The following is a 133,038-nucleotide window of genomic DNA, read 5'->3' as shown; positions in this document are numbered from 1 at the left end:
CTCTATTGCATCTGATGTGGATTTTGGGCAGCTTGTAGGGTACTATTAATTAATCCTGTTATGAGCGAGGGTGAGTGGAACATCCAATACATGATTTGTTGTGGGTTGTTGAAATATTATATACATGGTCAGATGAACAAACCTTTGAATGAGTTTCATGCCATCTGCATTAATCTCTTTATTTTCTACCAGCAGTAGCCACTCATCAATATATATATATATGCGCCTCATGTGGCGGAAGGTGTGTACATAGGTATGAAGGATGTGTGTATATATGTAGAGAGAGAGAGAGAGGATTATCTCTAGTCTTCCCTGGCCAAACGGTACTTAATTAATGAAAATCGAATAGATATGCACGTAACGCATGTAGAGGCTCATTATGATCTTAGTCTTCCATGACAACAACTAATGAGCATTTAGTGTGTGGACAATAATTGCTATAATAAGTGTTAAGTGTTGCTCTTTGGAGTCCCACATCGGTAGTGAGTAAGGAAGAGGCAAGACTCATGAGTTATAAATAAAAGGCTTAGCCTCTTAGTTTAAGTGTACCAGTAAAATACTTAGTTAGTAACTTTTGACTCTAATTAAATTTCTCTGTTATCCATTTTTGTAAAATGGGAAGAGATGTGAGTTAAAGTTTTACTAATGGATAAAACTTTGTGAGTATGTTTGGGGTGAGGAGAAAAATTGTGTGATTGTAACAATTTTTCACATAGTGAATTTTCTTATCTGGGTTTGGTGGTTTTTTCTCCTGTTTTGGCTTTTTTGTCAAATCTTTCACCAATCAGTTTTGCAGATTTGGCAATGAATGTTGTTGATGCTAAAAATATTATTTAATTGGCTGTTTTTTTCTGTCTTGCTTAGGGTTTCTGGTTTAGGCGAAACAAATTGGAGTTTGACAATATTTGCTTAAGTCCCAGTCATGTAATATCTCATTCTTTGGGTCTATTCCAGAGCTATAAATCTGTTTCTCTTAAATCCCAGCCCCAAATTCAAAATCACTTCTGTTGGTAGCCTCCTTCTACTGGTGTTCTTAAGCTCAACATAGATGGTGCACTGTTTTCAAGTTTTCAAAAGGTTGGTATTGGGGTTATACTATGTGATTCAGCTGGAAAAGTTCTTATGGCTGCCTCTAAACTTGAATTAGCAGTGTCTGAACCGGAAGCTGTGGAATTGCTGGCTATTTTTAGAGGGATGCAATTGTGTTCTACTATGGGGATTTCACATCTTGAAATTGAGAGTGACTCTTTGCTATTAGTTCGAGTTTTACAACAAAATGACATGCTTAATTCTATGCTTGGTAACTTGTACTTAGAAGTGTAGAGACTGTCTAGTTGCTTTCAAAATGTTTCTTTTACTCATGTGTATAGAGAAGGAAATATGGCAGTACATAATCTTGCTAGAAATGTGTCACACGGCTAGACAAGTTGAGAGCAAAATGGAGGTCAGCGGCATGGGACAGGGCACACGAAGACAGATACAAACTTAGGGCACACGAAGACATGAAGACTTGAGTTAGTTGATGTCGTGGGCTACTGGTGGAGAGGCCTGCTGGTGGGCCGAATCAAATAATAAAGAAGTTGGGCCTTGTGGGCCATAAGCTGCAGAGAGTGATCCTTTAAGTAAACTGTAAGGGCCTTTAGCCCAGTTAGATTAAGGACTTTTTAGTAAAATGCATATTATGGTACATAAGGTCTCTGTAGGAGATTTAACCTATCATCTAGAATATTCTACTGTTCATCGCTACTGTGGAGGTCCTTTCCCTCAAAGAAAGTGTTGCTACTGCCGTGAGGCTTTTATCAATATTACAGTCCCTTTATACATTTTATTATATTCACTACTACTATTATAGTCTATTACAAGTGGTATCCAAGAGCCCAGATCCTGCTATCCTGAAACTCCAATGGCCGAAAGCACTAGATTAAAGGACCTGCATGAAGGGTTTTCATCATTCAAGAAATCAACTGAAGCATACATAAAAAATTCTGAATCACAATTTACCAACATCAGTATTGAGCTGCAAGCAGTCTAAATGCAAATGGAAACCATGATGCACCAGTTTCAAGCGTTCGCTTCTGAGATGCAAAAATCACATGCAAAAAGTAGTAACCATGGAGAAAACAGTGGACAACACATGCTACCTCAAGCGGGTGACATACAACCCAGATCCGTACGGATTGACTTTCCAACATTTGATGGGGATGATCCACAAGGCTGGTTGTACAAGGTAAAACAGTTCTTTGCATTTCACAATACTTTACCTCACCACCGTTTACGTTTGGTATCATTTCACATGGTGGGAAAGGCTTTGGTTTGGTTTCAAGGGCTTGATGAGTCTGGTTTGTTAACTGAATGGGATGATTTTGTGAATGCTTTACTGATCTGTTTTGGCCCTAGTAGCTATGATGATCCGGTTGAACAAATTATTAGACTAAGGCAGATGGGTTCGGTTGAGGAGTATAAGACTGCCTTTGAGCTGATTGCCAATAGGCTAAGGCATTTGGATGAAAGTGACAAACTAAGTTGCTTTATCAGTGGATTAAAAGACGATATCTGTTTGACGGTTAAAATGTTTAACCCTCACACACTACTCACAGCCTATAGGCTGGATAGAATTCAAGAAGAAAAACTATCCCTCCATAAAAAGCCAAACCCACGACCAAACCTGCCCCAAAATGTTGAACCAGCCTCATTCAAATACCAACCACCACAGAATCCCAACCCTTCAGAAAATCACCAACCATATAACAAGGCAATAGTACCAGTGCAGAAAATCAGTCCAAATCAAATGAAAATAAGAAGAGAAAAAGACTTGTGTTACCATTGCGACTCAAAATGGCACCCAGGGCACCGATGCAATAGCCCAAAACTTTATTTAATTGAAGAAGTTGTAGAGGATGATGAGGAGACAGTGGAAGACACGGTCAGTGTTCTGTCCAGATTGACACAAAAGGTGAGTCTGAGGTCAAAAAGGACATGCAAAAGACTCCAGAGATTTCCTTACATGCTATTATTGGATCCTTGGGCCCAAAGACTATGCGGATGAAGGGGAAGATTGGCCCTAAGTGGGTCGTTATTCTCATTGATTCGGGAAGTACCCATAATTTCCTGGATCCAGCAATGCTCTCCCGAGTTTCCATACCCATAGTAGCGGAGGATAAGGTCAGGGTTAAGGTGGCTAATGGGGAGTTAGTAGACAGTGAAGGTAAGGTGAAAGGAGTACAAGTGGGGATTCAAGGAGTTGAGTTTTTACTTGATATGTATGTTTTAGTGTTGGCAGGTTGTGACATGGTTTTGGGCGTCCAATGGTTACAAGGATTAGGGCCAATCCTTTGGAATTTCAAGGAGTTAACTATGCAGTTTACTTACCAACAGGCTGTTGTGATTCTTAAAGAGCTCACGGGGCACAAATGGATTGAGGAAGGCTCCATCCAAAACTGTAACAGCATGGAAAAAAAAGGGGTCATGTTAAAACTCATTGACAACTCCAACCAAGTCACACCAACTCAAATCCCAAGCAATATACAAAACCTACTCAACCTATACACTGACATTTTTGCCACCCCAAAAGGCCTACCCCCCAACCATTCCCATGACCACTCCATAACTTTACAACCAAGTACAACACCCATTTCTGTCCGCCCATATCGCTACCCATATTTTCAGAAAGATGAGATTGAGAAGATTGTTAAGGAGTTGTTGAGCTCGGGTGTGATTCGTCCTAGTCAAAGTCTTTATTCATCTCCTGTTTTGTTGGTAAGGAAGGCTGATGGCACGTGGCGACTGTGTGTGGATTACAGAGCATTAAACAGTGCTACGGTTAAGGATAGATATCCAATTCCAGTGGTGGAGGAACTGTTCGATGAGTTACATGGAGCTAGAATTTTCTCTAAACTTGACTTAAGGTCAGGTTATCATCAAATTAGAGTTAAACCAGAAGATATCCCAAAGACTGCCTTCCGCACTCATGAGGGTCACTACGAATTCTTGGTCATGCCCTTCGGATTGACTAATGCCCCCTCAACTCTTTATGGGTTATTGTGGATAGATTTACAAAATATGCTCACTTTGTACCACTCTGTCACCCCTACACAGCTAAGGATGTAGCAAAGCTGTTTATGAAACATGTATTCAAGCTACATGGTATGCCAAGCTCGATTCTTTCCGACCGAGACTCCACTTTCACAAGTAGATTTTGGAAGGAATTATTTTCTTTGCAGGGAGTGCAGCTGGCTTTTAGCACAGCTTACCACCCTCAAACAAACGGGCAAACAGAAGCTGTTAACAAATGGGTTGAGAACTACCTAAGATCTTATGTCGGGGACAAACCTAAGGACTGGTCTCACTGGATTGAATTAGCCGAGTGGTGTTACAACTCAAGCATGCATGCATCTATCAAACTTACGCCATTTGAAGCATTGTATGGCTACAAACCTCCAAAACTAACATGCTATGTACCAGGAACCTCAAAGTTAGAAGAAATAGAGGTTACCTTGCATGATCGTGAGCAGCTGTGGGTCCTGTTAAGGCAAAATCTCATTAAGGCACAAGACAGAATGAGTAAATATGCTAATCTGAAAAGGAAGGAACAAACGTACCAAGTTGGAGATTGGGTATTTTTGAAGCTCCAACCGTATCGGCAATCGTTCCTCACTACTCGGTAGAATCTCAAACTCAATCCAAGGTTTTACGGACCGTACGAGGTAGAGCAACGAATCGGAGAGGTGGCATACCGTTTGAAGCTTCTGGCCACTGCACAAATCCATAACGTGTTTCATGTTTCCCAGCTGAAATCGAAGCTCAGTCAAGGGGCTTTGCCCATAGCAACCCTTCCTCCTGTAGACAAACAAGGAGCCATTAAAGTGGAACCGGTTGAAGCATTAAACCGGAGGTTGAAGAAGGTGAAAAACAAACCGGAAGTGGAGGTCTTGATCCGTTGGCATGGGCAAACTGCAGAGGAAGCTTCCTGGGAGATGTACCATCAGCTTTGCGAAAATTTTCCCCACCTTGTGGGCAAGGTTTTTTGAAGAAAGGGGGAGTTGTCACACGGCTAGGCAAGTTGAGAGCAGAATGGAGGTCGGCGGCATGGGACAGGGCACACGAAGACAGATAGAAACTTAGGGCACACGAAGACATGAAGACTTGAGTTAGTTGATGTTGTGAGCTGTCGATGGAGAGGCCTGCTGGTGGGCCGAATCAAATAATAAAGAAGTTGGGCCGTGTGGGCCATAAGCTGCAGAGAGTGATCCTTTAAGTAAACTGTAGGGGCCTTTAGCCCAGTTAGGTTAAGGACTTTTTAGTAAAATGTATATTATAGTACATAAGGTCTCTGTAGGAGATTTAACCTATCATCTGAAATATTCTACTGTTCATCGCTACTGTGGAGGTCCTTTCCCTCGAAGAAAATGTTGCTACTATCGTGAGGCTTTTATCAATATTACAGTCCCTTTATACATTCCATTATATTCACTACTATTATTATAGTCTATTACAAAATGCTAGCTTGGAGAGTAGAGGATATTGAGATGTGGTGAGATAGTATTCCAGATTTTCTTTCTCAAGCTTTATGGTGTGATAATTGTCTGTAATTATTTCTATTCAAAGAAATTGTTCTGTTTCTATAAAAAAAAATTATGATATTGATCTCTAATTTTCTTTTTTCTTTTTGGGAAACGGATCGATCTCTAATTATCTTTTAATTGGTCATCCTATCCAACATTAATTAATATTTTTATATTTTTCATATATTTGTTTTCATTAAAACTCAGTACGTAGTACTACATGATGCAGTACCCTTGTAATTATTATTATTATTTGAGTACGTATTCTTTTTTAATAAGAAATCATATATTTTATATAAATTTATTTTTTTAGTATTATAATTAGATTTTACACCATTAACGCACTGAAATAAAATCCTACCCCCACCACCATTTAATTTGTGACTTCATTGGATAAAAGTTACGTACGCGCGCACTTAAAAATTATATGGAATATATTTAGAAATGGATATCTCAAGTACTCGATCTTTAATTAGCGTTATATATATATTGTATGTATATAGAATTAAGCAGACGTACGGCGTACTTACTTTAATTTGCAAAAGACGTAGTCAAAATTCAAATCTTCTTTCTCTTTAACATGATGAAAGAAGTACTGATTATATGTATATTAAGGAAACAAATCAAGAAAGAATCTGGCCGATCGAGGGAATTAGGGAATTAATTAAATATATAGATATAGAATATAAAGGAGAGGTTTCAAATTTAGAGCCAATGAATTCATCAAATTTATTCGCTATTTAATCCATACAATATTGTATCGGTTCTAATCGGTCATGGCCTTCAATAGATTCTTTTCTCCTTTAATCCACTTCTAGCATGTGATGATGCATGCAGCTAATTAAATAATTAATAAGATTGCGAGTAGTAGTACTACTGCTTTTTATCGAAGACTGGATCGATATATACATGGAATTAAGTGATGATCATCCGAAATAATTAATTAATTTATTGGGTTAATAAGGCTGATCATCATTATCCGAAAGAAACCCTCCGGTTTCTGGTTATAACTACGGTTTGTATAAATGAGGTTATCAATAAAATTGAGGTATTGTCCTCTTTTTTTAAAAAAATATATATATAAAAATACACATATATATACTCATGAGGTAAAATTAATGTTTAAGCTCGAGCTAGAGAAATTACAAAACATTTTACAGCTAATTATCGGCAGTTCCTTAAAACATGACTATATATGGCCTGGGTTTGATAATCAAACATATTGATCGGGTGACACAAATTTATAATCGTAAAAAATAAGAGCACATACCGCATTATCGTTATGATCATGACTAGCTAGCTAGCTGGTACTCCACATGCAATTATAAATAAACCAATAAGCTGGGGCTCGATCGAGGCTAGCTAGTACCCAAAGTACTTGGCCAGTTTGATTTATGAAAAATGATAATCTTACAATTATTTTACAACTCTACAAGAAATTGAGGGTACGTGGGTGTTTTATTATTCATAATTTATATAATTTAGTCAAATATTTATTTTAAAAATTCATGTTTTTTGATCTTTTGCCTTTTCTTTTCTTTTTTTCCTTGTTTAGATTGGTCCCAACAGTATTAATTAAGTTCTTAGATTATTATGATTATAAAGGGGAAAAAACCATGTCATGGCGCGACGATACTTTCGTGTATATATACATACATACATATATATATATATATATATATATATATATATATATATATGTCATATAATTCATGTCCTTGGTAGTCAATGATTATGTCACAAAGTGAATAGATCAGCCTGAGGTATATATTCCAAATTAGTGGCTGTGCTGTCCTCTAAAACATACAAAAAAGAAGGATATATATCTGTTATCAAGAATCTCATCATCACAAAGTAGAAAGCTGGAGTTTTGTGGCGAACCTTGTGCATTGTGACTCGTGAGTGTGTGATCGATAGAACCAAAGCATATATAGTGAAAGAGATGGAAAGAAACAACCAATTAAGTTGGTTGTTGAACAATGACCTGGATTCCAACTTTATTATTTAATTAATTAATTGAATAACTATATAAAAGGATATATATATATATATATATAATCATCATGATAATTCAACTTATAATTATGCATTAATTTTGTTCTGATGCTCTTATATTAGGCTTTAATTTAGAGATCAGACTATGATATTCTTAATTCTTAGATATTCAATGTTACTCATGACCAGATTTCACTTAATTAACTATTATATGATAAAAGAATTATTATTCAAGAAAATTTATTTAAAAATTGTTATAGTTGATCTTTGACCACTCATGAACTTTATATTATATGATGTGCTTAATTAAAACTAATTATAAGTATGACCAGGAGACCGTCATGTTGATCTAGCCAAAGGCAACAACGTAACCCGCACGTATGCATGCTGCATTATCTCTTTTGTTTTCTTTTTTGAAGCAGAAAATCATGACCCTGATCAACACGGCCGGCCGGGCTTTGACCTTGGTTTTGGCAAAAGGTATGCAGTCCACCTACACATATGTTTATTTAATAGTAAATCAATCCATCCATTAATTCTTAGTGCGTGAAATTCAACACCATCATGCACCAAGCGCATGCAGTACTGTATACATGTTCGATTAATGTAGAAAGAAGAAATGTATACACTTCTTTCTACGTACATGATGTTCAATTATTTATCTGAATGAGTTGAAATCAGTGCAAATGCTCATTCGTATTCAACTCATCCAAATTAAGTCAAAAAAGGTTCATCATGACGGATTAGTACTACTGGATCGTGCAAGCTGTTTGATGAGTGAATTTGATGTTGCAATATTCGCTTTGCTTTCTTTTTGAGATACAAGAATAATTATTAGCTATTAGCTAGCTAGATATAGCTGCCTTGAAATATGAACGTACAACACGTTTTACTCCCATCATATCATAAGATATATATGATTATATATATCATCATTAAAACTTAATATTAATTAATGTAAACAAATTTAATCACATAACATTTGTGGAGACACATTTGAGCTCGCGCGATATACTGCTGATCGAGTTTTACGCGTCCCTTTTTCCACCAAGCGACCTAATTATTGGATAACGAAAGACTCCAAGGTCTTCTCTGTCTTCCTTTAATTTTCTGCTTATAAGTTTCAAGACTTCGATGGGTAGCGGGCAGATGACCATCAAGTCGATACTGATCTGATCAAAGTTGAGATAAAGCGCACTAAGGAATAAGCTACAGTTTATGCTAAATATTTAAGTACATCTCCCTCCCAAAATAAAGATGGTCATGTCAAATCTGCTAGCTACAACGCACAAGATACTAAAGTGCCATGCAGAACAAATAGGCCGGGTCGTGCGTTCTTAGATATTTACAGTGCATTTCTTAGAAACTTTAGATTTCAATAATTAAATAAAGGGCCGTGTAATGCTAGCTACTGATCATGATCACTAATGTATATCATGAAGATAAACTCAATTTCCAACGACTATGATTTTTCAAAATATGAACATGATTATGAAATTGATTTCTTTACACTAGTTTTGGACAATCTTTAATAAATTAGCTGCTAGATTTATAGAAATCCTAGGTACGTAGCTTTATCTGGCCAAGACAACGTAGCTAGCAAAAGTGCAAGATGACGGGTACGATGAGCATTATTGATGCGTTATGTTAGAGGAGTTACAAACGAAAAGGAAGTACTCTCTCTTTCCATGTGCCAAGAGCATACGGTACATATATATATATATATACAACCACACACATGATGATTAACACTAAAGAATATAATAACATTTCTCTGACCATTTCGATCGTCTGAAGTCCGTATAGAACCCTTTATTCGGCAGGCAATTAAGCACTTTCATTATGGGGAGCCCGTGGGTGGGTGTTTCTGTTTGAGTGGCGGTGTCTGACTTTAATGAAGCACATGTCGACAATATTACATTGAACTGACTGTGCATGAAGTTCTCGATCGATTGGCTGCATATGGCCGGGGTATTGATACATCTCATTTTAAGTGCCGGAATATTATATATGCAATATCTGACGATCTTATTACGTACTGATCAGCTAAACGTTGACACAAATAGCACAAGCAGCTTTTTTTCTGCTTTTTCTAGCTTGTAAGTGGTCTGCTATATATATATATGTGTGTGTGTGTCTGTGTCTGTGTGTACATGAGAGTTATGATCAACTTCATGATCATGACCTTGGGACTGCAGATCTGGAGTGACAGATTATCATTGGAAACTGATTATATTGCCGCCATGAATATATACCTGAATCCCATATATATGCATCAAAGAAAGTCATAAGTACAGTACTGCTGAAACCATATATGTAGTTGATGATCATGAGACCCTTCTTTGTTTTTTTTTTAACCTGAATCCAGAGAATGTTCTTCTAATTATTTACTATAAAAGCATATTAACAAAACTTCGATAATATATGCTCTCAAAACTTCCACTGGTACTCTCAAATATTTTCTATTCTCCTTTTTTCAACGCTATTGAGGAAAATTCATTTAATCCAAGAGAAGATTTGCTATAAAAAAAAACCAGGGAAGGCCATCCGGTTTGACCTGATGCTTATGCTTTCACATAACACCAAGATGAATCGATGATCTATTAATATATATCTAATTCAAATTGCTATGGAGACCAGTACACTAATTAAGGTCTATCTAAAATATATATTAATTAATTACCACCTCGAAGACGTCATTATTTTTCATTATCCGCTTGAAGAAGATCGTCCCTCCAGCACTTGGGAAAAGCAAAATGGAGCTATAGGCATGCACTGTAAGCCTAATTTGACCGGGTCAGAGTTATCGCAATTGACTAGTAACCAAGCCTATACCCCTCCCCCAAATGTATCAAAAAAACAAAAATCAAGCCTATATATATATTATATATATATATATAAAGGTACACTTTTGTTGGAAAAAGATTAACCTTTGACAAGTACTGCAACGGCCATTAAATCTTAACACCATCATATCGCATTCTGACTCCTTTACTTAAAGATAAGTTTTTTTTAAGCCCTCATTCAGGTTACCTATATTGAAACATGTCCTACATTTTCGTGGAATATGAGATTTTCTTGTACGTCCTTCCACATCCACAACATTCTTATTGTAGCTACAGATATAAAACGTAACCCACCCCAACTTAACAGATCAACCCAACTAATTAAATAAATATAATAGTACGTACAGCCTTACCGTCGGGTAAGAGCAGTACTTATTTCTTCTTGATCTTGTTTTCCCCTTAGCATATTCTTTTAACTACGTACGCATGAAGCGAAGAGATCAAACGTATATGTATGCCATAGGTTCCAAAGTTTTGCCTGGTAATCCCAGGAAGGTGGCGTACGTACGCAGTAAAATAAAAAACCAAGAAGAGTGCTTTTCGTCTGAACGTATCTTTGTTATATCTGGTTTTACATTTTTTTTTTTTTTCTGTTTCGAAATATTGCAGTAGTGATCATGATTACCGCGCGCGCCTTCGTGGAACGCCCACAGTTCAACTTCCACCAATAAGATCATCATGTAGACTCGTCTTTTTTCTCTCTTAAAACTGCTTTTATCTTTTGACCTTAATTTCCCCGACGTTCCAACTAACTCCAACGAGCCACTAATCAATTAACTGATCTCGCAGAAAGAATGGACTGACCTAATTTTTTTCCTCCCCGGGCCTGCTTTTGTTTTTCTGAGTTTACGGGGGTGGGAGAACTGAATGGCGATAATCATGACCTAAAGAAAATCAAAACAGTGCATAACAGTCAAAAGGAGAAAAAGAAAGTTCAATGGAGGAAAAGTGGGGGGTGATCAAGAGTGGTCTTCTTTTTTTATTGTTATTATGGGCGATTATAAGAGTGGGCGGCCTCGTCGATGAATTAATGCTTCTCGACTTTTGAGTTGTTTTCATTTCTAAGAAAAATGTCGCTTTTGACAGGGAATCATGTCATGACCGATCTGCACGTTATAAGTACGTATATATATAGACTGATGATATACGTGCGGTTCCCAAACTGGTCTTGGATCGAACTATATATCATGTACAGCAGTAAGCGGTACCTAACAAGCGTTAATGTTAATGCTGATATATATAACATCAATTAGTAAATTTTATTGCTGCGGCAGACCATGAGGTACTGCATTGATTTTGAATAGGCATGCAGGAGTAATCAATAAGCTACTGCATTGATTTTGAATAGGCATGCAGGAGTAATCAATAAGCTGCAGATCGATTATCTTGACCACTTCATTTTTTTAATGCAAAAATAGATTTAAAATTCCTTTTACTTAATTACATGATGTTAAGTCTTTAAGCCACCAGTGCTTCCCTTTATCAACAAGGCTTATTAATCCTGAATTGATAAGAGTAACTAAGTTTAATATTTATTTAAATTATATATATTAATATTCTAAGATTGCATGCCTATAGTATATATAGGATAAATTAAGTCTTCTTATTAATTATACCAGGCCTGGAATATCTAAGGAGTCTGAATATATAAAATCAGCCTTGACATATGCCGATCGAGATCAAGTCATTAATTACTAAGGTATATATGAAGGTTGAGTACAGTAAAACAGCTAATTAGAGGTGGGTAGGTGTGGTGGAGGTAGTTGGGAAGAAAAAGGAAAATGATAAGATCAGTATAGATCCGTATGTAAGAGGATCGGAGATATGGAAAGAGTCCACACACACACATATAATATTTGATCATGCACAAGCTGCAACATTAAATAATATTTGATCGGGGCGTGGGATTAGGCACTACAATAAATTTTATTTTTAAAGACGAAATTTGTTATTTCATCCCTAAAAATACTTTTAGAGATAAAATTTAAAGTTTGTTTCAAAACATGAAAAACTTTATAAATCCGTTCAAATGGATATATATTCATTCGAACCGAATATTCTGGAACAAATTAGATCACCTTTAAAAGTCTAAACTATTCGAACTAATAAAATTTTGTTCGAACAGATCATTAATCCTGTTCGAATCCAATATAATATGTTCAAACGGAACATAAATATTCGAACGGTGATTACCTTGTTCAATCATGATTATTTAATTGTAATAATATATTGTTAAACAGATCCAAAATATTAAAATAATATATATTTTTTCTATTAATTTTTTTATCATTTTCAAAATAAATAAAAATGTGTATATATTATATATTATGATTTACAATGAATTAAAATATTTATGAATTCATAAATTAATTTAAAAATATTTTAGTTAAATAAATGTTACTTTAAAGATAGTGTCATTTTTTCTATTATCGTGAACGTTAAGTATAATGAAAAGAAAATTTAATTAACAATAAAGAGGCTAGCAAATACTAAAAATAAAAACTATACATTAATTACATCCCAAAATGAGTTAGTTCTATACAACATAAAAAAGGTAAAATAATAACTAACAATATATATTTGTTAAGTAAATCAAAATCCTCCTGTAAGGTATATAAGCGTCCATCCAGATCCTTAAGCTTCTCCATAATGGGCTCAATAAACTCCTGCTTCATAATTTGGAGGTGTTCAGCCAATAGAGCTCGTACCCATCCAAAGTAGCCACAGCAGGCTGTCTCTCAACATTGGCGGCAGTAGCAGTAGAAGCTAAATCAATAAGCAAAGGCAAATCCTGTACTGCATAAGTTTTTGGCAAGTGACCCTTGCTCTTGCTGAATGTGATCTTGTTAATGGCCCCCATCTGTGGAGACATCCACTCACTCGAAGTCACTGTAACCCCTGATTGGAGTAAGAGGTTAGATATCAGCAGTGCAAATGATAGACTAACTCCACCTAAATAGTGTGATTCTGCTTGAATGCGGATGAAGAAATACAACGACAGATCAATCAGCTCCCTTTGTGCTATCCATAACAAAAATTCGGCTCACTCGACCCCAAAATCAATATTTTGTTTTTTCGAATAAATGTTATACCCAACAATTAGATTAAGAATTTTGAAAAATGCTATACAATCGGCCTGTCAAATCACTTTACTGCCATCATATGAAGGAGTCAAAGGGTCTAGCACTAACTCACGAACCTGATTATCTATGAGACTATCATCAAGTACCTCATCGCCGCTCTCACTATCATCAGAGCCAGCATCCAGCTCACCAGTCTCTACACTAGGCGCTGGCAATGAGGATACGACTGGCGTGTCTGCATCAGATGGTGCAATCGTTGCTCTCAGTGTAGCCGCTGCCGTTACAAGATATGCATTGGGCTCCAGCCGCAGATCAAGAAACTCAGCAATAATGTAAGGAGAGAAGATAATACTTATTCCCTGGACTGATAAGTTGTAGCACAAAGCCTCACCAGACTACTCTCCCATGGCATGGTAAAACTCACCGACCATCTCAGGATATGATGTGCCCCTCTGTGGACAGATCAATGTCCATCAACAATCCGTGATGATGTCGTGTATGCTTCATCCCTCCTAAGTAAGATCGCAGAAGTCATCTAGAATGATATCCCGCTCAACTAGTATAGGTCTCACGGCCTAATGAGAAGGAGCTGCTCAGCTACTTTGGCATGTCTGGAGTCATGAACGTTTTCTTCCACTGCTACTTGTCATTAGTATACTGTTGATCCACAAAATAATTATGTAATTATATTATTGAAGAAATTTGAAATATTGAAATGCATTGAAATAATTCGTTCGAACAGAACATATTCTGTTCGAATGGAAATAATGTTGTTTGGTAGGGGTGTCAAATCATGTTAACGGGTCGTGTTCATGCATGTCAAAGCATATATATTATACTATACATGTCAATCTTAACCCGACCCGTTAAGCTTATCGTGTCAAAATCTCAAACCCTAACATGACCCATTAATATAACAGGTCATGTCGTGTTGACTCATTAGTGAATATTACAAAATAGATTAACACAACACAATACAATCTGTTTCAAAATATTTATGTAAATGGGTTGAATAAGGCTGAAATTAACCTGTTTGACCTGATTAAATTTAGCATAATTTTATCTAAATGTTAAAATTACAATATTTATAAAACAAACTACAAGTTTAAATTTACAATCCAAACAATAAAAATAATAATTTTAATTTTAAGTATAAGGGTATAATTTTAATTTTAATTTTCTTAACGTGTCATAACGAGTTGATCTGTTATCAACCCATTAAGCAATCATGTCTTAACGGGTCAACTCATTAAGTAATCGTGTCTTAACAGGTCAACCCGTTTTGATCCGAACCCATTAAGACTAAACTCTAACATGCTATTATCGTATCACGCTCATGTTGAGTTAACGGGTTGTGTAATATATTATCATCCCTACTTTTTAGCAACTGCTTATTCGACGTTGGCAAATAGCATCTTTAATTTGAATGACCTTAAACTCCATTCGAACGAGATACAAAACGTTCGAACGAAATTGCGCCAAACAGCTATGGCTGAGTCGACTTAGTCCCGAATTTAAAAACCAAGGATTCTTGATAATCCTTGGTTTTAATCGGTAGAAATGATTTAGGAGTGAAGTCTCATCATTTCTACCGATTACTTTTGCATCATTTGGCCCCAAAACAACAAAATTGAGTCGAATTGATTCAAAATCCGACCCCTTCAAAATCTAACTTTATTTTTAAAAAAATAATAATATATTCAAACAAGATGAGGGACCATATCTCTTGTTCTTGGAGATTTGAGGACTTGGTCGGAGTTGGTGGTGGCGTTGGTGGCTGGAACAGTGGAGGAGACGCGAGATGTTCGAATGAGGAGCATGAAATGACCAAAAAAAAAATTATATCGCGACTTATATAATGTCATTTTGTTCGAACGAAAAGGGTATTAGTTCAAATTAAAAGAGTATTCGTTCGAATGAAATATATAATAATACGAAAATACATATATAAGTAAAACAGGTAAAAAATATGTTAATACTAGTATATAATACTAATATTAGTATTCATAAAAAATTTCTTAACTAGTATATATAATATATATTAGAGAACTATATATAGTAAATAGTATAGAGTATTATATATATATATATATATATATATATCCTATATATATTATAAGTAACTAGTATATATATAATATGGTATATATATTATGCATTAGATGAGTATATATAGTATATAGTTAAATACACTTAACTAGTATATGTATAATATACTTATAAGTGTATTCTATAGTGATACTTAGTATACTTATATTGTATATTAGTAATATACTAAGTACTTAGAATATATTATAAAGTATTATAGTATTATTAGTTTTCATATATTTATGTTATTTGTAATATTATGGTACCTAGTATTATACTATTAGTGATACTTAGTATTATACTTATAATAGTATTATACTTATAGTAATACTATAAGTATAACACTATTAGCGATACTAAAGAAAATTTTATACTATTAGTGATACTTAATATTATAAATTTATAAGTAACTTAATATTATATTATTAGTGACACTTAGTATTACATAGTGTATATAGTTTTAATATATACTAATAATAATATTTTAAGTATTATGTATACTTATATATTGCTATAATTTATCTGTTCAAACTAACTTCAAATCCGTTCGAACATAGATAAAGTCTGTTTGAACTGATTTTTTTTGTTTGGAGGGAAATTTAACGCCAAATAATCGGTATATACTGGGAAATATTTCATTTTTTGGTTCAAACGCAAAATATTATCCGTTTGAAGGGAAAAATTTTGTGAAAAAATTTCACAATTTTAATTTTCGAGTTCGTACTACTAAAAAATCCGTTCGAACGGAACTTCACATATTATTAAGCCTGTCCCTTCATTTCATTTATACTCGAATTGAAGTTTGAGAGAGAGAATGTTCCAGACGAGTTTGAGCTAGTGTTGTGGAGAGAGAGAGAGAGAGAGAGAGAGAGAGAGCAACATTGCAAGTGAGAGAAAAAAATTCTTGAGAGAGAAGAGAGGTGCATCAAGAGATAATGTGTCTTTATTTGTTATTTTTCATTCCAATTTTCAAGTAAACATTTATTGATATTTATTGCATTTACTCTTGAGAGAGAAGAGAGGTTTAATGTGTTTTATGCATATATATATATATAGGTATTGTAAATTCATATTTTTATTGGATTGCAAAAATTTGAGGTAAGTTTTTATAGTTTTAAGTTTTATTTAATAATCATATTTAGCTATAAGTGTGTTTATGTAATCTCATATGCAATGTATTGTATTGAAATATGTCATCATGTATGTGAAAATTGAGTTTTGTGGTTCAGTTTTTTGCTCTATTTCGTGACTAGTTTCTGGGTTAGTCCCCGTTCGAATACCATAAATTTAGTTTGAATTGAACCAACCCAGTTCGAATAATATCTCACTTGAATGAAATTATGTTCGAACATTTGGCTAATTTGTTCAAGCAAATCAAACCCTCCACTCTAATTAAAATTATTAATACTTAAATAATAATAAACATAACAATTATTATTACTTAAAATATATTAGTAAAATATTTAACTAAAAAACTATAATGTAAAATTAAAAAATATTTTTTCACTCTAATTAAAATTATTAATACTTATAAAATATTTAATTAAAAAACTATAATGTCTAATTAAAACACTTTACACACTCTAATTAAAATTATTAATACTTCAAATATCGTTATAAAATATTTAATTAAAAAACTATAATGCATAATTAAAACTCTTTGTGCACTCTAATTAAAGTTATTAATACTTAAAATATACTTATAAAATTGTAGATCTTATAAGTGATTTGTAATGTATTTGTGATTTGGAATGTGATTATAACAATTGTTATATTTACTACTGAACTGTTGGATTTTAGAATTATTTTTACGTGCAATTAAACCTTAAACCCGTTCGAGAGTTATGGCCAAATATTCTCTTAAAGAATATTTGGGTACAACTCTTGAATTGTCCAAAGTGGACAGTTTGGAATTCTATCATCTATATAGTATATATATTCAGTTAAAACTCCTATCTTAGTCAATTAAAATTTTAGTTTAGTATTTTCTTACATTTTTCAAGTATATGGTTCGTAAGTTTCTCGGCCCATGAATAGAATCGAAAATTTATCGTGACTAGCATACTTGGAGAATTGTAAGGAAATGTTATCGAAATTTTTACTAACGTACGAGTTTTGGACTGAATATATACGTAATATAGATGATAGTCTCTCGAATGGGATAGAACCAACTACCTTAAAAATAGTTTCTTGATAGTGTTTATCCCATGAATTGGATTTTTTATAGATGGATAAGAATTGGATGTTGTTGGGAGATAGACTTGGTCGAGACTATAAGGAGTGTACACAAGAGGTAAAGTTTTTCTTAAAATTTGATTGTGGGAGTGTTGACAATCGAGGATTTATAAGATACTCGTGCAAGAAATGCAAAAATCTTGGTTCATATAATATGATCGTAGTCAAGGATCATTTATTCGTAAATGGAATTGACCCTAAAAACTCACATTGGGTCTTACACGGCAAACCATTTCCTAAAAGAGTTAGATTTGATAGTCAATTCAATCAGATGGAGGAATGTAACGACATCGACACGGACGACATAAATGTTGATGTTTCTAATGATAGTTATGAGAATTGAGAGGATATGACTAAGATGTTAGAGGATCTTGGTGCAGGTATATTTGGTGCCAAGGATAGAGAATGAATATCTACATAATCATTTGAGGGAAATGAAAATTTTGGAAGACTATGAGAGGATGCACAACGAGAACTGTACAAAGGGTGCACCCATCATAGCAAGTTATCATTCACTGTCATGCTGCTCCATATTAAGTCTATTTATCGTATTTCTGCGAAAGCCTTAAATATGCTGCTAGAATTATTTAAAAAGTCTCTCACACAGGATAACATAGTATCTCTTAATTTTTATGAAGCGAAGAAATTAAAGCAACGTTTAGGATTTGATTATAATATCATCTACACATGTAAGAATGATTGTGTTCTCTTTTGAAAGCAATATGAAGAATTTGATTCATGTCCAGTGTATCATGAGTTAAGATGGATATTAGATAAGTGTAATGTGCACCATAAAGTGTTAAGACATTTTCCGTTGATTCCTCGACTTCAGAGATTGTTTAGTTCTTGGATGACTGCGACAGATATGACTTGGCATCACGCAGAATAAGTCCAAAATGATCAATTCCTCTTGCATCCTATAGATTTTTTACAATGGAAGAAATTTGATGACGAGTACCCATGGAACTTAGCTTGTTATATTAATGTCTTATAATTTGCCACCATGGAAGTGTATAAAGGATCCTTATTTTATGATAACTCTATTGATCCCAGGGTCAAAGTCACTAGAAAATGAAATAGACGTATATTTGCAGCCAATGATAGTAGAGTTGAAAGAGTTGTGGGAACAGGATGTCAGTCCATATGATGCGGCTTTGTCACGTAAATTCAAAATGCATGTTGTAGTACTTTAAATAATAAATGATTTTCTAGCATATGGAAACTTGTCTGGGTGGAGCACAAAAGGTAAAATGGCTTGTCCTATCTGTAACAAAAATACACAGTCTCAATAGTTAACAAATGGCTGGAAATTATGTTTCATAGGACACCGTTGATATCTATCTCATGATTATAGATGGCGTTCAAATAGAGCAATATTTGATGGAAGGGTTGAGCGCAGGTCATTACCACTAGAATATTCTGGTGGTGATATTCTCATGCAATTAAAAGATGTTCCAGACAACAGATTTGGGAAGGATACAAGATGTCAAAAAAGGAAAAAAACAAGCAGTAGAATTGAATTGGACAAAAAAAGATACTTTCTTTGAGTTGCCATACTGGTCTACCTTGACACTGCATCACAATCGAGACGTTATGTACATTGAAAAAAAATATATGTGAGAATATTTTGGAAACCATGATGTTAATAAACGATACTACTAACTCTCATAAAAATTTGAAGAAGTTGGAGATAAGATCAGAGTTGCATTTGCAAGATATTGAATCGTCAACATATATGTCCCTTGGATTGTATACACTTTCAAGTGATGAGAAAAAAAAAATCTGTCAACCTCATGCTTCTGATTTATATGAACATACCACATGATGACTCAGAGCAAGAACTAGAAGCAGGAGCTAGCTTATAAGGCAAATACATATACCTAAAAAACACATAATGAAACATATTCTCCATCTATAAATATATAGAAAATTACTAAAGACACAAAGGGAATTATATCCCATGAAGGGATCACAGAAACTGATCATGTGATACTATGCATGCCACGTTAGTTAAACTTTTATTTTCCTTTGTTTTTTACCTCACATCCCCCAGTCGTCCCCCTCCCACCACCTTTTCCTTTCCCGGATATCTCTTTCTCAAAAGGAAAACATTTTAGACAGAAAATGATCTCACAAAGAGATCTCACACACTTACGTGGCACACCGGGAGTGTGTCATGTTTCCCCTATTTGTTTTCCTCTTCCTTTCTCTCTCCCCCCAATTTTTTTCTCCCCCTCACCCCCCCTGCATGCCTTCTCTCCCACTCCGGCCATGAAGAGCATGGATGGCTTCAACGGTGGCTGGAAGAGGGTTGATTGTTGGAGGAAGGGGAGCTTGGTGGTGGTGGTCTGGTGGCGTGGGGACAACGTAAGGCAATGCTACGGTGGAGAAACCGTGGAGACCCATTCGGGTTGTGGGGAGAAGGGAGCTACCGCCGGGGGCGGGGGGTTTGACGGTGGCTGGATGAGCATGGGGTGGTCGCCGAAGGAAGGAGAACTTGGTGATGGTGTTCTAGTGGCATGGGGACGGTATACGACGGCACTACGATGGAGAAATTGTGGATACCCATTCGGGAGAGGGTCTTGCTGAGAGAATGGGTTGCTGCCGAGAGCAGGTTGGGAGGGGCTTCAACGATGGCTGGGAGAGCATGGTGTGGTCACCAGAGGAATGGGAACTCGATGGTGGTGGTCTGATGGCTTGGGGACGGCGCACGGCAGCGCTATGGTGGAGGGAAAGGGAGGAGGGGAGAGCATGGAGAGAGTGGGAGATAAGGAAAAGAAGAAAATAAAAAAGAAAATATATGGCACATTTTAGTGTGTCACATCAGTATGTGAGATCCCTTTATATCTCTTGCAGCTCCCTTCTAAAAAATGGTCTCCTTCTCATGCATTAACTGAAGATCTTCATGGTATGATCTTTGAACCAGACCATCTTTGCAAAGACCACCCTTTCCTTCCCAAGGTTTCTCTTTCTTAGAAATCAAGTATGGCCACGGCATCGTCGAAACTTTTTCCCCTTGTCGAAACCACCACCACCACCACCAGGCCTACATAGCCGTAGCAGCAGCACCCTCAACACATGTTATTTTGATTCTTTGCACCTAGAGCATTCAGTAAGCAAGGTATGTATAACGTGGTAATTAAAACTAAAAAGACGCGAATTGTTACCTGCTCAACGAGTCTTTCCAACTGTTGTAAGTCGAGAATTAAGAGATACGTTTCCACATTACCGCTAACATATATAACTAGAGTTAACTCCTAATTAAGATCAAACCAAAACTTAATTAAAATCTTAGTTCCAACTTCTTCTCTTTTTTCCAATTTGACAGGCCGTCAATGTTGGTGGCCGGCCATATCGAATGCCTAGCTAGTTAATATGGTAGAGATTGTGAGGCAATAAAGGTTAGCAGTAATTGCAATTAATATACAGCTACATACCTACATGATGCATGCATGATTCAGCTGGATCCTAACCTATCTATCTACACATGAATGCAGAATATTATTTAAATAAAAATTTTATATATATAATTATTTTTACGTATTTTTTTACACATTCTATTGATCATGTAATTAGGTACGTATTAAAAAAAATTAATACAATTAATTACATTAATAAATATATAAAAAATACATAAAAATAATTTAATGTAACATTATTCTTCTTCAAAGCCAATTAAAGTGGCGTAGTATTGGGTGCACTGCTTACTGCTTAAGCTACGTACCTTAATAATTAGCTACAATCACAATATATTCCTATATATCATGCTTCGATCCTATCCAAGCTAGCGGCTATTATACCCTTGAGCCCATCCTATATATGAAAACCCCTCAAATTAAAGTACTGTGAAGTTCATATTCCTGATCCTGTAGCTGCTATATATACCACGATTTAAGATCGATATTGATCTTGCGAACCAAATAATTTATAAGCATAAAGATACAGATTCATCAGAGTCAAGGAAATACTAATCCAAGCTGATCTCATAAATTAAATAGCCCTTTAATTAATAGATATATCTATAATAAAATAAAATAAAAATGCATGTTCATCCAAGGTACATATATACTTATAAACAATCAAGTTTAAGGAGAGAAAAGTAAACAACTCATCTGTCAAGCTAGTAGTAGTAGCCAAAATGGAATATGCCATTAATTTTGACCCGAGTTTTCTTCTTCTTCTTTTTTTTTTTTTTTTTCATTTTTTGGTAAAATTGAGAAATTGGTTGCTTGCTTGAAGATCCTTTACAGATTCCTTCTTTAGGTAACGTTTAGAACTTTATAAAGTAAAGTGATCATGTATATAATAATGAAAAATTAGTAAAAAAATAATAATAAAATATTAAATAGTAGTGAAGTAATTACCCAAACATACTCTTTAGACATCTTCATCGTGCATGTGTTTCCCGTATCCGTGTAATTAAGCTGGATAATATCAGTTTTAATACAATTAAATTCTTTTAAAAATAATACAATTAACTAAAGTTTTAGTAAAAATTTAAAAAATAAAGGAAAATTAAAAGTAAAAGAGTTGTAGGAAATATTTTAGGACTTTATTAAAAAGATTTTGGTGTTAGTTTAAGAATTTATCTTAGCTTCAGGTTTTTTATTTGAATTTTTTTTTATTTGTTAACATTTTTATTAAGCTTTTTTATACTTTGAATTTTTATAAGCTACTATGGGTAAATTTTTCTATTTATTCGTTTTCATCCAAATTAATGGAATTATTTAATAAATGGGATAACGATAAAAAAAATTAAAAAAAATAAAAATTGATTATTTAGAATAAACTAATTTATGCCTTTATTTATTTATTTAAGGTAAAAGCAGGCATGTATCGGTACCCACTCCGTCCTGCAAATTGCAATCGGCCACGAAAAAATCTGTACTGTAAGGCAGACCCAAGAAAATCCCAAACCCCTCCAAGAATGAAGGAACAAGAAAAACCCCATACCCATTACTGGGGCGAGACCCCTGAAGAAGAATACCTCAATCTCCAAGGAATCCAAGCTTCCAAATCATTCTACACCTCTCCCAGAGGCCTTAAGCTTTTCACCAGGTCATGGCTTCCGCTCTCCACCTCCTCCTCAAATCCTCGTGGCCTCATCTGCATGGTCCATGGCTACGGCAACGACATCAGCTGGACCTTCCAGGCTACCCCTATCTTCCTGGCCCAAAACGGTTTCGCCTGCTTCGCTATTGACATCGAAGGCCATGGCCAATCGCAAGGTATCAGGGCTTTTGTTCCCAATGTTGATCTTGTCGTTAAAGACTGTCTCTCGTTCTTCAATTTTGTCAAACAGGAGACTCGGTTTCGCGGGCTGCCTTCTTTTCTCTTCGGCGAATCGATGGGCGGTGCAATTTGCCTGCTGATCCATTTCGCTGATCCGAAGGGGTTTGATGGTGCTGTTTTGGTCGCACCCATGTGTAAGATTTCCGAGACCGTCAGCCCAAAGTGGCCGATTCCGCAGGTTCTCTCATTTGTTGCCAGATTCTTACCCACATTGCCAATTGTTCCGACGGGGGATCTTTTGGCCAACTCTGTAAAGGTTGATGAGAAGAAGATCATAGCAGTGATGAATCCAATGAGGTACAAGGGGAAACCGAGATTGGGGACGGTGGTGGAGTTATTGAGGGTCACCGATTATTTGAGTAAAAGGCTGAACGAAGTGAGTCTTCCATTTCTTGTAGTGCATGGGAGTGCGGATTATGTCACAGATCCGAATGTGAGCAGAGCTTTGTACGAAGAAGCGAAGAGTGAGGACAAGACCATAAAGATTTATGAAGGGATGATGCATTCTTTATTGTTTGGCGAAACAGACGAGAATATCGAAGTTGTTCGCAATGATATTCTGAAATGGTTGAACGATAGGTGCAAAGGAAGAGCTGAATAAAATTTGTAATGTCAAAACTTCTACCCCATTTGATAATTGGGTCTAAATTGTCTTTTTCATAATTAAAAAATATTCTTGTCAATTGTATAATCTATTCATATGCTTGTTAGTTGTTTCACAAGACACAACTAAGAAGCCCGCATTGTGACCCTGATAATGTCTGTTGAAATTCTTCAAATCAGAAGCTTTACATGGCAGCTAGCTTGTGCAGAGCATCTCAATTTTCTTTATGACTTGTGTTCCAACAAGACCAAGTGGGTTAGTTTTGCTTCCATACCTACTCGTGCACATAATTGCTTTAATCACCTGTATATCATGTCTCTCCACAGTTGTCGGATTTCACAGTAGAGAAATCTAATTAAGAATGTTTTCGTTTTGAGTATTTACACTTGAGCAGGCCAAAAGCACGATTATTTCCAAAGCTTTCGTGCCTTGCGAGTAGCAGCCTCTCTTTTTCCTTTACCTGCCGTTGCCATTCTATGCCGCAATCACTCCACACTGTTATCTCATATATCACACATATATTCGTCTGCTCCGAACGCTGTTCACTCTCACACTTTGCCATAATTTTATCCTCTTTTTTTTTTTTTTTTTTTTTTGCCCCTTTTTCCCTGCCTGTTACGAACAGGAAGAAATTTAGACAGCTTCACGCAAATCCCAGAAGATGACAATTGCTCCGCAAACAAGATCAAATTATAGCCTCACCCTAATGGATAAGAAGTCGATGAATACGTAATAACTCACATTATCGCAGATCTTATACCCTTGGATATTGCTGGAACTCGAATTCGGATTCGTGACCTCCAAAATTCACCGGTAAGACTTATCACAGGGTCAACCGGGAAAAGCAAAAGATAATAAAATGTTAAAAAGAAAATAGAATAAAACCACTGCATTGACTTACCCATTTTTCAGTCAATCAGGATATGTACACGAGATGAAATAGTGATGCAAAGAAGTTATCTCGAGGATGCTTTCATCTGTCATTAATCGACTGTACAATTCACCGGTCGAGGATGACCTCACCAACACCATGACAATAAAATAGAGCCTACGTGTTTGGGTAGGATGTGCAGTCCATGGATGGATCTGGTATACATAATCTTTTCACAACATGTAGGTTACAAATGCAGCATCCATCAATCAAAACTATTCCGTCTCCCTCACTAGTCAGGAGTACTGCATGTAAGTAGATTAGGAGTCTAGCACGATTGCATGCATTTTAACTGGATGTCCTCACCCTTTCAACATTTCTCTTGGACAATCTAACTTTGAAATAGATTCTAGCCATCAAATCTTATATACGATGTCAAAAAGCATTCAGCTTCAGTCTTAGAAAATTAATTCCACATCTATAACCATCAAACAACATCAAGAGTTAAGCTTGGGCAGCATAAAAGTTGCTCACAACATGGACAGCATAAAAGTTCAATATAAGAAGACCCAACAATCGTACAAAATCTACAATATATACATATATATATAAGATGACGAAGGGAGAAATTATACCACCATCATACCATCACACTGCCACAATTGTTAGTCGCCCACCTCCCTCCCCCCCTACAGAAAAATAATCATTCCGCATACCACCTGCTTGGCTGTAACCACAAAGCTGGCATGTCATCACGTCAAGCATTACACTTGCATAATAGATAATCCAAACGTGCTCATCAAAACACAGAAAATAATATTTAGCAATGAACCTTAAACCTTTTTTGGTGGATAAGTATACTAATGATCCTTGTACTAGTAAACTCACTATTATACATCATACTAAACAAAAAAGTGAAAAGAGTCTTCTATCATTTAAACTTGGAAGAAACAATTTTCCAGTGATATCTTTCCTTGCTGTGGACTACATCCTATAAAATGTACATGAGAATGAGGAGGAAGACCCAGAGCTCATTCCCTAAAAGACAAAATCCAAGGAAAAAGAATGGATGATGTGATTCTATATATCGACTATTCACAGGAACTTCTTATCAATAAAGCCCCTCGTCACTCCTTTAGGATCTGTTGTCAGTCAATGTTCAAGTAATTGAGCTGCTGCTATTGCTCCTACCTCCAAAAACAAATATATTGATAACCTGTGTTAGCAAATAACATCTGTCAAGCCTGAAAAAAATCCCCTAATCACATCATAAACAGGTATTTCAGGTCCTCTACTGTGAGGCGTGTCTGACGACCACCAGTTCCATCCTCCCCAAATGCAGATGCAACCATCTGTCTCTTCTTTTGCTGCAAAGGGGGGGAAAAAAAATAGAATTAAAATTAGAGAATTAAAACTTGCATGAGCAAGAATTAAAATTAGAGAAATTATTGATAGGGAGTTTGAAGTCAATCATCATTGAACATGGCATAGATAAGTGAAACAGATAGTTGTGCAGCCTAGAAAAATACTGCACGATATTTCGATTAATGATAGTTTTAGGTCATTGTTAAAAGAACAAAGTTGAAAATTGTCATTAAATATGCAAAAGGTTGAGCTCTGAACAGGACCACAAGTGTAATCTAATACCGTGATCCATTTCCTTTTCTGTCTTGCCCGGTCACTCTGAAATAAAATCAGATAGAATTTTGACAAATTTATGCTGTGATTATAAATACAACAGAGTAACTTCAAGCATTTGAAAACAAAATTTCCAAGAAAAAACTACAAAGTTATCAGTGTCAAAAAAATTGACCACCAAAATTAACAATAAACAAAATAGACAATTACAAGAACACTTGGTGACAGTACCTGAAGGGCTAAGATACGATCTTCAACTGTATCTCTCACCGTTAACCGCAAAACCCTTACAGGACGAGTTTGCCCAATTCGGTGTGCTCTATCAATTGCTTGATCTTCAGTGGTAGGATTCCACCACAGGTCCAGAAGAACAACATGGCAAGCTGCAACCATGTTGAGACCAAGGCTAGCAGCTTTCAAAGACATGATCATAACAGACACCTACAACGAAAGGGATCCTGTTTTAATATATCCAAGGGGAACTAAAACTCGACTAACTGCAGGTACTTTGAATATCTTTATCCTCCTACAATGATAGGGAAAACATAGAGATACAAACCTCAGGGAGGGTGTTAAAATCCTTCACAGCTTTATCTCTGGCGAGAACTGACATGGTTCCATCAAGTCTTCTGTATTGAATGGAAGAGTTCTTAAGACAATCTTCAAGCAAATCCAACATCCTGGTCCACTGCGAAAACACTATGGCTTTCTCTCCAACCACCCCGGCTGAACCATTAGAACCCTTTTCTACAGCCAAATTTTGGCTGCCAGGACTGTCCTCAAGTAATTCCCCAACAGAGTTACTGAGACACATGGCCTTTTTGTCAAAAGTATTCAGTGCAGAACTATTTCTTGATGTAAAACCCTCTGGTTTACACAATGAAAGCAGGAGCTCAAGAGCAGCCTTAATTTTGGTAGAACTATATGAGTTAGCCTCAGAAAAGAGTTCAGCTGAGCCAACAGCTTCAGAAACAGAGCAATTGGGAGGACTACCCTCACCAGGATCGTCAGAGAGAGAACTCTTTAGTGTGGCTTTAGCAAATACCAAAGACGAAGTGAGTCTAGCTTTGCAATTTGTAACAGGGCACTGCTTATCATCACCAGTAAGATGTTCACTAATGCATTGGCCGCAGAAAACATGACCACATATCGAAACAACAGCATCTTCAGGAGGATCCTATTGATAAAACAGCAGGATTGCAGAACACATCAATCTCTCATCTTGTTAAAAGGAACTCTTAAGGGTATTAGAAGAAAAACAATAGGTGACGGATATAACACCAGACAGGGGGTTAAAAACTTACATCAGAATTCAGACAAGATCACATAAACTTACATCAGAATTCAGACAAGATCACATACTTGCCATATGCCATTCTCATACATAAGAGAAAAAGAAAAATGACCAAGAACCATAGCCCAAAGATAGATCTACCATGATTGTATTATTTCTGTCACGATACTAGCTAGCTGGATTATCCAATATCCAATTAGTGTCAATAGCATCTATGATAAAGTAAACAAATATTTTGACCATTTAATCAGTGGAAACAAAATTTTAAGAGTGAGGCAAGTGATCTATAAAGCACTTGTGAAGTATACCTAGACCTACCATATTCAGCACCCAAAAACTAGTTAAACAAGTTAGACTTCTTATTAGCTGCACAAGCATCTATACTTATATCTAAAAAAATTGTCTGGCAACTCCCAACCATGGAACCACTGGCTTTCAGACAGGGTATGAACTGAATCTAGTTCATGCCATTCTAATGTATTTGGAAACAAATAACCTTTTTTTTATAAGTAAACGATTGTATTAATATAATAGGCGTAGCCCATATACACAAGATGGTATACAAGAGGAAACAAGAAAGTCATGAAGGCTTAGGCCATTAAAATCTACCGCTATCGCCCATAGGAATAAGGTTCTAACAAAAAAAGATCTAAGATCCTCAAACGAGCACTCCTTGTCTTCGAACGTCCTGTCATTTCGCTCCTACCATAAGCACCATAGAATACAAATTGGAACCATCTTCCACACAGCTGAGATTTGTGGAATACCTCCAAAATTTGTCCAACTAGCCAAAAGTGTCACCAATGTGGTGGGCATCCCCTAAGTTAACTCTAATCTGCTGAACGCCTCATCCCATAGCGCTCTAGCAACCTCACAATGAAGTAGGAGATGATCCACAATCTCACCACTCTTCTTGCACATTCAGCACCAATATATTATGATCACCCCGCGTTTCCGCAAATTATCCGTAGTCAAGATCTTACCCAGAGAAACTGTCCATGCAAAGAATGCCGCTTTGGGAGGTGCCTTATTGCGCTAGATCCTCCATGGAAACCGAATGTTTTGCGCCTGTGTGAGATACTTATAGAACAAACGAACCAAAAATGTGCCTTTACCTGTGGGTACCCACCACATCATGCCATTTCCTTGGTTGCTCGGTCTCAAGGAGTACAAAAGACCAAAAAAAAAAAAAAAAGTCCTCAAAATTGCCGACTTCCCAATCTTGGGCCACCCTACTAAAGTTAATGTTCCGTTGTATTTTATCCCAACCTATCACCATAAAATCAGCCATGGAAGCTTCTTTCTCACATGCAATTGAAAATACTGAGGGGAATGAGTCTTTTAGGGCATTATTTCCACACTAAATGTCACTCCAAAATTTTATTCTAAAGCCATCACCCAACATGAATTCTAGTATGACGAGAGAACACCCCCACCCCGAACTAATATGCTTCCAAATCCCCACTAACCTCTCTAGTGCACCAACACAATTCCCCCCCCCCCCCCCCCCCCCCCTTCCCCCCCAAAAAAAAAAAAAATCCATATTTGCAATCAATCATTGACTTCCATAAGGCTTCCGGTTCCATATTATATCGCCGCAACCATTTCCCAAGTAATGCCCAATTGAAAATCTTCAGATTTCAAATTCCCAACCCTCTCGAAGAAATTGGGGAACATACCTTATCCCATTTGACCAGATGGAATTTGAAGTCATCCCCCATACCACTCCAAAGGAAGTCCATGTGAAGTTTCTCAAGCCAGGTCACCACACTTGCTAGAATTGGAAAAGGAGAGAAAAAACATGTTGGTAGATTAGACAGAGTACTTTTGATTAAAGTGATCTGCCACCTTTCAACAAGTACACCTCTTCCAACCTGCCAATCTACGTTCAATCTTCTCAATTATTGTATCCCATATTGGTATAGCCCTTAAGGCATCCCCCAATGGTAGACCCAAGTAATTCATAGGAAGGGTGGAGACCTTATATCCAAGAATGTTAGCCAGTTGTCGAATGTTGTGAACATTACCAACTAGCACCAATTCTGATTTATCAAAATTCACTTTCAAATATGATGCTGCTTCAAAACAGAGTAGGAATGCCCTCAGTGCCTGCATCTGGTTCTGTTCTGCCTCACAAAAAATGTGTATCATCTGCAAACAACAAGTGGGAAATGTTAATAGTACCCCTATTGGGATCACCAACAGAGAATCCAACCATAAAACCATTGTGAACCAAAGTCGAGGTCATTCTGCTAAGCACCTCCATAACAATAACAAAGAGTGGGGGCTGTTAAAGAAGCCAGCTGGAGTTCCATTTACCAACATAGAAAATTTCGTTGTTAATATGCACCATCTAATCCGTGAACACCATCTCTCCCCGAAACCACATCTCCCAAGCAAGTAGAGTAGGTAGTCCTAGTTAACATGATCGTATGCCTTCTCCATATCGTAGGACCCCCAAGTTAGCAAATTTTTGTCTACTATCTAGGTATTCATTGGTGATGAGAACTGAGTCTAGGATTTGCCTACCTCGTACAAATGCGTTTTGGGATTTTGTTATGTTCTTCCCCAAAACCTCCCTTAGGTAGTTTGCGAGTGCCTTGGAGATGATCTTATACACCTCATTCACCTAGACTAATGGGCCAAAAATCATTTACCTTTCATGCTCCAATCTTGGGAATTAGTGCTATAAAAGTAGCATTGAGGCTTCTCAATTTTCTAACCAAGAAGAACTCCTGGAAAACCTTCATTAAATCCTCCTTCACCACTTCCCAACAAGTTTGGAAGAATCCCATAAAAAATCCATTTAGACCAGGTGCTTTGTCTTTGGCCATTTTCCTCACCACGCCGTGAACCTCCATCTCCTCGAAGGGCCTCTCCAACCAAGAACTTTTTTGAGGCTCAAAAGAGTCAAAACCTAACCAGTCAAGCTTTGGCCGCCACCCCATTTGCTTGGTAAGCAAGTTTTCAAAGAAATCAACATGTTCTCTAATCATAGGGGCCTCTGCACATGCCACACCATCTATATTCAGCATCTCAATGGTATTTGTTCTCTTGCGAGAGTTAGCCACTCTATGAAAGAAGTTTGTACTTCGATCCCCTTCTTTCAACCACAATGCTCTAGATTTTTGGCGCCACGAGATCTCTTCCAATAAAATAACCCTCTCCAATTCAAAGACCACTTATGACTTGCGAGATAGTTCTTCCAAGGAAAGTACCCGGCCCTCCTGTATCCTCTCTAACTCCTATAGCTCTTCCAACATGGACTTCTTACGTTCACCTATGTCACCAAAGGTTTGTGTATTCCAAAACTTTAAATCTTTTTTTTAAATCTTCCAATTTACCTACAAGAATGAAACTAGGGGTGCCATGGATCTGATATGAGGACCACCATTGCTTGACCTTGTCCACAAAACCTTCAGTTTTCAGCCATATGTTTTCAAATTTATAGTAACGACGCCTTACTTGGATACCCACCAAAATCAAGCATAATTAGGAAAATGATCCGAATAAAGACGCGACAACCTCTTTCAACATACGTCTGGATAAAATGCTTCCCACTCCGATGAAACTAAAAATTTGTTCAATCTAGACCACGTATGATTATTGGACCACATGAATGCCCCAACCATGAGAGGGATGTCCACAAAACTCAAGTAAAAAATAAACTTTGAGAATTCTATCATTGTTGGTGCAATCTACTTCTCTTGAATGTTCACGACGTGGATTTGTATTCAACTTGCATAAGTTGAATACAAATCCAATTGTAAATGTGGGCAACCCAATTGACTTAAGTAACTTGTTCCGCTCAAATTAGCCATCCTAATGAGCTTATGCTCCTTAAGAGTTAATGAGCTTATGCTCCTTAAGAGTTAATGAGTTTATACTCCTTAAGAGTGTAATCTAACTCCATAAAGCATCATTTTTAATAGAAACATATGCATCAATAAAATGCTTTTGTCTGAATTCCAAAAAATGAATTTTTTTAGTTAGAACTTCACTAAGAATTTTCCTTTTTCCACCATTACCTAATTATATATTGGATTGATCTGAGAACCACACTCCCCTATTCCTACTCGATGGATTGGCAAAACCAAAATAATCAAAAAACTGTGCAGGGTGGGTCTACTAAAGTAGGGCCGAAATTGGAAATTCTAATTTCAAGATTTGTCCAAAATTAAGCAAGAACTTGCACTTCCAAGCATTCCACATAAGTATCAAAGGGAAGCTTTTAGCCTCTCCCTCCCAAATCCCAACCCCTTAGTGTGAATCCTTTTCTTGCATTGTGCTTGCATCTCATAATTGACAAGATAGAAGCAATGTGGTCACATCTCAAAAAATGGGAAAAAAAAATAAGGATCCACCTGATGGAACAACTCCACTGTGGTTTCAAAGCATAAACTCAATCCAAATTCTATTCTTTACCAAAATCAACTCAATTGAAGTTTAAACAACCAAGGATTGAATGAAGTGCACAAGCATTAGTATAAAGGTTAAAGCAAAGAAGCAAACACAAGCGGTGCTAAAATGTTCCTCAAATTCCTATGCCATTAAAATAGAGATTAAACAAATAAATGAAAGAACGCCAAAACCTGTACTAACTACACATTAGCAATCAATTACTGAAAAGGTGAGAAAACATACATAAATAACAAAATGTAATACACATAAATCTGCAACAAGACTGCACCTGATAGGAGAGATCCAAAAGGAACCTTATCAAGTAAAGCACACAAGTACACATGCAAAGAAGCACATACAGCGAAAAGGTCAGGAGAAAGAAGAGGAAGTACATACATTACAGATGCCACAGATTGCTAGAGATGCTTCCAAACAATTCAGAAGAGAGATTTGTTTTTCACGAGGAAGCTTCTTTGCCATCTCCACTGAGGATCTCCATAAAGAATTTGAATCATAAGGCCTAACAAGAAGGGGGTGGTCACAAGCTTGTCGAAGGCGCAAGAGCATTAACAAGATGTTAACATAATTTTGTTTGACAGTTCCAGCATCTGCATATTCCTGATATGGCAAACATACAAGTGGTTCAGAGAACTACAGATGGCAAATTAAGATGGCCACCGCATTAAAATTATGATCATATGAACATCAAAATCTATGAGCCTTTTCCATTACGAAAACAAAAGATCGTAAGAAAAAGAAAAAGAAAGTCCCAATCAAATACAAACTTCCTTCACAGTGAAACCATACTTGAAACTGAGCACGTGAATCAGCCTCCAATCTGGAGTAGAAATTACGTTCTTCGACTGAGAAATCCACTTTTTTCAGCTCTATCAATTTGGGTGGCAGGCTAATAATAGGTTCCCCATCAAGAAGTGTGTCTACAGAAAACAATTGCCTTATTGTCAGATAATTATATCTCAAAGTAAACTTCATATCAAGCCATGAGAATTGTAAAAGACTACATAATGGCAATACATAAATACATTAAAAAAATCAAAACAAATACCTAGACATATAAATGAAATTTACCTCAAAAAATAAACTCACATTTTGACTCTCTTTTTTATCGATAAACAAAATTTTATTGATCAAAAGAATAGGCATGAGCCCAAGAATACAAGATTTATACAAGAGCATCACCTGTGCGTTCTAGTTGAGAGACACATTTTGACTTTATTTGAGGTCATGCAATTATTTGGATTCAATACTCATGGATCCTAGACAAAAATGGGTGAACCAATACACAATGATTTTTTTGGAGCCAACCCAAAGTTGTGTCAATCACTATACCTACATATGATTCCTTAAAGCCACAGTAAGCATTGTCAAGGCTCACAATAGAAATAATCAAATTCAATTCCATGCTTTCTAGTGGTATATCAGAAATTTAGTCTCAACTGAAAGAAAGCATAAAATAAATTCAAAAATTAAAAAGTGAATATAGCAAAATGTAAAAGAAATTTATTGTGGATGGTTTGTAAACAGAGTATACATTGTCACAGCACAGAGAGGCAGACCCCAGCTATGCAATAAGCATCAAGATGGCAGAGTAAACAGGGATTCAACACACCTAACAATTTCTACTGTAAAAGCAGATCCAGAAAAACTAAAACATCAGATAAGCATTCATTGTTATTGAAGGAGAAATAAATAATACGTGGTCTCACCTTTGGTGCGGCGTAACATTATTGTCTTCAGGACAGCTTGTAGCTTCTTGTACCCTTTTGCTGGACTCCTATTGATAGGGATCTTTATTGTAGAACAGAATGACGTATATAAAGCATAAGGATCATATCTGAGAAATTTGAAGTAACTGTAAAGATCATCAATTGCATTTTGGATTGGAGTCCCGGACAAGCACCACCTTCGTTTAGCACGAAGACCCCAACAGGCCCTAGCTACTTGAGTTCTGTGATTCTTGATGCTTTGGGCCTCATCCAAGACAACCCTAAACCATCCCACCTTTCCAAGAGGACGAGCAGCAGATTCAAGTAGTTCACAATCTGAACCCTTCTTATTTTTTAAGCCTTTTTTAATAGAGCTAGGAAGACATTTCCTTTTCCTGCTAGATGAAAAGCCAGCATCATCTTCTGGCTTTCCTTTCTCATCATCTTCTTCATCTGCAAAAGACTGTTTTGGAACCTCCATGCTGACAATTGAATATGTTGTAAGGACAACATCATACTTAGTCAGCTCACAAGGATCCTTTGTTCGGTTGCTTCCATGGTATACAAGCACGGACAGATTAGCCTTGCTAGTTACCTTACTACTCAACTCCTCAGCCCATTGCCGTAGAACACTAGTAGGACAAACAATAAGGGTTCCAGCAGATGGCCTTCCCTTAAATTGGACCAAAGGATTCAGGCTCTGCACCTGACTTCCGTTTGACATAACTTGTTGTAAACCAGCGTCTTGCTCCATTCCATCAAGTGCAGGAAGAGCATCATCATCCTCATCCAAATTTAGAGTTTCGAACTCCCTTTGTTTTAGATCAGGACAGGATCTTAAAGATGGAGGCCTTTCCTTCAGAATAAGTGCAATTGTTGATACCGTTTTTCCCAATCCCTGCAAGAACATGGTTATATAAACCCAGAATAGATATTAGGACAGCTCTTGTCATCTACCAAGTGGTGTAAAAAATTTAAGACAAGAACATCAACCTGATCATCTGCAAGAATGCCTCCCGAGCAGTGTAAGCTAGCTGTCTCCTTTTGAACCATCCATGACAAAGCAATTCTCTGTCCAGGACATTAGCTAATATTAAGTAGACAACAATCATAGACATACAAAAAGGCTAGGGACAAACAAAGTGCAGGTCACAAAGGCAACAAGGAAGAATTGACTTCTAGTTTTGAATCCCATCGTTACCAGCCAGGGTGTAGCCTAGTGGTCAACAGACAAACTTGGAATGAACTATAGACTTAAAACAACCTGGGTTTGAGTCCAACTAGGAGTTCACCTGGGTTACCTCCTAGGTGATCTCATGAACCACTTCGCAAACAATATCTGATCCGCTTGCATTTCAGGAATATCAACCCCTTAGTGTAAAAAGGTTTTTGTCCACACTGACATGAACCACTTGGCAAACACAACACACATTTGAGGAAAAGACAAGAAACTCGTTTTGCACATCTGCTGGAAGAAAACATCCCAGCTCACAACTTATATTTTAACAATCAAAAACAAACTTATGGTATGTGCTATTCCATCCCCACCACTGGGGATTATCTGTAGACAGACTGCCTCATATTTAAGGAATAGTTTGAATATTTACATAGTGCCTTTGAAACAAATGAGATTTCCACAATCAACAATGCAACTACGTTTTATGATCTCTGTATCAAAGAGCAATGCCCATTACAGGCATCCATACCCATATCTGACTCCATTTTGTACACAGGCTGCAGTACAAGACCCTGAACACATAATCATAAGAGTTCTAATTGGTCCCAATCCAAGCGCTTCTCATAAGTGGCTTGCTATATGTTTAAATGGCATAAGACAACTCTAAACAACAGCATTTCAATAAAAAACTGAGATATATTGAAAGAGAAATCACAAACCTGATGTCTTAGTAAAGGAACTGCCAAATCTCCATCAGGTGGACTAGCTTCCGACTTTGGCTGTGAAAGATCCTGAAATGCATAGCATACTCAAGGTTACAGTGAAAAACCACCTTCAAGGTATTATTCATAAAATAAGATCAAAAGATAGCAGCCTCTATGCTTCCCCAGTGACACCATATTCCAGTGCCACTAAGAGCAAGCAAAACTGATAATCCAAGCTAACAGAACTAACCTGCAATGCGACTTGTAAAACCAACCTCTCATCTCTTGTCTTAAGCCTTGTGCCTCCTACACCAGTGTAGTGAAGGGCATTGCTAAATGTAGAGGGTTGTGAAGTAATAATAGAATTCCCATTTGCCAGAGAACGATTAGTGGGTGGGGGATGACTCATATCTTCAATGATACATATGTCAGAGTCATCCTCGACATGAGATTTGTCTGAGAAATCTTTACAATTTAAGTCAGTCCAGACTTCTGAAAAATTAGAGCCCATGCTCTTGGATCCAACCATTTTACCTTCACTTTCATCCTTAATGCAATCAAACAGCATCTTGCTCGAAGTAGATGGCTGAACACCGGGAAAATATAGTTCTGATGCACTTAAACTCAAATATCCACCATCAATGTCAGCTTCACTGGAAATTTCATTAGCTGAGTCTGGAGAGTGCCGACTTCTCTTGGAAGCAATTATTATGTCTTCTTTCTCATATTTTATGTGATTGTGCTTCTGAGATGATGTAGAATGAAGATTACCAAATGACTGGTTCAGGTCTCTGTCAACAAAAAAGTTGTAGGCTTCATCAAAAGCTTCAAAAGAATGGCTACTAGGTGCCATCAATTCATCAGTTACTTCATCCTTCGGATAAGTTGCTTGCTCTTTGCTTGAAATGTATGATGGGGTGCAATTTTCAGCATCAGATGAAGAATTTCCAGAAACTGATGACATATTACCTTCATATGTAAAATTCAATCCCTTAACATCTGAATAATCTGTCATAAACACCTCTGAGATGGATCCACCATTTATTTCCTTCGAATTACTCAAATTCAGCTTGCTACTTGAGCAGGCACTAGCATCAGAAAACTCCCCTATTTCATCCTTCATGTTTGCGATCATTCCCTCATTAGCCAATGAATATTGAGAACTATAGCTACCAGGCATATAATGCTGTGAGAAATCATCAAGAAGTGTATTTTCCGTATTCATGCCATAATTCATAGCAGAGTAATGGTCGGCTATGTCTCTTAGAACATCATAACCTTGACAGATTGTAGACTCGGTAGAAGTTACATTTTGTGAGGACATAACTCCATCCATGAAGGACATTCCCATATATGTATATGGCTTAGTTTCTTGTGATCCAAATATATCCACGCCATTTTCAATCAAAGCACCATTGTTTGCAAAGTTCACATCAACATCTTCAACAACAGGGTCGTGTGAGGTATCTGCAATCGCCAGAAAAATTAATTAGTCTTCTAACTAAGTTCTGAGAAACAATGCAAACTGCAATGCAATTATCTAGGAAAGACTCTCCAACTGACAACATAAATGCCATTATGCCACTACTTTAAGTCAAATTTACACATACATTTGGAATCAACATCCACACATAAATGCTGACACTGGAGTTTAGTTTCATCCTTGGGAAAATCAAGATAAGAATTATCTCCACAATCTGAAACATTGCAGGCATCTCTATCAACAAAGTTCTTTTTTCTTTTTCTTTTTCTTTTTTTTTTTATAAATAGAAAAATTTTATTAGATGCAAAGAAGGGAACAACCTAAGTACACAAAAGGAGACATCCAACAAGCAAGAAGAAGAAGAAAAGCAAAAGATTTTGAATTCTAGAAAACCAGAGAATTGGAAGCCTTGGTGAGCAGCCATCCAAACATATAGGGTGAATAATAGAATAGCTTTTAATTTTATCATCCTCCTTTCTCAATCTTCAAAGTTTTTCATCCTCCTTTGTCATGGTGTTAGTGGGGGAGCAAATCCAATGAAACATCAATTTTAGCAAGGCGGCACAAGATTGGGAAATGGATAGTTTTGAAGCCTTTTTCAGTTTGTTGTATTCAACCAGACCAAGCAACCAACCCCTAGATTTATTGTGGTGGATACCCTCAGGTAAAGGCATGTTTTCGGTAAGTTTTACAAGTCTCAAACACAAGCGCATCCTTCTCAATTTCCATGGAAAAGGCTTTGGAAAACACAAGGCGCCTCTCAAAGCGGCTTTCTTTGTGTGGTCCACTACCTTGGGCAAAGATCCTCACAGCAGACAATTTGAGAAAACGAATGGTGATCATTTTAGATTGGTGTTGTATGTGCAGAAAGGGGGGAGAATCTGTGGATCATCTTCTACTACACTGTGAGGTAGCTCGAGGGTTATGGAACGAGGTTTTTAGTAGACTAGACTTGGGTTGGGTTATGCCGGAGACAGTAGTGGCGGCACTAGCTTGCTGGACTGATCTAAGAGGCAACAACCATATTAAGGCTTTATGGAAGATGATTCCAATTTTCATTATGTGGTATGTCTAGCAGAAGTGCAATGAACGGACGTTTTGAGGACAAAGAGAGATCAATGGAGGAGCTGAAAGCTTTCTTTTTTTAGAACTCTTTGTACTTGGGCCATTGTCTTTAATTTTAATGGCCAAGATTTACATGATTTCCTACTTATCAAAAAAAAAAAAAAGATTTACATGATTTCCTTATTTCTAGTGCTCTTACATAGCTAGGACATTCTTTTTACCGAACGTGGCTTTTACCTATTCTTTTATTAATATACTTCTTACTTTTCTCAAAATATATATATATACGAGAACTATCCTCCAAACTTCTGAATTTTTATCACATTCAAGCAAAATTCAAATCCCCAAACTATCTGACAAGCGTGGAGTGTAAATCTTTGACCTGTTAACTAGGTGAAGCTTAAATTCATTACGAATTCCTTCTCACAAAGAAGCCTCTCTGGAACTTCTCAAAAATGTCAGTCTAATCCTACAGAGATAAAGAATAGAGGCAAGTAATAGGCAGGTAAGTAACAAAGAGTACTTTTAATCAAAGTGTCCCCTCTATCAGCAAAACTAGAAGCTACATTGCACAGCAGTATCTCAATCAAGGGAAATCTAGTACTCTCCGTTAAGGATGACTCATGGTATGGTACTATTGAAAACCAGCCTCTGAGACTCCTACTCAACTTCCAGGGCAAGCATCCACAAGATTCAGCCTGTGTGGAGGATTCTATTTTTAAAGTGTCAGAGACCATTATAGAGCTCACTTCCGAATTTGAAGTTTCTAAAGTTGTATAAAAGAAAAATGTAAGAAGACTCATAAATTCAGCCTATAAAGGCAATCCTTCTGACAACTGAGACCTAAAGAAATCAGAATGAAAAGAAATGATTAAACGGAAACTCTAAGTATCAATGTTACATCACCCATATCTCATGGTATTTAAGGAGGCGTCAATATCACACTACCGGTGCTCAGAGAAAGAAAAAAGGTTCAAAAAGAGGAATATTTAGTGATCTCAAAAGCAGCAAGGAGAATGCGGAGCATGGGAGGAAAGTAAGCATGTCGGCATAAATGGTTAACCTGTTTGACACTGCATATTCTCATCGTTGCCAACATCACGAGTTGATTCACCTTGTGACATGCAGTTCAATGATGGATCCTCCAGATTGCTCTGCAATTTAGTATGGAAAAAAAATCAGTCTACAAGGAAAAAAAAAAAATGCTACTTCAAAGTTCAGTTTGCTGAGATTATGGCTTAGATATGTTGAGAAATCAAGCCTGCAAAAGAAAGTTCAAGTATATCAACTCTCTAAGGAAAAGAAATATTAACACCACATTTACATGCAAAATGGGACCAAAAGAACACCAAGGTATCAACCAGGAGATACACCCGCAGAGGATATATCCAAGCTCATCCAATTGAAAATTTAAAAGCACCGCTCCAAAAAGGATGGTCAATGTCCATCACAATACCGCTAATAGGCTTGGGATATTTTTTTTTTTTTTTAAAAAGGCATACCATTCAAAGCTGCAATTGGTAGAAGTCCTAATAGGCTTTGATTGTAAGATCTTTGGGCCATGGGTGGTCTACCAATTGCAACTTCGGATGATATGCTTTGAGAATATTTCATCTTGTTCTCCCTAATTCTCAGAAACCAGAGTTAATTATCAAACAATCCAGATAAACCTCAGACAACTCGGGCTCCCCTTAAACATACTAGCGTTTCTCTCACGCCAGTATCCACACAATACCAACGGATACTGAAACAGTATGCCAGAGCATCGAAATGCACTGATACCCACAAACACACACGCACATAAGCCGGGTCCGATTAGCAAGAGTTTAGTACTACGCACTATAATACCCTTTCAAGTTCCAATCGAAGTTACCCAAATTCAGAGAAGGCAAAATCTACACGGGGTATTCCAAAAACTACCTGCAAAGGCTGGGGCTCGTCTAGAATGTGATAGAGCGTATCGACGTCGATGGACATGTCCTCGTTGCCAAATTCATCGACGGCGGAGAAATCGCCTCGCGTCCAAACGTTCGAGCCGTCGTCCGTCATCAACATGATCCAGAAAATCTCTCTCAAAAAACCCGACTCTCCCTCTCCCTCGCACCCTCTTCAAACCCTAACACAAAAGGAGATAATCGGCGAGTTCCGATCCGAATAAGACCAAAACAGCATCTCTCCCCGAAACGACGACGAAATTGTCCATCCAAGGGGGCGGATTCTTCGATTCACAAAGAGAGAGTCAAGAGTAGCTTTCGGAGAAGTTTCGCAATGCGACCTTTTCTTTTCAAAGAAAAGGAAAAGGCAAACAAAAATATTAAAATAATGAGGGGGTAGGGGGGCGTGAAGTACGTGGTGATGATTGGTGGGAGGGTGTCACAGGTTTAAATAGGATTCGGGTGCGTACAATAACGGACATATGGGGTTCACCTTTGGGCTCCGGGGCCTCGGGGCCTCACTGAGGAGCGTCTGCGCCGCGTGGTCAGTTTTCACACGCTTTACACCAGCACTTGGGTTTCATGCGACTCGATGCACGATATATAAAAGTCAATAATGTCGGTGGCAATCTTGTCTGTCATCTACTAACAATTCTCTAAGCTTGCGATTAAAAAATAAAATGAGCAGTAAAATAATAACAGGAGAGTAGTCAATTTATAATTATTCGTTTTTTCTAATATGTAAAATTTTGTGTGATATATAATTATCTAAATCACAATTTAATCACAATCCAACGGACAAAGATAAATATAATTTGATTTAGAAGTTTTATACGTTATGTTATAAAGAAAAAAGCTACTATGTCGCTCAATATTGACTGCTCTGTAAATTTTTTTCTTCTATCTAATAATTAAGAATATGATTTTAAATGTATTAATATATTTTTAATTTTATAAAATATTTAAAAAACGTAAAAAATAAAAAATAAATTAAAAAGTTGAAATATATGCTAGTGGTAAGGTTGAAGTGGTGCTACTCTAGCTCACGTTATAAATTGTTAAAAAATTTATGAAAAACTCTATTTACAACCGGCTGGGAGAACCCCCGGGTAATCGCCATCCACGTGGCATGGAAAAAACGGTGTCGTTTAGAAAAAGGCTACGTTTCATGCTTCCACCGGAGAGATATGTAAGAATATGAAGGATCTAGTCATTTCACCGCTTGGAACCACTCTGTGAATTTGAATGTCACAATTTTTTTATTTGACTACGGATGCTACATATTTCTAAAGAAGTGCTAGTACCACCTCCACCTACAATTGATAGTGTTTTTCTTGCCCAATCATGCTTGTAACTTTTTCTTTTAGTTCTGCAATCTTGGGAGCATTGAACACAAACCTCCTAGCTATGAACTTCTCACCGACAATGTCCAGAGATGCCGACATGCCGGAATCTCTCTGGGTGGCAAGATTGAAGCTCCGATAAAATCCAATATTACAGTTTGGTCTAACCACAACAAGCAGTGGTCCAGCTCTTTAAGAGCGTGAGAAGCCCAGCAATGTCGACATAACTTTTTCTATGTAATTTTGTAAGATTCGTTACTAGATATTGTTTTCGTTATTGTTTCTTCCCATTTCTTGCCATTTTATTCACTTTCCCTTCTTTACTCTCTATTGTTGTTTTTGCATATTCTAAAGTCGATTTGCAAAATAGATTAAATGGATCATTTTCAGCGGCACAAATGGGACTTTCATGGATGATATATGACCAATGTAAAGGTTTAGATCACAATTTCTTGCCCTGACTCTTCTCAAACCAAAATTTGAAACACCCATGCTAAGACAACTCAAAATTTCCATTTTCAACCCCTGTGTGTTTCTTTATAGATCTATCGCCATTAAACCCAAAAAATGTATGGAACTCAAAGTATGCCGTGGATGGCAGGAGAGAGTTGGTCAAGAAGAGAAAGTGTGTAGGGATCGGGAGGATTGGGTGAACACGTTTTTATGCAGGTTCTAGAAATGATTTCAGTCTTGACGATGATCTAAGTATTTTTGCCTTAGAATCAATACTTTGTAATTTCGAGTTTGTTTCCTTCAATTTGAGTTTATGAAATCTTTCTTCGTTCTTCCTTTTCATCTTTTTTTTTCTTGTTTAATATTGATTGACGAGGTCAGCTGATTCCCCCACAGTTGTGTGTCCTGATTGCCTATAGCAGAATTGAAAATTCATATTGCATCATCAAATTATCAAAAATTGGTTCAGTTCTAATATTAAGAATGGTTGTAGATATGTGATGTGACACAATTTTTAGTTTTAACGTTGGTGGATAAGGTAATTTAATTTTTTATAATTTAAAAATACAAAGTACTTTAATAATTAAATGCAAGATTTTGATAATTTTATTGTGTACTTGTTTTGATAATCATAGTATTCTGTTCTTGACAAGTTTTGACTACCAATTACTGTTAATATGGGACTGTTTGGAATAGCATTTGGGAAAGAGGACTTGCTTTCATGTGGTTTGACAAAAGTTTTTCATTTTGATTTAAACTTGCTATTTATGAGAGTTCAGAATTTACATCTGCACTGCTTGGCTGTATTTGGGAACATATTCATGTATGCATCCAAGTTAATTTCTAGAGCCTACTTTGCTAAATAACATCTTATAAATATTTAAGGATTTTTTTTAAAAAATTTTTGGGGGCCAAACATTAACTTAATTCCGGCCGTAGGTGAGGCGGTTCATTACTCACTTTAAGAACTTGTTTGAGATTACAGTAGAAAATATAGTTTTTCATAACAGTACTTTTAATTATAGAGTTTTACTAAAAAGTTGTACTACTTAAAAACTGTTATTGTTTGGTAAATATACACTTAAAAAGTATTTTAAAAATTACTTGTGGTGCTTTTAAAATAAAAATGAAGCATTATGTGTGTGAATTTTTCAATAAAAACTTCAATTTAATACTTTTCAAAAAGTGAATTTTTAATTTTTTTTAAGTGCTCAAAATAAATTTACTAAAAATACTAATTTTCTTTAAATGAACTTTTGAACTATTAAAGATACATTATAAACCTCAAACCGCAAACATTCTAAGGATGGGTTTCATCACCCGCAATCTATGGAAGTAGCTCAATTGAGGAATCTAGACACCTATGAACTATGATGGGTGCATCTCAAGGCACCTCATGTGGATGGATCCAACCGCCCCATGAGATGGCAATATTCACTCTATTTTAAAAAGCATTTGGTTGTTTTGAAGACTATAATAAGATTATTTAAGTGAATGGTGTAAATGATTTTTTTTATTGAAGTTAAGTTTTAAAAATACTCATATGTTATGTGTGTAAAGTAGGGGTGTGCAATTGGGAGGATTTTTACTAGTTTTGATCTGGAATTCGTGCGAGTAAGATAAATCAGATCTGGTTATGGGCTCGATTACGGTTCTGATTATTTGTAATCAAATCTTATTTAAAGAAACACACACAAAATAATTATTTTTCAAATTTTAAAATAAAAACAATCGATGATTTTTTTAATAAAGAAGTACCATTATATTTATTTATGATTTTGAAATTAAAAATTATTATTATTATTTTTTTAAGTGGAGGTTGTGGCCAGCACACTGGAATTAAAGGCCTCTTGATGGCCACTGTAACAGCCCGCTAGAAATTCAATTGTGAAATTTCTATTAACTTTAAGAACCTCGTGAAAACCCCATAAGTTTTCACGAATCCATTAATCATATAGGTTTTTGTCTAATTACATAGTTAGTGTTATTATTTACTATGGTATCAGAAGTGTGTTTTTGATTATTGGAGATAGTTAGAAGTGTCAAAATGTATTATGGTTTGTGCCATTAGACTCGGAGGGTTATTTAAAGTCTTATGGCGCAATAACATTTTTTTATATTTTCGATCAAAACGTCTGTTTAAAACTGTAGATATTATTGGATAAAAAGAAATATCTTGAGGTAATTTTCATGAATATTATTGGGTAAAAATATTTTGAGTTGATTTTTATAGATATTATTAGATAAAATATTATGAGATAATCTTTTATAGATATTTTGGGTAGGAGAAAACTACACTCAACTCTCAACTCCAGCCTCATCTCTTCCATATCTCATCCATAATTATCTCCAGCCACCTCTCCCCACGAAATTATCTAATTACACCTTCCAATAAAAGATTATCAAACACTCTCTCTCGGACAGCTTTTAGGAGGTCTTTTGCATGCCCATTTCGTTGTAAGTGTTTTATCGTAAAGTCTCCTTCATATAAGTTGTTCATTTTTTAGTCTAGTTTACATGGATATCTTATTTGCCCCATTTGAAGATCATTTGGTCAGTCAAATATTGTGTAAACTATAGAAAGGTCATTCTGGGAGATAAACTGGAGAATATGTTATAGTTTGGAGTTTTTGACCAAGCTAATGGATAGATATTGGTCCGAAATTTTTATGGAGTATTGTTAACATGTATATGTGACTATTGGTTGAGGATTTTTGCATGATTAAAGGTTTTGATGAAAGATGTTCTTAGATTTAGAAACTTAGAAACTGGAAGAGGAAAAACAGTTTCTGTTTTGAGAAAGTTTAACTCTTTGGTGGTCTAAACCTATTCTAATGACTTTGATAATTTTATTGGAGGATCCTAAACATCTTATATACATGTTATATTATTATTTTGAAGATATTTGATGTTAGTTTCAAAGATATGAAATTTTATGCAAAGAGATATTCAAATAAGTCAAAGTGTGGATATTCTTGGCTAAATTTATGTTTTGGTTAATTTCTAACCATATGATCTTGAATTAGAAGCTTATATATGTTTTAGGACATCTTTTTAAACCATATGATGGTTTGGTTTGAAGATCATATATTTATAAGTCATAGATCAAGAGATTTATCAAAACTAGTTGAGGGAAAAGTTTATGTTTTTGGACTAAGTGTAAAACCAAAAACTCCAAATGTTATTTTGTGATTTTGGTGACTTTAGTTTGATGATTTAAAGCATGGTTGATGTTAGGATGATATTATGAATATGTTAGAAGTAAGATTTGATTTTTGAAATTCTTGGAGATGTTTTGATTTAAGGTCAAAACTTGTGATTCAAGTGCTTGGATCTTTTTACAAAAAAGTTTGGTGTTGATTATTAGTTTTTTCTAAATGGATGTTTTAAGTATGGTTTTGAACTTAGGATTGGAAGATGTTTGTTGCAAAATTTTGGTTTAAGCATGAGTTTTGAAGTTGGAAGGAATTGCAACAAAAATAAAGGGAAATGGCCTATGGATGTTTCAACCATAGTGTGTTCTTCATAGTTATGTTTTGTTTTAAATTTTTCTGAGTTGATATTTAAGTTTAGGATAAAATTTACATGAGGAATGTAAATTTTAGAAACTTTTAGAGTTAGTATGCAAAATCCTTAAGTTATGGGTAAAACAGTCATTTTTCCACATGTAGAGAGTAAAATAAAAATTTTACTCTTTAAGTTAGTATTTTCCATATTTCAAATTATTAGTGATTTAGTTCTAACTTTTAGAATTACTAATTACAGTTCCTCGTGATCGCACTTGAAGTTTTATAAGAAACGCGGAGATCGAGGTAAGTTAGCTTTTAACTTACTAGCAGTCTACTGTGTATGTGTGCTAAGTAAAGGAACTACAGTATATGTATATGTGTTATTATATATGTCATGCCATGCTAAGTTATCACGTAATTGTCTGTTATACAGAATTTATTCTGTCATCAGTTTTTATCTGTTACATAATATATTCTGTCATGTATTATTGTACGTTACAAGTACGTCATGCTAAGTATGCCATCTATTACATGTATGTCAAGTCATGTAATATTCATTGTTGCAAGTATGTCATGTTAAATATGTTGTTTATTATATGTTATGCCATGTTACGAAATGTTTCTCTCTCAAGTTGGTCATGTATTTCAAGTTATGTTAAGTCAAGTTTATGTAGAATACATGGGGCCACAACAACTGTGGAGTATGTATTTACACATAGAATACATGGGGCCACAACAACTGTGGAGTATGTATTTTTCATGTTAAGTCAAGTTTATGTAGAATACATGGGGCCACAACAACTGTGGAGTATGTATTTAACTACAATTGTGATGCGTAAAATACATGGGGCCACAACAACTGTGGAGTATGTATTTTTCATGTTAAGTCAAGTTTGTGTAGAATACATGGGGCCACAACAATTGTGGAGTATGTATTTTTAAATGTTAAGTCAAGTTGTGTAGAATACATGGGGCCACAACAACTGTGGAGTATGTATTTAACTACAATTGTGATGCATAAAATACATGGGGCCACAACAACTGTGGAGTATGTATTTTTCATGTTAAGTCAAGTTTGTGTAGAATACATGGGGCCACAACAACTGTGGAGTATGTATTTTTAATGTTAAGTCAAGTTTGTGAAGAATACATGGGGCCACAACAACTGTGGAGTATGTATTTACACGTAGAATACATTGGGCCACAACAACTGTGGAATATGTATTTTTCATGTTAATTCAAGTTTCAGAGCAAGTTCATGCTAAGTCAAGTTTCAGAGCAAGTTCATGCTAAGTCAAGTTCACTTCATGATTCAATTTAAGCTATGTCAATTATGCTATGTTGTACACTAAGTTATGCTTTAATTACTTATGAATTTGATTATGCATTTATGCTTTTACTGTCATCCATGCATCATTAGTCTGTGTGGAAGTTTTTTGTTAACTTGCTGAGATTTGTAATCAAATCTCACTGTGGTAGTCCCAACTACCATTCCTCCCGAATGGTAGATCTTGTTACAGGACCTGAAGGAGGACCAGGAGCTGACCAACTAGACACAGTCGACTGAACGACGGTGCGTCGTTAATGTTAATATAGTAGTTAAATTACTACTTGTACGATGGAGTTGCATCTCCAGTACTTTTGGATCATAACTATTTTGGAATAGTGTTGTGATCTTAGTTATTCAATGGATCTTTATGTATGAAGTATGTTTTAAGTATTGGGATATTTTCAGTTTGGTGCATAGTATTGCTAAAGAAAAAAATTATCCGCTGCGAATATTGCATAATGTTAGATGCATGTTAGGATTATTGCATCTTATATGTCATGAACGGGGGCAGGTAACCTTGTGTTGCATGTCTCGACGCTTCAAATGTCCGTCCGATCCCAAACGGAATTTGGGGGCGTCACAGCCACCACCTTGGAACGGCATTTGGTGGATACTGATGACTACAGCGTCTTTTCTGGCTTTTAAATTTCCAAGTCAATCTCCTCTCTTTTCCAAGTTTTTTTATATTTTCGTTGTTGAATTATATTTTTTTCAGATAAACATGGCTATGCATTTAATTTTGGATGATGATAATGGGCCAATATCCCAACTGATGGTATAATCAATAAAGTGCAATTTTAGTTTTTCTTTTCTTTTCTTTCAATATTTTTTAAAAAATACATAAATTCCATAATATTCATTTATTTAAAAATTAAGAAAAAAATTTTAAAAAGTCAAAAAAAAAAAATCTATAAAAAAAGTATTTAATTTTTTTTTAAATCTGAGTATTATGTATTAAACATGATATCCAAATCAAAAAAGTACCACAAAAACTTTTTTTAAAAGTTTTCTTAAAAAAAAAAATAATAATAAACTTAAATATCTGGTTTAAATCCTATTATCGCCCATATTTTTTTTTGGGCTTATCCGGGTGGTTAATTGCCTAGTTTTTAAAACTCGGATCTAATTCTATACCCCTAATGTAAAGAATACATGATAATCAAATATATTAGAAGAGATATTAATTAACACCAAGTTTATTATACTAGTTAAATGTTTGAAAATAGTTTTATTCTACTTATAATTCCTACACTATACACTCACTAAGAAAAAAATTTAAAAGATTTAAAATAAAAGTAGGTGTGTTATAAGAATGCCGAATAAAATTTTTGTTGAAAATAATACTAATCCAGCAAGAATTTCAAAGATTATTTTTAGATTTTGTCTGAAACTCAGGTGAGTAAGATAAATAAGATCTGGTTATGGATTCGATTATAGATCTGGTTATATAACGGGTTATTTGTAACCAAATCTTATTTTAAAAACACACACACGAAATAATTATTTTTCAAATCTTAACATAAAAAGAATTGATAAAAATATCATAAAATGATGTTTTTAATATAAAAGTATCATTATATTTATTTATAATTTTGAAATTAAAAAATTACTTAGAAAAAAAAAAAAAACAAAAAACAAAAAAGTGGAGGTCATGGCCACCACCTTGGAATTAAAAGGCCTCTTTATGGCCACCACCTTGGAATGGCATTTGGTGGGTACTAATGACTACCGTATATTTTCTAATTTTTAAATTTCTAAGTCAGTCTCATATCTTTTCCAAGTTTTTTGTATTTTCGTTGTTGACTTATAATATTTTTAGATAAATATGGCTACGCATTTAATTTTGGATGATGCTAATGGGTCAAAATCAATAAAGTGTAATTTTAGGTTTTTTTTTTTTTATCTTTTATTTCAAATATTTTTTTAAAAATACATAAATTCAATAATATTCATTTATTTAAACATTAAGACAAAAATTTTAAAAAGAGTATAAACAAAAGAATCGATAAAAAGTATTTTAAATATATATATTTAAAAAAAATATGAGTATTATGTATTAAACATGAAATCCAAATTTAAAAAAGTACTATAGAAACATTTTTAAAAGTTTTTAAAAGTTTTTTTTTTTTTTAATAAACTTAGATATCTGGTTTACATCCGATTATCACCTAGATTTTTTTCAGACTTATCGGAATAGTTAACTGCCTAGTTTTAAAAATCTTAATCCGATTCTACACCCCTAATGTAAAGAATCCGGATTGGTTACATAAAATCAAAAAAATCATCTCATCTCATCTCAATTCATCATTACAACTTTTTCAATTCCCCATACAAAATATAATAAATAACTTTACTTTTTCAAATTCCAATACAAAATTAATATTATAAAATTATATTATAACAATATTTTATTCATTACTATTTAAAATATCTCATCTCATTTCATCTCATATGTATAACCAAACGGGACTGAAAAATATATTAGAAGAGATATTTATTAACATCGAGTTTATTATACTAGTCAAATGTTTGAAGATAGAGTTATTATATTCATAATTCCTACACCATACACTTACTAAGAAAAAAAAAATTAAAAAGATAAAAAATAAAAATATGCGTGTGTTATAAGAATGACGAGTAAAATTTTTATTAAAAATAATACTAATCCAGTAAGAATTTAAAAAAAATTAAATATGTATATATGCTTATTTGTTTTTATATGTTTAGGGAAATAATTTTTTATTAAAGTTTTATCTTTGTTCATATATATTACATGAAATTTTTAAATAATTATAATATAAATGATTGAAAAGTCAAAAGTATATCAAATATATGGATTACATACACTTTCCACCTTCTTACCATCAATTTATTATTTTAATGTATTTGAATTTTTTTTTATTATTTTCTTTTAAGTAACTTTTTAACATCCTTAATCATTAAGAAAAAAATTAAAAACAAATATATATAATTTCACTAATAATAATTTCCTTAACCATTAAGTAAACAAAAAAAAAAAAAAAAGATGGTAGAAATATAGTAAGTTTATCATTATTCTAAATATATATTGGAGATACGAGTTAAAAAAAAATGGGGGTTGCAATAAGGAAAAAGTGAGTTATGCTATATACAATTGTTTTTCATATTTTTTATACATTCTATTTATGTGAATAGCTCAAATAATTATTTTATATTAAAAAATAATGCAACCAATTACTTTAATAAAGTGCATAAAAAATACGTAAAAATGATTATAGATAAAATTTTTAAAAAAGAATTGTTAGACCTACGTACAAATTTAAAACAAAAAAAAATTTATATAATGATATAATTTAATATAATATTTTATAATAAAAGAGATTTACACATTCATCGCATTAATTTTCCTAATATTATATAAGAGTTTTGTGTTGATGAAAAAGTTTGGTCACGGGGGCGTGGTAGGGTGATGTTCAATTGAGCTACAGGGAATCCAGAACACGTACTTCTATCTATTTCATCGTACATATATCCACCGGAGACACGTCAACCGGGCCACACCGTCTAAAACCAAACCGGACCCAACCACCAGTCTTCATCCGGAAGAAAAGCCCGGAAACAATAACCGCACGGACGAAAGGTATCGTCGGCAATTCGGATCTATACCGTCGCAGTGTTCGCCAAATCAACATCACTAGGTGAATTTTTCTCCACCATACTCGTATTCCCGGGGAAAGTTACTCCGAGTCAGTTCCATACGTTACCTCGGCCGGCGAGAAGAACTAGGGTTGATATTAGAAAATCTCTGTATTTTCTGCTAGCATTTTGGCTAGTTAGGGTTTCTTTCGAGCAGCGATGTCTGAATGCAACAGTTTCTGATTTGGTGATTTTGTAGGAGGCCTCTGTTGTGGGATGGCTTTGAAGGCGGTGCACTGATGTCACTGTTCTGGATTGTGATTCGGCGGCTAGCAGAGATCGAAGCAATGGTAACTATTCTTTTAAAAACCTTCTACCTTTTAGTGATTTTGAGTAGTTCTCTTGGTTTTTTTTAAAGGAAACAGAGGTGTTCGTGCGTGGCATTTTAATCTCTGTTTAGTTCCGGAGTAATTTAGAGGAAGAAAGGAAGTTGGAAGTTTGGCACGTGTTTCTTGTGTTGTTTCGAATATGCGAAGTAAAAATCTAACCTCCACTAATCCAAAAAGGGGAAAGTCGGTTCAGTGGAGCGGCGGTTTTTGTTTTTAAGCTTCTGAATACTGGAAAATCAGATTCAAAGATTACCCAGTTTCGCATTCTGTTTTCCTTAATTTTCTTCGCAGCCAAACTGAGGATTTAGGAAGAAGTTCATTTTCTATGATGTTTTTGATAGATGGAAAGAAGCTCCCCTTTTCTTTTTGTCACTCTTACATATCATGTGGTTAGAACATTCTCTCTCTATGTGGAAAATTATAGACAAACACGGGAAATGGAGCAAATATCTGCTTCATGGATGTGTAAACGTGGCCTATGAGATTTTGTTCATTGACGATGAGATTGTCTTTATATATCTGTCCTGGACAGGCTACATCAAAGAAAGTGATTACCAAAGAAGAGTGGGAGAAAAAGCTTAACGATGTAAAGATCAGGAAAGAAGACATGAATAAGTTGGTGATGAATTTCCTCGTCACAGAAGGTTATGTTGATGCTGCTGAGAAATTCCGGATGGAATCTGGAACTGAACGTATCCTTAGTTTATTATGGTTGCCTACTCTGTGTGTGCACGCGCTTGGTGTTTAGCGTTGATGACTTGGTTTCTTTCTTTTTATTTTTTATTTTTTTTATGCCATATGCTATCCTGTTACGCCTTATGCATAAATAGCAGATATCGATCTTGCAACAATTACAGATCGCATGGCAGTGAAGAAGGCAGTTCAATGTGGTAATGTAGAGGACGCAATTGAGAAAGTTAATGACTTAAATCCTGAGGTTCGATATCCTGATCTATTCCTTGCTGCTAATCCTTTGGTATATTACATATGTTTTGCCAGTAGTTATGAAATGAAATCTTCAGACACACTTCAAAAAAATTGCACATCGTTGCATACACTTAACAGCTACTCGATTTTGTTAAATTAAAATTTGGAGTTTATTAGTTATGCATGTGCACATTGCGTATTTATTGGTTGATGCACCCTAGACTTCATCTATATTTTGTTTGTTAGTAAAAGAACAATTGAAATTGGGATATGAGGGAGTGATAGCTAGTAATATCCTCTATAATATCTTTACTTTTGTGGGATGTCTTTGCTGCTAAGGTATTTCTTTTTACAAAAATTTATAAAAACTCCTAGGGGTTGGCTCAAGTGGTTAAGACCTTAGTCTCAGCGGTATGCTTCCTCCAGGTCTAAAAGGTTCAATACATCTTGGGTGCAAACAATTTATATGGGCCATCAGACTGGGGGAATTTTCTCTTGAATTACTCGAGGCGTGCTTATGGGAAACTCCTTTAAGTAACCCAAAAAATCAATTCACTCATTCCTAGTCCTCTATATGCTGGGGAAAATGGCAGATTTATCTTTTGCAAGTATTTTTAGCGGAAATCTTTCTGACTGACATTCAGCATTGAGAACATATGAGATTCCTTTTTATTAGCCTGAACTCCCTTGCTGACTGGTCATTGAAAAGTGCCTCAAAAGTTCATAGATTAGGGAGAAGAATAAGTGCCTGCTAAGTTGCTAACAAAGTATGAAAGCTTGGGAGGATAATGGCGTTCTCAAGAGTTAATGGGCCACGTATACCAAATAAAAGAAGAAGAGGTTAATGGGTCTATTGGGGTTGGTCTTTGGAAGAATATTAGAAGCAGTTGGGAGAATTCTCCCAGTTCATTGGATATGAAATGGATGCTGGGTCCAAGGTAGTATGTTGTTGGTGTGATGTGTGGTGAGGAGATAATAGTTGAAAGGTGCTCTCTTGGTATGGCATGTTTCTAGGATGCATTTGTGGGAGAGTATTTTCAGCTCATGAATTTCATCAGTTGAGTTTTGATATTGTCAGAAAGGCTAATGACTGTGAGATGGATCTTTTCACAACATTCTTTAATCAATTATACTCCAACAGTTTGAGACGGGATGGTGAAGATAAAATTGTTTGGAGCCCTTCTGAGAAAGGAGTGTTTGAAGTAGAAATTTTTGACATGTTATGCTCTCATGGCTGTACTCCTATTCCCTCGAAGATCATTTGGCACAATAAGCCCCTTCCATTGAGAGTGAATTTCTTTGCATGGGGCGATGGGCAGTGATCTTTGGATAGTGGTCCACAACCGTTTTTCTTTTTCTATCTCTAGCTTCCAAAACTTATTGATCTTTTTTACATTTTCTTCTCAAGTATATCTCTTGCATACCGGTCAAAAAAGTATTGGGGGAACAACCTTTTTCTTTACTAAAATTCATCTTATAAAAAAAGATAAATTTTTTCAAAGTAGAGAAAGTAGAGAGAATGTCTTGTAGCAATGTATCTCATCGTAAAAAAGTAAAGAAAAAGTAGAGAGAATGCCCCTGACGGTTGGAGATAGTGAAAGGGAATGAGAAAAAGAGAAACAGCAAACCTTGAAAGGATTGCAGGGTGGAAGAGAGAAGAGAAGAACTGGAAGAGATAGAAAGGCAAGAGGGCAGATAAGAGAACTGAAAAACTATGAAGGGGGAGGCAAGAGTTGGAAAGGGTTGAGAAAGGGAGAGGCCACAGGCTCTTCCAAAATATTAGCAATTATATATCCAAGTTCCCCATCTCGTTTTACACAAAGGAGGCCGATAGTTGAGTATTACAGAACCTAGAAAACACATGAAATCCATCAAAACAACTGCCCATATTATGTGACTCTTGTGGTATTACAGAAAAAACGAAAAACCATCAAAATTTGGAATGTTCTTCTCTAGACAATTGCTATGATTAATCTGCTGTTTTGTATTTCTTGTGTCAACTTGCTGCTGAGAATAATTTTTTTCTCCTCGCTAAACTAGAACCTGAGAAGAGAATTATGTTGGGCAAACTTTTTCTCTTCTCTAAACTGAGAACCTATTTAAGTGGTATATCTTGGAGATTTTATTCAGAAATTTTCTCATAGTTTGTGTCATAGAGCCCAATTATTTCTGATTTCAGCTTTTCTTCTCTCTTCTGGTTTTCCTAAATTAATTGTTTATCATGTGGAAATTTATATGCAGATACTGGATACCAATCCACAGTTGTTTTTCCATCTTCAACAGCAAAGGTTGATAGAATTAATTCGGCATGGGAAAGTAGAAGAGGCTCTAGAGTTTGCCCAGGAGGAGCTTGCACCAAGGGGAGAAGAAAATGTATTACTGCATTCATAAAGAACTTCATTGTCGTTTTCTTTGCATAATGATTAGTTTTTTTCTTTTGGACAAGTCCTTTCATGTAAGTCTTTGCATGATAATTGTGGAAATTGAAATGGCAAAATATAATTCCAAATATATAGATAGGTTTGTCTTCATGGAACTATATTTGTGGCCACTATTTGATGATCGAGTTTGTTTACTTGTATACAACTAGAGCTAATACTTGGCTAAGAAAATTAGTTGTCTGCAGCAAAGCTTTTTAGAAGAGCTGGAGAGGACGGTTTCTCTTCTTGCTTTTGAAGATGTTTCCAACTGTCCTGTTGGAGAACTTCTGGACATTTCACAGCGCCTAAAGACTGCCAGTGAGGTGAATGCTGCCATCCTTACTAGCCAGAGCCACGAAAAAGGTTAGTGCACTTTCCATCTTATCTTTAATAGTAATAAGAATACCAGGGTCTGGAATTAGTATATTATGGTTCGCTGCAAAAAGTCACATGTTTTGGAAGCAAGTTTCTTCATTCTTCTAGATTCAATAGTAGACTTTGAGTCAAGTTAGAAAACGGTAAAACAAAATTCCTGTCAAGATTTTCTGTGACCAACAAAATATAGATGTTCTCGAGTCTTGGACCTCTTTCACTTAAATGAACATTTGGAGCAAAATTACCAAGTTGTTCTGATAGGGCAGAGATTGTGGCATGTTTGGATGGTGAGATGAGATGATCTATGGATAGTAATGAAATGATTTGACTTAATATGTTTTATGGGGTTTTGGAAAAGGAGAGGGAAAAAATTTAATAAAAATATTATAAGATTAAAATATTATTATAATATAATTTTTTAATTTTATTTTTGTTTTGGGATTTGAAAAAGTTGAATTGTTTTTGGTGTTTTGTTTGAAAGTTTGGAAAAATTGTAATGATTAGGTAATACTCAGATAAAAAAATTGAAGATTTTAAATTGAAAAGTGTTTATGTTTGTGATGTTTGGATATTGAGATAAAATGAAATGAGATGAGTTGGGAGGATTTTGCTATCCAAACCAGGCATAATCTACATGGAAATGAAGACCTCGTTGAACAGGGAATGACAACCGTTTTTCAGTGACATTTTACATTAGTCCTTGATGCTTTTAACTTATACTCTTATTTCCTTCTCTCAGTTTCGAATTATTTTGTCATAAAGGCTTCTTAAAATGTTTATATCAAAACAAGCAATGTAAGAGAATAGTAGCTGAAATTAAGTTTTGAACTTCGGTTGTTGGGAGTTGGATCATTTTTTTTTTGGGGTAAGCAGTGATGTCATTTTCCAATTAGATGATGCTTTCTGGGGGGTATTCCTAATTTAGATGAACCAACTTCTATCTATTATTTTGTCGGGAATCTTGTTCGAGTATAAATATCCAAGTAAATAGCTCCTGTATAATTTTGGCTGAACCACAGATCCAAAGCTTCCAAGCTTGTTAAAGATGCTGATCTGGGCCCAAAATCAGCTTGATGAGAAGGCTGCCTATCCGCATATAAACGACTTGTCCACTGCCACGCTTGAAGACCCTGCCATCTGAAAACGGGTGTGACTTCAATGGGTGGAGGATTTAGGTGTTTCTAGATTGAATGGGTCAAGTTCGTTGTAATGAAACATGATGTTTGTACTTTTATCTGAAATCGACTGTATCTCGTTGTCCTTTACATGTCATCCACATTGGATTTAATTCCTTGCTACAAGCTTTTCGGTGGCCTTGTGCTGTACACATAATTTTGAATATTTTCTCTTGTTCTAGCTCAATGCTATAAGGTGGTTGAAGATTTCTTTTAACATTCCAGTATATGAAAAAAAATAAGATGAGTTCGAGCTCATTCAAAAATTTTCCGTACTTCTTGCCGTTTTGTTGTCTGCCTTATTGTTGAAAACTTGGATCCAGACTGTAAAAACTACCCTTTTTGGACATGTTAGTCGCAACCAAACTACTCCGATCTCAAGTCAAATGCTACAATCATTCACTATCTAGAGGCTAGTAATGTTCCTTGAATCGCGAAAACTGTGTTCCTTACCGAGGCAAAAACGTAAACAAAACAAAACACAAAGATGCAGACCTTGATTAGGTCTAAGAAACAAAATGAAATAGCATGAAACTGCTGTGTCTCCCTAAACAAGATCACTCAACTCTGACCCAGACGATATAAACCCAAGAAGTTTTTCCCATATCTGGAAAGTCCTGAAATTTGGCATGTTTAAGTTCATTTGCTCCCTTTCCCAAATGGACGCAGCCATCGTCAAAATTAAGAGCGTAGCTGGAAGGATCGTACTGGAACTTCAGCTGCTGCTTACCTGCATTCTTGACGGCCTTCTTCACTGATGCTCTCATCCTCCAGAATAGGCTTCTGAATTGCTTCTTACTGTAAGCACTCGCCCACTCCAAACTTCCACCCAAACCCATACCCACAGGCATGTAGGCTATAGCAGTATCGATATAAAACAGAGTTCTCTTTTCGCAAATTGCTTTGGTGTGTTAGCAAAGTCTGCTTTTATATTCACCAGTTCGAAGCAGCTGTTAAAAATTCAGTGTGGGCCTGTGAGATAGAAAGGGGGGGAGATAGAAACAGAATGGGTTCCAATGTGTTTTGGTGCAGAAAGTGGGGAATAAGAAGACTAGAAAAAAGGATTCGAGCCCGGAAAGGGGGGAGTAGTACAGAAGAAGGAAAAGGGTTATTGGAAACCAGGAACATGATCTGTTTGGTCTTTCAAAGAAGCTGCACGGCTTCAGCTGCAGACTCCCAGAGTCATTTACTTTTTTGGAATGACGTTGGGGTACTAAAATTCCTATCAGCCAGAGATATAGAGGAGAGGGATGCAGTGGGCAGAGAGCCTCTCTACGGTCGTGCTGTAAGGTCCTTTCACTATCAGAATGTGGTCTTGTAGTGATAGCATAACGAATCCTTAATCCTCGGCACTTGAAATGTTAATTTCTTCTGCTCAGCCTTTCTTCCCGGGATACACTCGATCTGGAGACCAACCTCCTTATGATTTTTCAGCTAACCGTATCAATCAAGTTCTGGGTCCACACTAACATTAACAATTAACTTTAAAAATTGAAATTACATAATTTCAACTTGTTCTCAAAACTCGTTGACACGTGAACACTATTCAACAGGTTAGAACCGGCAATACAGAGATGGGTATTTAGAGGAAAAAATCCGGGTTCACTTTTATAATTTTATTTCCAAAAATGTGAAAAAGAAAATAACAAAAAAGGTTAAGCATATTGTCCGCTTAAAGTTGATTTAATTCAACCCTTGTCTCAATATTATGCAGACCAATTCTCGGTGAAGGGTTTTCTCACTGCCAGAACGCATGTGGATTGTGGTCCATTCTGTCAAGTCTTTATATCGGCAATGGAACCCAGCAGTGATCGATCAAATCAAATTCTCCTTTTGCTCCTAACTGCTTGGCCTCCTACAGAATGTAATGTGAGAGGCACGTATGGTCACCTTGATTATCTTTAATTTCTACTCTCTTTTTCTTAAAAAAATATTCTTTTATGAGCTCTCTGCTTTTGTCTTCACCTCGAAATCCTTTTGTGCTTTTTATCCCCGCATTAACTCTCTCTCTCTCTCTCTCTGTGCTTGGGCCTTAAAGATTGGCTCTCAGTTCTGTAGTACACTACCTGCGAACCTATTGTAGTTTCTTTTGGGATGTGGGTCCATGGAGATGACTTGTCATTCTTGTCGACAAGGATGCCTTTGTCCTAGGCATTGGTTTCCTCTATGTGGACTGTTTTATTTATGCTACTTTTTTTTAACCTTTATGTGGATTTGGGCTTCCTTAGCTAGCCTTTGATGTTTTTTCATTGATCAGGCTTTTCGCCACTTGGCATTGGGTTCCTCTTTCGGCTGGGTTACAACAACTAGGTGTTGGCTGGCGAAAGCCCAAACTGTTTGATATTGCCACTCTGAACATTCACTGCCTTATGTCCGCCGAATAGAATTATTCTATTCAGATTAATTTTAGTTTTCTTATTTCTTCCTCGATGGTTTGGAACTTCCACACATACCTTCTCCTGTCTATTTTCACTCTCGTTTCTAACTTCTTTGCATTATTTTGACACGAAAACTACGTACTTGTAGGCTACGCACCATTTGCAAAGACCCTTTAAGATGTCACAAACAGTGCACGTTCAGGAGCAGTACTATGCATGACATGCACATAAAAAGGTATAGATGAAGATGGAAATATGTTTATCAACATTAGGGCAACTCACCACTAGTGTTGAAGTGCTTGAGAGGAAAATTTCATACATCATAATACTATTTCACTTTTATCCTACTATATAATATGTTATACATTTATCACCATTAGTTGATTCTTTATTATTCATTAATAATAAGCGTATTATATATTACAAATAAGATGAAAATAAGACGAAAGTGCAATGTCTAATATTACTCAAAATATTGCTAGTGCTGCCATGAGATGCACCTTTATCATCTTCTTCGATATGCAAACATAAAATATTACTGATCATGTCAGGTGGTTTGGCTTTCTTTTTGTCATGTGCCTTGTTGCTGTTTGTTCCCCAATACAGCTTTATATAATATATATTTATTTATTTTAAACTGTTTCAAAATGTACATGATGAAAAGCAGATAAAGATATGAGATCCCAGGAGACTGCACTTTACCCATACATCTAAGTTGGTGCCTTCAAAAAGGAACCTTGTTTCACATTTCCAGATAGGCAGACCTAACTCCTAGAGCCGAATGTTTGTTGGCTGAACAAAAGCTGAAATCCAAAGGTTTTTAGACCTTGGCGCATGTTTCCTGCAGCAGTATCTTACATGGACTTGCTCCTGAAATCTTTTTCGTTGCTTTTTCAGAGGGAGTGGCTTATTGGGGTAGCTTACCTAGCTAGCCTCCATCTCCCTCTGCATATCTTTTAGAAGTGAAACCATTAAAAATAAAGATATGCTATGTATACCCCTGACAACATATCACATTTTTATACTAACTTATTCTAAATTTTTATTTTATACCTATTTGTCTCAATCTTATGATTTGTTTCTCAGGTAGACTACATAGCATTTGATAGCCTAAAACAAATGGTCTTCTTTCTAAATTTAGAATATTGGATTCGCAAATTCGTTCCGTCGTCTCTTTATTCTAATTTTTTTTAATTTTTAAATAAAATATAATAAATAATTTTTTTTTTAAATCTTAATTCAACTTTTTCAGATTTTAAAATAATTATAATATCAAAAAATAATATTTTAATAATATTTTATTCAATTTTTATTTTTTATTTAAAATTATTTTATCACATCTTATAGTTTTATCCCTCTCGACCTCATCCTGCTGACAATGTGGACTGGACTGATACATAAAAGAACAAACTTGGGAGATTAAACTATGTATATTTTTAAGCCATCAAAATTTCCCTCCAAGTAATGTTGTTTAACTATCCATTGGTTGGTCATCGATCATTTCGAAAAACCATATTTCTACAATAAAAATGGATGGCATGAATGAAAGGGACATGATCCCTCCAACCCATACCTCAATTATTCATCAGTTATTTCTAGGTAAAATATATATAGATTTCATCATTTTAATCATGATCGATGCTCACAAACAGCCCTCCTTGTTTTCTCCAATGAATTCGTCTATAAGACCCTTATCTCTTTCTGTTTTAGTTCCGGATTGATTGTTTGACACTCTGACAAAAACCCTAGGGCCGCTAGTTCAGTTGAGTCAGCTCCCTGATCACTACTCCAATAGGTTCCCTCCCTTCCCCTCCACGACCAGTTATTCTACCACCATCACCAGAAAGCTGTGTGTCCAACTTTAAAGTTTATGCCGTGTTTTCCCCAAATGAGCAATACCCCAATACATACAGATCTAATTCAATAGAATTTTACAATGTCTCGAGTAACAAATGGACTCACGCTAGCTCTATCCCTGGCCTAGTTGACAACCATTTTTTGAAGGGTTTTGCAATGGTCTCTCCAGGTGACTCCATTTCAATGTTTTGAATACCGTACCGATCAAGAAACTGGAACGAAATATTTTAGTACTGATATCATTTCATGTACCGTTTCAGGATAGTCGATATATAAATAAATTATATGTATAAATATATATAAATTATATTCTAAAATAATAGTTTATATATAAATAATTTATACATAAATACATATATATAAATTATAAATAGTCTAGTATGAATTGAGAGTTAAAAAATAAACTTGTAGTTTGAAAAAAAGAAAAAAAAAAGTGAAGGCTAAAATAGTCATTTTGATCATTAAATTTTGGTCACAAAAGTCCACTTCTCATGTAGTGGGTACGTAGGTTGGTATAGGCTGAAATATCGGCCGATACGACTGATATTTAGACTGGTACGAAATAGGTACAATACCTATACCGGACCAGTAACTGGTACAACATATTCCAACCGTGCCGACCGGTACGGTATAGTATTTAAGACCATGCTTCATTTACATAATTGGTGGGAGGTTGTGCCACAAAGAAAGATCTTATGGCGCATAGGATGATTCGTATCATGACTTTGTAGAAGTGGATGTTCAAGTCCTACCCTGGGTTTTGTGTTACAATGTTAGGTCCGAACAATGGTCCTGATGTGCACCATTAGGCACACCACGTTATGATTTTGCATGCTCCGTTCATAATAACAAAATCTATGTGGCTGGTGGGAAATCCACCTTGGCTAGTGCAAGGGGTCTTCCGTCGGCTGAGATGTACAATCCTAGACTCGGCGTGTGGACCTCGTTGCCTAATATGAATACTTTGAGGTACAAGTGTGTGGGAGTGACATGACAAAGTAAATTCTACGTGGTTGGAGGATTTATGGAGGAAGAGGACTCGAATTCGAGGCTCAACGTGGTGTTGCGTAGTTCGACCGAGGTGTACGACATGAAAGTGGGGAAGTGGGACCTCAGACAACGAATGTGGCAACTAGATGTGCCACCTAATCAAATTGTCACAATGGATGGGAAACTATTTAGCTGTGGAGATTGCCTAAATGCACATTGAGGTCTATGACGGGAAGGTTAACATATGGAACGAAGTTGATGGGTCACAAGGAGACCTTAATTCCTTGAGTTCTGCATCCAACAATGAAAATTGGCGGCGAAATCAAAGGCTTTACCTCACAATGGCACCGATAGGAACCCGTATATATTTCTTGACCGGCCATCGGGTGGCTGGGGAGTTACCAAGAACAATGTCAAGGGTCCACGTGTTTGACACATCAGCAACTAAGCAACGCGTGGAGGAGCCTTGAGCCAATGGAAGAGGTGGGCTTGAAAGAACTTTGCAGCCATTGTGGTGTCGTTGAAGCCCAGTAAACTTAATTGATGAGAAATGTTTGGTTAACAAAAAAAATATTTTACAAAAATAAAATTAACATTCTGACGTGAATTGACGTTGTGAGTCAGATTATAAAAAAATTTTAAAATTTAACATTACATTCAACCATATCAGTTTATAAATTTTGTTTTTATGAAATTGTTTTGTCAACCTAACAATTCTCTAATTTATAAGTAGCAGCAGCCACCAAGAATAACATGCATGGTAGTGGCTGGCTAAATAAGTTAATTTATATAAGCACTATAATGTTTGTAACGTTTCAGCTTATTAAATCACTTGCAGGTTTGTAATGTAGCATCTTGGTTCTTCGGATAAATGCTCAACTACATATTTACGTGCACATTTAACACAAGGATATATATATATATATATATGTATATATTATCAATGTATCATTGACCACTAGTACTCTAGTTGATAATTCAAATGATCTAGGGAAGAGCTGATCTACTCTTAACTCTATAAATAAAGAGATGCAGTTTTATTATAAGGTCTCTAGTGCAGAACCAAATCATAGTACCCAAAAAGTAAAAGCCACTAGCTAGCTAGGAACTCTCTTTGAGGCATTTTGATGATTTTGTCCAAAATTAGAAAATACTACTTAGTGTGACATCTCAAATCATATAATGATATACTTTCGTTAATTGGTCTACTTTCGACATTTCATTAATCTTCACCAAAGAAAACTACTGGTTAATTCTTAATCTGTCCCACTTGTCTATCTTTCAAACATATACAGTTGCCTTTCTTAATTGCTACAACGTTAGTGTCCCAAATCATGATTATAACTTGGTCTCCAACAGGTCATTGCTCCTCTTTACTCTCCTAATTCCCCCAATTGGGCCCTTTCCATGTCCCATATGCTCCCCTATAACTCTTTCGAAATTAAGCTTCTGTCCCTTGCCAAAAGCTAAATGCAAGAAGTATATATACATGATAACAAACTGAAACGGGAAGTTTAAAGTTGATTAACATAAGTTTAAGCTCGTTTCACTTATCTTAATAACCCTAAAATGTTTACCAAAAGAAATAAAACCCTAAAATGGGCTGGCTCAGGACCTTCTTCAGGAAGCTTAAGATCGAGGGCATGCAATAACCCAACCTGGGTTGATGTCTAGGTGGGCCCTGATGGAAGAGAAGGACCCGTTCACCCCATGCAGTGCACCCACCCCGCAAAATGATTTGGGTCACTAAAGTAGTATAGGTGGTAAGAGCTAGCTAACTAGCTTCTATAGGGTTAGCCTCAAAAGGTTAGGTTAGCCCCCATTCAAGGCCGGCCGAGGAAGCTCTCAAGTGGTCAAGTATGTCAAGCTTTTACCACCATTAAAAGAAGAGAAAGCGCATGCAGCTGCTAAAACATCCATCATTCACGTGAGCCATGAGCTCACGCTCCCACGGCTACGCCACGCATCCCATCCCATTCACACTCCCTGCACCCTTGACCCCTGACCCATCTCTGACATACCCATACACTCTTTTACATCCATTCTATTCGCTGTCACCTCAAAACTTCACACAGAGAGAAAGACACAGAGAGAGGGAGAGCTTGGCTTGACAATTTTTACACCTAGACACGCAACCACACGTGCGATTGTAGCCACGCACGCGCGAGATTCCCTATATCCCCCGTACCAACTATATCTCTGAGTGCGACGTTTCATCCGTTTGACTTTGACTATAGGCACCCATACCAAGGGCCGAGATTTCGTGTCCCGTGAAGCGAAATCCTGGCCGTCGAAGTGGGGGACAATTTCGAGGATTTGGGTCTTCTCACATGTTGGTTAGGACCTGCAAAGGCCGACACTGAGAGGGCTGATATGTTGGTGTTGCGTCGTGTTATGAGAATTGACGGTCTCTTACCTCTTTTTATTTTTTTAATGCTTTTCCTCCCCAGTGCCCGACCCGTGCCAGCCATGCCACGTGGCGATAGAGTGAAATTGGATTAATACGTGGACAAAAAGGAAACAGGTGGGGTCCTTTGGCCTGAAATCCAAAGGGTCCACGAGGACAATGGCACAAACCTCGACATGATGCATGTGCGAGAGAGTGATACACAGAGGAATAGGGTTTCCAACTTTGAAGGTAGCTACTAGCTAGGGTGTCTGAGCTCACTGCTTCGGGATGCCCTCTCAACAGTACTTTCGCCATAAATTGCCAATCCATCTTTGTTCCCAGTTAGTCTGATCGTCAATGTTGAACGAATCAAAGATTCTCTGTCCATTTATTTACAGGTCTGGATAACGTCAATGCTGAGGGCACATCTTCAGCGTTTGCGTGTGCTTTTAATCAAATGATGTATAAATCATGTTTTCCTATAGAATGTTCAACAAGTAAATGTAGTTTTATATTTACGGCTGATAGAATCTTTTAAAATATTTTAAAAAAATTATGACTAATAAATTTACATGTGTTTTTTAATCTTTTAAAAAATAAAATATACTATTAAACACTTTTAAGTAGCATATTTAAAGGACAGCCAACGTTACAAATATACAATGTGAGCGCCACGAGGGATCACGAATTGCTTTGTCAGACGACACGTAATTATGGCATTCTCCTTAGACCTAGTCAGGGTCTCCACTGGACCACCGGTCTTGGGGCCACAACCTCATGTGTTGCCATTTTCGAGATGTGTAAAAGAGAGAGAGAAAAAAAAAAAAAAAAAACAAACTGTTATCGTTACTTTAATTTTTTTCCCACTTGAATCAACTCCCATGTAATCTGCAGACCTTTGTCTGCTACCGTGGTAACTGCACATTTTCTGGACTTTTGGAGCTTACCACAAAGCTCTGAGACCAACTTCCAAACTATAACTTCATCAGAAAGGACATGATGTTGAGTTTTGCTCTTTAGAGTCTCACATTGGTAGTGAGTGAGGAAGATACAAGACTCATAGGTTATAAAAATGAGGTTTAGCCTCAGTACACCAGTCAAATGCTTAGCTAGTAACTTTTAACTCTAGTTAAATTCCTCTGTTGTCCATTTTTTATAAAATGGGAAGAGGTGTGAGTTAGAATTTTTCTAGTGGGGAAAGCTTTGTGGGTGTGTTTGGGGTGAGGAGAGAAATTATGTGATTGTAATAATTTTTCACATAGTGTATTTTCTTCTCTGGGTCTGGTGGTTTTTCTCCTGTTTTGGAGTTTCTACGTAAATTTCTTGTGTTGTTATTATTTCTCTATTTTTCTTGTTATTCCTGCAAAGGGTAGATCCTAGGGGGGGTGAATTTGGAGGTCCAAATTCCCAACAATTGGTATCAGAGCCACTAAGTTCTTTTTGTGGGGTAGAGTTTTTGGTGTGGTAGTATGGATACGTACAATCTAAGGAGGTTCTGTCTAGGAGATTGGAAATTTTAAGTGTGTCCATTGTGACCCTCCAATCTTTCCTGGGAACTGACTTAGTGAGGTACTATTCATTTCTACGGTAAATTCATCAAAGTAATATCAGGAAGTAGGGTTTCAAATCTTATCAGATTTGAGATGGAGAAATTGGTTTACACAAGGTGTGGAAGGGCAGATCAACCCCTGAAGTCAGCAGTGATTCTAGCGACTGGTGAAACGGCTAGTACAAGAAGCTGGTTCGGCAAGTGGCTCCAAGTCAGTAAATGGAGATACTGGTATTTGCTAATGTTGTGTCTCTCTCCATGAAAAATGAGACATGTACATCCTTATGGCATGCTGCTAATTCCCAAAGTTGCCATGATAGAGGATGTGTTAATATTAGCAGGTCCACAAGTTTGCACACAGGCATTGGTTTGGCATTGATGCAGGGTGTGTGGTGGAAATTCATGTCGATGGCTGATGAACTTCCAGGAAAGCCAAACGTGGAAGTTACACCATAATTTTCAGCAAGGTTATTTTCGACATGGGCCGAAGTAAAATGCTTGGAATTGGTTTATTCTGAGTGAGTATGCTTTTATGGTGAAGCATGATAGCGGAAGCTATGAAGATCTTCATTGAGGTGGAGCTTGGCTGTGGGACCAGTCAAAGTCGCAAGGTGGAGATTGTTGAGTTTTGCTCTTTGGAGTCCCACATTGGTAGTGAGTGAGGAAGAGGCAAGACTCATGGGTTATAAAAATGAGGTTTAGCCTCATGGTTAAGTGCACCAGTCAAATGCTTAGCTAGTAACTTTTGACTCTAGTTAAATTCCTCTGTTGTCCATTTTTTGTAAAATGGGAAGAGGTGTGAGTTAGAGTTTTTCTAGTGGGGAAAGCTTTGTGGGTGTGTTTGGGGTGAGGAGAGAAATTATGTGATTGTAATAATTTTTCACATAGTGTATTTTCTTCTCTGGGTCTGGTGGTTTTTCTCCTGTTTTGGAGTTTCCACGTAAATTTCTTGTGTTGTTATTATTTCTCTATTTTTTTTGTTATTCCTGCAAAGGATAGATCCTGAGGGGGTGAATTTGGAGGTTCAAATTCCCAACACATGACCTTCTGCAATAAGGCAGTAGATAGTATTGACTGAGCATTGCCGATCACTTCTACACAAAACGAGTCGGACGGTTTGATAATTTTGGAGAGAAGATAAGCCAGCACTTAAGTCCAAAGCTTGGGGCAAGCAAATGGCCGGGTTGGAAGTTGGATCCCTTAAGGGTAACCACAAAAAAAAGAAAAGTAAGCAATGGGAAGCTGGCATGGCCCAGGCAATTGCTGGTGTTTCTCTGTGGGAGAACCTTCAAAGTTAATTATTTGATGGTCTGTTTCAAGGAAAACAAAAGGAGAAGATAAGTGGAAACGATGTTCCTCGGACCTTTGACTGTTTGGATGCTTGCATGTTGTGTGTATATGTTTACCAATGCATACTGTCTGGTACATTAATGTTGGTCGAAAATTGGTGAAATTATCCTTGAAAACTGAAAAGTTGTTTAATGCTGGTCGAATTCTGATTTGAACACAAGCCAGCAATGTTCAACAAAAACTCTAATGGAAGCTTTGTGGCCCTGATCTCCTCATGTAAAATGTAGTCGGAAAAGGAAAAGAAAAATTCAAACACTTTGCATACTTTTGATGTTTCTAGACAAATCTTTCTAAATTTTTGGTAAACATGTTTACCAACTTACAATTTAAAGCTTCTTATCTTGCTCAGCATCGTACAAACTACAATGTAAAGCTACAGTACTATGTGAACTAGGCTAAGCAACATTATTGTTCTTTTTTCCCTTTATCTCTGCCAATGTTTTTATGTTATCATTAAGCTTCTTCTCTTTTCACCTTTCCTTTTAAATTATACTTTTTTGTACCAGGATATATACTGCCAAGGCAGAAGAAACCGATGCTTCCTATATTTTGAGTGGTGTGCAAGGTTATGTAAATTCTTTTTCAATAAAGTGGATAAATTTAAATTTTATATAAAAATATTTTAATAATAATTTTTTTTAAAAGAATACATGAAATTTGTAAAACTAAAAATTGTATATAAGATTAATTTTAGCAGAAAATCTACACAGCATCCTTACACTTTTTTACACTATTGAAAAATGTAAATTTATTATTTTATCCTCTGTTATTTAATACTAATATATTGAATGTGAAGCTGCTATATAACAATCTAAAGTGCTGCACATATAAAATAATTACATAAAATTAAATTTATAAAATAATATAATTTCATGTTACCCATTAAATCTAATTTAAAATAAAAATAAGGTTATAATATCCGTTGATGTCACTCCTATTTTTGGATTAAAAAAAAAACTTTTCCCCACTAAAAAGAGCTATCCAGACCCCAATGTCCGAAGCCCACATGCCTCTGTGTCTCTCTCTCTCTCTCTCAGCCATCGGCTCCTCTTTTCGTAGGCCGAAATTACAAATTTTTATAACTCCAACAACCAACGCTTTGGTAATAGTGTAAAGCCTTATAAGTACTGCCACAACGCTCACTACAGTCCAAACCTCTCTCTCGCTCGCTCCGAAACTGCACTCCCAGGACCAAGAAGGACCACGTAAACATGTCGAAACTCTGTTAGAATTGGAAGCTGAGAAGAAAAACGAAAACAAGAAAGAAAATGGGGGAAGAAGACGGGTATGCATGGGCACCAATTGGGGCTCCATTGAACAACGTGCAGAGAGAGGAGCACTGGAGGCACTTTGACAACTCTGTCAATGCTGTGTCGTTCGGCTTCGTTGCTACTGCCATTCTCATCTCCATGTTCCTGGTCATGGCCATCTTTGAGAGGTTCCTCAGACCCACCTCACCTGCTCTTTCGCCGTCCAGTGGCCATAGCCACCGTGACATTGAGGCCCAGATGGGCTTCAATGCCAAGCTCGGTCACCCATCTCCCAAAGTAAGCAACCTCTGCACTTTTTTCTTCAAATTCAATGGTTACTTTCTAAGTTACATTTTGGTTTGGAAGTGGGTAACTTATTTTAGTCACGTTTGATTTTCTAAAAGATGTTTGAAAGTTCCCTTTTTATGCCGGTTTCTCTTTTTTCAGTCGACACTAGGCATAACCAGGGAAATGGAGAATGCCTCTTTTGATTCTTGACGGCCTGGTCGGTTATTTTTATTTTCTGTAAATAGTAATGATTATTCGTCAGACATTCTGCCTTATTTGCGTTCCCTTATGGTTATCTTCTTTAAATTAAAATTTATACTGGTCAGATAGTTCTGGAGTTTTAACTGAAGTCTTTTGTTTCCAAACGTGCTCGCCCTAAAAAACCTTTTGTCTCTAAATGTAACCATATCCCGGGAATTACTATTAATGAAGCATCTGCTTCTATTAGTTAAATTTTCTCTGCTTTTGTTTTTGTCTGTTTTGTGTCTCAGGCTCTCGGTTCCAAGTGTTCCCTTTTGTTTTTCGTTATTTGGTTATTCGTTCCTCATTGGCTCTTTGCAATTCCTGTTTCATAAGGTCCACCCAGTCTTGTTCTTATTCACGAGATTAGCTGTTACTGCGGAAATGTCTAATCATTCAGGCCACTGTAGTGAGTGGGATAAGATCATCCCTGACCAATAAATTTGGACCCTCCCCTTGTACTGTTCAGTCACCAAAAATGTCTTTGCTTCTTGTCAGCTATATGGTTCTATGCAGATGTTCCTCATGTTTTTTCAGCCAACTCTTTTCCCAGACCAAATTAATTGTCCCCAAAACCAATTTGAAAAAATCATGTATTTACACCATTGCTTACCATTTGCCGATGCTAAATTTTCTTTCTTATCCTCATTCACGTTCTCTACCCATTTTCATCTATAAAGAACTCTGCTGTCTTTTACTTACGATTGTTGGGGAATGGCCCATACAAGTAGTTTTCTGTTGAGTGGTCGGCGGTTGGTCCCAAGGCAGAGTGTGTGAGACTAATGTATTTAGAATTAAGACCCACCTGGTAACATGGCATCCATCGAGTTCCATCACTACCAATATTTATGACACCCGCATGGTCAGTCCCTGAGTCTGAGGCTGGTAGTCAACCTTTTGTATTTTTTTGTAGGCAAGTCTAGTGCTTTCTTATTCCCAATTTTCGATGTCAACTTGTTATCCAGCTAGATCCATTAAGTAAAGAAAACAATACACGAAGATATTATGTGTGCTATAATTGCATTTAAATTGAAGAATCCTATTAAATGTCTAGAGGATCCTATCAGGAGTCTTTCATGTGCAACCCATTGTTGGTATACCTTATACTTTATGTTTGTATATATATATATATATATATAATAAACGTTCCAAGGAACAGACAAGGCCCACAGACTCATCCATGTTATTTGTTCAATTAGTGGATTACCTTTTTAATGTATGTGGGACATAGCCTACGAAAGAGGCATTCTCAACTTTTGGAACAGAAACATAGGTCTAGCCTATCAACCATAAAGGACAATTCCAGTGTTTTAGAAATTATCCAGACCAACTTGAAATGGGTTATGTGGTGAATTAGAGGTCTGTAACGTCTGGTTATTGAGTACATAGAGCAGAAGATCACCATGGTAAGTTTACATCATAGAACTCGAAAAAGGACCAAAGTTAAGGTACTGACAGCGTATTCCAGGTTTTAAGGATTGTCGGTTGGGAAAAACCAATTTTGTCAAATTTCAAAAATATAAATCACTGCTGGTCACTCGTTATCCTCGCTAGAGAGATGGTGACTAAAAGAACAGCCAAGGTCTCTAAGTTGAGGTTATTTGAAGAAACTTGTGATGCCTGATGGCACTATAGAACTCGAACTCATAAAACTAGGAACAATTGCAAGAGCACATGCATGCCAGTTGGGAAAAATGTTGCTGCCTGCTACCTTATCTTAAGTCCAAATAAATAAAAGAGTAAGATTGCTAAATGTCTAATGTTGTTTGGTACTTATTTTCACTCTGTTTATGTTTTGAAACTTATGTTTCAAGTAAATCAGACTGCTAAATGACCCTAAATGATTCATTTTCACGGGTCGCAACATGGATTGCTGCTAATGATGGGGACTATTGAGCCTCCCCAACTATGCCTCAACCTGTCAGCTTAATATGGAAGAAACAATGTATTAATTGTAGCAAATTAGAAAGCAGTGGGATTTAATCCAGCGGTAGTTCCATCCTCCTGATAATGTTTCTTAGAAGCTTACTGGGATCTGGTTATACTTTTCAACGGATTCATCAGTTTCTAATACATGAGAATTTTGTGGATTATTATCGGAAGTTGCCATTGGCCATGTCTAACCATACGTCTAGGTTGCATGCCCGCCTGCAATTGCATCATTCGTATTAATCCTCTTGGAAGCCTGATATCTTTTTATCTCATTTAAAAAAATACTGATGTCTTCTTATCTTTGGTTTTGAAAAATATAAGGTGCGCATCATAAAACATAATACTGCCATTGTAGATTTTCCGTCCAATTTTGTGTATTGCTAGTGGTATGGTAAGATATGCTCGGGTTGACGCCTACTTCCTGTCTTACTTACTCTTGGTGTCATTTTGGCTGACCTACAACTCACCTCATCCGACCAGGGTGGTTGGGTTTGTGATTATAGCTGCTCTGGCACATTGCTTTGTTTCCCATGTTTTGGTTTATTATGCCCTTTCTAAACTCCACTTTCCCATATATTTCTAACAATTTGCCGCTCCTCAATTCTGCAGATGACTGTATACACAAGTGGAGTATCGGTTCTGATGCCTGGAGATGATATTCCTACCTTCATTGCACACCCAGCTCCCATGCCATGTCCCCCTGAACGTTGTTTATGGCCCAACCATCAACATATTTCATTGCCTAATCTCAACTCAAACTCCAACTTCAGCACAAGCTCAAGCTCAATGGGAGAAAACGAGGCATGAAAAACGCATGCTTACTATTTTAAACTCAAATCGCCGTTGAGCTAAGCAAGAGTTATCTCCCTAGCCACCAAAGCTAGCATGTCCAGACGAAATTCAAGGTTGCCCTCATTTCCTTTCCCATCGGATTGTATATAGCATTTACTGGGCAGGCTGGCTTTGGCATACGAGTCACCATCCAAGTGGAACTTGCATTACGTTTTTATCGTTTTAATGTTTAGGTCTTCAAATATGATTGGATTCTTAAGAGATATATTGACTTTCCCATCAGTTTGTAAATGAGGCAATATCACTTCGTGTTGAGTATGGAGTTTCGTTAGAAAAGTAAGCAATTTGTTGCATATCTATGTCAAACAATTACTGAACAAGGAAAGTCATTATTGCAATTACCACTACATTATTTTAAGTAGTTGTGAATCCTTGGATTGATCTACTTGTGTTCTGGATTTGTTTTAAACAACTCTTTAAAATTCACTGTCAAAGTATTTGCTTGGCCACCTACGACGAGCATTGCTTCCTCTAGATGGGACCCTAGTGCTGTTTTCCCAAAAGTTGAGATTACTATTGAATATTGATATGGGTATTGCAGGCCAGTCTCTTGCAATCAAGTGGAAAGAATTTTGCATTCTGGGGCACCGTACTGTTTGGCGAATTTTTATTTCAAACATAAATGTCTCGTCTCCTTATTATAATTTTTTTAAATTTTTATATAGAATATAATAAATAATTTAATTTTTTTCTTATTTTTTTAAATATTAAAATAATAATAATATTAAAATATAATATTTTAATATTTAATTTTAAAATTCAAAATTCTTATATAAGAAATGCCAAGCAGAACTCAGTCACTCTTGGATTTATTCTGAACTTATTCCTAGAATCTGGTGCTAATAAAAAACTAGTACTGTCGCTCGTGAAATTCAATTTCTTTCTTGATAAGTAATTAGAGGAATGAAAAAAAAAGTACGGAAGGCCTGTTGGACTTGACAATGAAGAATGTCGTACCAAGGCATTCATGGTCTTTGGATCCTCAACAGATCAAAGCTTTTATCCTCAAGTATGTATTTGGATTAGGCAACATAAATGCACCTTGGACGATTTAAACATTAACAGATCAAAGCTTATGTAAGGTATTCTTGAAATGAAAAATAAAAGACAGGAACTTTTACAAAGACGTATCGCCTAAATACTTGCAAGAAGTCATGGCACTAAAGTGATCAGTTTTAATTCATGAATGCCATTTAGATAGTAGAAAAGAAAATGACCCATTCTTCAGAAGGTATCTTTAACAGGGATTACTCAAAATAGCTGATTACATTTCATAATGTTTACCTTCATCGTCATGTTAGGTTTACACGAAAATGACCACTTTTAAGGCATCTTTGAGTATGTTTGTTGGGTGCGTAGTTGAAAGCCACCTCAAAATATCCAAATCCAAATCCCAATTCAGGAAAGACGGAACCTTTAGTCAATGTGATATACATATGTCATACTATCATTCACGCTGTACCTCTCAATGTTCAGAAAAGGAATTTTTGGCCCATATTATCAAGGTTGAGCGCAAATATTTTCCATTATTCCTATTCAAACATTTGGGAATCGGTACTGAAAAGGTCGAAACTCTTGAAGAGATATACGTGCTTCTTCTAAAGACCAATCCCCAGATCGAATAACGCTTCCCTCTTAAAATGACAAATTCATAAGAAACAATTTCTAACTACCAAATCCAGACACAGCCTAATTGGCTTCTTCCTACCACATCCTACAAGAAGACACTATAACTGAGAACAGTTGCACCAGAAGTTAATGCACTATAATTACAATAGCTTACCTATTTAATCTTGTTACTTTTGAACAGTAACTGAAAAGGTAGCGTCTGATAAACACAGGTGAAGTTTACATGATAGTTTTCCAGAGGCTGCATCCAAAGAAAGCTAATAACCGAAATGGTTGCCAGGTATTGTTTAGTCAGTTAAAGTAGCGGCTCTGTGGAGGCAGCTGGGAGGCAGCTGGGCGGGGGTTCGCCCTCACACACAGTGCAAGGCACATGCAATTGTCGGAAGCATTGCAAACATTAGCGAGACCGGTCACCTTCTTTGTTCCTAAGATTCGATGCCAGTCCGTATAGCAGCGAGATACTTGAGGACAATAATTGAAGCACCATCTCGCCTGGTTTGCAGGCATCAAGGGATCCTTTTCAATTATTGGGCTTGGGAAGGTGTGAAATCTAAAGGAGAGTTGCATGCAGGATAAAGTCTAGAAGACATCACTAACTTTCTAATAATATACATAAACAACACAATGCCCTCTTCAGTGGCCATCCAGCCTCCGTGATTTCAAGAGGAACTTACAAGTTTTTGACACTGATGTCTTTGCCCATAATCCAGGTACTCAAGGCCCCACAGAATATCTGTGGCTCAATGATTCAAGGGAAACTCACTGGCGAGGTACTGGTGGTGGTGTTGGTTGATGACTTTGCCCATAGAATCCGATACCTGCTGGCCGGTAAAATCCTCCAGTGGCTGGCTGTTGCTGTTGCTGCTGCTGTGATTGCTGAGGCTGAGGCTGTCCCTGTCCAGCAGGCTGGGTGGTAGGCCTTGCCAAATTCATCGCAACATGTGGAGGAAGAGGAGGTGGAGGGGGTAGGGTATTTGCTCCATACCCGTAAGGCATCACAACCAGACCAGCAGATTGGACATATTGACTCACTGCCGGAGTTGCAGAAGATAAAGGTGGTGGTGGAGGAGGAGGTGGTGGTGGTAGAGCAGCAAAGGGACCTTGCATCTGGTTGGCTTGTGAAGTGGGTTGCAAGCTACTTGATGGTGCAGATGCCACGTTGGTCATTGGTTGCTGTTGTAGAGGGGTAAAATAGGTTGTGCTGCTGACATCGGAACTGCTAACGTCAGGAGCAGGCATTGGTTTCTCAAGTTTGGGCCGTTTTTCTGGAGGGAACATAGATAGTGCTGAAGTAAATGCAGTTGAATTTATGCTACCATTCTTGGAGGCAGCTTCTTCTGCAACGAGGGATGAAAGAATAGAGGTAAGCATCTGTGCAGAGGATGTAGAGGCAGCAAGTTTAGCAGCAACAGCAGCAGCTGCTGCTTTCTTGTTCTCTTCTTCAGTAGTTCTAAGAGGAGCAAAAGAAACCACAGGTTGCAAAAGTGGAGGCTGAGGCAGGGTACTGGTCGGTTGAACTGAAGGCAGATTCTGTTCTGCAACCCTTGTTCCCTCTGTTGCAGGGTTCATGGTAGTGGCTGCGGGGCCAGGAACAGTGGGTGATGTCAGCCTGTTCCTAATATTGCTTGCTCGCACAATTCGATCCTGAGCAACCTACACAGCCATAAAAATCCAGTCTTCATCCCAGCATTGTAGCTACTGAATATAAAATCACAACATATTTAGTAAGAACATAGAACAAATACTGAAAATAAATCTAGGATATACGAGTAAAAGAACACACCAACAAGTCATCCATTCAATTCAGTAATAACACACAGCCTCAGGACAAAATTGAGATAAAAGATATTCTCAGGTAAAAAATCGCTTCATCAAAAATCAAATACTTGGGTCTCCCCCTCTTTTGAAGCCTCAAACGAAAAAAAAAAAAAAAAAAAAACATTTTGAAGAAATTCAAGAAAAGATTTTTGAGAAACTAGAAAAGCAAAAGTTCTATCTCAAGCTAGTAGAACCACGTTGATTTGCTCTGATGCTAGTTCTATTCCCTCTTATGCCATGTCTACTCTGCTGATCCCGAAGACAATCACCAAGAAGATTGATAAAGCTTTTTCCAGATTCTGTTGGGGTTTTCCTCCTGAAAAATCAAAAAACTTCACATCGAAATCCTGCAAATCCATTTGTAAGCCTAAATCCCTAGGGGGCCTCGGTTTAAGATTGACGTATGATTTCAATAAAACTTTATTGTGCAAATTAGGCCGAAACATGATAAATGGGAGCACTGCCATTTGGAAAAACGTTTTGTCAGGAAAATATCTTAACAATTCCAACTTCTTTACACTCCCAAAAATCTCTGACTCTTGGGTCTAGAAAGGCATTCTAAAACAAAACGAGTTTCTTAAGAAAAGCGTTTTTTTTCCAGATCAACAATGGAACCAGCACAAAAGTTTGGACGGATCCTTGGATTTCTACCAAAACTAACTTCCAGCCTGATCAAAAAGACATGTCCATTGAAAAAGATCTTCACATGGCAGTTTCCAAGCTTACAATGGAGGAACCAAGAAGATGGAACACCATTCTTCTTCAAGCTCTCTTCCACCCTGATACAATGACAGAGATCCAGAAAATTCCCTTAGCCCAAACGAATTATCACAGATCAGAGGATAAAATTAAATAATGGATTCATCATTCTTCGGGGAACTTTTCTGTCAAGTCAGCCTATGCAGCCATTATTCTCAATCAAAACACTTCTCAGAATCAACAAAAGGTTTGGAAAAACATTTGTAAAGTGAAGATTCAGGATAGGCTAAAGCTCATTTTGCAAACGACGAGTTCATTCACTGCATTGAATACATAATCTCCCCTTCAGAGAAATTAAACATCCCATGTAGTGATGAGCATAAATTTCAAATTTTCGCCGTTAATGCTATGGACAGCATCTGCCTCCTCAGAAATAAGATTGTTCATGAGTCTCTGACGCCAAATATTGATAGCTTTATTTCTGGCACATTAAAGATTTACAAGGAGCACTGCAATGCATGGGGTAATAAACTAGTTAATGAAGGCCACAATTGGAAGGCTACACCTCAAGGACATTACATTTTATTCTTTGATGTGGCTTAAGAAATACATGTAGTACGGCAGCGGCAATTTTCAGATCAGAAGACAGTACTCCTATTTTTGTCATCACAAAGCACATAAATAGCCAGAACCCAAACCAAGGTGAGGCCACTGCAATGTACATCGGTCTAGTAGAAGCCCAGATTAGACACATCAAGAAATTAGTTATTGCAGGAGATTCTCTTGTGGTTCTGCAAGCGGTAAATGAGCTTGACAAAAGCTCAGACTGGACAATCTATCCTCTAGTCAATGATATCAGGAGCGTGCTAAATTCTCTTGAAAGCTGGCAAACCAGGAAAATACATTGATCTTTGAATCAATGAGCGCATTCTATTGCACAATGGGCAGCTTCCACTCTCTCATATGGAAGCATTCCCCTTAATTTAATTCCTTTGTCTCTTAGATTTCCATAGTGGAAAAGACCCACCCTAAAGAATGTTGCTTATATGTACATATGACTTTGTGACTTGACTTTTATTATGAATGAACGAGCCTTGTTAAGAAAACAAAAAATGCCGAACATAGCAGATAAATAACAAATTTTTATGCTGGAACACATTAGATTACCACGAAAAAGAAAACCATGTCATAATCCTGATGACAAGTCTGAGGTTCCAGTTAAGGAAAATGTTTGATCCATAAAAAGAATTACAGATATACTTCCTTATAAATAGGCATGGCTTGATGTTGCAAGCTCGATTGTAAAGCTTTTTTTATTGTAAAATAAATGCGACTTGCCATATCAAGCAACGCTAGTTTGTAATGTACTTTTTTGTAATTCTCTTTGTAGACCTATCACTTCACTCCAGCAAATATTGTCCATGCCCATGAGACCTATATGCATATTTGTGGTAGTATTTACCAAGTAGATTATGTGTATATATGTGCATGTGCATGCTTGTACAAGTGTATATATGTGCATGTGCATGCTTGTACAAGTGTATACATGTGCATATTGGGGAAAATCACCCAAAATCTTCTTCCATAAACAACTCATTGGAGAAAATTTTCTTAGAAAAATTTATTAATCCTCATAATTAGGCAACGCCCAAGTACACAGGTAGTATACAAGAGAAATATGCCAAATTACAGCCTACTAGCAAAGAAAGAAGTATACAAATCATTAAAATTAGCCCATAAAAGAAAGTTCTAAACCCCCCCCCCCCCCCCCCCCAAAAAAAAAAAAAAAACAACAAAAACAAAAAAAAGAACTTCTTTTTTCAAAGCATTGTTCAGTTCCTCTCTTTCACAGGCACCATATTCCAAACCCCCACTACTTGACTATTTCCCCGTACTCCATTCCAATAAGCCAAGATATCCACCACCCTCTTAGGCATCACCCATGAAATGTCCAGCCTTACAAATATATCATCCAAAAGAGCCTTCACCACGTCACAATGGAGAAGAAGATGGTCTGTTGATTCTCCAATCCTTTTGCACATAAAGCACCAATCCATTATGAAAAATACTGCGCTTCCTCAGCTTGTCTATGGTCAGAATTTTTCCATGAGAGGACAACCAACCACAACCAAAAAGAGCAACTTTTAGAGGCACTTTGCTTTTCCAAATACACTTCAAGTCAAAGCATTATAAAACGAAAGGATCTTGTTGAGAAGTTATTGTTCCCAGGATGAATCCACAACAGTTTGTCCTCTACACCATGCTCCAAAGTAAATGCGTACAGGGTGCTGTATAAGTCAGAAATATCTCACACTTCCCAATCTTGAACTGCTCTTATAAACGGCACATTCCACTTCAGCAGACCATTTGAAGTGTGTCCATATGATCAGCAACTGAAGCTTCCTTCTACAATGCTATTTTGAAAAGAGAAGGAAAAGCCTCCTTAAGAGCAACCTCACCGCACCAAACATCAAACCAAAATCTGACCCGAGTGCCTCGATCCACCATAAATCTAAAATTACAAAATAAATCCTCCTGGCCCTTCCCAATAAATTTTCAAACCCCCACACCATACGAACCACGCACTTCATTAGATATCCAGCTACCCCAAGTGCTCCCAAATTTAGCATCGACCATAGTCTTCCATAAAGCATCACTTCTTGATGGTATCGCCAAAGCCATTTCCCAAGTAAGGCCTTATTGAAAATACTCAGCTTTCTTATCCCCAAACCACCACAAGATAGAGGGGAACAAATCTTGTACCATTTAATCAAATGTAACTTTTTCTCATCTCCAAGTTCACCCCACAAAAAATCACGAAAGATTTTTTCCATTCTATTAGCCACACCAAGAGGAATAGGGAATAAAGAAAGAAAGTACGTAGGGAGGTTGCATAATATACTCTTAATAAGAGTGATTCTACCCCTATGGAGAGAGACATCATTTTCCAACTAGCTAATCTATTCTCAATTTTTTCGATAACACCATCTCATATTGACTTGGATTTATGAGGGGGCCCCAATGGAAGACCGAGGTACTTTAAAGTCAAAGAAGAAACCATACAACCCAAGATGTCAGCCAAGTATCCAATAGAATTAACTAAGCCAACGGGTACCAATTCAGACTTGGATAAATTCACCTTAAGGCTGGAAACAGCTTAGCTATAAAAATAAAAATAAAAATAAAATAAAATAAAATAAAATAAAAAGGCTGGAAACAGCTTCAAAACAAAGCAAGATAGCTCTCAATGATCAAATATGATTAGGATCTGGCTCACAAAAAATTAAAGTATTGTCAGCGAAAAGAAGATGAGATACATTGTCGCTCTCAAATGATGAACCACCAACTAAAAAGCCAAACAAGAAAGATCTTTCAACATTCTACTCAAAACATCCATAATTAAAACAAATAGAAAAGGCAATTGAGGATCTCCTTAGCTCAAACCACGGGAGCTGTTGAAAAAACCCTCGAGAGTACCATTGACCAGTACTAAGAATCTAACGATAGTGAGACAATGATTCATCCAATTGCACCACCTCTCCCCAAACCAAATCTACCAAGGATGCAGAGTAAAAAATCCCAATCAACATGATTAAAGACCTCCATATCAAGTTTGCAAAGGATAGTTGGGATGCCGAATCTAATTCTACCATCCAAATATTCATTTGCGATAAGGATCAAGTCCAGAATCTATCTCCCATTAACAAAAGCATTTTGTGGCTTCGAAATAATTTTTTCCATGACCGTGTTGACCGTGCTCATACGATTGGCAAGAACCTTGGATATAATCTTGTAGACTCCACTCATAAGATTAATGGTGCTTTCACCTCCACCGACTCGGTCTTCTTCGGAATAAGGGTTATGAAAGTTGCATTAAGGCTTTTCTCGAATTTCATATGCGAGTAAAATTCGAAAAAAAACCTTCATAACATCCTCCTTGATAGTGTCCCAATAGACCTGCAAAAAAGCCATTGAAAAACCATCATGTGCCGACGCTTTATCACCTTCCATTCCTTTCAACACATTATACACATTTTCCTCTTCAAACATCCTCTCTAACCAATCAGCAGACGATTGATCAATCATGTCAAATATCAAATCGCCAACCTTACGCCTCCAAGGGAATTGCTCCGTAAGTAGATTGTCAAAAACTGCACAATGTGTTCATTAATATCATATCTGTCCGTAAGAATATTACCTTCTGAATGCAGCACCTCAATAGCAATAAACCTTCTATGAGAGCTGGTCACTCTTATGAAAAAATCTGGTGCACTTATCTCCTTCCTATAGCCAAAGAGCTTGGGATTTTTGTCGCTATGAAATCTCCTCCAAAAGAGTAAGTTTTTCCAGATCAGTCATTACTGTAATCTTTTTTCTTTTTTTTATTGGCACCGAGTGTCCAAGAACAACGTCCCGACTAATCCTGGGGGTGCATAGGCCATCGACAAGGAGTTTCCCGCAAGTGCACCTCAGCTAATTCAAGGAGAAAAACCCCCAATCTGATGGCCCCTAGAGATTGTTTGCACCCAAGAGGATTTGAACCTTAGACCTGGGGGGAGTATACCCCCAAGCTCAAGGCCCTTACCACTTGAGCCAACCCCTAGGGGTTCATTACCATAATCTTACTTACCTTCTCCTCATCAGTGAAAATCCCAACAATCTCCTTCTCATCAATTTTTAAATCAAGCATTCTTGGACAAAACAATTTTGCTAAGTCTTAGATACAAATATATTCAGAGTATTGGATATAGACTGTGGATGAAAGTTTCATTATTTTTTTGATGAAGTGGGAAAAGTTTCATAATTTATAACAGATAGTGTTATTCAAAAAAATCATAAGCCAACTTTGCCCCTTCATTTACCTCAGATATCACACGCCTTCTTTGTGTCAGGCAAAATTCATACCAAACACAAGCTTCAATCCCAACCTCATTGTATAATTTCTTATCTTAGACTACAACAATGGGAAAAAAATATCAGCTCTACATAATTGCTGATTATTATGTCTTTATCTCATTCTACAAATCAAACCCAAATGCATTACTAAATATTGTCAAATATTAAGTATTAATCATATAAATAATTATTACATCAATTTTTGTATTTTAATATTGTTCTAATTATTCCTACCATTCTTAATATATGTTACTCAATATACATATAGAGAGATATTGGCCCCTTTGGCTGGCACTTTTCACAAAAGTGTGGAATGGCTTGCTGGTGCCCAATTAGCACTTACGTGGAAATATGTGTTTTATCTAATAACCAATTGTAGACTTGCATGATGCGCAAGAACATTAAACTTATTAAACAATAAATACTGTATATAACTTAGTTAACAAACTTTGAATCATAATACAATAAATACAATCTTTAAAAAAGTACAATGTTAGAACATCATTTCCCAAATTTTTGGTTGAGCATCTTGATCTTCTCTACCCTTATTCTTCTTTGTCTATGTGTTAGTGATAGGAAAACTCACAACTTTGCTTGAGTGGGAAAAATAACCAAGAGCTCTTATATAGCGTGTCAAAGTAACTCTGACAGTAGATAGTAATAACTTAGAGACAGTAAGTTATTTGAAAATTCAATATTTTTTTATAAGTGTTAACAATATAAAATAAATAACAAAATCTATCTCTTCTCATCAGCTTAAGCTATAAGATAAGTAGTGATTTCACATGGTATCATAGCAGAAGTCCTAAGCGAATCCTGACTCTCCACTTTACTCCATTTAATTAAATATTTTATGTGTTGGACCCACTCATTGAGAGGAGAGTTTGGCCCACACATGAGAGGAAGTGTTAAGATATAAAATAAATAAGTCAATAAATTTTATGAATTACTCGTTGCAAAACTAAAGAGGCATATGGTGAAAAAACAAAAAAAATGTGTCGGGAAAACTAAAAGACTTTTTTTTATATAAGTAAGAAGAATTTATTAACCCACATAATTAGGCAAAACCCAAGTAATAGGAAGTATACAAGAGAAAAACCTAATTACAAACTAATTGCTGTGAAAAGCAGCATAAAAGTCATTAAAGCTAGTCACATTTAATACAATAGCCGAAGCACAAGATAACAAGGTATGAAAGAAAAAATCTCAAAACCCTCCTATCGAACGTTCCCTATTATCTAAACAACAGTCATTCCTCTCATTCCAAGTGCACCACATTAGGCATAATGGCACCATCTTCCAAACAGCCGCATTTTGTCGATTGCCTTGAATTCCTCTCCAACATGAAAATAAATCTACCACCCTCCTAGGCATTACCCAAGCAATACCAAGCCTAAAGACTTCAACCCATAAAGCATTAGCCACATCACAATGAAGAAAAAGGTGTTTCACCGATTCTCCATTTCTTTTACACATAAGAGCACTAGCATTGGACTCATTAAATTCATCTTCAAAATTTGATGAAAAGTACCAAGTTTTTCATAAATCCAAAACCTTCATATCTATAATTCCATATTGGATTAGCCATTAGATTCATCAAAATAATAATATAATATTATTTTTTTAATAATAATATTTTTTAATTTTTTTTTCATATTTTGTAATTATACTAACCATATGTACATTAATAATTTAATTTAGTACTTAAATAATTGATTCCCAACTAATTTATAATAAAATAAAATAAAACCATTGCCTATTAAAATTAGAATAAAATATTAGTTTGAATGTGGATAGTAGACCTTCAAATTTGAAGGAAGAGCAACAAATACTGTAGCTCAAATCTTCCCAAAGACCCATTTGATGAATCTAATGCAGGTTGATTTTAAGTAAATTCATCAAAATTTGAAGATGCACTGATGAAGATGCTAATGCTCTAAAACATCAATTCGTTATAATGATGTCGCGCTTTCTCAGTTTGTCAATAGTCAAAATTTTCCCATGGGTGGCCAGCCAACCAAAGAAAGCAACCTTAAGAGGTACTTTGCTTCTCCAAATGCTCTTCCAAGGGAAATCAATAGAAGAATGGGAGGACATTACCTTATAAAAGAATCTGATTGAAAAGTTCTTATTTCCCGAGTGAATCCAAAGCAACCAACCTATCCTTGCCCTCCAGCCTTTAAATTCAATGCATATAAAACACTATAAAATCCGGTAATGTCCCCCACCTCCCAATCCTGAACAGCATTTTGTGACTTCGAGATGATCTTTCCCATAACTACACTCAAATGATTAGCTAAAACCTTCGAAATGATCTTGTGCACCCAACTCACCAGACTTATAGGACGAAAATCTCTTTCCTCCACACACCCTACCCTTTTGGAATAAGAGCAATGAATGTTAAGACTTTTCTCAAATTTCATTCGTTCATGAAATTCGAGAAAAACCATCATGATGTCCTCCCTAATAATCTCCCAGCAATCTTGAAAGAAAGCCAATGTGAAGCCATCAGGGCCCGGTGCTTTGTCCTTGTCCATCCCACTTAACACAATAAGCACCTCATCCTCTTCAAATGTTCTCTCCAACCAAGTAGCACTAGACTAATCAATCAAATAAACCAGCCCCTCAACCTTGAGTCTGCAAAGATATTGCTCCATGAGAAGCTTATTATAAAAGTGAACAATATGGTCCTTTATATCAGTGCTGTCCAAATTTAAAGTATCTCCACCCCTCATGAAGACCCCACAATCCAATACAATGGGAAAATGATCAGAGCATAGCCTAGGAAGGCATTTTTGGCATAGATCAGGAAAGTGCTCCTCCCAGGAAGAAGAGAGAATAAATCTGTCCAACCTAGACCAAGCCCTCCCATTTAACCAAGTGAAGTCTCCCCTTGCCAAAGGTAAATCAACCAAATCCAAATAAAAAATTTGTGCCAAAAAGTCAGCCATGGCCGAACTAATATGAGAGTCATCTAACCTTTCACTCGGAAACCAAGTGATGTTAAAGCCCCCTCCAATACACCATAGTCCATCCCACTGACTGCACAAACCAGCAATCTCATCCCAAAGAAAACTTCTTTCACTGTCAATATTAGGTCCATATACACCTGCAAAACCCCACCCAAAACCATCATCCACATTTATGAAAGAACAAGACACCAAATATTCTCCAAGATACTCCACCAAATTAGTTGCTATCTTATCCCACATCACTATAATACCTCCTAAAGCTCCTTTGGAAGCAAGAGAAGCCCATCCCATGTAAGAGCAGCCCCGCAAACTTGCAATGATATTTCTGTCAACAAACTTCAGCTTGGGCTCCTACAAACAAATTATGTCAACCTTCCATTTCCAAATCAAATTCTTCACCAGAAGGCATTTTCTTGGGTCATTTAGCCCCCGAACATTCCATGAAAGGATCTTAGGCTTCACAAAACACCAGAATTCACCCAATCTTCATGCCTTCCCCTACTGGCACTTCCTTCCCTTGTGTCGCAATTGATAGACAAGAAAGTCTCTTAATCTCCCTTTCCTTTTTAGCAGCTATTTAGCCAGAATAGGCTGTCCCGCCTCAAAAAAGCCTTAAACCAATATTCAAAACCTTCACAAGAAATCCCTACACAATCACGTATTTCATCTACCTTCTAAAGAACCCAGTCTAAATGAAAACTAGCCCCCATAAAGACATTGGAGGCAAAGAACATATAGGGCTAGAGGCTCATCCCCAAAATCCTCCATTCCATTTGTAGAGGTTCCTACCCCAAACTCCTTACAAATCAGCTGCAGATCAGGCCACTCTAAAGACCAAAAACCCAAAAGCACCTCATCATCTTCCTTCAAGGTACACAAAACCCTAGGAGAATCATAACATCATATATTGGAGAAAGCATCCTCTCACCATCAACAGATGCAGTGACATCTGAAAATATCACCAAAGTTGTGTCGACATCATAAGACTGAGGGCTAACAGAAGGCAATGAAGGTCCATCGTTGCTTTGAGGACAAGCAAAAACTTCATTTTGAGCCAACTCAGCTGAAATCGTTCCTTCATCGCATTTGTTCACACCAACCAAAGTTGAAAACTGCACCGTGTTGGAAACCGGAGGGTCACCGACAGCTGACGACTATTTCTGTGGCGATGCGGAGGTGCCCATAGCCTCCGCTGGCGGGTTTAGAGCTCTCAAGCCCAAAGGCGACTAGCTAGGTAACTTGACCCAATAGAAACAAGCCTAAGGATCTGTCCCCCAGTGTTAAGAATCTTCATGCCCGGCCCACTAGCCTTATGTTTCCGCCCACTCAGATTTTTACTCATCAAATCCGGCCCAACAGCACATAAAGCTTCAGCTTTAGACTTCTTAGTGGAAATGGTTATAGAGTGTGGGCCAGGCAACCCACAACCAAAGCCCATAACCAAGCCCTTGTTTGCACAGAGGGATTGGAAGAATCTAACACCTTGTTTGCATCTTCAAGAACAAGGGCTTTGAAACCAGCAGCCAAACAAATGAAATATGCAAATCCTTCACATCCTTTACCATTCAGGGATAACCAAAAAAACCCCTCCTTTCATTCCCAACTTCTGCCAATTGCAAAAAACAACCCCTCGAATTAACATGGCAATGAATGGTGAGAACTTCGTTGCCCAAACTCAGTTTTTTTGAAAAATCCATTGCCACCCATAAGGCCGACGACCCACTTAGAAAAATAAACTTGACCATCCTTACACTATATTTGGAACTACGAATGCTATTTCCACCCACTTTTGAAAACACAAAGGACTTCGATTCTACCTTCAAATGTCTATCTCCCTCCATCATAACGATTCTCAAAGACAAAAAAAAGGAATAGGAAGAGCTGACAGAAAGAAACTAAGTTCTAGTAGAAATTGCAGAAAAAAGAGGAAAGAGATGAGAATGAAAAAGGAATAAAGAGAGGAAAATTTTAAAAGATAAAGGACGAGGAAGATTAAGATTATTTCTGGCGAGAAGCACTGGAAATAAGGAGTCAACGGGAAGACATGCAAGAGACACACCCTTCAATAACTCAAGACATGAGGAGTCAATGGGAAGACAAGAATTCAATGGAAAACGCTAAGTTCAGAATGATACTCTTCCCTAAACTAAAAAAATCTTAAATGAAAATGACTAATGTAATTCGATATATTCAATTTTCATCCAATAACTTTTAACTTTTTTTTTAATAGGTAAAAGTAAAATTTTATTGAAATAAAGACATTAATGAATTACACCGGAAGTATACAAGGAGCATGCCTAATTACATCTAGGTACTAGTGAGAGATACAAGCAGGTCATGAAAATTTTCCGTATTACAAATAATGGCCGAAGCCCAAGAAAGTAAAGTATTGTAGAAGAATTACTTCAGCTCATCCAAAGAACACTCCATGTCTTCAAAGCACCTCTTATTTCTCTCTAGCCACAAACACCACATAATGCAATGAGGAATCATTCTCCACACAGCAGCTATTTGTGTATTCCCCCTAATTCCTGTCCAACACCCCAGAAAATCCCTAACTATGGTGCATTTCTACGGCGAAATTCTCAGTCTTAGTCAATGGAAGCCCTACAGGTTTTTTCAATAGCACTCGGGGACTAAGACAGGGAGATCCATTGTCACCATTACTCTTTGTCATTGTAATGGAGGCTTTGAGCAGAATGATCTCAGTCTTGGTTGCAAATGGGCATATGACTGGTTACTTGATTGGAACCCCAGGAGGGGGTAGTATTAACATTTCCCATTTGTTGTTTGCAGATGACACACTAATTTTCTGTGAGGCGAACCAACTCCAAGTTAGAGTTCTGAAGGCACTCCTACTTTGCTTTGAGGTAGCTTCAGGCTTGAAGGTGAATCTGGACAAATCAGAGATGGTGCCTGTTGGTGGTGTACAGCGTCTAAGACCCTTGGCGAATACTTTGGGGTGCAAGACTGCTACACTCCCCATGACATATCTAGGCCTTCCGTTGGGGGCCCCCTCGAGAGTAGTGGCGTTATGGGATACAGTGATTGAGAGAGTAGAGCGACGTTTAGCAGGTTGGAAGAGAATGTACTTATCAAAAGGGGGTCGGGTTACGCTTATAAAGAGTACTCTATCTAACCTCCCAACATATTTTCTATCCCTGTTCCCTCTTCCATCAAGGGTGGCACTTCGAATTGAGAAACTACAACGGGACTTCTTGTGGGGCGGAATAGGTGAGGAGTTTAAGTTTCATCTAGTCAGGTGGGAACAAGTTTGTAAGCCCATCTCGAGTGGGGGGTTGGGCATTAGAAAGCTGAGAATTTTTAATCAGGCTCTACTCGGAAAGTGGTTGTGGAGATACCACAGAGAACCAGAAGCTCTCTGGAAGTTGGTGATCGAAAATAAGTATGGAGAATTATGGGGTGGTTGGTGTTCTAAGGAAGTGCGAGGGGCTCATGGTGTGGGATTGTGGAAACATATCAGACAGGGATGGGAGGTTTTCTATCACTATACGAGGCTTCGTTTAGGAGAGGGGAACAGGATCAAATTTTGGTATGACACCTAGTGTGGTAATTGCCCGCTTAAGGTTTTATTTCCGACATTATTTTTGGTTGCAAGCGACAAAGAAAAATCAGTGGCGGAAGTCATGGTGGTGATGGGGGAGCGAATTCAGTGGAATATCAGTTTTAGCAGGGCTGCCCAAGGCTGGGAAATGGACACTTTTGAAGCCTTTTTCAGCCTCTTGTACTCAACCAAACCAAGTGCTCAGCTTCTAGATTCGTTGTGGTGGGTACCGTCGGGAAAAGGTATGTTTTCAGTCCGTGTTTTCTATAAGGCTCTAACACAAGGGCAACCCTCACAGTTTCCTTGGAAAAAGCTTTGGAGACACAAGGCGCCTCTCAAAGCGGCATTCTTTGTGTGGTCTGCTTCTTTGGGCAAGATCCTCACAACGGATAACTTGAGAAAACGAAGGGTGATGGTGTTGTATGTGCAAGAAGGGGGGAGAATCTGTTGACCATCTTTTATTACACTGTGATGTAGCTCGAGGGTTATGGAACGAGGTTTTCTGTAGATTAGACTTGGGTTGGGTTATGCCGGAATCAGTTGTGGCGGTTCTTGCTAGCTGGACAGGTTTGAGGGGCAACAACCAGATTAAGGCAATTTGGAAGATGATCCCGATATGCATTATGTGGTGTGTGTGGCAAGAACGCAATGAGCGGACATTCGAGGACAAAGAGAGATCAAGGGAGGAGCTGAAAGTCTTCTTTTTTAGAACTCTCTGTACTTGGGCTATTGCTGTTAGTTTTAATGGCCAGAATTTACATGAGTTTCTTACTTCTTTTGATCCTACGTAGTGTAGGACATTCTTTGTACTGAACGTGGCATTTTGCCTATTCTTTTGAATATATCTTCTTACTTTTCTCAAAAAAAATCCCTAACTCTTCTAGGCATGACCCAAGCCACCCCTGTCCTATTAAGAATCTCATTTCATAAACACATGGCCACCCCACAATGTAACAACAGATGATCCACTAATTGTCAATCACTCTTGCACAAAAAACACCAATCTGTTATAATAAAACCACGTTTTCTCATATATCTAACATGAGGATCCGTCCAAGCGATGCAGTCCATACAAAGAAAGCGATCTTAGAAGGTACTTTACATTGCCATATAACCTTCCCAGAAAAATTATGATCATTTGATACTCCCAAGAGGGTCTGGTAGAAAGAGCGCACCAAAAATTTGTTATTTCCATTCAAATACCAAATCATTCTATCCTCCATCTCACTACCCGTCGATATTGCATATAACGAGTCAAAGAAATCAGCAAGCATATCCAACTTTCAATCATGGGCAGCTCTCGAGAAACTCACATTCAAAGTCAGCCACGACAGCCTCTTTGTCGCAAGAAATCTGGTAGAGCGTGGGAAACACATGCTTTAGGACCCTTTAACCTCACCAAACATCATGCCAAAAATAAACTCTATCACCTCTTCCAATTGCAAATCTAAAACACTTGGAGAATCTTCCCCCATCCAGCTCTAATATTTTTCCAAAAGCCCACACCATGTGTCCCTCTAACTTCCTTAGAACATCATCCCCCATCATACTCCCATACTTAGTATCTATGACTTCTCGCCATAAACCCTCCCCTTCCTTATGGTATCTCCACAACCGTCTCCCCAAAAGTGCTTTTTTGAAGACCCTCACATTGCGCACCCCCAACCCACCACATGGAATTATCCCAACCCAATCATCTTTCAATTCTTTCTAACACACCATCCCAAATGGTTTTTACCTTGAAAACAGCCCCCAACGGGAGGCCAAGATATTTCAAAGGCAGCAAATCAACCTTGCAACCCAAGATATTCGCCAAGTCTTGGATATTATGTACACCACCCACAGGAACCATTTCAGACTTTGAGAGATTTACCTTCAAGCCTAAAACCACTTCAAAGCAAAGTAATACAGCCCTCAAGTACTGTAAATAATCACTGTGCGGCTCGCAAAACAAAAGTGTGTCATCAACAAAGAGAAGGTGAGATATAGTAACCACCCACTGAAAATCCAGCAAGAAAACCTCCATTAATTGCCCCTCGCAACATTCGACTTAGTGCTTCCATAACAACAAAACATATCAAGGGGGGAGAGGATCCCCTTGCCGTGGTCCCCTAGAGCTGTTAAAGAATCCTTCCAGTGCTCCGTTCACCAAAACCGATTAACGAACCATAGATATACAATGCCTAATCCATGATATCCATTGATCCCCAAATCCACACCTCCCAAGTAAATAGCACAAAAAATTCCAATTAATATGGTCATAAGCCTTTTCCATGTCTAACTAGCACAAAAGCCTGGATCTGCCCTCCTTGATTCTACAATCCAAGCATTCATTGGCTATCAATACTGAATCCAAAATTTGACTCCCCTTCACAAATGCATTTTGAGATTTTGAAATGATACTATTCATAACTGTGTTCATGCGATTGGCAAGCACCTTTTAGATAATCTTATATACTCCATTTATAAGACTAATAGGCCTAACAGGCCAAAAGTATTTCACATCCACAGCACCAACTTTCTTAGGGATAAGAGCAATAAAAGACACGTTAATGCTATTTTCGAATTTGCCAAAGGTGTATAGTTCCTAAAAAACCTGCATAATATCTCCTCCCACTACATCCCAACAATCATGATAAAAAGCCATCGAAACCCATCCGGACCTTGGGCTTTATCCTTAGCCGTCCCACAAAACCCGAAAAATGGGAGTGGATGATTTGGCTAAACAGGATCTTTCCTAGGATTGAACATAAAACTGAAGGGTCTTTATGGATTGGACACGGCACTAAAGGGTCTTTTAGGGTAAATAAAATAAAATTAGAAAATAATAAATGGTTGAAGATCTTAGGCTTCAAAATTATTTAGAGTTTCAATGTTTAAATTATACAATTCAAAGGAGACAGTACAGAGATTATGCTTATTCTTACTTGCAACTGGCTGCGAATAAATTCCAGCTTTGATTCCTGAAAAAATTTAGATTCTTTGAGCAAAGCTATAAATGATAAATTTTCCTAGTAGTTACAGAAAATTTAAAAATAACAGAACCATACTTGGTCCTGAAGTGCTTCTTTAAGCAGGGAAATCAAGGTAGCCCTAGTTGCCTCTGCACTCTCAAGTTGCCCAACACATTGCTTAAGAATATCTTCCTGTTCGTGCAGCTCATCCACTACAGTAGATCCCAGCTGATTTCCTGATGTCATTATCCACAAAAGGGGGACCCAATCAAAACATTTTGGCAGAACACGTAAGCATGTCTGACAAACAGATATGGGCTAGAACAAATATAAAAAATAAAAATAAAAACTTAGAACAACATTTTTGTTCACAACCTACAAATTCTCTCCCTCCCCTGCACATGGATATCTGTGTGGAATCATAGTTCATTGCTGTTCTCATCCATCTATTTTTTACTTTGAAGCCCTATTGGTTCAACTTAACGGTGGAGCTCTCTTTCTCTCTCTCTGTCTGCACTTGCATATCTGTGCGCAATAATAGTTCACGCCGTTCCTATCCGTATAACTTTATAACTTTGGGCCCTATTGGTTCAACTTAACTGCAGAGCTCAATTTATTGTTTGATAAACCACTGGTTTCAAAGCACTAGCTCAAGTTTTTGTTGTTTTTTAACGTGGAAACGGGTTTTCTTTATCCATCAGCATTGATTCTTGATGTACCTCTACTTGCTTGGAATAACAAATATATACTTCAGTAAAAAAAGAACTTCATGGCCTTCCTATAAAGGTGTCATACCCTACACATCATACCTCACACAAGTCAAGGTCACTAAACATCACAATTATAAGATTTTCTATAGGGCCTAGCTTTAATTATATTTTAGTAGTTCTAATTTAATACTGCACAGCATCTGTATTTCAAGACAATAATTCTATTAAAACAACTTTGCAAATAAATCATACATTTGCCTTCAATCATCATCATGTGAGGTAGGGAACTCGGAGCTTTTAGAAGAAAGTAGCATGTCAAAACATCAAAACCCACCACTGAACTCTTACCTTGTGTTAAGGTACATTCAACATCTTCCTCAATTTTACCCACATGATGTACAGTGGCATTACATTTGCTTAAGGCAGCTTCTTCAGTAGAATGTTCATCAAGAACAGATTGAAATGCAGTTAATATTTTCTCCGGAAGACCTCCAACAGCCAATTTCTGTAGTTAGCATAACCAAAAAGCCATAGCCAACATCAATATGCAGACAAAAGGGCAACAGATTAGAATTAGATAGCATAAGCTAAGTACTTACAATTCTAACTGAGTTTGCATCTCTCTTCACTATCTTGATTGGATTTGAACTCTTTCCATTACTCACAGACAGGGGAGGAGGATTCTTGCCCAGCATTTCATCTTTGAGGCTCCGCCCTCGAGAACCAAAAACCTTCCTTTCTTCCCATATGTCAACCTAAACAAGCAAACACAACAAACCCAAAATCCCCCCCCCCCCCCCCCAAAAAAAAAAAACCAAACGGCAAAAAAAAATAAAAAAGTCAATGAATGAAGTGATGAGTATATGCATGGTGAAAGCAACATTCATGAGTCATGAAGCAGCTTGAAATACAGAAGGGTGGATGCTAAATTGAATTACTCCATTATACGATGGCAATTCTTGCCAAACTTTTTTTTGCATGGGGCATATATTTGGAAGACAGTTGTTAGGCAACTTAATTAGATCACTGTTCATGAAAGAAAGGGTTGAGCCAAGGGAAATTTTCTCCTAAAGTTTAAATAAATAAATAAAAACTCTGTCGATGCCATTTATTGGCAGCAAGTCACTGTAATATTTACAAAACCATGCCCAAGTTTAAATATATATATATAGATATACTTAGAATCCCCAAACTGGTACTCATTAAACAAGAAATTAAAGGACGATGATTCATAGTCAATTAGAGCCTTACCAGTCTGGTTACTGCTTTCTTTCCATATTCATCGCCATTTTCATAAACATGCCTGAGAGCTGCAGGAAGAGCTTTCCAGAATTCATTCACAAACTCGCTGCCTTTCCGCCTACTATTTTGCAAAATATCATTAGCCAAATACAGAAAAGAAACACGCTGCTCCCTCTGAGATGAGTTGAACAATTTAGCCCACGTTTCCACAATCTGTTTTGCCTTCTTCCGATGAGAGATACACCAACGAGACAAAGCTGATGCAAATATAAAGAAAAACATACCACAATATCCAAATTACAGTATAAAAGGGAAGCAAAGTTTTCCCAACAAAGTTTTCCATCCAAAAATATTCATAATGGGTCCCATCACTTTCACAAAAGCTTGTAAAACTCCTTTAAAAACTTCCCATTACTATTCATGAGGTTTTTAAAAACTCTCAACATCAAAATATCACCTTAAGAGTTGAGACCCAAATTACGAGTTGAGATCCATTCAAGCTCATCATTAGCAGGGATACTGTAATCAATTAAAAAAATCATAATTTGTTTTCCCTTTTTAATAATTAAACCATTGTTCATTTGTGAGATACTGCATTCAAGCTTCACATAGAAATATAAGAGGTAGCTTAAGGTGAGGTATTTCTGTCAGTTGAAAACATATTAAGATGATATTCTGCAATGATGCCTAAAAAGTATGGGAATTAACTAGCTTTGTAAAGTCTCTAATCCCATACAAGAAACCTGAGATCAAATACTACCTACAACATGGACCAAAAGCATATCGATTCCCATGATACTAAATAAGATCATTTCAGCAAATGTATGTGCAGCACACTTACAGTAAGAAGAAACCATAAATTAGGGGAAAACCAGATACAGTTCTGACGTCACAACCAAATTTTTTTTTTTTTTTTGATAGGTACGTCACAACCAAATATATAAGGGAGACAAGTAATTCTGGTAGGTAAAATAAGATATACTGCAAATATATGTTTCAGTTATGTTCTATTGCTAACTCTGCCACAAAAAAGAAACATGTTATGCCTCCTCTAATAAATTTTGGAATTACATAAGAATTCAATATGCCTGGTGAATTTATAAACGAATGCCACACAGGAAACCAAAAAGCAATCAACCATGAAACATGTTATGACTAGGACTCAGATATAAGTATTGAGATTTCGTTGCAGGATACATTCAATGCTTTGCTGCGAATTGTTAAGTTTCGACAATTTCTCAGCCAAAACCAGTCCGTCAAATTCGCCGTTGCTCATTATGCTGTTGAAGAAGTTTCACATATCGTGGGGATGTCCTATACCTTAAAAAATAAAGTGTTACAATTCAGAAGGGACAGTGTAACCCAGACTATCAGATAAAATAATGGCAGAAACATAAACAGGTAAAACCATCACTTATAAATGCTAGCAGTTTTCATCATTTTCCAAATGCATAATAAATACATCTTTACATTGATAATACAAATCATTCTTTTAAGCAAGAAGGTGTGAAACATAGAGTCATTGCATGTGCTTCATATCACACCATGTGAACTAAAACACATTCCAGAACACATGCTTAATATTAACAAAAACGTGTGCATGTAAAGGTTAGTGTGTATGTCACAGCTGCAACCATACCCAGTAAAATGGAAGAGTAAAAACTGCCATCAAGTGAGAATGTGAAAATTTTTCTGAGGTTCCAGCCTATCCCACAGAGATAATGCAAAGTTTATTCTAGAATGCAGATCAAGTTTAATTAAAGGATAACAATCTCCATTGTATAATGGAATTCCAAATTCCTTAATTATGAGGAAAAAAAGTACAGCATATTTTCAATAAAAATTCTAAACTTACTTCTCAAACACATGCCTTAGCCTTTCTTAGCTTTCTCTTCCCTCAGAAGAACCTGAAAGAGGCATCCCACAGTAAGACAGGGAGATCACAGAGAAAAATTTCAGCAAATTCCAGCGGTCGACAACTAATTCCAAATTTCAATTACACTTTATTTAACAAAATAGTGGAAGTTTTCCTATATGCGTATAGATGATTGTCAGACTCAGTATTTACCTCTTAACTCTAAAATGTTTCAAAAAGTTAATAACAAGCAAAGCACAGCGAAGCACGCGCAACACATAATATTTTCCATTGAAAAAGGAGTTCCATTCACTGTTATCGATAAGTAAAAAAAAAAGTTCCAGTCACTTGATGCCTATATGATGATTAGTATTTTTTTTCTCATTTTACTGATCACCACAGCATGAAAGGCATTGTCCATTCTATTCCCAAGAAAACGAGTAAAATGAATTTAAATCGAACTAATAATCCTACATTCCTCACCATTTAAACTAATGTAACGAATATTTTTAAGAATGAAAAAAAAAAAAAAAAAAAAAGTAACACAGCGCACCCTACCTGAAATAACTGGTAGAAAACTATCTTAAGTTTTACGACTGGAAAGCCTATAATACAAATGAAGCAGCAGATTCAGAATCTTGAAACTCTTTTAAAGCGTTATTTTTCCCTTGAAAATTTCCACTAGAAGTTCTCCACAGCCGGAACAAAGGCCTAGGGTTTTGTCACATAATATGCAACTGGAAACGCGGAAAGCGCATAACACATATTTCAAGATCAAATAATGAATAATTCAGAATCCGGTTAAAATGAAGGGGAAAAAAAAGAACTATGATTGAAGAGTTAAGCTTTACCAGAGGAAGGTGAGCGATGAAGAAGAAAGTTCCACTCGATTAGAGAGCTGAAGAATGACTCAGGGATTGAATACACAGATTGTTGGACTCAAGAACCCTAGAACAGAACAGAGACAGCCCGTTGTTTTCGCACGGAGAGTCGAGAGAGAGAGACCGATGTGGAAATCAGTCGTGTGGAGAAATTAGATTGGTTAAGAAAATAAAAAAATAAAAAAGCTAGAGAATGGAATTTGATAAATCAGACGTGCACAGGTGACACGTGTTGTGACTCTAGAGTTCGTGTACGGCGATTTTTACAATTTCTGGGAGTGAAAAGAATTATTAAATTCATGTTAAAAAAAATAAACGAAAATTAATTATTTCTTTGATCGATAATAATCATTTATTGAACAATATCAATTTATATTCAATTTTCAAATCATATGAATACCGTTCGCCTGGTCATCAACAAAAACTGTCCAAAAATCATGGAGGTCTTGTTTAGTTATATAATTTAAATGAAATAAAATATTTTATTGAAAGTTAAATAATATATTTTTATAATATTATTTTTATTTTAAAATTTAAAAATATTAAATTATTTATTATATTTTACGTGAAAATTTAAAAAAATTATAATAATTATATAAAATGAGATTAAATAAAATAGTTTGATTTTGTATAATCAAATCAATCCAAATTTTATGACGTTAAAGTGTGTCTACAGTTCCATTATTTTTGTGAACATAATATCTTATTGAAATTGCGTTTATATTCAATCTATTAGAGTATCCCCATCCGGTTTTACATCTCCAACCTTATAATTTAACTTAAATACTCATTTCCTCAAATTTATTCCTAAAATTTGTTTATCTTCTAAAAACCTTCATCTCATTCCCCATCCCTATCTCTATTCTTTTAAAAAATATTTCTCTATTTTTTTTATTACTTGTTTCTCTCTCTTTCATTTACAATCTTAACTACTAACTCTTTTGTCTTATTATCTTTTTTTTCAAATATCACTTTCTACTAAATATTTATTGGAGATTTTGACTATCCAATACAGTATTTTTTTTTAAATTGAAATTCGTATTATAAAAATAAATTTTTTTTGTTAATTAGTACATTTTCTAACGTGATGACAAATTTAATTAGAAAAGTACTCAATATCTCTAATGAAAAATCGAAAGTCACGTATTGATGATAAAATTTTTTAATTGGATGAAACGGTAATATTTCAGCAACTTTTCTTCAACGGTAATATTTTCTGTCTTTTCTCCAACAGTAATATTTTTTATTTTTTCTCCAACGGTAAATTTTTTTATCTTTTCTCAAACGGTAATATTTTTACTCCTATGTGTAACGATAGGAGTAATTCCTCTATAAATATGCAAACTTAAGCCTCATTTCTTCTATAGGACCAAACTTCTATTGTATCATTTGATCTCCTACTCCTTTCATTAAATGACTCGTACTTTCTTTCTCAAATTATTGACATACGCATCCTCTGAAGATGGTAGCGATGTTTAAAACATGGAGGACAGTCATCGAGGCGACGTGGCAATAGCCAACGTCGTAAGTTTATTCGACGTGATCATATTCAGGGACACGAGCGTCTATTTCGTGATTACTTTGCTAAAAATCCAGTATATCCCTCGAATCTATTTCAAAGGAGATTTCGGATGAATCGTCCCCTATTTTTTTATATTCTAAATGAAGTAGAGTCTTACGACCCGTACTTCGTCTAGAGAAGAGATAATGCCTGCCGACTCGGTTTATTTTCTATGCAAAAAATCACCGCAGTACTTAGAATGCTGGCATATGGGGTTACTGGAAATTTTATGGATGAATACATACGTATTGGTGAAAGCATCGCAATGGAGAGCCTAAAAAAATTTACTGAGACAGTAGTAACTGTTTTTTCAGAAGAATATCTAAGGTCTCCAATTGCTAATGATATAGGCCGATTGCTTGTAGTTGGTGAACAACGAGGATTCCCAGGAATGCTGGGAAGCATTGATTGCATGTATTGGAAGTGGAAAAATTGTCCCGCAGCTTGGAAATGTATGTACTCCGGTCACATCCGTGAACCAACTATTATTTTAGAAGCAGTTATTTCATATGATCTATGGATATGGCATGCATTTTTTGGTATGCCCGGTTCACATAATGATATTAATGTGCTAGAGAGATATTTTATTTTTACGGAACTTGCCCAAGGGCGTGCTCCTCCAGTCAATTACACTATTAATGGCAACGACTATACTATGGGCTATTACCTTGCGGACGGTATTTATCCCAAGTGGCGAACTTTTATGAAGACGATTCCATCACCACATGGGAATAAGAAGAAAAATTTTGTGAAAGCACAAGAATCCGCAAGGAAAGATGTCGAGCATGCATTTGGGGTACTTCAACAACGATTTGCTATCATTCGTGGACCTTCCCGAATGTTTAAAGTGAAGGAACTAACGAATATAATAAAAACATGTGTTATTCTACATAATATGATAATTGAAGACGAGCGTGATGATAGTGAGAGTCTGAACATTGAATATGATCAATTTGATGATAATCTCCCCAAATTGTCGTGCAATCATACAACTGAGCTTACGGACTTCATCCAGCATCATCATGATATTAGAGACAGCTCGGCACATTATCAGCTTCAAGAAGATCTAATTGAACATCAATGGCTTTTATATTCACAACATTAGTCAGGGTTGCTTTAGATTTTATTATTTCCTTAATTGGTGACCTATGTTTAAGTTAATCTGATTTGCATTTGTATTTCGTTATTGTTATCAATTTCTCGAATATATTAATGGTAATCAAGTTTGTTTCTGAAAATGTCATTGAGTCATTAATTGCACAACCCTATCATACTTCCCATATTATCAAATACAAAAAAGATTAATTACATGTATGTTTACATATATATAATTGTTACAAACATAAAATAAGAAATCAAATACAAAATAATCAATCCAAATCGTCGGACCGACTGCGTTTCGCCATGACCTCCCTCTGGAGTTACTGGAAAAACTGCCGCTGCAATTCTGGCATGACACTCACATCCATCATCATAATGCGCCGATCTGATTCCTTCTTCGTGAGCTCCACTTTCTCAGCCTCCAACCGCAGTTGTTCGTCCTCTTGACGTAATTTTCTGGCCTCTATCTCATTGTCATACGCCATCTTCTCGGCTTTAAGACGAAAAAACTCTTTCTCCTGAGCGCATGACTCCTCCAACAAAGTATACTTGATCTTCTTGAGTTGGAAGTTCTCCTCTGCATGCTGGCCTTGGGCCTTTCGTTTTCCTTTCTCAGCTTTCCTTCCAATTGGTCGGTCGAGCTCGATAACTTCATTCTCCAGCATTTGATTCGCCTCGATATCACAAATTGAATCAACTATAGCGCCAGAACATTGAGTTGGGGTTGGGGATGGAGACATCGTCTTCCTCCGTTTTGGATCCTCCTTTGTGGCGCGCCAAATCCACCTAGGTTGGTCCTTTAACAGGTGCCAACAATACTCGAACTAAAATGAGCATTTCTCGAGTGATTGGTACATAACCTTCGCCTTCTCAAACTTACATGGAAACAAATTAAAATATTAAACCAATGTACCAATCGAGAAATTAAGATCAAATTGCCGCGAAGTAATGATTTGGAAATTCTATCTTATCTTGTTCGGTTATGCCACTTTGATTTAACCCTTCAATTTGGGCTAGTTTCGCACAAAATTTGTTTGTGGCCTTTTGGATAACCGATCACCGATGAATTAAAAACTTTATTATCCGGTCATTTGTGGTTTCCTTAAATTACTGGAAGTACTCATAAATTTTCTCCCAAAGTTGGGAGTGTTTTTGATCTGTTCCTTAGACGGCATCAAGGCTACAATTTAGCCATGCCGATACAAGTAACTTGTCTTCTTCGAGATTGAAATTTGCACCCCTCACAGATTTCCTATTGCCGATAGGCTCATTAGGGGGTAGGGGTGAAGAGTCACCAAGGGTCATTGAAGATAATCCATTTTGCCCACCATAAGTGGGGTTGAGTTGAGGATCTTGACTTATGAGGTTCGTGAAGTACATATGTCCAGAGTCTTGTGAATCCATTGCTAAAAACGCATTGAAAATATTAGAAACGAAATTTGGAAAGTTTGGGTGTTAGTCATGGTGGATGGCTCAGAAACCGTTTGGTATGATCTTGGAAAGTTGGCTACCCACTGATGGCTGCTACAACCGGTTGCCAATACTTATTGGCCGTCCTGATTACCTAGCCATTGGGGAAATGACCATTAAATTTCTCATATCCCCACAAATGGTTGTCATCATCACAGCCTTGTGGTTTAGTTTACACATAATATAACTCAATTAATCCATAATACCAAACAACATGCAAAACAAAATAATCCTAAGTACGAGCATCCCCATCCGATTCTACATCTATATCGAATATATAAATAATTAAAAAGGCTCAGAATGGTGTAAATATTGACACCATGTGTAAGCAAGGAACCCAACATCGAATGGCTGCAAAATCTCACCCGAACCCCGATTGCCTTTTGTGGAAAGTACCACAAACTGCAATATGGCAATTCGGGTAAGAATTACCCCGCCATATCGATGGGGCTCCATACACACTTTTGACATAACCCGCACTATAACACCATCATCACAGCCTAATATAAACCCTCTCCCTTGAGAGATACGCAACACTGCAAATGACCCAACATCAAATATCAAAATGAGTAAACTATTTTATTCCAAGGACAGTTGCAATATTCCATCAATTCAAGCATATAGAAAATGAGCATGTTGGGCTATTAATACCATCCATAATATAGAGTTATATGGAGAGAAATTCCACTCTCTAATTACATTAAAAAATAGGAGTCCGAAAGCCCAAAAAAAAGCATTTTCCAAACACAAGTTCTTAATAACAAACAAGAGCAAGAGACTAAATTAAAGGGGCCGAACACAACATGTTAAAGGAGCAAGAGCAAGTTCTTAATAGCAGCATGTTATTGGAGCACCAATAAAAATACCATCAATTCAAGATGATTTTAAAAAGTATTCTTGCATTTCTAACAAGATTTAATAAAAGAATGATCAACTATTATATATGTGAAGTATTCATCTATCTCTAAAAAGATAAAGATCAAATGTCCACCACATATGGAATTAATCCATTCAAGTCTCTAATCAGAGATAAAAATTAAAATCTAGAAAGTAGTTGTAGTGAAATTAATTGTCTTCTCAAATAATCACAGGTTACAAAGATTGCATAATGTATTTTTACAAATTGCATAATGAAAACATAATTTAGAAGAGAGATCACAATATTCAGGGACAAATTCAACATTGGATATGAAAGACCAAGAAACAACAGCCCAAGATGCATGCTTTGAAGGAAAAAGATATGGAAAAAAATCTAGATCCGAAATTCATCAAGCAAAGATGTTCACAGCAACTGAAAACCAATCTTGGATCACCAAAGATTCAAAATCATAAATCTTTTCTGGCCAACCAAACAATACATGTGAGCTAGATAATCATTACAGGAAAAGAGTATACATTTTCGCAGCAACCAAACAATAGAGGAAGGAAAATATGACAGAAACATCATGGATGATTTTCGGGGTTCCCAAACAATCACAGAAGGAAAAACAGGGCAGCAAACATTTTCTGAACTTCGCACCAACCAAACAGGAGCACCATTCATCAAAATGCAAGCCAAACCTCATCTCATTTCATAGCAACCAAACGGGTTACTCAAGAAAATATGACACCAAACCGTAGCACATTTTCACAGCAACCAAACGGGTTGCTCAGGAAAAAATCAAAAGAAACCTCCAGTCTATTTTCACAACAACCAAACAGGTAACTCAGGAAAAAAGAAATCCAAACCGAACAGAAATTTTCACAGCAACCAAACGGATAACTCAGGAAAATAGCCACAAGAAAACCCTAAAAATTTTCACACCAACCAAACATCGGTTCCAAAGCATTAGATGTTTCATCATCAAGAAACACGCAAGAAATTAACAAGGGTGAGAAAATGAGAAAGATGTACCGATTTCCTAGCAGCCAAGCACATCATAAATAAATTTTCAAAAACCCTAAAACAGATCTCAAATGCCCTTCAAACGGTAATCAGATTCGCACATACTAAACATAAAAAAGAAAGAGGATTCACACCGAGAGAGGGTCGGTCAGCAGGAGAGGCGATTATTGGAGCACCAACCATCGAGAGGGATGAACGCGGGACAGGGAAGAGGGAACAAGATTTGGGGATGTACAGTAGGTCCCCAAAGATGGGGAATTTCTGTTCACCCCGTAAACCTCAACCGCATTATAGAGAACCGGATGGAGTGAGGGTTTTATCAAAAATCCTAAAAATCACCACAAAATATAGGGAAAATGAAGAGATGCAGAACCGGTTGAGGATGCTCTTAGAGTGCATATTTCAAACGAGATTGTAAATTTAATGATACGTACAATTTCTTTTACAGTCATGTTTTAAAATGAGATATTCATATAAAGTAATGTTATTTTACACTTGCTTATTATTTTTCTTTAATAATAGGCTCATTCACTACTTTTGAAAAAAAAAAAAAAAACTAATTATGTTGATTGGACTATCTTCGGCCCAAACCTATTACCATTATGCAATTGAGATTTTATATGTTTGGAGACTTTTAGATTGAATACATAATAGACATAATTTCCATATTCACACTTGGAAAAAATATGTTAGGCTGCGTTTTGTTATTAAATTCATCTTAACTCGTCTCATTTAATTATTATAATTTTTTCAACTTCCACTAGATTGATCTTGCAACCATTACAAATCATCCAAAATCTTCTTGAGCTAACTTGTCTAAGAGAAGTACTCACCTTCAGTAATATAGTTATATAGCTTTAAGTAACTAATACTCCAAACATCTTGGGGTAGCTAGGCATAGCCAAAGAACACTAGCAACACATTTCACTTATAAATAGTGCTTTTGTATAATCGTTCCACTTTGGAAGGGATGGGCCGTTTTTAGGAGTTTAACGCCCTCCAATGAAAGTTGGACACCTAAGTACTCCACGAATTAGTTTAATAAGCAGCATCACAGATGATAAAATTGAAAACTTCATCGTCTTTCAATATTCTAAAAGCACTAACTTTGGTTTGCATCTAATATTCTAAATGGGGTCTCTGAAAATAGGATTCCATTGAAGAGAGACAACATTTTCCGCTCTAACTCAACTGGTTCAACTGAGAGACATCCATCTTTATAGAGACCCAGATCGAGGTTCTCAAAGTTTTTGCTTTTCAAGACACCAAATTACCTCATATGGATTTGTACAATGGTCATGTTCCTATTCTTTTTGGTGCTCTTCCAGATGTTTACGCCTAGTTCGATGGTTGAAAAGTTAGAGGCTTCATTTGAAAATGAAATGGTAGTGAGTTACGGGGATTTGACCATTTTGAAGGAGATAGGTGTGTTTGAATTTGGGGAGGATATTCGATTTGAACCTACTAAGCTTTTGGAGAAGTTTCATAAAGAAGCTAGGGTGGCAAATCTACATTCTTATGTTTTCAACAGGACATTACAGCGTTTAGGGTACAGAAATCCCTAGCTTGCATTGATCAGTATTAGACTTCTACAACGAATGCTTGTAGGTTATCAATTTTTATGATATGGGATTTTTCTAATTTATCATCTTTTGTGGTTGATGTTTACTTGGTGAATGGCCTTATTTTTTGATATATGGTCAATGGAATCCTTGTACAACCAAGCAGACCACATATGGCTATGTGGTTGGTGGATCACTATAGTTTTGTAAGGGAGAGAGTGTGCGAGGGATGGGTTTTGAATGAGGAAATGGATGGATTTTGAATCAAAAAGAGGGGGATTTTGTGTTGTACACCTCAGGCTTTCTCTCGTGGGTGGATGATGTGGCGACTTTTGATTGGCGGGTGTTTTCAAGGGATTAACACTACAATCGACTAAAAGATTTTCTCTTTGTGTAATTTCACATTTAATCATATATTCCCATTATCGAATAAAACAGGGACATGTAATTTAAACAATATGGGATTATTAAATCGAACAAGTTAATTAAAAGATAATAATTAGTAAATTATCTTAAGGTTTCATGATATTTATCATGAATACTATAAGTAAACTTTACAAGGATAAGGGACACCTACCCCATAACAAAATACGAGAACATGTGTCCCGCATCAATAGATCCAATTACAAGTCTTGCCCTATATCTATATATTTAGTTGAGAATTGATTAAGGTTTCATAGATTCACAAGGTGGAGATAAAAATGAAAATTAGGCCTACAACTTGGTTGCGTCAGGTTTGGATCCGATTCAACCAAGTCAGATGACCATAAATGTGCAAACTTGAACCAAACTGACCAGGGCCATTCGGGTTGGGTTGAAAAACACAATCAACAAGTTACAACACGGTGAGTTGGGGCAACTTTGACTCCACTGAATCCATGAAACCCTCTCTTCCCATTTCTCCCACCAAGCAATTAAGCAAATTCAGAAGACCAATTGCCATTACAAGATTTATCTATCATGTACATCTCTTAAGTAAAGAGAGGTAGTAGAGGAAACAAAGCAAAGAAAATGGAGAGTAGACGAGCGTTGTACTCATGGACCTGGTGGACGAGCTCCGCCTTGAGCTCACCTAATTGCAAGCATAGCCTCAAGCTCACCCAGTTGCAAGCAGAACCCACCTCTTCCAATGGGGTTCAGATCCACGATACCTAGAGGCTACTTGACTTCCTCTAGAGCATAACCCAATTTTCCATCTAGATATATAACAAATACCACATAGTCCTCAGCACAAGTCCACGTAGAGTTGGGGGAAAGCACCACCAATTGGGTTGGGAAAAGAAAAGAGAGAATCCTCTATGTTCTATGAGAGAGAGAGAGAGAGAGTCTCTCTTCCTTAGATGATTAATGTCCAAAATGAAGCATCCACTCAAAAAGCTTCACATCGGTGGTGGACTCAATAGACATCCGCTTCATCTTCTTCTTCTTCAGGGTAATCTTCGACGGCCTCTAGGTTAACCACAATGGAGAGAATCGAGGCGGATGAGTAAGTCTTCAATTGAACGGTTTGGGATGGCGGCGATAGTGGTGATGGGTGCATGGATTTCAATTTCATGGATGATGAGTTTTAGGTAAGAAAATGTGGAGAGAGAGAGAGAGAGAGAGAGAGAGAGAGAGAGAGGTTTTTGCTGTGAAAGAAAATGAAAGTGAGAAAATGAAAGAAAAATACGTCGGTTTTTGCTGTGAAAGAAAATGAAAGTGAGAAAATGAAAGAAAAATACGTCGGTTTTTTTTTGGGGGCTACGGTTTCGTCCGATAGCCAGTAGATTAGACCCGCATATAATTTCAATCCGAAATTTATTGAGTAGGTTGGGCTAGTCTATCGGGCACGCCGGACACATAGCTTTTTTGCAAAGGCCTACTAAAAAAGAAATGCAAAAGCTTAGAAAAATCGCGGAATATAAATCTAAAAAACCAAAAATATAGTTTACTGCATGCAACCTTTTTAAAAAAAAAAAAAAAAAAACTCCCAATAAGCCTCAAATTACTCTCTCTCAAAAAGGTAAAATAGACAAAGAAATTCTCACACTTCAAGAATCCAGACCAAAACACATTCTTGAAGGCAATGCATATGAAACGAAAAATATTACAACGCAACAACCATTGATCAAACCAGGATGACATCAAGCTACGCAATCAAAGGCCCATTATCCCAGAAAGAAACCACAAGGAAGAACCAAGAAACTGTCACTGTCTCTCTTCTTAAGTCCTCATTTTCAATCAGAATTGCTGGAGCTGGAGCTAGAACTAGAACTAGATCTAGTACCATGGGATTTTTCTTCCGTACTTTTTATATCCAATTTATCGGATATGCTCAAACTGAGAATCTCAGATGTTCCATCACATCCTTGTTCTGATTTATCAGCAGCCACCGTGCTACTTTCTTGGACACCAGACCCCATATCAGTTGATTCAATCTCCTTGGCAGAAGCCACTTGACATGTTTCTACCGCTGCCAAATCCTTTGGATCCAACGCTAGTGGCAGCTCATGAACATTATCCTGTGAGACATGCTTGAGAGCAATATGAATATCCTCCAGAGATTTTGCATCAACTGTTTTCAAGCTCGAATTGGATTCTACATGATCCTTGGATTCTCTCACAACTAGCCAATCATCAACCATACTGGGGAGGATGACTTCCTCAGCGTCTACTCCTTCATGAAGTTGCTTAAAAGCCAGGTTGATATCTTCAAGTGATCTTGCTTCAAGAACTGGGAGGCCCATCTCAGTCTTTGCTGGGTTTGAATCTTTGGGCAACAACTCAAATTCAGTACTCTCAACAACTTCTTTGACACGAAAGTCCCCAACTGCATCCAACTCTGACAGCAATCCTTCATCAATTTCTTTTATTTCATCAACTTCGTTGACAGTTTGCTCGGCATGGGAAGAGCCATAAGCTTCTGCTGGATAGCTGAAATCTTCCGAGACTTTTGTTTGGTCCTTATTTACAATTTCCCCAAGGACATCAGCTTTCAAATCGAGTCCACTGGAGGGTAATTTGTATCCAGGACTCTCATCTGGGATATCAATTTGGGTGGAAACATAAACTGAGGAAGACAGATCTGGCCTAATTTTGCACTTGGGATCATGGACTATTAGCCCATCTTCATTGTCGGTCATTTTCACCACCTCTGAAGATTCTGTCCGGATATCATATGATTCCTGCCAAGTATCAAAGTAGCCATGATTAGTTTCCTATGTATATTGCTCTAGTTGATGCCTATACCATAAATATCAATCAAACAAGCCAACATGGCTGTCTGACTGTGACTGATAAAGAGGACAAATAAAATGCAGAGAGTCAAAGTGTCATCAATCAGACGTATTCTCTAAACATTCATGCCAAATACTCCCAAGCAAGAAATGCAGACATGTTGAAAAAATCCAGCAAAAAAGAATTTTTTTAAGAAGAAGAAAAAAGAATCCGAGCTGACACTAAGATTGTAGGTTACTAAGAATTACTATTGTAGGGCGAAACTATTATAAGCACCTCTCATGTAAGGGTATATTAATTCCGCACTAAAGCTTGGGATATAAATATGAGCACCATACACTTGTGTGTTCAATAAATCAGTTATACATGTCTACCATCTGATACTAGATCGAACGCTTTTCTTTTCAAATTGGAGTTGCTCTCAATGTAGTATGTCTGGTAGAATACCCCCTTCTGCAGAACTCATCACACAAGTAGTAAACTCAGAAGAAAGCACCAAGGCCCTAACAAAAAGGATGGCCACTTCATCCGTTAGGCTGGATGCCTAAATGACATGAGAGAGAAGAGTACCAAATCTGTCCATTCTGAACAGGAGGATGTTCAAACAAATGTGCTACTTAATGAGACAAAAGAAAAGGAGTCAAGTCATCATGGAAGATACATATTTAAAATTTAATAAACAATATCAATCTTTAAGTATTAGAATCGCAAAATAACTAGGACCAGATTTGACTTACTGTGCATTCATCATGGTCATCAAAGGATGCCTCAAACATAGGCTTATCTGCATAAGCCAGATTTTTTACCGTACCAGATAGTGGTTTTTCTTCAGAAGGCACATATTGACTATCATAACCCAAAGAAACTACATCAACATCCAAATCTTGGTGGTGACCAGCATCAATTTTTGCATCAGAACCTGATGAGTGGACTTTATACTGTTCGTAGCAAACGATTTCCTCCTTTTTCAAGGACCAGCCCTCCACATGTTCACTTTCTGAAGTTGAATGATTGGAAAGAACCAGTATAACTTGCTCAGTTACCAGAGGATGCTGTTGTTCCTCTGAGGAAGGAATGTGTTGGGGAGACGAAGCCACCAAATCCAACTTTTCGCCCCCATCTTGGTGGCTGCTTTTGTCAATCTCTGCATCATCAACAATTGAGAACTGGACCTGATCATGTTCAGGCCGAAGAACCTCATTGCTGTGCATCAAACCTTTCCCAATAGATCCATGTGAATAAACTTGATCCTGCTTCCGCTGAAAAGTTTCTATCTTACTGATGGTATGCCGCTCAAAAGGTTCAGTTTCTGAAGCTACCACTGACATATGCTCGACCACCACTGAAGGCTGTGGATGTTGTTCCTCTTTTCTAGACAAAGTTAAATTTTCAAAGGCCATCTGATAGCTTGAAGCCTCAGAATCAGGCTTCTCGTACACATCTTGATGGATCCCAAAAATAATCTCCGAATCATTACTCGAGGAGCTAACTTGATCCTGTTTATGAGATGAGCTATCTTTCTTATATACTATACCTTCCTTAACTGATCCAACATCATCATAAGATGCCCTTGAAGTAACTGAAACATGTTCAACCACATATTCAGATCCATTTTGATCACCCAAGTTAACTCCTGAAGACTTGACCTGTGTAACATGATGATCCTTTCTACACTCCTGTACTTCCCTCAACCTTGGCTCCGTTTCATTCGCTGGATGTGTCACTGAGGATGATCCATGAGTTTCTTCATAATTAGAAGAATCCTTCCCTTCTCTCTCCCCATACAATTCAGATTCCTTATCTGAAATGGAAATAGAAGTCACAACAGACACTGGAGGTGAACCCATTTTGGATATCTCTACTTGCAAGTCAGAAGAAATGGAGGGAGGGGAGAGGATCTTTTCACCTTCCGGGTGGCTTGAATCATAAACAGGTTCATGTTGATTTTCATCGACCCCCCCACTCAAAAAGTGGGAATCTGGCTCCTTAGGGGAAGGTAAGATTGCACTTCTAGATTCTTCAAGGTCATTGCCTCTTGGTTCCAAACTCACCGTTTCTTCTTTTGTAGCATACAGTACTCTCCCATCTATTTCTGATAACGATGACAAACTTGATCTACTTCTGTACTCGTCTTCAACAGGTTCCATTTTTAAGTGAATTTCACTAGTACTAAGTTCCAGAGGAATAGCCACCCCTCCTGTTTCAGACAATCCGGAATCCATTTCAGCTTGATTTCCCACTTGCCCCAATGTTATCTCAACCTCATCATCATGAATAAATTGTTGCATTTCGAGATGAATTTCACTAGTGCTAAGTTCCAGAGGAATAGCCACCCCTCCTGTTGTGGACAAGCCAGAATCCATCTCAGCTTGATTTCCCACTTGCCCCAGTGTGATCTCAACCTTATCATGGCAAACATCCCTCCTCTCAGCTTGTTCCATCTCCACAGAATCAATATTTTCATGGAATCCACTGCCACGTTCAACATGATCACAAGCATGGTCTATGTTGGAGATGACTTTTGTTTCTTGACAAAGATCTAGTTCATTGAGCTTGTTGTCATCTTGATCAGCAGCAGAACTCCCTAATTCAGTATCAGGAATAGAACTCAACTTTGATTCACTAACTTCACTTGACTGTCTCTCGAATGAGGAATAGCTTGTCCCCTCTGAAGTGAAGCGTTCTGGCACAAAAAAGGGTCTGAACCTAATAGCATGCCTCTCTTGCCTGGGACCCCCTAGGCCAGATGGTCCAATACTGAAACTTTCATGCCTACGGAATAATGTATCTTTCTGCTGAAATGTCACAAACTCTTGCTGAAAATTGTCTCCCTTGAGATCAGGTTTTTCTTCATTTGGGTCATAAGGAAGATCAAAAGGGTTTCGTACTGGCAACAATATAGATGGTGCCGAACCAGGTGGATCATAGGGATCAAAGGGGAGATCAAAAGGATTATGTCTTGCCGTTGAAATGGGTGAAACATTAAAGAAAAGATCAGTGCCATCCAAGTCTATCAAATTCTTCTCAGCCATCAATCTCATGTTTTTCCGTGCTCTCCTCCTTGCAATGAGATTCTCCAGGCGCTGGTTCCTCTCAAGCTCGGAAGTCCCCAAATCCATAAGGTTCTTTTGGTCATCCTCTGTCCACTTAATTGCTGATTTACTTTCATCCTCCTTGCCTCCCTGTGCTTCTTCCTCATCATCTTCATTTTCATCAACGCCGTCTTCTTCATCTCCATGAATTTCCGATTCTTCATCTGACTCAACGCTGGCATTGTTACTTTTACGAGAGCGTTCTGACACAGCATCTGACTCGTCATCATGGGACATATGAGCAGGCTGTGGAGCTTTTTGATCCAGAAGTGGGTGAAGCTCCTCAAGGATTGGAAAGATGTCGGCCATTGAAGCATCTGGTGAGGAACTCTCTGCCAGATCAGACCCTCGGTCCGAAGACTCATCATCACCATCCTCATCATCATTAGGATATAAATCAAAGAGATCTCCACTATGAGCATCGGCCAACTCTCCCGGGCGCTTAACATTATCTTCCACTTCAAGAATCTCATCTCCCACTTTGTGAACCACAAAACATTGATTCTCGAGAGCTTCCCCGTCATTTGACACGCATTCAATCCCCAAGTTCTCCTCATGAAATTCACCCTTCTTTTCCAACTCCAAACCATTAAACTTTCCCTCGACTTCCCCAGTTACTCGCTTCTCTAACTGAATTTCCCGGGAACTATGATTATTCAGTGGCCTATAATCAACCAGGCCATCATCTATCCCAACCTCCCCAACTTTATCTTCCAGTGAACTAGCCCCTTCAATATCCTCCTCTAACTGAATTTCCCGGGAACTATGAGCAATCACTGCCACGTAATCAACCAGACCGTCATATGTATCAAACTTCCCGACTTTATCTTCTGCTGAACTAGGAGCCTCAATAGCCTCCTCTACTATGTCACTTCCCTTTCCTGTATATCTTTCTACAAGAAAGCTTTCGTCTCTCTCATCATCGACAACAACAGTGGTATCACTCGAAACCCTGGCCTTAAGAGATGCGACATCATGGGAATGGCTAACTCTATCGTCATCTTTTTCGATTTCGGGTACAATATTTGGATGCCCAAAACTCAAAAGGGTCCCAAGAAGAACGGCAGTGCAGAACAAAACAGGGGATGCAGAGACCAAAAGGGAAAATAAAAAAGGAAAAGATCTGTACAGAAATAACACAAAACAGAGGATACCCAAAAGGAATGGATGATTGTAAGCTGATCTGTAACATGTTCGGCTTGATATGATCAGGATTTTTCTCATTTGAACTGCAATTTCCAATTTTGACCCCATTTCTCTCTCACGCCGTGATGTTCTTTCCAATTCCAATCTCTTTCTGTAAACACTATACCAAAAACGAACCAACGGAACTCATTAGATCCATGGAAACAAAACCCCACAAGTAGACACAATAAAATTGAAAAAAAAAAGAGAGAAAGAAAGAAAGAAAAGAATTGGGAAACGATTCTAGCATAAACCCATATGTGAAATGGAAGCAGACGAGATTTAGAGCAATTAGATGAAGATGAAATTACCTGAGAACCAGTAAGTCAGAGAAAGTGATGCGTTAATTACAATTTGAATATCTCCAGAGGGGAAGGAAAAGGAGAAGGGAAATGAAAGGAGATGTGAAGACGAAAGACTGACCAGCTTGGATTGAGGAGAGCAAAGGAAAAAAGAAAAAAAAGAAACGGAAAGGGACAATGGCCTCTGCTTTTGATGCCCCTCCTTTTCCCTTTTCTCTCTTTTTCGATTTTCAAAAGAAATGCTTTTACAACAAGAAGAAGAAATGATTTCGAGAGCGAGCTATGTGATCATACAATTTATTTTATCGTTTTGGACGGAGAGACAAAAATGGGGGCGGTACGAAAAGCAGAGATGTATAGAAAAAGATTGAATGAGAAAGGCACATTCTCACCGAGGGAAAGTATACGAATCTCTATTCACTCCCTCCACCCACGGCACTGGGTTGATTTGAAACATGCAATGATGTTTGTTTATTGGTTGGTTTGTACCCTTTAATCCCAAGTCAGCATTGATCTGAGAATGGTGATCAAATTATTAAGAGAATATTAGAATTAGAATGATTAAACAGAGTGGAAGCGAGACTGCATTGGCAAATGGTGGAGCACACTGCATGTCATCGTCATCGCCATCGCCACTCGATAATTTAGTTTAGATGGACGGGGCTTTAATTAATTCAAGTTTAATGGTCGACAGTGTGGGGATAATCATGATCATGACATCCTCGGGGCCTGAACTGTTCTCGGTTTACTACTTTGCTTTCTTCACAAGTTCGCTTGGAAACAGAGTGGTGGGTCATATTGAAAACATAATTTCAAATTAATGAGCTGTAGAGGTTTTTTTTAAAGCCAATTTGAATGTTTGAAAAATGAGGATAGAATATAGTTTAGAGAATAACTTGCAGGGTCAATCCCTTTTTCTCTATATAATAGAGATGAATCACAAAATGTCACGTAGGCCATACACTATATCTGTTGTAGGGAGCATTTTACAGAAAAAAAAATCTCTTCCCCGTTGTTCTGTGATCCCCACTCTCTCTCTCTCTCATGCTTCCAAGAAAAAACCCTCCCTCTCTGTAGTGATTTCCCGTCGACTGCCCAGACCCCCCGCGTACGGCGTCCCCCTCGATTATCTCCTCTCTCGAATCTCCTACGTCATATATATATATGCAGCTACAGCTAGCAGATAAGTACTACCTACACATGTAAAATCACCAAGAATATCTGGCCGTACTTTCCTGCTTCATCATCCCATATGATCTCTTGATCCCCAAATCTTCACACATGTTTTTGCTTCCTTCTACTTCCTAATGAATTTGACGAGTGGGATGTCAACGTTAAGATGAAGTTCTTGAGAGACTGCATAGCTCACAGGCAACAAGCGCATGTCACAAAAGTACACTAATAATTTAAAAACAAGTGGAGATGCAGGGGAAGGAAATGACGTTTTTGACGCCAACTTCCAAAGGATGTAGTTGACGAGTGGCCTGCACCTAAGCAGATCCATTCTTTCTATTTTGTCAGGTACAGACCATATGATGACCCAAAAATAAAAGCCAAAGTTGATCAGGCTGATAAAGATATTCAGAGGAAAAATCAAGCCCGATTTCAGATCATTGAAGCACTGAAGGCAAAGAGGTCGGATCGAGAAGAGTTGATTTCTCATATTAGAGCTTTGAAAGATGACAAGTGGCAGTTCAGGACAATCTTGGATGAGAAAAGAAAGGAGATCGAGCCTCTGCAACAGGCTTTTGGCAAGCTGCGCAATGCAAACACGGGTGGTCGGGGTAGTGGTTTTTGTTCATCTGAGGAAGAGCTTAATGATGTTATCCATAGTTTGAAGTACAGCATACAACATGAAAGCCTTGTTTGGCATGCAGCGTCCGGTGTTCGGTGGACTGGTTTTGGCGTGCGGCCAAGGCTTAAGCAGGGGCGTTAGGTCGAAGGTCGAAGGCCGTGTGACGCATAAGGGTTCCGTGTAAATGCTAGTCTAATTGTCCTAAATACCCTTACTATGGTGCAACCAATTCTAGACTTCAATTTTATGCAACGCTGAAGTGCCATCTTATTATTGGTGTCCAATAAAGCCCCTCAATTGGATTGCACTGTTCAAAGATGCTCTATATAGTCTATCTTTTAAAAAACACAAAAGAAGAGATATAATTCAGCTAATAATAAGTGTTAATGTCGTGTTTCGTATGCTTTTAAACTAGGTCATTTAGTGGATTCGGGCCTTCGCTCGATCTGTAGATGGTGCACCGATACTGGCATTGGGTTAGGTTTAGCGATATGTGGGACTAGTGGAGCTAGGTTAGGACGAGGTGGTGCAAGCCCCTGACTGGTTTGGTGTAGCTGTACGGAGTCCATGCGTATGGTTATAGAGGTGAACAGTATATGAATGTAGAAAAAATAGAAAGAGATAGACACATAAATTTACATTATTTGACATTAAGCTTATGTCCAGAGGGTTTAGGGAGGGGAGAATCCACTATATAAGCTTTATTTACAGTCTCTCGGAGTCTCTCTCCTCATTGTACAACTGATTTACAGATCAATTTACCGGTTTGGACACTGTCACTGAATGTCGAGTCTAGAAGTTGAAGAATCCATCTCGTGAAACTTTTCAAAAGTCTGGCTAATAATCCATTGAAAAGCCCCTCCCGTAGATCTCAAAAGAAGTCCCATAAGTGGTTTGTTCCTTCCATTTTTATCTCTTCCTCTCCCCCTCTTTATGCCACATCACCCTATTTCTCATATCTTTTCCCTCATCCTCCTCTGCCCGTAGGCTTGATATTACCTTCTCCCCCATTTTCCTTTTTTCGTACTCCCTCATTTTTTTCCTATTTGGTCATCTAGTAAAGCTTCCTAGGATGAAAATCTCCCATAACAGTATGGATTTAAGCAAACCCACCCATTGAAATTTGGGAAATTATATAATGTAGTTGGTGTTTTAGAAATGATTTCCCCTATATATATATATATATATATATTCTTAAGAAAATGGAAGTTGGGAACACCAAAGTAACAATCCTCATAGGGTGTGACCATAAGAATTACTCTTAATATCTAGTTTGAATCATAATTACTATCCAAATGGTGAGCCCGTCACCACAATAGTCTTTAAAAGTCAAATTTTATTATTACAGGTGGTTTCAATTTATATCTTGATTCGAACTCCTGAATTCAAAAGCAATAAATACCATCTCGTACCAACTGGACTATTATCTTAATGGTGCCTGTTCTATATATATATATATATATATATATATATATATTTGTGTGTGTAATATATTTATACATATATTTATATATTTTTTTTATTATATCAAATCGCGCTTATTGATACGAGATATTTGATCACATCGGCAACAATAACCGGTTAACAAAATCTAGTCAATTCATTGATATATCAGCACTCCTAATTTATGGATATTTCATGAGGTACACCTTCTCTGTATATAGATTCTTTTCCTCTGGAGTCATCACCAAGCCAACAGTTTGGCACCGAGATCCCAACACCAAAACTGACAGCAATTTATACCTACTTCACTTTTATAGAACTTTTCATATCATCTCTTCAAATCATTATAATTTTTTTTATATTTTTATATAAAATAAACTAAATAATTTAATTTTTTCAAATTTTAAAATAAAAATAATATTAAAAATATATATTTTAATAATATTTTATTCAATTTTTAACTTTTATCTTAATTAATCTCATCTCATATGCGAAAACAAATTGTCAGTATCCAATCATCTAAGCCACCGAAATAACCGTAAAAAATAAGCCATTGGTTGATATTAAGCCCACTTCAATGCATTACCCAACGACCAACACCACTTCTCACCGCTCGGCACTGATCGATGTTAAATTAACACTGCTCAAAATACCACATATAAAGTGAGATTATAGGAAAAAGCGATGTGGTCTAATCCCAACGGCTAAATTAATAGAACAGTAATGAATTCTGTCAAACAAAAAAATTAAGAAACAAAAAGGATAAAATTAAGGTATCGATCAAAGACAGAAAAGAGGAGAATGGCCCGTAGGAGTTTGGAGGCATGCATATTCTCACACTAACGAAACAACAAAAGCCAACACAGTCCAAACCTTGTCTGTAGTTTTGCTTGTTCGTTGTTACATTGGCAGTTGGAACTGCAGCAGAAGCCACTCGCTGTCGTAAAACTCATGGGCGAGCTGAATATTTGAGATCTCTCGATTGCATTTTATTGCAAGGCATATGGTTTCCAAATATGTCAGTGATGTTTTTGGTTAGCATGTCATGGAGAACCTGCTTCTTCCCTGTTGAGGGTTTTTATTGCAGCAAGGATACCTCAGCAAGCCTAGAATACTACTAAAACATAGCAGAGGACACCGAGCTTAGGTCTGAACAAGCTGATTGGAGTCTGAACTGAAAGATGGCAATCGACAAAATAAATGGAGTCACCGCTTCTCAAAACGGATCACGCAATTCATACAAAGAAATCGGAAAAAATATAAATCCCCTAAACACAGGTGAGACAGAAACCATGCAAATTAATCTCTTTAACGTGTAACAACTACTGGAAATTCACTTTAAACGGTAGACTTTACCACTTGATGTTGGCAAAATTACATGTTGACCATGTTCATCCATTATTACATCCACAAATATACAATTTGGACATTCTGATCCGAATAGAATGAAAAGTAAGCAAAAGAACGAAATAGTAGAACAGGACTGTATGTTGAGCTCTTGTGAATATTGATGGGGTAATAATCTATACATACCAGGTCTGTGTTACATTTAAAAGTTATATGTGGCCATTAACACTCTTACACAAAACAATAATATACATACAGGAAGCAGGAGAAAGAATATATTAAAGAAAAAATCAAGCTTACATTAAACAAACAAAAAGGAGCATTTGGAGAGCACTGTCCATTCTCTTCAGCACTCGTAAAACTTTGCTTTAGTCTACATAGGTATATAGTACTTCAACTAGATTAGAGGGAACCTTCCGGTTTAACAGGTGGAAGGCAAAGAGGGGCATCTGACAACTCAATTTCACATTAATCCATCTTACCAAAACGTGCTTTGGCATCCTCAGAGGACATCAAAGCCTCTTCGAAAGATCTCTGCATGGCTTTGGGGCCTCCAACATCATAATTTCAGATGAGTGCATCTTATCAAAATTGGCTCACTTCATCAGTGGACTTCAAGACCTCTTTGCGTGACCATCGGCCTTCTCAAAAGGCACCGTGGCCTCATGAATTTTGACTTTCTGAGTGGATTCGGTGGCATCTTCGACATCCTCCATAGCTTCTTTGAGTTTCTTAATTGAATCAATGGCTTCTTGAAATGATTTCTGAAAGCAAAACCAATTTTCTCCGTAAGATTCTTGAAAGTTAGTTTACTGAGGCACAAATTCCATACATTATCAAACACAAGGAAAAAGCAAGAGCTCCTTACTGCAGCTAAAGAACTTCATGGGAAATAATAAACAAAAAGACCTAATAGAAAACCACATAAAACTACAACCAGAAAAAGTTGTGAAAATCGCCTGAGAACAGGAGATGAAAAATGCAGGGTAGGAACCAGTTACATACCCCAGAGTTGTTCCTCTTCCATAAGGCCTCCATGCTTATATCTGTCACGAACATTCCACCTAACAATGCACTAAATAAAAATCCTGAATCAACAATAAGTTTCAAACCAAAAGGCTGCTACATATCCATACAACTTATTTGATGGACAAAAACTATAAACTGTTTCAAAGTGATACCAAATTCAAAATGCTAGACTTATCGTAAGGCAAACAAAATTACAAGCAAAGTAACTGGGATTTAATTAGACTAGAAAAATCAAGTTGCCTAATAATGTCTAAGTCCAAAAAAAATATTTGTGCCTTAATGATCAGTACTCAAACCAAGCTTTCATCCTAAAATTCTTCCAAAAAGTATAATAAGTGTGGATTTCCATTGGAAAAACCTTGGTTAAATAGGACACCATTAGCAGAGATAAGACGGGGACAAAATTTTAGCAAAAGATGAAGAAGCCCTTTTCCTGTTTTTTTTTCTTTTCTCTGTGGGCGTTCTACTGTGATAGAAAGTTTTTTTCAACATTTACGGGAATTGGTTGCATAGAAACTAAAGGATCGAATTGCACTTCTCAGCAATGCAAGGAGAAAAAATTATACCTATCACATTTGGAACCACTTTCACAATCTTGTATGTAAAATGACTTTTTTTTTTTTTTTAATATATATATATATTTTTTTGATAAGTAATATATATATATAAGTAATAGATTGAATTGCACAAGTGATAATTCCAACAGATGCTGATCAAGTGAATCCTTTTCTCAAAGTTCTTGGGATCAGTTATTTGTAATGTTTCCAGTAATCAATCCCATCTGAGACTATATTCTCTATTGAGCTTTTGTTTATCTTTTTCCTTGATGTCTATATTTATACAGCTTATGATAGCCCATGCATGGCGCTACTTATGCTACAACTCTGTACAATTTAACCCAGCAAATCCTAAACTTGGGTTCAAGGTTCCAAATCATCAGGAGAGGTATAACTTAAAAAAACAAAGCAATCTCCGTAGCCCTCAGCTGGTTCCAGATGGAACAAGTCCACAACATACACACGCTAAGCCATCCAGCTGTGTGTGTGTGTTTGCAGGTACATAACCATCAGTCTGTTTCCCGCTATGGTGAGCAATTAAGCCATTCAGCTAATCCAACGGACAAAGGAAAATTCGAAGAATGAAAGATTAGGTGAGGTTTGGATAGTTAGTTGATATGAAAGTTGAATAAAATATTTTTAAAATATTATTTTTTAATATTATTATTATTTTAAGATTTGAAAAAGTTGAATGGTTTATATTATATTTTGAATGAAAATTTAAGAAAATTAATAATCAGACGAAATGAGTTGAGACCAACTATATGCAAAAATTCATCAAGCAGACGCATATAATAGACCCTTCAAAAGGATACAACATGGAACATGGACGCATATAAGAAACAGCTTTCACTTCAACAAACATGACTCGAGATATCCTATAAAAAGAAACCAACAGTCCAAAGTACAAGAACAAATCGAAGAGAAAAATAAAATATAAAATTATATAATAATAAAAGACTTCCATTTTTCTCCGAAATTTGATTCCATGAAGAAAGAAACATCACAAATGCATGTAAAAATATGAGAATGGTAATAAGAACATTAATAGCAATAATACCCTGCAAAGCCAAGATTGCGAAGAAACGCACGGGTTGTAAGAAACTGAAGCGCAGACTCAAATCTCGATGATCCATAAGCTTTCCCATTCCAGCCACGATAGTTACTATGACTGTTATAATAATAATGGTTATAGCCATAACCATAGCCATAACCACCCGTTGTGCTCGGTCCAGCGCCAGAACCAGAACGAGAGCGGAAATCGTAATGGGTACGCTTACGATCATCGCTGAGGACCTCGTAGGCCTCGGAAACCTGCTTGAATTTGAGAGTGGCATTTTCACGAACGGAATTGGGGGACTGAGAGTGCTTGTCCGGGTGAAACTTAACTGCCAATTTTCTGAAGGCCTCTTTGATTTCGTCTTTGGTGGCGTTTCTGTTCAACCCCAGAATCTTGTAATGATCTTCCATCGCCGTCATCAATAGCATTACTAGTGCCTAAAATCAAGTCCCATCCGAATTACGAAGGCCCTCCTTTGGTCTGATGACGTCTTTTTGGGGAGGAGAAGACAACTGCGTGGGTGCCGAGAGGTACGGGCTCGTTGTCCGCTGCTGCTGAAGGTTCTGAACTTCGTGGCATTGCGACCACCACTTCCTTTGAATGCTTTCCCGAGTCTGGTCAACAAGAATTTTGTACGGAATTAATTAAAAAATAATAATAATTTTATGAAAATAAATTTATATATAATTTAATATTATTATAAAGTTATTTTTATTATAAAATAAATATAATAATTTCTATAAATTCACCTTAATACATAAATCTACTTTATATATTATCTAGAGAAGTTCTCATAAAAATAAACCTAAACTACGCATCTTTACTTGCCATTAATTATTTTGAATTAATTTTGATGTATTGAGTAATTATTAATACTCTAATGTCATGTCAAGTATAATTAATGTTTATGAAAGTAATTTCTCATTCACCCACTAAAAATATCTAGTAATTTTTCAAATTGATCCAAAGATGATAAGTAGTTTTACGTTAAAATAGTGTGAGATAATAAAATGTTGATGCAGTATTTGGTTATTAAATATCAAATTATTTTATTTTATCTAATTATTATAATTTTTTTTAAATTTTTATATAAAATATAATAAATAATTCAAATTTTAAAATAAAATTAATATTATAATAATATATTATTTAACTTTCAACAAGATATATCATCTCATCTCATCTGAAATGTATAATCAAATAAGATTTTATATCTTTTCTAATATATCATTGTCGTCTTTTAAATGTTACATTTAAATTCAAAGCTTTCAATCATTTAAAGTTTTTCTTATGTGAATCTCACAATTTCAAAGGCTTGCACATCTCGAGCTAGCACAAATTATATTCATTTTTCTCTACTTCAGGAAAAATAATTTGTGTAAATCTCATGCAAACCCCTTTTTTAAAAAAAAAAAAGAAAAGAAAAAAAGAAAAAAAAGAGTTAGTTAGTTTTACTACCTTTTCAATTCTAAACCCATTTTTTGAAAGGGTCCTATATGCCCTGTGCTTATATATAACAATACTTTTATTACTATTGTTAATTTTCTTTAACTTGTTTGAAAAAAATAAAACTTTTTTTAAGTGAATAAGAATTATGTTATTTTTCTAAAAAATTAGATAAATATAGTCTAATTTGTCCTTAAGATCCCCGTTGATTTTGATCATAAATTTGTAACTAATTATGCTATATGTAAGTTGGTACGTCTCGTTTGGTTACACAGTTTAGATCAAATGAAATGAAATATTTTGTTAAAAGTTGAATAAAATATTATTATAATATAATTTTTTAATATGAATTTTGTTTTAATATTTAAAAAAATTGAATTGTTTATTATATTTTATGTAAAAATTTAAAAAAATTATAATGATAAAATAATATAAAATAGTTTAGTTTTGTATAATTAAACCAGCCACACTCTACGTAAATGTCAGAGTGATGACCTATTACAATTTATAAAAAATTTAATCACTATTTGCTTTAACATAGCGGATAGGAAAGATTTTCATCAACAAGTATTGGGTAGATATAAAATTATATATAAAAAAAAAGGGTTTTGTAATTTAATATTTTCATTTCAACATACGATATTATGTATAAATGGGCCAAATGGAATCAGAACGGGCGTTTGGGCCAACAAGAATAGTAGGTCTCCAAGCCTATAGCGCCGGGCTATTACCTAAGCTTGTCTTTGTTTTATCCACCTTTTTCCCCCATCATCCTAACTCGAAAGTATAAAAAAAAATAATAATAATAATAAAAGAGAAATAATAATTATAATTATAAATGTATAAGCGCAGTATAATTATTTACAAATAAATTAATTAATATAAAATTTATATAAAAAATTAATTTTTTAATAATAGACTCACTCTCTTTCGAAATTGATATACGATACTTGCACATTTCATAACTATATGTAACATTACTCATATTATAATTATTCTTCTATCATTTTCATGTATCATACACCACATTATCACTATAATAATTACCAATATCATTGTGGTGAGTAATACATTACAGTACATTGATTTTTTTATTCATTGGATTCGGTTTAAATAAATTAAGTTGAAAATAAAATATTTTTATTTAAATATAAGCAGAAGAGGAGGAGCATAACATATTTTTTAAATAAAAGGATTCACACTTACCTTTTAATATATGTTGTAGACTACTTTCTAATAAAAAATTATATTTTTAAGTCAGGATTAATTAATGATACACTCGTTATACATATAAGTTAATATGGCCAAACTTATCGTTTAAGAAAATTTAATTTTAAACTTCTCTTACAAATTAAACTCCGGCATGTCTGCTGGGCTGGGCATGTCATTTTTACGTACTTTTTACGTATTTCATTAATGTGATTGACAACGTCATTTTTTTAATATAAAATAAATGATTTAACCAATTATATCAGTGGAGTGCGTAAAGAATACACAAAAATAATTATATATATCATAACTTAATAAGCAAGTAATATGTTTGTTGTGGTCTTATAGATATTATGCTTTATTTAGTTTGAGGTTAATGCAAGTAAAATCACATAATACTGCAGTAGGCATGAACATTGTCATCACTGAAAAGATGGACAGTTTGATCGGGCACAGTGTCGTAGGCTTGGTCAGAGAAGTAACCGTGCACGCTTTCGTTAAAGCCATGGCGGTAGTAATTATAGGAAGAAGAGTAGGTAGACTCGTCTAAGTACTGGGATGCATAAGGATAGTATTCGCTGTCGTATGGGAATGGCCAAAACTCTGCCTTCCTTCCTGTTCTTCTCACCATCTTCAGCACCTTCCTCTGCTCAACGTATCCCGTCACCGTCACCTTTTGCTTGTCCATGTCTATATCCAAGCTATCAACCCCTGCTTCCATGCAGGAAGGGAGGGGGAGAGAGAGAGAGAGATATGGTAATTAGATAAGAAATATGATCTCAATGTAAGAAAGAAGAAAAGGGTTTGGAAATCTATGCCTCCCTCCCTCAAACAAACAGAAAGAAAGAAATTAACCAACAGACAGATGAGTTGATCATGCCTTGTATTTTCGAGATTGCTCTCCGAACTCTCTTTTCGCATCCTTCACAATCCATATGCACCAGAAGTTCCACAATCTGTCAAACGGAGCCATGAAAAAGAAATATATATCAGAAGTGGTAGAACACAGTAGTCAAGTCCAACATTGGAATGTAAGAGAGTTTGCAGTACTTACAGAGATGGCATCAGAAAATTGTGCCCTTCTAGCTCTCCTCCTAAACATTATGATACAGATGCTGCTACTGCAGAAAACCTGAATGCCTCTATCTTATAGAAGTCCACATTTTCTGACTTAATTGATATATGCCTTTGTTGATAAGCTACTCCTTTTTTTGTGTGTAGACAGATCAATGTTTTTGCTTGTGCCGAGTACAATTTGCGTCACAGTATCAAATAGCATGCTAATATGCTATACATCCATTCCCTTTCTTTGGAAGATCTCATATCATTTCTTATCTTTTTTTGCCCATGACCATTTTATGGCTGAATTTCTCATTGTAAGAACGCATATTAAATGGCCCAAATGTTCAAATTGGTTTCAGCTAGAATCTATCCTCAACTTGGTTCTTTCTTTTTCTCTTTTTGGGTAAATTCCTCATGACCATTAGTTCAGTATAAGAAAGATACCCACTGATCTCTTTCATTGAGACTGGAGAATGATGATGAAATAAGTGATCTGCAAGAAAAATGCAAGTATATAATAGTTATGTCCTTAATACATTGGTCACTACTTTCCGAATAATACATTGGTTTTGTTAAATATTGAAGATCAGAATGATTTAACATCAATACTTCCTTGTGCGTGTTTTGTTGATGGGAAAGTCCAGGGCGTGCTGCGTGCAAGTTGAGTTGAGTTGGGAAAAATTTATGGAAGGGATCGGAATATTTGAAGGAAAGCAACGTCGGGATGTTATGTGGGCAAGGACAAGTTGCTGTGGTTTCTGGCATGCTAAAGGAATCTGTCGCTTTCAGCCTTTCACACACATCTATAAGGCATATGCTTGTTCCTCTGTCAGGGCCGGCCTAAAGGATAGGCAAAAAGGCAATTGCCTGAGGCCCCATCCCAATTGAGGCCCCCAACATGAAACATTAATTTTGCTTAAAAAAATACGGGAAAAAAAAAACACTCTCAACTGACACAAAAGAGAGAAAAAAAAATTTGAAAGAGCCATTATAGGGAAACAGAAAAGTGGATCCATTCCGTTGAAATACATGTGCATAAATTTAAGTTGCACCTATGGTAAATCTAATCGGAAAATTCTACATACAACACTCTCATCCCCTATAATGAAGTGACATTGTCAATCAAATTTTGATTTTTTCTATACAAAAAAAAATAAAGAATGATCAGAAGTTGATAAAAGTGTTATATTTTATACTGGAGTGGAAGTGGGATGGACATGTGCTATGTAGCATCATTCAATCTAATTTGTGCAAATTAAAAATGGAGTTATGATGAAAAGGATGCATGATTGGGAAGAGCTTGTATTGATTAGTAAGCCTTCACCCTAAACCCTAAAATCTTATAACCCTAAACCTAAAACCCTAAGGAGGAAGAGATCAAAAATAAGAAGGGAATATAGTGCATATGCTTGTAGATGGAGATTTGGTGCACGTCGATGGCGAAATTTTATTGATTGGTGTTAAAATTGGGTTCTCATCTGATTAGCTGAGAGCGTTCTTTTTTTATTTTATTATTATTTTTTTTTAGCAAAGCTTACATTTTTTCTTGAACTTTAGGTTGTTTTTGTATGCAGGGTGAAGGTCCTATTAAAATAAATTAAAGAACTTTGTTGGAACTTGAAAGGTTTGCCGTTTGAGTACACTTTGTTCATGCTTCATGGAATTCTAAAAACGATTAACTAATCACTTGGGCGGGTTCTGTTGGCCGTCTACGTGTTCTCCTTCTCCCTTCTCAGTTACTCTGCAGCACATACACGGTTCGGGTTTTGGAAAGACCGTGCAAGAGCTCAGCGCCACTCTACTGACTCGGTAAGGAAACCGCAAAAGTAGTCAACTGTCAAAACCTTAAAACCCCCCACACTTTACCGAAATCCCTTTTTCTCGGAGCAAAAAATGGTTCCAAATCCAGCGTCACTTACCCTCAAATCCTCATTTTTACACCGTTTCGTAGGGTTCTCTCGTAGACCCACTTCGCTTTCTGGACACCCGACCCGGACTCCCGTAAAACAAGTCCAGATGAGGGGCTATCTGAGTTGTTCTTCGTGCCAGTCTTACTCTTCTCCGCTGAATTCTGGTCATGGAGCTGTGCTTCAGAATTTGCGTCGTTCTGAAATGGGACTCAGGCAACTGGGTCTGGGTCTTACCCATTTCCGGGTTTCTGCCGTCCCGGATGGAGTGCCCGGCGGGACAGGTGGGTTTGGGGGTTCCGGTGATGGGAATTCTCGTGGGAGAGGTGAAGGCGGTGCTGGCAGTGACGGTGACGGTGGAAATAACTGGTCCTTGCTGTCGTGGTAAAGTAGATACAACTGCATTTTATTTTGTATTTATATCTTTTCTTTTTGGCTCCTGAACGTCGTTAAATATCAAGCTTTTTGGCTACTAAATGTTGCTATTGTTGCCATATAATTAAACTCTTCCCATGCAGAAAGAAATCCACAATGGATTGGGGTTTTCAGTATGGAACTCTTTTACTTGGATTTTTTTAAGGTGTTGCTACCTCTCCAAGGATGATAGGGTTGTAAAATGCAATAGGATTTAATGAAACCTGCATTAATGTTCTATTCGGTCACAGGGTTCTATTAATTATAACAGAACAGAGCAAAAGAAGAATATGTGGGAATTCACTTGTATTTCCTCAACATGCATTTACAGTGTGCGAGGCCTCTATTATATAGACCTTTGATACAGCTTGTATAAAAAAGTGAAAATGAATAAAAAACAAATCAAAGAATATAATTTGGTTACTATCTGTCAGGGAATCATCCGAATATACAGTCAAGGCACTTTTCTTCTTGAAGGGTTCTGCCAGATCATTGTCCAAGTCACTAGCTGAGTTACGTTGCTTGTGTGATGCACTACTTGTGTTAATAAATAGTTCTGAGAGTAGTATGTGTGGTTGAATTACTTAGCAGTTTGCTAAGGGGCTATACTCCATTATGCTCTCGCAGGTGAGACTCTTAGAAGTCTTTAGGAAGTTTCTGAGCTTTTCTCTGCCTTCCTTGTTTTGGAGCAGTAAATATCTTAGATCAAACCCTGCTATATAGCACTAAATCCATCTTTTCAAATGATTTGATGGCAAACTCAAGTTCTACGTTTATAAACTGGCTAATCTTATAAACCTAGAGTTCCTCTAGCCTCCAGGAATTCCTGCAGCCCTTCATCATTTATTTCAGCGTTAGAAGCTATTGAAATCATTCCCAACCTAACCTATTTTTTTTCCCATAGGTTTTAACTGATAGTCTCAATAAGCAATCCTTTCTTTAAAGCCCGAGGCTATCACTACTTATTTTAGATGACTTTTATCCCAAGTTGAAGTGTTTTCCTCCATTAATGACTTGCATTTAAACATGCTTAGACATGCATTGCTCCTCTTTTTTGTGATAAGTCCATTAATGTCACGAAATAATGTAGAACGGGTTAAATTCAGATGACTATCATTCAAATCTTGAAATATTGGATTCAAACATATGGCAGCTATGTTAACAAGTATCGACTACAAGGTTGTGCACCTTGGCTCTTTTACCATCACTTTTTTTTTTTTTTTTTTGTTTTTTTACACAATTGCAGCAGTTACTGCAGGTTATGACTTTTCATATTGAAGCAGTTACCCCGGATGTTATTTTATTCTCTAATTGCTGCTTAATAGTGGTGTTTATGTTGCCACAGACATTATGCTGGGCAATTTCACTGATCTAGCTATATGCGTGGTTATGCTAAAGTGTTACATGTTTCCTTCATGGCTCTCTGTGGGCCAGGTTGTAGTGCATAAAGAAAGTTGAAGATCCTCGTTTCACCTGCCACCTGCTAAAGATTTCTTTTTTTCCTTGAATAAAGAATCTCCTTAGGAGGTGGCCAACAATTTGAGATGAGAAGTTGGAAAATATATGATACTTGGTGAAGTAGTTGTTATTAGAATACCAATCGCAATATGTTCTCTTTGTATGGTAAAGTATGCATCTTATGAAGTGTATATGTTCTCTTTATCGGTATTGAATGCTCCTATTGGTTTTCTTTCTAGGTTTATATGCTCTCTCTTTATGTTCTTAATTTTCATACAGAATAGATCTAGGCATAGTTTTTTGTTGATCATTCTGTGGCTTGTCCTTTATACTTGGGATTGACACTATGATCCACATTTTGAAATTCCAACATGGACATCACATATTACAGGTATATGGCTCTTCTTGCAAAGTATCCTGTGTCAACAAAAGCTCTGACATCTGCGCTTTTAACTTTAATTGGAGATTTGATCTGCCAGGTACTTACATCAAAGAAAAATCTAGATCCCTATTATTTTTTAGTGGGTTTATTAGTATTTCGCTTAACTGTACATGTATCCTAGAAAAAAAAAGGTAAAGAAGATCACTTTGTGTGTTTCATGTCTTTTGGATTGCATCAGCTGATTGAAAGTTTGATCACTTGTTTACAAAAATATCTCCCTGCTCCTTCAATTCTGTCACTATTTTAGATTGAATTACCTTTCTATTAACTTTTCCCCGTCCCTTTAAAAGGGTAAGCCATTATAACAAAAATATATATATATCCTGCTCCTTTTTATTTGTAATTAAATAATCATTTGGCTCTCTTCAGGCATTTATGTTTGGGTGTGCAATATACATGTTGCATTCTACTGTAGTGCTATCAAAATATTTTGTTTTTGTTCTAAATTGAATTAAGGTGCCCATGTATGAGGTTGCATAATGGTGTTTGGCTTGAATTTTTCAAAGCTTATCCTGCTTCTAGATTAGTTATTAGGCCTAAATAGGGTTGAAGATGCCAATTTAAGATTGAAAGTTGCTGCCCTCATATAGGCAAGTGAACCTGCAGGATATTTTCCTGTTAGGGCAGGGGCCCTAGAGAAAAGAGGAGGGGGGAGGGGGTGGTAGAAGACTAGAACCCGTTACAGTGGAGTTGTAGTGAATTGAGATGCAAAATGATTTCTTTGTTATACAAACAGGTGACTGTTATAGGGACAGTTATAGTACTTAATTAAAACATGCTGCTATTCAATTTTATTTTTCAACTTAACGTTGTAGTGATTTAACAATTATGGGTTTAGTCTTACTAATTGTTTATAATTATTTGCCTCAGCTTGTGATTGATCAAGTGCCATCACTAGACTGGAAAAGGACATTCCTGTTTACTCTGTTGGGCCTGGTGTTAGTGGGTCCCACATTGCATTTCTGGTAACGCTTCAGAGTCCATGTGTCTGTGTGCCTGAAAATGGGACATACAGCAATATCAACTCTTTATCATTATTTTAATCGAATAGGTTCTCGAGGCACTTTCATACAATCTTTCAACAATTTAATAAAAGAAATTTACCATTTCTTTTGCATTCTGCATTTCTTTTTACTAATAAAAAAGTAGTGCTATCAAGTTTCCATAGTTATTGTAGTTGTTAAGTACATTTTTCCAGTGACACAAATTTATGGTTTCTTAGTTACAGCCTTTTTTTTTAATTTGTTTTGGTGTCAAGATACATGCTAACCAATCATGATTTCCTACTTGACCATCATAAGAAACTTTTAAGGAGAAAAATCTTTTTAGTTGTTTTTTTTCAATATTCCTGGATATGCTTTTGGGTTATCAAAAATAAGGGTGATGAGCATGCACCCTTGCACTATAGAAAAACCAAGATATGAAATTTGGGAATATATATATATATATACACACACACTTATGGTTTCTGTGGTGTTTCATTTTTGAATCTTCATTCTCACAAGTACTCTAATGTGTCTTTAGGTATTTATATTTGAGTAGATTGGTAACATTGCCTGGAGCTTCAGGTGCATTCTTGCGCCTTCTACTGGATCAGGTGACCTATTTATTATTTTATTTTTTCTAATTTCTCTCAAATAAAATAAAATAATTTTATTGCCACCTATCAATCATATTTTCACTGTATCTGAATGTAAGGCAATATTATCGCAGTTCCTCTTTTCTCCTATATTTATTGGAGTTTTCTTAGCCACGTTGGTGACACTGGAAGGAAGGCCATCGCTAGCTATACCGAAGCTTCAGCAGGTGGTTGCAAAAGGCATTTAAATTATATGCGCTTTAGATCGACTTCATTTTTGCTGAATTGCCTTGTGATGTTCTTTTGTTTTTAATTTTATTTTGTAGGAGTGGTTCTCTGCTGTTCTTGCAAATTGGAAGTTGTGGATACCTTTCCAATTTCTCAACTTCAGATTTGTACCCCAGCAATTCCAGGTCCTTGCTGCTAATTTTATTGCTGTAGTGTGGAATGTTGTTCTCTCCTTTATTGCACACAAGGAGATTCTTCCAAGAAAAGACAATCCCTAGTACTCTGCCAGATGAGCAAAATAATGTCAATCTCATGCCTTGATCAGTAAACTGCAGAATGTTAAAATACACTTGTTAAAGAGCCTTTGCTTTGATACAAAAGGATCTGCTTTGAGTTATGGATCAAAAGCTGGATTTATCTCTCTACTCAAGAGACATTCGCTGCTTGTTAGTAACTCTTAACATTTTAATCCCTTTTTTTTTTCAGAATCGGCCGAAACGAGCCAACCCTTTAGGGTTCTACAAATTATATGGGCATGATTAGTTATTGAAAATAAATTTAATTTTATAAATTTAAATGTAAAAAATTTTATTTTTTGCATGAAGCTGACAATTATTTATATGAAGTAAAGCTAGCTGAAAAAGAAATTCAGTAATAATTATATTCAGTGGAAAAACTATGACGCCGTGCAGGCGTAAGCGTGAGAGGACATTGAGGAGCCAATCAAAAGAAACAAATGTCGTCTCGTTTGAATTCAGAATTCATCTTAATTCATATTATTTAACTTAATTATTATATCTTTTTTAAATTTATACTCTTACAATATTAAAAACAATTGAATTCTTTTCAAAGTCCAACAACCTCTTCGCGGTCCCCACTCTATGCCTATAAATCTTCATCGGTCAACAAAACAACAACCTCCCACGACAGGAAGCTCTAACGAGGAAGTGAGTGTCATAGCTCTAACTCTGGAGGCGACAGGTTACAGCCCGCTATTAATCTCCGGATGGGGAATGGCTGGACAGCTCGTGACGTGGCGGAGACGGGGGATTCATTGAGGACACGTGGAATGAGCATTGTCGTAGAATGGGGGGATGATGAAGGGAGTGAGGTGGCAGAGGCTTAAGTCGTAGTCAGTCAGTCAAGAGGAAAACGACAAGAGAGTACCATCAAGTACAGCCAACCATCTTTGACTTTTCACCCCGTTTCTGTACTCTCTCGAGTGCAACAGTGCTTACACTCGCCGTCACAGCTGTCCATGCTGGATGGAGTAAAATGGAACTAACCATTATTAATTTATTTTGTTAGAAATGATATCGTACAATGTATTTTAAAATACATTTTTTTATAATATATGTTAAAAATATGATATTAAAAGATATTATATGAAAATATTTTTTATTTTAAATTATTATTATCAATTTTTTTCCATTTCAGGCTTTACCCATCGAATTATTACTGCCATCATCAGTTAATGATCTAGTACTTTCGAAGTTATACGATCCGTGGTCTAGCTAGCTAGGTAGTACTGTTGTCTACTTGTCAGTACCTGACAAGGACCAAAATTCCTGTCCGTATTTCACGGCAGCCTCTACATGTGTCCGGGTCTGATCTTCGATATTGTGATGATACCAAACATGGTTCTGTGAATCCAACCATGTTCTTCGTCAGGGCCAGAAAAATTCATACTGCCATGATGGGAACATTTATTTTACTTTTTTGTTTTTTTTTTTGTTTTTTCATTTATCAACTCTGGTTGATCACATGTTTGTTTCCTAGAAGCAATCTTTTCATTCTTCTCATGCATGCACCTGTCATTTAGATATAGCGCACCCATGCGACATGCCGGTCTCACTTCAACATTCAAACTAACCGGCCGCCATGTTTCTTCCTTGGGTTATGGCAGTAACCTTTTTAGGTAATGGGAGATATGATTCCCGGTTCTCATCCCAAGACACGAGAGTATCTATGTATAGACCACTCGTCACCACTCAAGGAATTAATATTTTGTTCCATTGGTCGAGGTAAGGACATATTATATAATTTATATATCCATTACTGAGGCGTTCAGCATGGTTTAAAGAAAGAAGTAGAGTTTGGCAATTGGACCCAATTGTTAGCCAATCTCTCACCTAACCCACGAGGGGACTAGTTTTTTAGTTAAAACTTTTTGACTTCCGGTAACACTTTGCGCCTTTAACTCAACTTAATTCACCAGATTAGAATCGTAGTTTACATAATTAAAACATAACATTAATTTTATAAGCAATTACTTGCACTTTAAACTAACCACTTTAGCTAAAAAGATGTGTTGATCTCTGCAAGGATGTGCAACTTTAGTTTTTGTATGAGCCATTTACACCTACTATCTAGAAACCAAGTCAAGTCAATTAAAGAATAATTACCAAAATCTATTTCTTAATTATTCACTCAAATATTTTCTTAATTTTGATTTGCTGTTGGAAGTCCAATGAAACAAGAAAAGAAAATTAAGGGATAAACAAATGGGAAAACCACACAGAATCTCTTTTCTTCCTTGGATATTAGCTTCCCAAGTAAATTTATCGTTTTCGGTTTGATCCAGTTTCTACTTTCTTAGTCGTTCAATTTTCTCTCAAGCCCTAAACCATGCCAAGAATGCCAGAGTGCAGAAATCTTTTAACAAAAACTCGGATCTCTCTGATCTCAACTCGAAATGGTTGTGTTGATTTGAAGTGATCAGAATAAAAATAAGAGTAAGATTTCTCTAAAAGAAGAACAATGCATAAGCAAAACAAGAGTCATCCATAATATTCCCATAATATAAGAAAAGTAACAACAAAGAAACTATGCAGTAAAAACCAACCATCCGAACATGGTCCAAGTCTTCCCCAAGTTATGAACAGATCCACCCCATGAGCCACGACACTAGCCTACAAGTGCTGGGTCCCCAAAGAAAAAAGAAAAAGAAGAAACAAAGAAACATGATGATGTGTTAATTAAGGATATATATATATACCTATCCTGGAAAATATCATACGACTTTCCACGATTCTAAGGTGGGAAAGCTCGGAAAAGTGTCAAAATCTAACCCACCAACACCGCTGCCATCAGCTAAAGCCATATTCGTTCCAAAGGAGAGTGGGCCAGTCCCAGAAACCCCAGTACTCACGGCTCCAGCAGCTGAGTTGGGTCGTACTGTCTGCTGCTGCTGGTGATGGTCCAACAGAAACGCCGACGTATCGAGGGTCGGCAAGCATCCCGCCCCCGGAATACGGCCCCCGGGTCTCTGGGGCTCTGGCTTCAGGATCGGTACGACTGGCACATGCGAGTTACCGAGTCTCACGCCGGTCACCTGTTGTACCATGTGGCGGAAGTTGGCCGCATCTGCCGCGATGAAGGTCGTCTGGGACCTCTTCGAAGCACGCGACTTCCGTTTGGAAATTTTGCCACCTGCCGTGGGGATCGCGTTACGTTGGCGTTTCTGGGTGGCGGTATCTGGTTCGGAGCCTCCGGAGAGACCCGAAACGGTTGGTGTGGTTGGCGCTGTGTCGGGATTTGCGGGATTGAACAAGGGAGAGACGGTATCGGTGGGCAGAAAGTCGAGGTTGCCCTCGGTGAGCGATTTCTCGAGAGCCCTGGTGATGCTCTCGGTGTCTAGAGCAAAAGCTTCGGGGATCCAGGGGTCCGCAAAGGCAGAACGGAAGGTCCAAGGTTCGACACTTGCCAAATTCTTTGACGACGCCATAACTAATAGTCACTGTATTTCTTGGGCCACCGGCGTATTTGATCTTTGTTTTTTTCACTCTCAAAGAGAAGGCTCTAAGAACATTCGAAAGGATTTTCTAAAATATCCCACTTTCCGGCGAAGAGGATAGTTTTGGTGGTGACCAGAAGTTCTCGCCGGAATGGGTTGGGGAGTGTGAGAGAGAAGGAAATGAGAGGATAGAAGATGAGAGTGGGGGTGGGATAAATAGGGCGTGCGGTGAGGGGGTGAGGAACCGCGTTGTTTCGTGAGGGACACGCGTCAGCTTTTGCGACACAGAGCGGTAAACCATGTACTTGGGCTAACTAGCTAAGCTACCTAGCTAATTCACTAGTGCTGGATAAGAGACCGTTTGGATGGTAATAAATAATAGAAAAATTTAATTATATTTTAAATTTTTATCATTACAAAATATTATTATAATCCATTTAATAATCTGAATGTGTAGTTTACATTTGAAAAAAAATATAATTACAACAATAACTATGTATTAATATTTATATTAATTTAATATAAGTAGTTAAAAAATTAATTTTATTAAAAAAATATTAATTTAAATTTTAAATATAAAATAATTAATATTAATACGTTAGTTTATTTGTATATAAAAATCTCTTACATTTATATCTTAGACTTTGGAAAGGTTTTTGTCAGTCACGGGTGGTCAGCAGCAAGAACTGTTGATGTCACGCAGGTTTATCATTGCTATTTTATTAGGATAAATGATATTTACCGTCGTGATTGTGTAAACGATGTGTAATTATTTTAAAAAAAATAAATTAATATAAGACCCACATGAAAAAAAATTAATTTTTTAATCGTAGACTCTACTCTTTTTCAAAATAATTATACATCATTTATAATTTCACGACTGTATGTAATATTACTCTTCTATTATTTGGGACTTTTTTTTTTTTTTTAATTAATTGTTTTGTTATGAATAATCTTATCCCATCATGCACTGCTGATTGCATAATGCTACCGATCGAGTGTAAGCGTGTAGGCTCCACTCTTGCGGTGCATTTTTTTGCTGTTGTGCACGCGTTGGACAATAAAAGAAGACACGGGAATGATAGGTATGTGTTTCAAAAATTTTGTTTACTCGTTTTGAAAATTCGTTGGTTTGTTATTAAAAAGTTAATATTTTTATATAAATTTTATATTTATTATTATTTTTTTAAATGAGTGTGCAATGTTTATATACTTAATTATTAAAAATATTATTATTCAAAAAGATAAATGGTACTGCCGGTAGGACTCTATGTTCTCAAAGTTTTGTTTAATCAACTATAAATAAAAGTTTTATTAAAAAAAAAATGTTTTGTTCTTTAAGATAAATGCTTTGAGTTGAAAACAACATTTTGTGAGTTGGATCGCATGTGTTGACTCGTGACTTGACCGAGTCAACTCTATTTATAAACTTATCGTTCCATGGAGTGTAATTTGGTCAAGCCGCATTCACACATGCATCCAAGTTAACTTATTTTATGTTCTTCCCTTTGTTTTTTTCGCCAAAACGATTGATTCCAAATAACTGTTACGCCTCGGTGTGGATAGTGTAATTAATCTAGCCATATGATAGTTAAAAGACTCATAAATATTATTAAAATGGATAAAATATACTAGATCTATAGTGTTTTCTAAATCCAGTCCAAGGTAAGAGATCTTATCATAAAAAAAAGAGAGAGAGAGAGAGAGAAGGAGGGGACAAAAGGATGAGGGAAGACAAAGGCTCATAGGAAAAATAGAAGATATGATATAAATAAGAAAGGATGAGACATAAAGGAAGAAGAGTCAGAAGATAAAAGAGGATGAAACTAGATAATTTGAGGGACTTTTCGGCCATGTTTCTCCTTGAGGGCTTCTTTAACCTCATAGTAAGAACTCTAGCGATGAGATATTCATCATAATATAAACATTCGATATTTATTATATAATGAGAATTAGAGGTTATGAAAAATTGTAAAATAAGTATATAATAATAAATTCTCCTCTCAAACGATTTATAGACATAAATAATATGCGAAGCATTTAAATTTATGTGTCACATTTTTTTTATTTTTTTTATATTTATTTTCTATTCACTGTCATAAATTTATGCATCGACACTCTACGGCTGCACTAAATTACCGACAAGGCTCCATACAGCACTAACTGGCCGGGGTCCAAATCGTCACGGTAGGTTTTTTCTCACATTCTGATGTATTGACCTATTTTTAAGCGTTAATAATTATATTATTTTTAAAATGAGATGGAAAAAAGAATATTGATGGCACATATGAAAAGGATTTAATTGAAAAGGGCAGAAAAGAAAACTTGTAGGGAAATCTACCCAATCAAAGAGAAAGAACGATGGTCCTTCAGGATAAGGCTTACACAATACTCTAGAAGGAAATAAATAAATAAAGTAAAGGAAATTAAAATAAATAAATAAATAAAAGAATACGCAAGCGGTGATATAAGGGATGACGTGGCATGACAAAGAGGTGACGCGGACTGATGTGGGCTTCTTTGTATTTTTTTTTTTTTTCAAATTTATTTTAAAAAATATGGATAGGCTCTGAGATGACTGCTGATGCTTACACCGAAAGTTGTGTGGCTCCCCACCCGACTCAGCTACGCTACTGTCTCTGCCTTTTTGGCTCTGCTGCGTCTCAGGGCTCCGAGCACTCCGATGCTCTGTAATACAATTTTTTTTTAAATATAAAAAAAATAATATCAAAATTGTCTTTTTATAAATATTATACTCTTATCTTTTATTTTATATTTTGTAATATGAACTCATTAAATATAAAAAACTATTTGTTATTATAAATATTTTAAATTAATATTTTCTCCTGTTATTAATTTTTTATTAGAGAAAAAATATTAAAAAATATAATATTGAAATAATATGAAAAAAATAAATTAATGTGTGATATATTGTAAAAATTAATATATAAAATAAAAAATAAAATTTGATTAAATATTTTAAAATATAAGATAAAATTTCATTGAGAGTTCTATGTTGTAAAGGCTTTTATCTTATTTTTTATATTAATTTTTATTTTTATCTTATGACCCAGCAGAGCCAAAAAGGCTGAGCTAATTATATGGTTGAAAGGAAGAAACTT

General features: G+C 36.5%; 11 protein-coding genes across 19 annotated transcripts; 5 read left to right on the top strand and 6 right to left on the bottom strand.

The window, feature by feature from the left end:
• Nucleotides 1-2,038: 2,038 nt before the first annotated feature.
• Nucleotides 2,039-5,027, top strand: LOC122279545. Its single transcript, XM_043090230.1, has 4 exons — nucleotides 2,039-2,953; nucleotides 3,049-3,990; nucleotides 4,221-4,613; nucleotides 4,788-5,027. The coding sequence occupies exons 1-4, from the start codon at nucleotides 2,039-2,041 to the stop codon at nucleotides 5,025-5,027; spliced, it is 2,490 nt and encodes an 829-aa protein (XP_042946164.1).
• Nucleotides 5,028-22,645: 17,618 nt separating this feature from the next.
• LOC122280153 (caffeoylshikimate esterase) lies at nucleotides 22,646-23,898 on the top strand. The gene has a single exon (XM_043091156.1). The coding sequence runs from the start codon at nucleotides 22,736-22,738 to the stop codon at nucleotides 23,699-23,701; it is 966 nt and encodes a 321-aa protein (XP_042947090.1). The 5' UTR covers nucleotides 22,646-22,735; the 3' UTR covers nucleotides 23,702-23,898.
• Nucleotides 23,899-25,368: 1,470 nt separating this feature from the next.
• On the bottom strand, nucleotides 25,369-40,454 carry LOC122280152 (helicase-like transcription factor CHR28). Of its 3 annotated transcripts, none has more exons than XM_043091154.1 (11): nucleotides 39,985-40,443; nucleotides 39,128-39,325; nucleotides 35,767-36,983; nucleotides 35,532-35,603; nucleotides 34,629-34,706; nucleotides 33,636-34,533; nucleotides 32,716-32,846; nucleotides 32,305-32,526; nucleotides 26,773-27,390; nucleotides 26,445-26,654; nucleotides 25,369-25,942 (listed from the first exon to the last, which is right to left on the bottom strand). In XM_043091154.1, exons 2-11 carry the CDS (start codon nucleotides 39,186-39,188, stop codon nucleotides 25,838-25,840), a joined length of 3,612 nt encoding a protein of 1,203 aa, XP_042947088.1. In that variant the 5' UTR covers nucleotides 39,189-39,325; nucleotides 39,985-40,443; the 3' UTR covers nucleotides 25,369-25,837. The 3 variants fall into 3 exon arrangements, with proteins under 3 accessions (XP_042947088.1, XP_042947087.1, XP_042947089.1); XM_043091153.1 differs by having other exon boundaries at nucleotides 39,128-39,218; XM_043091155.1 differs by lacking the exons at nucleotides 25,369-25,942; nucleotides 26,445-26,654; nucleotides 26,773-27,390 and adding an exon at nucleotides 29,070-29,658 and having other exon boundaries at nucleotides 39,128-39,218; nucleotides 39,985-40,454.
• A 9,606-nt stretch (nucleotides 40,455-50,060) lies between these two features.
• Nucleotides 50,061-55,751, top strand: LOC122279810 (protein GID8 homolog). Of its 2 annotated transcripts, none has more exons than XM_043090654.1 (7): nucleotides 50,061-50,310; nucleotides 50,508-50,598; nucleotides 51,170-51,329; nucleotides 51,468-51,574; nucleotides 53,806-53,937; nucleotides 54,191-54,347; nucleotides 55,379-55,751. In XM_043090654.1, exons 2-7 carry the CDS (start codon nucleotides 50,548-50,550, stop codon nucleotides 55,498-55,500), a joined length of 729 nt encoding a protein of 242 aa, XP_042946588.1. In that variant the 5' UTR covers nucleotides 50,061-50,310; nucleotides 50,508-50,547; the 3' UTR covers nucleotides 55,501-55,751. The 2 variants fall into 2 exon arrangements, with proteins under 2 accessions (XP_042946588.1, XP_042946589.1); XM_043090655.1 differs by having other exon boundaries at nucleotides 50,061-50,399.
• Nucleotides 55,752-67,088: 11,337 nt separating this feature from the next.
• LOC122279868 lies at nucleotides 67,089-70,990 on the top strand. The gene is made up of 2 exons (XM_043090751.1): nucleotides 67,089-67,594; nucleotides 70,367-70,990. The coding sequence occupies exons 1-2, from the start codon at nucleotides 67,316-67,318 to the stop codon at nucleotides 70,562-70,564; spliced, it is 477 nt and encodes a 158-aa protein (XP_042946685.1). The 5' UTR covers nucleotides 67,089-67,315; the 3' UTR covers nucleotides 70,565-70,990.
• A 1,212-nt stretch (nucleotides 70,991-72,202) lies between these two features.
• Nucleotides 72,203-94,002, bottom strand: LOC122279867 (regulation of nuclear pre-mRNA domain-containing protein 1B-like). Of its 4 annotated transcripts, none has more exons than XM_043090748.1 (10): nucleotides 93,801-94,002; nucleotides 93,508-93,686; nucleotides 92,950-93,001; nucleotides 92,292-92,414; nucleotides 91,104-91,351; nucleotides 90,452-90,607; nucleotides 90,201-90,357; nucleotides 89,239-89,378; nucleotides 89,116-89,151; nucleotides 72,203-73,891 (listed from the first exon to the last, which is right to left on the bottom strand). In XM_043090748.1, exons 4-10 carry the CDS (start codon nucleotides 92,368-92,370, stop codon nucleotides 72,998-73,000), a joined length of 1,710 nt encoding a protein of 569 aa, XP_042946682.1. In that variant the 5' UTR covers nucleotides 92,371-92,414; nucleotides 92,950-93,001; nucleotides 93,508-93,686; nucleotides 93,801-94,002; the 3' UTR covers nucleotides 72,203-72,997. The 4 variants fall into 4 exon arrangements, with proteins under 4 accessions (XP_042946682.1, XP_042946684.1, XP_042946683.1 ...); XM_043090750.1 differs by having other exon boundaries at nucleotides 92,292-92,408; XM_043090749.1 differs by lacking the exon at nucleotides 93,508-93,686 and having other exon boundaries at nucleotides 92,292-92,408.
• Nucleotides 94,003-103,382: 9,380 nt separating this feature from the next.
• On the bottom strand, nucleotides 103,383-109,667 carry LOC122278956. 2 transcript variants are annotated; one of them, XM_043089181.1, is made up of 4 exons: nucleotides 109,214-109,667; nucleotides 106,532-109,023; nucleotides 105,363-106,426; nucleotides 103,383-104,573 (listed from the first exon to the last, which is right to left on the bottom strand). In XM_043089181.1, exons 2-4 carry the CDS (start codon nucleotides 108,969-108,971, stop codon nucleotides 103,626-103,628), a joined length of 4,452 nt encoding a protein of 1,483 aa, XP_042945115.1. In that variant the 5' UTR covers nucleotides 108,972-109,023; nucleotides 109,214-109,667; the 3' UTR covers nucleotides 103,383-103,625. The 2 variants fall into 2 exon arrangements, with proteins under 2 accessions (XP_042945115.1, XP_042945114.1); XM_043089180.1 differs by having other exon boundaries at nucleotides 105,363-109,023; nucleotides 109,214-109,666.
• Nucleotides 109,668-113,912: 4,245 nt separating this feature from the next.
• LOC122278005 (chaperone protein dnaJ 72) lies at nucleotides 113,913-117,034 on the bottom strand. Its single transcript, XM_043088043.1, has 3 exons — nucleotides 116,436-117,034; nucleotides 114,795-114,864; nucleotides 113,913-114,553 (listed from the first exon to the last, which is right to left on the bottom strand). Exons 1-3 carry the CDS (start codon nucleotides 116,861-116,863, stop codon nucleotides 114,404-114,406), a joined length of 648 nt encoding a protein of 215 aa, XP_042943977.1. The 5' UTR covers nucleotides 116,864-117,034; the 3' UTR covers nucleotides 113,913-114,403.
• A 2,371-nt stretch (nucleotides 117,035-119,405) lies between these two features.
• LOC122279976 (heavy metal-associated isoprenylated plant protein 45-like) lies at nucleotides 119,406-120,439 on the bottom strand. The gene is made up of 3 exons (XM_043090901.1): nucleotides 120,145-120,439; nucleotides 119,971-120,046; nucleotides 119,406-119,801 (listed from the first exon to the last, which is right to left on the bottom strand). The coding sequence occupies exons 1-3, from the start codon at nucleotides 120,190-120,192 to the stop codon at nucleotides 119,479-119,481; spliced, it is 447 nt and encodes a 148-aa protein (XP_042946835.1). The 5' UTR covers nucleotides 120,193-120,439; the 3' UTR covers nucleotides 119,406-119,478.
• A 1,118-nt stretch (nucleotides 120,440-121,557) lies between these two features.
• On the top strand, nucleotides 121,558-126,605 carry LOC122279888 (protein sym-1-like). Of its 2 annotated transcripts, XM_043090780.1 has the most exons (9): nucleotides 121,558-121,622; nucleotides 121,727-121,776; nucleotides 121,889-121,961; nucleotides 122,104-122,443; nucleotides 124,323-124,410; nucleotides 125,244-125,338; nucleotides 125,898-125,970; nucleotides 126,087-126,179; nucleotides 126,279-126,605. In XM_043090780.1, the coding sequence occupies exons 4-9, from the start codon at nucleotides 122,169-122,171 to the stop codon at nucleotides 126,456-126,458; spliced, it is 804 nt and encodes a 267-aa protein (XP_042946714.1). In that variant the 5' UTR covers nucleotides 121,558-121,622; nucleotides 121,727-121,776; nucleotides 121,889-121,961; nucleotides 122,104-122,168; the 3' UTR covers nucleotides 126,459-126,605. The 2 variants fall into 2 exon arrangements, with proteins under 2 accessions (XP_042946714.1, XP_042946713.1); XM_043090779.1 differs by having other exon boundaries at nucleotides 121,606-121,622; nucleotides 121,889-122,443.
• Nucleotides 126,606-128,945: 2,340 nt separating this feature from the next.
• On the bottom strand, nucleotides 128,946-130,112 carry LOC122280014 (calmodulin-binding protein 25). The gene has a single exon (XM_043090956.1). It carries the CDS (start codon nucleotides 129,905-129,907, stop codon nucleotides 129,194-129,196), a length of 714 nt encoding a protein of 237 aa, XP_042946890.1. The 5' UTR covers nucleotides 129,908-130,112; the 3' UTR covers nucleotides 128,946-129,193.
• Nucleotides 130,113-133,038: the final 2,926 nt, after the last annotated feature.

Source organism: Carya illinoinensis, chromosome 10 (genome assembly GCF_018687715.1).
Source record: "Carya illinoinensis cultivar Pawnee chromosome 10, C.illinoinensisPawnee_v1, whole genome shotgun sequence".
Classification (NCBI taxonomy): Eukaryota; Viridiplantae; Streptophyta; class Magnoliopsida; order Fagales; family Juglandaceae; genus Carya; species Carya illinoinensis.
The sequence above is the reverse complement of the archived record's forward strand: the minus strand, read 5'-3'. Positions and strand labels throughout refer to the sequence as shown.

Excerpts from the sequence above, each read along its gene's own strand:
- LOC122279545 (XM_043090230.1), top strand. The coding sequence starts at position 2,039 with ATGGAAACCATGATGCACCAGTTTCAAGCGTTCGCTTCTGAGATGCAA. Across the intron at positions 2,954-3,048 it reads TGTCCAGATTGACACAAAAG|GGGAAGATTGGCCCTAAGTG; the intron begins GTGAGTCTGAGG and ends ATGCGGATGAAG. Across the intron at positions 3,991-4,220 it reads AGGGTCACTACGAATTCTTG|GGAGTGCAGCTGGCTTTTAG; the intron begins GTCATGCCCTTC and ends TTTTCTTTGCAG.
- LOC122280153 (XM_043091156.1), top strand. The coding sequence starts at position 22,736 with ATGAAGGAACAAGAAAAACCCCATACCCATTACTGGGGCGAGACCCCT.
- LOC122280152 (XM_043091153.1), bottom strand. The coding sequence starts at position 40,119 with ATGTTGATGACGGACGACGGCTCGAACGTTTGGACGCGAGGCGATTTC. Across the intron at positions 35,604-35,766 it reads TTTTACAAGTCGCATTGCAG|GATCTTTCACAGCCAAAGTC; the intron begins GTTAGTTCTGTT and ends TATGCATTTCAG. Across the intron at positions 25,943-26,444 it reads ATCGTATCTTAGCCCTTCAG|CAAAAGAAGAGACAGATGGT; the intron begins GTACTGTCACCA and ends CCCCCTTTGCAG.
- LOC122279810 (XM_043090654.1), top strand. The coding sequence starts at position 50,548 with ATGTCACTGTTCTGGATTGTGATTCGGCGGCTAGCAGAGATCGAAGCA. Across the intron at positions 51,330-51,467 it reads GATGGAATCTGGAACTGAAC|CAGATATCGATCTTGCAACA; the intron begins GTATCCTTAGTT and ends ATGCATAAATAG. Across the intron at positions 53,938-54,190 it reads CACCAAGGGGAGAAGAAAAT|CAAAGCTTTTTAGAAGAGCT; the intron begins GTATTACTGCAT and ends AGTTGTCTGCAG.
- LOC122279868 (XM_043090751.1), top strand. The coding sequence starts at position 67,316 with ATGGGGGAAGAAGACGGGTATGCATGGGCACCAATTGGGGCTCCATTG. Across the intron at positions 67,595-70,366 it reads TCGGTCACCCATCTCCCAAA|ATGACTGTATACACAAGTGG; the intron begins GTAAGCAACCTC and ends TCAATTCTGCAG.
- LOC122279867 (XM_043090748.1), bottom strand. The coding sequence starts at position 92,370 with ATGAGCAACGGCGAATTTGACGGACTGGTTTTGGCTGAGAAATTGTCG. Across the intron at positions 90,608-91,103 it reads AGAAAGCAGTAACCAGACTG|GTTGACATATGGGAAGAAAG; the intron begins GTAAGGCTCTAA and ends TTGCTTGTTTAG. Across the intron at positions 89,379-90,200 it reads TGAATGTACCTTAACACAAG|GAAATCAGCTGGGATCTACT; the intron begins GTAAGAGTTCAG and ends TAATGACATCAG.
- LOC122278956 (XM_043089180.1), bottom strand. The coding sequence starts at position 108,971 with ATGGGGTCAAAATTGGAAATTGCAGTTCAAATGAGAAAAATCCTGATC. Across the intron at positions 104,574-105,362 it reads ATGACCATGATGAATGCACA|GAATCATATGATATCCGGAC; the intron begins GTAAGTCAAATC and ends GATACTTGGCAG.
- LOC122278005 (XM_043088043.1), bottom strand. The coding sequence starts at position 116,863 with ATGCTATTGATGACGGCGATGGAAGATCATTACAAGATTCTGGGGTTG. Across the intron at positions 114,865-116,435 it reads CGCAATCTTGGCTTTGCAGG|TGCATTGTTAGGTGGAATGT; the intron begins GTATTATTGCTA and ends ATTTTTATTTAG. Across the intron at positions 114,554-114,794 it reads GGAAGAGGAACAACTCTGGG|AAATCATTTCAAGAAGCCAT; the intron begins GTATGTAACTGG and ends TTTTGCTTTCAG.
- LOC122279976 (XM_043090901.1), bottom strand. The coding sequence starts at position 120,192 with ATGTTTAGGAGGAGAGCTAGAAGGGCACAATTTTCTGATGCCATCTCT. Across the intron at positions 120,047-120,144 it reads AATTTTCTGATGCCATCTCT|ATTGTGGAACTTCTGGTGCA; the intron begins GTAAGTACTGCA and ends TCCGTTTGACAG. Across the intron at positions 119,802-119,970 it reads AGCAATCTCGAAAATACAAG|GGGTTGATAGCTTGGATATA; the intron begins GCATGATCAACT and ends GCATGGAAGCAG.
- LOC122279888 (XM_043090779.1), top strand. The coding sequence starts at position 122,046 with ATGGTTCCAAATCCAGCGTCACTTACCCTCAAATCCTCATTTTTACAC. Across the intron at positions 125,339-125,897 it reads GGTCCCACATTGCATTTCTG|GTATTTATATTTGAGTAGAT; the intron begins GTAACGCTTCAG and ends ATGTGTCTTTAG. Across the intron at positions 125,971-126,086 it reads TGCGCCTTCTACTGGATCAG|TTCCTCTTTTCTCCTATATT; the intron begins GTGACCTATTTA and ends ATATTATCGCAG.
- LOC122280014 (XM_043090956.1), bottom strand. The coding sequence starts at position 129,907 with ATGGCGTCGTCAAAGAATTTGGCAAGTGTCGAACCTTGGACCTTCCGT.